The sequence below is a fragment of the Chionomys nivalis genome, chromosome 13, assembly GCF_950005125.1.
Source record: "Chionomys nivalis chromosome 13, mChiNiv1.1, whole genome shotgun sequence".
NCBI classification, from domain to species: Eukaryota; Metazoa; Chordata; class Mammalia; order Rodentia; family Cricetidae; genus Chionomys; species Chionomys nivalis.
In genome coordinates, this window is record NC_080098.1 from 75,249,357 (window position 1) to 75,393,535 (window position 144,179).

Genomic DNA, 144,179 nt, shown 5'->3' on the forward strand with positions numbered 1-144,179 from the left:
TGCAAGAACAGCAGGTACCCACATAACTGCCGGCCCACCTCTCCAAACCAATTCTGTTTAGATTGAATTGGCCTTACGTATTTCCTGAGTACATGTATGGAAAGGTAAGAAAAGGGAACACTCACTTAAAAGGGTCTTTAAGGAGTTTTCTCAGGGTCCATAAATACACACAAAACAGCTTCCACAAGGCTAGCAAGACGAAACGCACACAGATGGCCAGGAACTTCTTATATGCACACCTTAAGGAACATTCTACAAACAGGCACATAAACCAACGAGTTATATTATCTTTATTCATGTTAGAATTTCTATCAGTGTTTGAACATTAATATTTAGAGAGTTTTGTACATTTTCATCTGAGAACCATACCAGGTCACAAAGCTCACGCCAACACTTCTCAATCCCACGGCTAGCTGCTCACTTGCACTCTCTCTTAACACTGTTAAATGTGTCCTCTCCTGTGCAGCCATTTACAACGGAAGGTGTCCTCACTCTCGTGTCTCAGCAAAGTTCCAGACATTATGGATTTCATCACATATAAATTCTTTAAAAATATACTTCTGTCAAAAGACTTGATGACTACTATGTACACTACAAAAATAAATTTTCATATAAATAAATTATATGGCATACTTTCATCTTTGTAATTGAAATGACACAAACTCATTCCCACCCAATTTGGCAGACGAGACCCAGTTTGAATATTTATTTCCTTTAAACTCCTGACACTAAAACCTACCATGAGTCCTTAATGTAGATGTTATATACTCTGAACTATTTAACATTAGTAAGCACTCTATACAAATAAAAACTTCTGTTCAAAAGTAAAACATAACCGCAATAGTGTTTCCAATAGAAATAAAATCCCTGCAATTTTTTTTGTTGCTATAAACTGGCATGACAGACTCTGGAGGACATTCTTATGATACAAAATTATAAATATCAGCAAAGATCTTTTCTCTTAAAAATTAAAACATCCAAATGAACAAACAATACAGACAAAATAAAACTATGAGGAGACAGACAGAGAACACACACACACTCCGAGACTGTAGTCTCTTGTCAGCTCTGCATCCTTCCTGCCTTGGCTGATGCAATTCACGACACACAGAAACCCAAGGGCTGTACAAACTTCCTTATGCCGCGAGCGAGGCTCAAGAGTGACGGACACAACCAAGAATTGCAGGGAAGTGGCTTCAGAATTTTACATCTCCCTTCTCAACTCAGGGTGCAAGTTATCTGAGCAGAGCTGGTTTTGGGTAGGCAGACAGTGGCTTGACAGGCATTAAGACAGTAGCAGTGGGTGGCCAGGGCCTCTGGCATGCACATGCATGCGCACACACACACACACACACACACACACACACACGCACGCACGCACGCGCGCGCGCACGCACGCACATACGCACGCACGGTAGCCACAGGTGGCTTCCAATTAGTACCTTACAGTTTGGGGATGAGCGTTTCGGTCTGAGGTTACTAGAGTGCTGGTACTACTAGGGGCCCAGTGCCTTACAAACGTGCACGCAGGAGAGGAGGGATGGAAGGAAACTGCATGCAGAGCACACTCCTCACAGTAGCTTCCACGGAACACAAGCTTCCTTCCTCTGACACAAGCCTTCGGTGCTCACTCACAAGGGAGGATACTGCATTACCATCTACTAGTCTCTGGCCAGAGGCAAAGAAGCCTAAACCTCAGGGAAAGAAACCAGGATCAAACTTCAAGATTTAACATCTGCTTCAAAGAGTTTTATGGGACAGCACTGTCCCGCTCGTCCACGAACACCACACTGGATGAATTCTAACATTGGAGAAGGAAAGGGAGTGTGCACAGGAGGACGAGGATGTGTGGAGAAGTCTTCAAAAGTTCACGTGCCATGATAGCTGACTGTACCACCATCAGCACACCCCAACCAGGCAGCCCATTTAGCGAGGGGGATTCAGATTTGTAAAGGTCTGAGTGTAGACCTTGAATGATGTAGATTTTTCTGCCTGTATCTGGGTTATGGGGGTGGGAGGCTGTGTGTAGACGTTGGTCATCAGAAAGGTACAATGAATGTCACACTTCTCTTGGGTGTCAGCTTGCGACCCAGCTGAGATTCACCACCAATGAAGGCGGCTGGTTCCATACACAGAGGTCCGAACACCCCACATTAGGACCTATGAGAATGTATTCTCTTTGAAGCACAAGGGGAGGTCCCTGGAGGACTAGGACTACCCATGACCTCAGGAGCTGCCAAAAGCATGAAAGATGACAAGTGCACCCTTCCACCAGCACCGAGACAGAAAGGGACCTGAACTTTCCCAGCTTGACTAGGCCAGCACTAAGGTCATAGGAAACAAAGAGAAACAAGAAGAGCAACAAAACAAAACAAATCACAGTACAGTACACTGAGAGATCACACATTCACACACACACACGGAAACACACCCTTGAGAACTGCATAAACGATCCCTAGAGAAGCCACTGGGATTAACCTGTTTTCTTCATGTCTGCTCGTTAAACAATTATCACGCATAGCGTGTTCAAAAGTTAACAGTAACATTTCATCCTACCACAGGGTTGTGATATGCAAATTTAAAATATTTTAAACAGAAACCTTTACAAATAATCCTGTTACATAAGCAATATTTGCATAGAATTATACAAGTAAATTATACAATATTTAAGCAGCAGCGACATATGCTGGGAGATTTTAAAAACTAAGTTAAGCTTGGTTGCGGCACAGAGACCAATGTACACAGGGGGAGGGACCCCTGTGGTCTCTCCACTCGGGGCAGGAGTGAAGAGGCCCCAGGCCATAGACTTTACAGCATTTCCATGTATATTACATGTGTACACCTCTTAAATATTTATAGAAATATTTCACAAAATAATACAATCAGTTACAGTAACAATGAACTGCTTTCCCATAATTCCAAGCAGTTCTCTTCAAGCAGTCAGTACTGGAAAGAGGTGGGGACGGGGTTTGTTTTTTTTTTTTCCAATCTTTGGCCTCTTTGCTTCAGATTTTAATTACCCTTTAAAAGAAAACAAAAAAGGAAGTCACATCACGGTCACGACCACAGAGCTGTGTGCCTCTCACACCACACAGCCTGTAACTCCAGGTGGACACTGAGAGCACAGGAACTCTACAGTGGGCTGACTGTGGAGCTAAATTCATTTCACCTGTCTTCACCTTGCAGGGTCATCTGCGTGCTTGTTAGAACTGCTGCGGGCGGCCGCAAACAGGCGCAAGGTAACGCTGCTAATCTGCTTTCAAGAGATTACTAGTGAGAAGAAATCCAGTTTGGAACTGTATTGGTTTGGCCGCACCAGCCTTGCCTTGGGGAGGAAAGGTCCCCCAGGGTCCAGTTTGGGGTGTGCAAGTGCTCAGGAAACCCTGGAGAGCACCCCTGGGGTACACGCCTCAGTCGGAGCTGCAACCCCATGGTCTCTCCTCACACTCCACGTCCTGCAGCTCTATGACCTCCACCTTCGAGTCCCTCCTCTCGCACCTGACATGAAAAGGCACATGGGGGTCCTCGAACACCCCGTGGTCAGTCTCAGGGTAGCTCTCGTAGCCCGGACAGGGTCCCCCTCGGGGGTGGCGTCCGGGCCCTGGTGGGGGATGCACAGCGACGGTCACAGACGCGGAAGCCGTCACAGTGGTGATGGGCTGGCCATAGCTGGGCACAGAGCTGCCCATGGCAGCGGACGTCGGGTTCCGAGGGTTGTGAGAACGGGTCCCACGGGGGCCTGAGCGGTCCCTATTGCTAGGGCCAGAACGCCCTTCAGTAGAAATCTCAAAAGCGTCTCTGCGCGGTCTGTACGGGGGTGGCCGCAAGCTTTCTCTAGGGGGGTCCCTTTGAGGCTGCTGGCCTTGTCGTCCAGGGGACAAGGAGCCAGAGTCCAGGTGTGGCTGCTGTCGAGAGTCCAAGGGAGGGTGATGTCTCGGTTCAGGATGGACCACCTGCAGAGGTGAAACACGTGAGCACAGGGAGGCAAGGTGATGTTCTTCCACCCGCAGAGGAAAACCCACTCCTTTAGTAACATCCAGGATGTGGATCCTGCCTGCTCCAGCACAGCTGCCTGGAGGCATATAGCTGCTGCCCACAGCTTCAGGGACATCCACAAACCAGCTACCCAACTGACCAGTCTCTCCAGACCCTGGGTTCTTTTCCACAAAAATACTGCTAAGTGTCTGGCCCTGGACGGCCAAGAGGCAGGGTGGAGTATTGGTACATAAGCAATCATATACAGTAGCTTTTAGAGACGTCAAGGTTTCAGTGTCTGGGTCATATATTAGCCTTGCTTCACCTGACCCCCACCCCCCAGCCCCAAGCCAGGTGTGGCCAGGAGCTAACATACTGAAGAGCAGAATGCAAACTTCTGCCATCACTGATAGTTCTGTTAGATGCATTTGTCTCTGCCTGGCCATTAGGAATCTGGTTTCTGGGTCTCTGTACAAAGCCCAAGCAACAGTGGCCACATCAATCAAAAGGACCGTGACCAACTTCAAAGTCGTTGAGCTTGTACCTATTTTTAGGCTCCCGCTGAACAAAACCAGATTCACACTGCAGCTCAGCAGGGCATCGTCATGAGGGCGGGGGGGGGGGGGGTCACAACGACGACACAATTCACTGGCCAGCCACTCTTTCCTTCATGGAAGGCTGCTCTGGCCTGGGACTCGAGTACACATTTCCTGTAAGGACGGTGGGGGCCTTGGGCGAGCAAGGGGAACTTTGGAGCCTTCCTTGGCTCTTTAAGGCTGAGCATATCTTGACTGGGGGGCTAGGGTGTGTAAGGAAGGAGCCTGTCGATTCCTCTACCCTCAGGAATTAAGGGAAGAACTCAGAATGCTTCTGAGCATCAACAGATCTCCAGTTATCTACAACAGTAAGAGCTTGAAGCCACAAAGCTATGGGAAAGCCTTAGATAATAATTAAAATAATTTTGTACCAAGGCCAATTAAAGGTAATAGAGATGAGAAGAAAAAAAAGTGCTTCTCATGGCAGTACAGAATTTATTCCATTTCCTCATATTCTGAAATGGTAGGTGGGGTAGAAGGACAGAAAGGGGGAAAGGGGTAATGGCCTGTAGCTGAGACCACGCTGACTAAGGGTAGGGCTGGGGATGAGCCCCAGGGCTTTTGAGTATTTATTCTAGGCAAGCTATGCCTCCCTGTAACAATGTTGACACTGCTGCTTCAATCCACAAGATTAAAAGGCAGCATGTCATAGTTTACAAAGAATGGCATGCTGGCAGTTTCCTGTGATTTGACCTGGTGTATACACTTTTCTCCTGCACCCATCTGTCTGTGAGATCTGCTGCTCAGATCTCCCTGGACCTCCCCTGGACCTCCTGGCCCACTGCCAGAGGAAAGATGAATCCTTCCCAGTACCCCAGGTGACTCACAGTGGACCGGGCAAAGACGGGGTTTTCTGTGGCTTCCACAATCACTTGGTGGGCAGGACCTCCGGAACCCTGCTGTGCCTCATAGTGCCTGAGCTCCTCGCTGATGCCAGACACAGTGGTCTGCGAGCTGTACTCTGAGTCAGAAGAATCAGACCCATTGTTCATGTGACCAGGAGGTACTGCAAACCGGACAACACTCGGGGGTGGCTCAGGCGAAGGAGTGGGCAGCCGGTTCAGGCCACTGGCTGGAGACACCTGTTTATGGAGATTCCCAATTAAAAGTGTTACATTTCGTTTATCTGTTGGCCCATCTCAAAGTTCATTATCCTCTGTCACCTGACAGAAGAACCCACACATCATCCTGTATCTACTCCCCTCTCCCTGCCATCTGGCAGACCTTCAAGATACTGGCATAAAAATAGTGCCTATGTCTTCCAACGCCAGAGAGGCAGGATGGATGCCTTTTACGCCTGTTAAGCCCACACACTTATCTGAAGTAGAAAACCTTCCTTTACATATCCCCAAGACTAAAGCTGCCCATCCGCTGACCTAAAGCAAAGTTTGCTCCCCAGCCCCCAGCCTGAACTATCAAACGGAACAGTAAAACAGCCACTGTTGCTCAATATTTACTAAAGAGGTCACGCCATCAGCAGAACCTAAATATCTAAATGAGGACTGGGGAAAGAAGGTGGCTTGTGGGGTGAATGTCTCACCCTGGTAATTACTGACCTCAGGACAGGGTCCAAAGAAGGACAGGAGGACAGGCAGCAAAACCAGTCCGTTGAGAACCCCCAAGACGGTGAGGATTGCCAGGACAGCAAAGAAGTATCTGGAAAACAAAAGGGAAGTGGGACCTGTCAGCATGAAAAGCAAGCATTCTGCCCTCCAGGCACCCAAATGTTACTCTGCACCAAGGCTTAACAATCCCACTGCTCTGAAAAGTCAGCCACAAAACTGCAGTTCAAACTCTAATACAAGATTAGCATGGGGGTTTTGTTCTTTTTTAACCCTACGACTCCGCGGAGGACGTTCCATACACTAGAGTGTTAGTTCATGAAAGGAAAAAAAAATTAGTTTGTTAATTTGCTGAAATCTCATGCCTGTAATGTTATTTATGAACGTGTTCCACCAACACAGAAATATGGAATGTGAAATGAATGGCTGAACATCCTGAAAGCACAGAGACAATGCCGAGGGGCCCCGCTCACGAAAACCCAGCAGAAGCAAACAAATGAAGTGAAGGGTGTAGAATTTAAACAATTTGGCCCAGGAGGAAAAGCAGCCCGCTTCTGCAGGCAGCTAATCCACTGTGAAATGCCCCTGCCTCTTACGGCAGAATCTCTAATTAAGTCTCCGGCGCATCAGGTAAGGGTTTCCCTGGGCTTTCATTAATCACAACTTTCTGCCTAGAATTCTCTGGGTTCCAGTTTTACCAAATAGCTCCGATTGCAACCTTTTTTTTTTTAGAACACAGGAACCAGCTCTGCAAAGAAAACGCTGCCCATTCTGTGGGAGCTGGGGCATTGTGCGGGGCGAGGGCACTCCACAATGGCAGGCTGCTCTGCGGGCCAATCTTTTGTTGAACACTTTAGCATCTCTGAATACTCTTGTTTTGCGTCAGCCAATTCAAACAGAAAGGCTGAAGCACCACGGCAGAAGAGGGAGAGTGGAGAGCGAGTTCTGCGTTCCCACCATTGAGGGCTAAAGGTCTGGGATCCTTCAAGAATACCCAAGGTAAACCTGTCAGCCAGGGACCGCCTCTGGCCAGCACTCTGCACAGCTGGAGGGCGCACGCTCCACGCAAGGATGCTTCTTTGGAACTAATGATTTCTAGGGCTTTGATGGAACTGGGCTGGGGGTGGGTGGGGTGGGGTTAGGATGTTCTGGAAAGAAAGAGGAAGGGCCAAATATCTATCTGTTAATGGTGCCCTGGACCATAAAACTGAACAGCCACCCTGCAATGCCATGTCTATGTATGTTTTGACATCAGATGAAAGGAGAGAGAATCCCTATAAAAATACAAATACCTCACAGCTATTGTAAACACTAAAACCCGCTGAGTTGCATTAGTAAAAACCCAAGCCGCCAACGTCTTGCTCTAACGTAAACTGTGGGACTTTCAGCGGAGGCATATATCAGCGGCAGGCATTAAGACATTTGCATCCCATCCATCTAGCTGCAGCATAAACAGACCAATTAGATTCCTGACGGCTTCATGTATACAGTGTCTGCTCATCTATTCAACTCCGGTGAGGACTTTATCCGCCCTGTTTTAGAAAATGGGAAGCCCTTCTAAGTGCTTGAAACAGGAACCCTGATATCTCTGGGAGGGGAGGAGCAACCCCAGAGAGGACAGCGAGGAAATGGGCTCTGCTTTGTCATATCCTTTGCAGAGCTGGGCGCTAGCTCCTCGGCTAACCTGCAAGGTTCCAGCACACCCTCCATTTATTTCTCTTGGCTTTGAATTGCCTGGCGAGACTTTAATCTCCCAATCCCAGCAGAGTATACGCCACACAACCAAGAAGGTTATGTGCTACTCGCCAGTAGTCACAAAAAATGGCACTCAAGAGGCTGGTATCGCCTTTGTGTTGGAAGAGCCCAGAGACCGTGCCAAAGCTTTGTACCAGAACGACAAAGCTAGAACCTGTGTAAGAGCATGCAGAGAAATGCCAAACCAACCATTTAAAACAAGGCAAACCCAAATCAAGATCTAAGTCAAGCCAGCTACCTCACCAGTGTTTGGCAAAGGAGACTCTACTGACCAGTCTGCTAACCTGTAAGTAGGCTGTGTGAAAACTCGCATGCTCGGGCTCAGCTGAGAGCTGCCTGGAAAGGCCCATCAGTCTGCACTTTAATAGCTCCAGATGATCAGGAAGCTTCTCATAGAGAATGCTGGTCTACACTGAAATGAGCCAACCTCAGCTTACTCTACCCCCAAACAGTGAGCCAACCATGTCCTCATCCAGAAAGATGGATACCCTGGAAGCTTGGCTGCCCAGTGGGCTATGCCTCAAGGCTGGTCCTTTCTTTTTCCTCCTCTGGTGGTGGGGATTGAACTGGCTCGCACCATGCACCTTAGCCAGGTACTTGCTGTATCACTGAGCTACACCCCCAATGTAGCTAATGCTTGTTACTTCTAGCTGAAAGCCCTTTTTTCGTCTGGAAACGTGAGTTTCCCTCCTTGGCTGGCCTGTGTAAGTATAAATCTTGATGAGAGCCAGATGTGGTGGCACATGCCAATACTTCTAGCACTTTGGGGGCTGAGGCGGGACAATCAGCAGTTCAAGGCTATTCTCTGCTACATCACAAGTATGAAGCAAACCTAAACTACATGAGACTTGTTTCATAAACAAACCCCCAAACCCCCAGCCCCTTAAAAACCATTTTCTAGTCTTCCTCACGCTTTCCTGCCTTAAACACACAGTAGTGTTTTTCCTAAGGCATGGTCTGAGGAGCAGCCAAACTCTACAGAAGTTTTAGCCCAGAGAGCAAAGCACAGTGCAATCCTGTTTCAAAGGGTACCAATAAAGAAAAAACAAACAATGCTACCAAGAACAGCCTGATTAGGTAATCTCTCCAGACGTGTGGAGCATTGTACACATTCTCTGGGCTCTGCCTTCTTCTAAAGACACGCTAGTATCTTAAATACTGAGGACGCCGGATTGGCCTCTTTGCAACAGACCATGGTTTTCTACCTAAAAGCAGACACCTTGTGAAGTCAACAGCACCGTTGAGAGAGTACAGTTTCCTTCTGGTTCCAATCTTAAGATTCTTTTTCAAAATGAAAACTCACTGTCTTTTAAACTTTGGAAAAGTCACCATCTTACCCATCCATACCAAGTAGCAAAATCCTGCCTTGTGATCCAAGAGGAGTACACAGGCCAGGTTTGGAGTTCCTGAAGTCAGAGGTTCAGCACTGACGAAGTCTTGGGACCCACACACACAATCTGGGTACACTGTACTCATTGCCTGTGTAAGGTTTAGAGCTAGGTGACCACACTGGAGGTATGCTAAGTTTTCTTTCTACATTTTAAGGCAGGGTCTCATGCGTCTCCGGCTGTCCTCAAACTCAATACACAGCCAAGGACTGGGGCTACAGAGCTAAGCCTCCCACACCTGCTTTACGTGGTGTGGGGGACAGAACCCAAGGCTTCGCGCAGGCCAAGCCCTCTGCTGAGCTACAGCCCCAGCTCCTCCCACAGTTCTGAAGGAGAGAGAACCAAAGCTGAACGTGGTTAATTATCGGAACCCGCAGCCATCTCTCTGTAGATGTAACTGGAACCTCAACACTTGGGATACCAGGTGACTCTAGCTTCAGGCTGTGGGGTTGCCTCTGCTCTAACCTTTGCCCTTCCGTTTTCCAAAATACTGCCAGACTAGAAAGCTTCTGAGCGAGCTCGTCTGTGTGCCTCAGACAGGCTGAGATGTGCTACCTACCGGACAGAGGAATAAGCAACAAAAGCTACATGAAAGTCTCTCCTCCACTTCTGCTTACCTGACAATGAAATCAAATTCGGACCCTGCAAGCATCAGCACGCCCAGCAGAGTGGACACAGCACCGTCCAGAACAGGAGCGAACATGTGCTCCAGGGCAAGCATAGCCCTGTGGTTCTTGTCACCAATGGCTGTCAGAAAGGCCTGAGCAAAGGAAGAATGGAGACGGTCACATTCCTGGATGCATGTGGCGAAGTGCTCAGCTGTCTATACCTGGGTTTTACCATAATTTTCTCTTGTATTTCAGGTTGGTCTCAAACTCACTATTCTACAAGTACGACCCTGCACTTAATCTTCCTGGCTCCACGACTAGAGTGCTTGCGTTTACAGGTGTGTGCTACTATGCCTGGTTTATGGGGTGTTGGGGATAGAGCCTGGGGCCTCCAGCAGGTGAGGCAAGCATATTACCACCCCAGCTATAACCCCCCACCCCAGAAGTAATTCTTAAGTTGATGTTAGGTAGGTGGAGACAACATTACAAAGAAACTATTCTATTGTTAAAAATAAATCATCGAAAATGTAGCAATAAAACCAAAAGGATGATTGTTTTTTAAATTTCATGATATTAAAGAAATAAAGCATTGTTTACTAGGCCTTCTAAAGAAAAGTATTATGCATATGGGTGTTTAACCTGCATGCATGTATGTCTGTGTACCATGTGCTTACCTGGTGCCCACAGAGGACAGGAAAAGGACATGAGATCCAATGGAGCTAGAGTTACAGGTAGCTGTGAGCTTTTACTAGCCAGGCAAGTCCTCCACCAACTGAGCTGAAGTCTCAGCCTCAGGTCTGCCTGAAATATTGGAGGCTGCCTCTACATTTCTCTCCAAAACATATGCTCAAGATTTTACTGCTTAGCTGCTAGAATGTGTACTTGGTTTCACGACAACACCCCATTCATATTGAGCCATAGTCAGTGATGATGCATATCTTGAACAAAACCCAAAGCACAGTGGTCCAGCTTATAATCCCGACAGGCAGATCCCTGGACTCTGCTGATCAGTAAGCCCAACCTACTCAGTGAATTCTAGGCTAGTGAGAGATTGTCCCCCAAAATAAGGTGAATGGTGGCTCAATAAGAGTATTTGTTACCCTCCAGTCTCTACAAGCCTGTGCGCGCGCATGCGCGCGCACACACACGCCCACACACCCAAGATACTGATTCTAAATCATCATCTTACTAATAACTTCAAAACATTCCTTCTGGGGCTGGAGAGATGGCTCAGCGGTTAAGAGCACTGACTGCTCTTCCAGAGGTCCTGAGTTCAATTCCCAGCAACCACATGGTGGCTCACAACCATCTATAATGAGATCTAGTCATTCTTCTGGCCTACCGGCAGGATACTATATAAATAAATAAATAAATCTTTAAAAAAAAATATTTATTTAAAAAAAAAAAAATTCCTTCTGAACAGCCAATCCACAACCTGTGAGTGCAGTCACAGCTCTGAGAGGCTGCAGAAGGCACACACCACGTGCTTAGCTCCAAGAACATGCTGGAAAAACAAAGTCAGCATCCCTTAGTTCCAGCCGAGAGCTGAGTTTCCAGCTTGGGCATTCCAAGCACTAGCATTTACCGGTCAATACATATTTACTGAATGCCTCTATTAGCCCCGGGTACTCAAGATGTGAGCACAGCTGTAGTCAGAACGTAAACTGCACACTGCTTGCTGCAAGGCTTTCGACCAATTTTCTCATCAGTGTGGACTGACCAATTTTCTCATCTACTGGATTCTAGCCTCGCTTTCAGGTTAATTTCTTCCAACACAGGCAGTGTGTAAAAACAGAAGGCCAAGGTCCGGGTGAAAGTGTCCCTGGTTCTTGTGTTCTGCTGCATGGATGCATCAGAACTGGGAGGTCCACAGAGCTGGGTGGGCTGAGGTGGAAGAGCAGGCTCTGCAGGGCTGTGCACCTGAGTTCAGGCACAGGCCCCAGGGTATTTCTGCAGCTGGCAACTCACCTCACCCTCAATTACGCTATCCCCACCAGGCCTCTGAGGGTGGTCTTGTTGTATTTATCCCCACTTTATGACTGTACTTAAAACTGTGTGGATGCTCACCTAAACACACAGACTGTCTCGGGACAACAGTGACAACTTCGGGATAGGAGTGCTACTGCATCGACGTGCACAGCCCTTACACACTGCAGGGGCATGCAGTCCTTTTCACTCCCCGTGTATCTTATCTAGGACACCCCAAGAGATTAAGAACCCTCAAACGTTTTGGACTCTGTAGGGAGAACTGTGCTTGACATATGGGAGACGAGAGCCCAGGTTAAGAAGGCCCCATACCAAAGCCACGTGGACGGTGAACTCCACTCCGATGCCGACAGACGCGATCAGAATGACCACAGGCACAGCGCTCAGCTTGATTCCAATGAGGCCCATCATACCGAAGAGCTCAACTGTCATCAAAGCCAGGACCATGACCTTGAAAAGGGCACACAGTAATTAGTAAGGTGGCACCAGGTACACTAGGAGGGGCAAACCAACAATCCCAACATGGGAGCAACAATGTACCTGTCATTGAAATACTATGGAAAAATACTGACTTCTTTTACCTCTGGACAACTTCATGTCTTATATTTCAACTTCCTACTTCAAAGGAGATGTTAGGACAACTTACTATCCAGGCTAAAAAAAGGTTTAAGACAAAGTTCAGTGTGTGTGTGTTTGTGCGTGGTTTGTATTTGTATGTGTATGCACCTGTGGAAGCTAGAAGTCAAGCTGGGAGGTGTTCTCTGGAGCCTCCACTAAGACAGGTTCTCTCACTGAGATCTGGAGTTTACTATCAGGCTAGCCGGGCTGGTCAGGCCTCCTCCCTCGTCACACACCGCCACACCCAGCCTGACCGAGCTATCTTCCTATCCACCAGTTTAATATTCTTTGCAAATTATTTTTCTAATATTCCTATCCTAGAAAGGGCCCACACCCTGAACCATCTATGAAGAAGTAGACCGTGAGAGTCCAGCCTCCACCCATTATTATTTCATCAGCAACACAGTTACTAGAGACAACTTAGTAACACAATACAGGGGGTGCACATAGGTGACTCAAATACAGTGCTGCTTTAATAGACCCACGCTGAGCCCCAGCAGTCTCTGGCACACGGGGCTCCCAGAGCCAATGCCTAGGACTACTGTGGTTCACAACAAGGCTTTAACCGTAAGCACCAAAAAGTGAGTTCATACTGCAGTATTTTTGATTGTTACAGTCTGTAGCCTAAAGAAAGCAGATAGGATGGGGTGGATAAAGGTTTTTGTAGGTAAAGGAACTGTGCTTTTGTTGGAGACCAAAGGAAGAAACTGGGGACATGTGTCAGGTTACGGGGCCTTTGTGCTTTCAAGAGATGGGAGCAGCTAGGAGTCACAGCACAGATCCTCATGTTTAAGGGAAGGCTTCAGAGCCTTTCATCTTCCTTGTAAAAATGAGTGCAGGACTTTGGAGTTTCTTGGGCCAAGGAGGAAAGGGTTCTTGTGAACCTCCCTCCCCACACACTTCCGCCACATGGAGGAAGGAGAGAAAATGAACTTTCTTGCTTGGGAATAGGACAGTGGGTGGTGGCAGAGGTTGGGAGGAACAGAGGAAGATGGATGCCATCCATGGCTTAAGTGCTGTGAAGACCTCTGCAGACTAAACATTTACCTTTCATGTACCTGTTGCCCAGACTCAGCACAGAAACAAAACCTGTTTTTGAAATTCTGGCATTTTAAAGGCTAGACCACAGTTCACGGAACTTAAACAATGCCAGGATTTCAGTCTGTACATGAGACTCACTTCAAATCTGAGGGTAAACTGGTGATAAGAGGCAGTTCCATTTCCCCAGGAGTTAGTGTTCATTGTGCACAAAGGGTGTCATCCCAGCCCCTGCAACTGTTCTAACTTCTCTGTGCATGCTTTCCCGTAACACACAGCCACACATGGTTAGGGCTGGGATGAGGCCCTAAATAAGACTTCAGAATTAGAAAATTAGTTATGCTTTGGTTATTTTTCTTTAATAAAATTTCAGTGCCTTTATGCAGTGGGCTTACAAAGTCTCCTATCTTATACGAGGACGTTTTAATGCTGTGTGAGAGGGGACACAGATTCCGGCCATTAGGGGCTCTACCTTCCCCATGAACCTCACCACCTCAAGTAGAATAAATATCTTACAGATGATGCAATCTATACCCTCCTCCTCCAAAGGCCCAGACATAAACAAAACTTCCTGGCTGCAGAAAGAGCTATGCCAAAAGGAATCCGACTTCTATAAAGACCCTTATGGTAAACTCACAATGATCCCAGCCGTCCAGGGGTTCAGCAGGAAGACCGCGCACACTAGGAACGTGCAGGCCAGCACCACGCTGATGGCTAGCAGCAGCCAGTGGCGCAGGCTGATGTACTGCTCCCAGAACAGGAAGGGGTAGCCGTTGGGGTAGCTGGACAGCCCCAACTTCGTGTACTTCTTGCAGATGATCCTCACTTTTTCGATGGCTTCCACGAAGTCTGAGGTGTCTCGTAGGCCGTTGAGGTAGAAAGGGAACTGAGCGTATTCGATAGGTTCTGCTGCTGGGACTGGACAAAGGAGAAGCAGTGTGAGTGAGGGCCCCAGGTGAAGAGCCTCCGCCACCCCAACGCCACAGATGCTGGATGTTAAATACAGAGACGGGACCCCCCCCCCCAAAGTGCATTCATTACTCCTCTTCCAACAAAATGGACAAACAATAAATGATTCTGGGCCTTTGCAACATTCAGAGTTCGTTTAAAACTTCTCACTAACAATCCGTTTGTTTTCACTGTGTGTGTGTGTATACACGTGTGTGCATGCTTGTGCATTCAGACACACGTGTGGAGGTTGCAGGGCGACCTTGGATGTCAATCTTCTCCTTCAAAAGTCTCTTGCTGCTTGCTGTGCATATTCTAGGCTGGCTGGCCCTGAAGCTCCCAGACACATTTCCCACCTCCGTCTCATCTTGCCTTATGCATTGGGGTTACAGATGCGCTACCACACCCAGCTTCATGTGGGTTCTGGGGATTCAAACCCAGTGCTCACGCTTGTGTGGCAAGCTCATACCCACTGAGCCGTGTCCTGAGCCCAGAATCAACCCTTTGATTTTATCAGGTGGTAGCAAAGGGGTAAGAGTGGGATGGGCAGTGGAAGGCCCTGTAATCTGTATATTTTTAAGCCTCTGATTTTATTATTCCAGAAGCAGTTACCATTTGTGAGAACTCTAAATGCCGCAGTAAGACTTAAATGTCGACCTTTTGTTTCCACGTCCAATTTGCTCTCCCTGACCATTTGTGAGACCAAAATAATCCCAGAGTCATGCCTTGCAGAAAAAGACACTTGACTTTTCTTGTCCTTTAGTGACCTGGCAACTTAAACCTTTCCCGCTTTTCTAATGCAATGCTAAGTCTTCAGCAAGAGGGGAAGAAATCCTCACACAACAAGCATTTAGTTACTGCCCTGTGTGTTCCACACCCTTTGGGGTCATTCAGTTGACTTGCTAAACATGATTTGCCCCTATTATAATCTCAACTATAAATTTTCATTAAGACAGGCCTTGGCTGCTTGCCATCAGTCTCTGGGGGTTGGTACAGGGGAGTTCAGAGAGCTGCCTGCCCCGTTTGCAAAGGGACCCGTCTTCTTTCTCATGTCTTCTCTTGGCCCCACACCCAAAGCCTACGCTGCTACTAACATCTCTAACATAAATGCAGACTAAATCCACACAGAGCCACCTTTCAAACCCCGGGCTTAGGGGTGAAGGGAAGAGGAGAACACTGATGTATACAGACTTTTCTTGTCCAGTTTAAACAGCGCTGACAGAGCACAGGTGCTTGGTGGCTTATAGAAATGACCCAACATGCCAAAAATCCCTTCAACACCAGAGTTGACAAAGTTAAGATAAACATATAATCCCTAGCGATAAAACTCGGCAATAGTAAAATAACACTCAGTGTGGAGGCGTCACCCACTTTCACATGGAACAGCTGGCATCAGGAGAAACGCCTGGCGTTCGAGCTACAAAAGGAGGTTAGAAACGCTTATTTCTCAAAGTGAGAGTGCAGGGCTGTATTCCATTACACACCCTCATCTGTCTCCCGGAGTTTTAAACTAAGAGAAATATATTGTTCTATTTACACTTTTGAACCCTGGGTAGTGTCAGCGAAGGAGGCTGTTGCTGAGCTCCAGGCAGCAGCTAAAGGAGCCTCTGAGAAAGCCCAGCCTCTCTGGACAGACGGCTACTTACTCCTCAGCCTGGTCTCCGGCATGTAGTCGGCTCTGTCATGGACCCACTCTGGTCGGTGAGGCCGGATGTTGGCCTGGGAGGCGGCATAAGCCACGGGGTCGTTGCTGACCCAGGCCGTCAGGTAGATGTAGAAAGCGCTGGGATTAATGATGCCATCTGCATCCACCAGACGCTGTTTAGTCAGCTACAAAACGGGAAGAACAGAGGTCATTCAGAGAGGGCTGTGGGGTAAAACACACTCCACACTCCTGCTGGGAGACCAGAGCTTTGTACCCACTTTTCCAACAAACAGCAGAATACCCATGGCTTGACAGTGCCCCAAGTCCCACAAGAATACCTTTGATGTCTTTCAAAATGCACTTATTGGGGGATGCAATCACCAGTATGTTTATAGAAACACACGGTTCTGCAGATGGCCCAGGAATCGGCTGAACCAATTAAATCTGAATGCTAAAAGAGACTGTCTGCAGCCAAGGCGGGTAAAGAACAATCTGGAAAAACATATTTATAGGAGGGGCGGGGGGGGGGGGGACCTGGCAAGCATCCCCATCCACGTCTGTGTGTAGTTAACCTCTGTTGTTAACACTGAAGGAAATACCACCCAGTAAATGCAGGGGCTATAAAATAAAACAACATCTGTATAAATTTTGCTAACACAGCCTCCGATGACCTGCACATTCAAAAAATGCCCACTGCCAGAGAGGGGAAGACAATGATGCAAAAGCCAGGGCCTCTCTGAGTAATCTCACTTCTGAGCCCTGGTCAGATTCAGGGGCCACATCTGCTCCCACAGTAGATCTTGTGGGCTTTACTCGAGTCAAAGACACTATGAGACGAAGTGCGGATTATAAATATGGTAGATACACCGAAAAAAAATTTCCTGTTTACTTTAGATCCAGGCCTCCTTCCAACGTTCGGTCTTTTTTAACAAAATGAAAATCACCAGTGACAGCAGCTCACAGAGAAAGAGTGTGGAGGAATAAAGAGCGTGGAAGAGAGGGAGAGACGTAGACAGCAGGGATCTGGATTCAATTAATCCACGGGATCGCTAACAACTGTAGGTCCTCAGACTGGCTCTGGAATTACATAGCACAGCTCCTGGCCTCCGTGCATGCGGCATGCTCTTCTTTCTCCCGGGAGAGGAAATGGTATCTTGGTGCCTGGCCCCACCACAGGCATCCCAGACCCCCTAAGTCCAATTCAGTAAGTCTCTGCTATCCTGTCAGGCAGGCTGGTCTGCCATACCCTTGTCAGACCTGACAGCCCATTGCATGCCACTATAAAGCACCAAACCTCACACTCCACAATGACGGGCCAGCAAAAGGACGAAGATAGTATACAGAGCTGCCGAGATGATTAACATGACGGTTTCTGTCTAAAGACAGAGAAAGCAAACTACTACCCACAAAGAGGCCTAGACCTCACTCCAAATCCAGGGTGCAAACGTACCCCTGAATATGCCTGAGGAAACCAAATGTGCTAGAGTCCAGGTGCTTCAAATACAGAATACTATCAAAGGGAAGAGCTTTCACTCCTGAGGGATGAGCAAGGTGGGCAGTGTGCGTACCTGCTTGCTATGTTCAGGCCACAGCAAGCTGCCTGTACTCACCATCTACTCTTGGGTGCAAGTGACCTCTCTGATCTCCTAAGCCACCCACCCACCCAACCACAAATCCATTATTGTCCCCTGTCTGAATACACCATACTGATGAGAATGACAGGATGAGTCACTGGGAAAAGCCTGCACTGTGAACACATCATCGCTATGGCGTCCTCTCTCTTGCTTGACAAGAAGGGAAAGGGAAGCCTTCTGGCCGGCTTGAGGTCACACAGTTATCATCCCTATCATTTCAGGTCCTCACGGAACAACCTGGGAATCCCACACCGCCAGCCCAGTTTCCACAGGTCATCTGCCCAGAAGCTGTTCACAGTGAAACAGTGGGATACCTGACTGATGTCGATGGGCTTGTCTCGGCTGCCGGTCTGCACCAGGAGCTTGTAGGCGAGGACCCCATCGTCCGACCCATTTTTGTAATTGTTTGGCATGATCCTCCCAGTTTCCCAGTCACTATCAAATGCATCCTGAAGTCCTGTGAACAGCAAACGTGTACAACACATTAAAGCCTGGACCAAGAGGGCCTGGTTCTGAGGGATTACGCTGAAGACAGCGGGCAGGGCGGGGGCCCCATCTTCAGCTTTCTCTCACTTAAGAAAGGACTGCTATGCTAACCAATCGCTGCTGGGGGGACAAGAAAACACACAATTTACTCAAACTAAGGAGCAAAAGTCCAGGAGATGGATAGATGGCTCAGGGCCCTTGCTGTTCTTCCAGGGAATCCGAGTTCAGATCCCAGAACCCACTTTGGAGGGAATACAACTGCCTGAAACTCCAATGGCAATGCCTTTTATTGTGCGTGCATGCGTGCGCACACACACACCCACAGACACACACACAGAGAAAACTTTGGAGGGAATACAACTGCCTGAAACTCCAATGGCAATGCCTTTTATTGTGTGCACGTGCACACACACACACACACACAGAAAGAAAGGGGAGGTGGAATGGCGTCACAAACCTTTAATTTAATCCCAGCATTCAGGAAGCATAGTTGGCGGTTCTTTGTGAGTTCAAGGCCAGCCTGGTCTACATAGTTGAGATCCAGGACAGCCAGAGCTACATAAAGTAACCCTGTTTTAAAAAAGAAAGAAAGATCTCCTTTTTTCTCAGACAAGATCTCACTGTGTATCCATCCTTGCCTGCCTTGGCCTACACCTCAACCTCACTATGTAGATGAGGATGGTCTGGAACTAACAGAAATCCACCTGCCTCCGCCTCCCAAGTGCTGGTATGAAAGGTACGCTCCACCATGGCTATAGCTCAACTTTTTTTTTCCTTTTAACTTCATGACTATTCCATCAAGCAGCAAGGGAGAAGAGAAAGACACACACTACATCCATTAGCCCATTTCATGCCACACAGGGAGCTACGTCAGGGGTTCCCCAACAGGACCGGAAGTTCTACCGAGAGCAGTAAAATCCCATTCAAGCTCCCAACCTCCAACAGCAGCAGCTTGGCTGCCCCTGGAGCCTGGGCGAGCAAACACAGCTCTGTCAATCTGATCCATCTGTTTGACTTGTGTAGCTAATACAAGCTGTGGGTTCCGCTGCCAGGTTGTGTAAAGATCACAGCCAACACCTATTCACTCTCCTCCTGTTCTCTTCCTCTCTGCCACCCTTCCATGGGGAGGGGTGTGTGGGGGAAGAAGGAACACGGGGAAATACCTCAGGGCGAATTTGGATCTGTTTGAGAACAGGAAGCCACAGGCCAATACAAGGAGGCTCTACGAGAACAGATGACAAACCGCAAGCCCTGGGAGGGGAGGAAAAGAGCTTTCTGGGCTTGGGGGATGGGGGAGCCCACCAGCTCAGCACACACAGCTGGGCTTGGCTTCTGTAATCAAAACCATCATTACAGAACTGACACTTTGGCTACAGCTGTAAAGAGATAAGCGTGTGGGACTAGAAAACAGGGCCCTGGTGACCCAGCCTTAGAGTCTAAGCACTGCCTGGAGGGCTCTCTCCCCAACACCCCTACCAGCCCCCTCCCCAGTAGACCCCCTAAGTCCCAGGTGCTCAGAAGAGCCCTGTCTGTGCCTGCTGTGTCAGATACATCTGCTTAGAGAGATGTGTTTTACTTCATTTCAGGACAGGACTAGGGGCACTTCAAAGACAAAACACAAACTAAACAACAAAAATATATGCTCTGTGAATGCTTAGCATGGTGAGGCGTTTGGGGTTGGGGAGCGGGAGGAAGTAGGGCTGCCCGTTATGATGTGGGCATTGTCTCCAGGATGTAGGCTAGGTCACCCGTGGGCCCCGTACTTCAGGGGCAGGGGCAGGCAGAGGGACCACCAGCGTGGCAATCTCCAGTCTCAGACAGACTTTTTCACAGTAAGGTTTGCACAGGCAGCAGTGAGCAGATGTTATTTTATGACCCGAAGTCCTTCCCCACCCCCATTCTGGAAAAAAAATAAACAGAGAGGGAGGACAACCACTCCCCAACCCCCTATGAGGGGCCTGCTCTGTTTGCCAAGCTAGGACAGAGGAGAGCTTTTATGACTCCAGACTTGCAGGGCTCAGTGCTCCAGGGCTACCAAGGGCTACTCCAGGCATCCACCTTCCTTAGCATTCAGTTCTAAAGCTCATCTCCTGAGGAACCCACCCTACAGATGAGAGGACTGAGGTCTGCAAAGGTTAAAGAGTCAGAGCTAAGCTTTGAGCCTAGGCAGCGCAGAGCCAGCCTCCACATGTATGGAAACCCACTCCGAGAGCAGTGTGCTGTTCACACAGAGAGACTTCTGCACTGTCTAGGGACCCTGCAGCCAAAGCAGAACGCATTTCCTGCAATGTTGGCCCCAGTGCAGTCTACAGTTACTGACTTCACGAATAGTTGAGTTTTTTCACAACTAGTTCAGTATTTTTGACTAAAAATCTCAACTACCATGAGCTGGACACCACACACTTGCCCCTTGGCTGACATTTACATTCCAACAGTTTACAGCAGAACCTTGTATTTATTTCAGCTGCAGTTCTTACTAGAAACATTTGACAGTCTGGGCTACAGGAATTACCCAAACATACAAGCCCCTAGAAGTGAAAGGATCATCTACTTTGTCCACGTAACTCAGTGTGAATTAAAAATGCCACCTGCACATGGTGCACAGACTTCAACTCTAACTTCATTCACCTCCTTTATGTGGATGTTCACGGTTGTCCTATGGGCTGGGGATAGACCTCCAAGGAGAGCGCCGCCCTGGGTTCTACCTCAGAACTGACTTTCAAAATGGAGTGAAAATACAGAGTACCTATTGGAGTGTTGACCAAGGCCAGTGAGACGGTACAGCTGAATGGACTTCAACGCACGAGTCTCTGGAAGAAACATTGCTGTGAGAATCGCTGTTCCCTCCAAGGAATACTCAGGGACCTGAGCAAACACTCAGCAGGTCTGATAAACGCCTCAGCAGCCAAGAGCCCTCCTGTCTGTGAGCAGCGCTCTGGACCCTGAAGGACCCACTGAGGCATAACAGCTCCAGCAGGGCTGTGGGATTCTGATACCAGTTTGGCTGGGTGCTGCTTGCTCAGTAACCAAACCGCAGTTCAAGTTACAGATATCTATGCATATGAATGTTTTGGGTCTTACTAGAGACGGTCTTTTTTTTTTTTTGGTTTTTCGAGACAGGGTTTCTCTGTGGTTTTGGAGCCTGTCCTGGAACTAGCTCTTGTAGACCAGGGTGGTCTCGAACTCACAGAGATCCGCCTGCCTCTGCCTCCCAAGTGCTGGGATTAAAGGTGTGCACCACCACCGCCCCGCTAGAGACGTCTTTAACACTGTCTAAGAAGACACTCTTCCCAGCCCCAGCCTACCTCACCAAAGGAGAGTCCCTGGCTGAAGACACTGGAGAGCTTCTTCTGCAACACCCTCCTCTACCCAGCACAGCAGACCTCTTTGTCATTTGTGGCAAGTTATTTGCATGTCTTTGGTCAATGTGTGTATGTGGGGGGGGTTGGGGAGGGTGAAAAGCAGAGACTCTGGCAACTGTTTGGCTCTTTGTTAATTCACTACTTAAAAAAAAAATAATGCATGGAGAACCGAGTGTAAGGAAATAAAACTTGGGGTGAATTCAAGTTAACCTCCAGGGCTTCCTGATGCTTTCTCCACCTTCCCCCTGAAGTGGGACATGACGCACATGTACGAGCAAATTCTAGTCACTGCTCAATACCGATTCCTGTCGGATCAAGCTGTTTATCACCTAATGCAGACTTATAGGGGAAACTGGCTGCCTGATCTTTACGTGCAAGAGTACTGACTTAAGACAAAAAGGGCACTTAAATATGTGTTTAAATAAGCCTAATTAAGTGGGAAATTAAGACAGCCACTGGGATAATCTAAGCCAACAAATGCTGGAGTTGTAATTATTTGGGTGCTCCAATAAAAGCACTTTTGCTTGGATTGTGTGGATAATGGTTCTGATTGTCTACTGCGCCCTGCCCATGTCAACATTAACAGATGTTCTGGGAACCAGTCAGCAGTTAGAGCAAATTTAGCCCGTCTTATGCTTCTCTTCAGCCTACTAATAGTACTTCCTAGAGATGTGCCTGAGAGGGTTAAAGGCGCTTGATCTGAGTTCGATCCCCAGGTCCCACATGGCGGGAAGAGGACAGCTGTCTTCTGACCTCAATATGCACACTATGGTGTATGCACACGGACACACTCACACACAATCTATAGGTAAAACGGAGGGAGGGAGGAGGAAGAAGAAGCAGGATTTGTCTTTCCATGAAACAGCAGGATGTGGGTAAGCATTTCTAAGTTCACCGCCAAATAGAAGGATAACTTTGGAAGCTCTTTGGAAGACAGCAGTGTCCAAAGAGTGAAACACACAACCACTTCAGTGTCAGACGCTGACACAAGGAAGGCCTGGTGGGAGTGAGCAATCTTTACACCTTCCACTCTGATTCGCTAGGAATCCAAAGTAAATGAATACAAATTAAAAGATGTCCAAAATATGCAATAGCTGGCCCCCAATCCACTGTTACAGTAGGCTGTAATTTAACAGACAGACAGCTCAGAAATCCCACCAAAGACTCCAATTTCACTTGGTCACCAAAGTAGCCACCATCTAAATGGAACAGGAACAATAGACCTCCAGGATCCCTGTTTTCTGATGTCTTTCTCCAGTGTGTGTTCACAAAAGTGTCAACAGAAGGGCTCTTACACAGTTGTAAGTTTTTAAAGTCAGAGCTGGGAGACTGCCACTGAAGGGGGCTTTCTACAAAACAGGCTGGAGAGGCCCTCAGCAATTAAGAGCATTTGTTACTCTTGCAGAGGACCTGGACTCGATTCCCAGCACCCACACCTCCAGTCCCCATGCTGTCTTCTGACCTTAGGGACCAGATACACACATGATGCACACACATGCATGCAACACAACTTACATAACACGTAAGATAAAGCTGCTCCATTACAATGGAATACTTTCATACGATGGACAGAAGGGAATCACTGTCGGGGAGCCTGGGGCGGCAGGTGAAGGATGGTGGCCTGCCTTAAGCCTACCTTGGAGCCAGTCTCTGAAGTAGTGCAGCCACATTTGGGGAAGTTGCTTGTTCTCCTCCAGCATGACATACTTCACATTGCTGAAACTCTTATGAAGGTCGTAAAGTAGGTGCTGGATGTTGGGGTAGTCTGCTTTCTGGGTGACTATGTACATGTTGTAGAAAGAAAAGTATTTGAACTGCGCAGCTATAAAGTCATATTCTCTGGTTTCCCGAGGGACAATGTCCGTGAGGTCCAGCCCGTCTCTCACTCGGGTGGTCCCATAAAGGCTGACCCCCAGCAAGCCCAGGAAGAGGAGGATCACCACTACCTGCAACAGAGGGAAGGGCACTGGATGAGACCCAGAAACACATTCCTGATTCCTCCAATACCAGCGCCAACTGCTTCCTTTACTCCATTCCACATAAACAGCCCAGTCTCCCAGAGGGGAAAACAAACCACACTAAATCACCTTTTTAAGTAATCTCGCAAAGAATGAAAATATATATAAAGCAAGGAACGCATCTATACTCATAGTACTATCTGCTTCACGGAGCCTCCCCATGTGGGAGTTGGCTCATCAGAGGGGCCCTGAGGTTTGCAATCTGACTCTGGCAGGCCTGTCCTGAGCACACACGAGTATGATGATGATGGATCCCAAAGGTGCCAACAGTTCACATATTTCTCTTCCAGGCAGGAAGCCACACACAGTGGAAGGTTACCTTGGCTTTGGGTTTCAAGAGGAAAGGAGCATAGTGCTTCTCAGCAAACGAAGACAGCGTCCACTTGGTGCAGGGGGGCTCGAGGCAGTGAAGGCTGGAGTCTGAGAACTGGGAAAGCAGGTCCCGGGTGGAGCTGGTGCTCTCTGGGCTCTGACAGCTGAGGGTGTCCTGGGTGACGGTGACAGGCTGCACGGAGATCTCGGATCGGGGCTCGGCGGTAGTGTAGTACACGTGAGTGTGAGGGTCGTACTCCGTGCGGAGCTGGACGGTGGACTGCATGGTGATGTGGGTCTCATGAGCAAAGCTATGGCTGCTGTAGGGCGGTGGCGGGCTGTAACGGGTGTTGCTATGAGGCTCTGTGTAGGCCTGTGGTTCAACCTGAATCACCCTGCTTACACAGGGGCTGAAAGAGAAGAAGGAAACATGCCGTAGTGTGTCATCATGGTGGAGAGAAGGGGCTTTCACTTCTGTTGACGCTGGCCACTGACACCACTGATCTGTTTCTCTGATAGCATCACCTGACTCCTTTGGACACAGATGTAATCTGGTCCAAGACAAAGGCATAGTTGACCCTGAAATAGTGATAACCCCCTTCAAAGCAGAACTCCAAAGATCTAAAAAACTAGAAACAAAATCTACCACCCTGTGTTTCTATATAAGTGGTTTTCAGCATTCCTCTGCTCCACAGAGCTACCACACAGTTCCAAACAAACACAGGTTCACGATGGAAAAGACCACAAGCAGCAGAATCTCTAAGGAGGTTTCTGGGCATATTCAGTTTGGGGAGGAGGAAAGTGTAGCAGCTCACACGTGCCGAAGAGTCCTCTGTCTGCTCTTTCCTGCCCCCATCGCACCAGCCCAAACACAGTTAGCGACATTCCCTTCAGTCTTTCTATGCCCAGTAAAGGCCCCAGGACCCTGAAAACATACATACCTGGTAAAACAGCAGAAAATATCCAATCTCCTGTCCTCTCGTCTATATAAATCCATACTGAGAATTGCTGGGAAAATGAGCAGCACCATGGCAAAATTGAACACCACCACCACGGCAGCCTGGAGCAGAAACACAACTGAAGTCATCAATACACCTCCCAGTTAGCACGGTGCTTTATAAGCAAATGTGTACCATGTGCATGCAGTGCTCACAAATGCCAGAAGAGGGAGTCAGATCCCTGGGGCTGGAGTTACAAACAACTGTGAGCTGATACGTGGGTGCTGGGAGGAGAACTTGGGTCTTCTGAAGAGCAGACAGGGCTCTTAACCACTGGTTCATCTCCCCAGGACCCCACACAAAAACATTCTGGATATTAATCTCTCAACAACCCGCTGCTACCTAGAGAAGCAGAGCTACCAGACAGTGCAGGGTCTCCCTCTTCTCTCCCCACCACTGAGACGCTGTGTGTAACTGAAATGGAAGAAATCCAGAATTTATACAGGCTGGAGTGAAACCATTACCGACTTACTAACCTAACCAGATCACATCTACAAAGCCAGGCAAAGAAAAGACTTGAGAAGTTTTATCTCAAAACAAAAAGAAGTATTTTCCTTCTAAAACGTTTCTAAGAGTTCCCATAACCCTGATTAATAATCTGTATATAAAGTAGATCAAGTCTAGCAACGTGTCACCTTTAAAACATGAAATAAAATTTCACACATGTCCCCTGAGGTTTTTAATAGGCACGTTCCAAATAGCCTCGGGAGCAGCTTGTGGGAGCAACAGCCAAGGTCAAGGAGAGTTAAGCAGAAAGAAATTCCTGTGTGTGATTATAGTCTGTAGAATAAATAAGTACGGATTCAAAAGCCACTCTATAACCTAGAATAAACACAGGGTTAGGTTCTGCAGCACTTGGGCAAATCTCCTGCTGACCTAGTAAAAATTGCAAAATTGGGCTGTTATTAGGCAAAGTCGACAGGACATCCAAACGCAGTCCTTGTTCTGAGAAGTGGACAAGAAGCAGAAAAAAGGAACTGGGAGGGGATGCTAAATAGCCAAGAAATAATCAGAAATTTATTTAAGAAGTAAAATCTCCTAGTACAGTTTTCAAAGGATAGTTTCTGAGACTGTCTCAAAACAGGAAGATGGGCTGGGGCGAGGAAAGGAAGCCTGGCCATCACTGGTACCAAGAATTAAAAAACAGGAGACACTTCACAAAGGGCTTTTTGAAGGGAGTGTAGGTTTATGCTCCAGGTGGAACAGCGAGCTGGAGGAGATGCCCTTCAATAAAGAGTCCCCTGTTAAGTCTACAGAGTCATAAAACAGCCAAGTCTTCTACATCACGCCAACTCTTTCCTGAGTTGATTTTCAAAGGATCTCATCAACAGAACAGGTTAACCAGGGCTCAAATGTGTTTCTTTATAGAGCAGCATGTATGTGTGACAAGCTCCTGTCACAGCTGTGATGGGAGACGCTATCTAGGAGCTATATCCCTTCTCTGTGAAGTCTAATCTGTGCTGGGTGCTGGAGAAGCCAAGAGAGTGAAGACAAACCTTGCCCTCAGAGCTACAAATCAATCGGATCCAAGGCTGAGTGAGTGCTTGTGTGTTGAGGTGGATAGAGTGGCTGGTCCAAGAAGGCTTCCTGAGAAAGGTTTCGAACATGAAAATAAGGTCCAGGAGGGACAAGGAAGAGACAAGGCAATAGAGGAACTCCTGACTCAAACCACTCAGTCCTGAGACAGGTGATGGGAGGTCAGGCTGTCCATAGGCACCCACTGTGTTCCCATAGTAATCAGAATGTAGACAGTTGGCCACAGACAGGACCGATTACCTAGAAAGACTGGCTTCCCAGTCTTTCAGATTCAAAGGGAGGTGTGATGCAAAGTCCTCATCTTAACTGGTTTGGATGCTCTTGTTGGGGCTGGTGACTCCTGAAAGGGCATACTCACACTAGTGTGGACCACTGACCAATGAGATGCAGGGAATTCTGGGAAGAATAAGACTAGAGATTTTCCATGCCATCGGTCATGCCTTGGCTGAATCCTATTAAGCCTTTTAATTCCAGCCATGTTTACAGCTCAGGAGTAGAATGCAGAGGTAAGTCGTAGGCATCTCTCAAGAGTGAGGGCAGAGTCTCCTGAGCCACTAAGGCTCACAAGGGCACAAGCAGCAGGTGTAGCCATGGCAACACTCATCAAAAAAACACGTCTGACAGGCAGCTATCTTTGCTCACTCAGATGGAAGCAGAGGGATGAGAGCCCACAGCAATGCCCCTTCTAACCTATTTTTTGATGATGTGTTACTATTTAGGGGAAACCATTTTCTGCAAAGAAAACAAATGCCAACATCCCCCATGGGTGTCAAAAACTTAAAAGTAACTAGCAAGAATTTCTCAAGACAGAGTGGTCTCTGCAAAAGAAGACAACACCTTAAAAGAAATTCTAAGTAAGACAGAGAATCTGATGGAAACAATCTTGGCTGTGGATTGAATCCAGCTACTCTGCTTGAAGATGCTGCCCCACCCCTCGAAACACCTGCAGTGGACCTGATGAGACACCTGTGGCAGGATCCTAACCTAAAACCTTTTACTGGCTTAAGAGTGGTTCACTGGTAGACTACTTCTTTGTGGGGTCGGGGATTAAAATCCCACCGCCACAGACAGAAGGGGCGGAGCATAGGAAGAATGCTCAGTGGGTAAAAGTAGTCACTCTGAAAACCTGAGGACCCGATTTCAAAGTCTGCTGTGTAACAGTTTCCTCCTGAACTGAAACATTCTATCAAAGAGCTTTAGGAAGTCCCTGAAACTGAACCAATCAGATTCACGAGGCCCCCTCCCTGCCCTAGCAAGCAGAGCCAAGCTGCAAAGAGGACCCTGAGATCCAATCAGCTGTGTGGAAGAGGCAGCGGTTTAGACTAGGAGTTACCTGTAAAGGATACAGCCAACCTGCTGAGCTGCCTGCAGGCTGTGCAGTGGGCTTCAGGTTCCTAGCTTTGTGAGCTGTCACCCATGCTGGAGTGGGCTCTGGTGACGTAGCTGTCTGCTCCTGTAAGTAACCCCTCACTAATACTCCTGCAAGTAGCAATCATTGGTTCACCAAGCTGGACTTTGGTGGTCTCTGTACTCTGGTCTGTGTCACAGGTTCCCTATGTGGTGTGAGTGGACACGCATGTGCTGCACTGCCCCAGGAAAAGCTTTTTCACATAACCAGTTCCCAGTATCCACATAAAAAGTTAAATACTGCTTCCACTTCCTGTAATCCCAGCATTGGGGTGGAGCTTCCTGGTCATCCAGCCCAATGGCTGATAAGCTTTGGTTCGGTGAGACAACAAAGGAGGAAGACACCTGATGTCCTGCTCTGGCACCTGTGTGTGAGCCTACACACCCATATGCTCACAGAGTCACATACACAGAGAGAGAAGGGGGGAGGACGATGACACAAAATAATGAACATTTAAAGCAAACCTCTATCATTAGAACGAGTAAGGGTCTTGCTCTTGTGGGGGGAGGGGGTTCACTGAGGAACAACACTACAATGAAGGCTGACCAGGAGACAAGCTATTTCTTTGAGGGAAGGAATGCTACTATTTTGGTCAGGGGGAAAAAAAACCCGAAGTTTCATAAGGAAAAAAAATCCAAATGTCACAGTGGTTTATTACGCCACAGAATGTCTCTGGGCCCCCTCTCTCTGGATACTCTTGGTAGCTACAGGTGACAGACGCACACACACAAAGAAACATAAAGTACTCATTTCGGCCCTGTAAAGGTGCTTACCTTGGGAGAACTTAGCGCACTGGATTTCCTAAAAGGCTTTTCTATCCTCAGGGAGAGACCACACCGTGGGGTGTCATTAGGGGAGGAGAGTTTGCCTTGAGGAACCACCAGTACTGAGAGGAGAGGAGAGCCAAGAGTGAGGGAAAGAAAAGGAGCGAGCTGACGGAGCAGAACGAGGTGGGCACAGTGAGGGAACAGGTGCAAGCAAGCTGAGGCGGAGCAGAACAGAGCGAGGCAGACAGCGAGGGGACAGGGAGTGGGAGAGAGAGCGTGAGCAGAAGGCCTCGTACTGCAGGCTCCAGATGCGCGTGTAGCAGATGCAAGCCTGTGCAAACTGCTTCCTGAAGCCGAGGTACCAAGGCCATGCATTTCTTCCCTTATCTTTCCCATTACGAACCCTTGGTTATTTCCATTTCCTTGTGGCTCTGTCCAGTTTCAGATTCGACTTTACTTATGAACCACTGTTACCTTTATTTCCATAGATGTTTATAATGCCAGGCCTCTTCCTAGTATCTTTTTCTTTTCTTGGGAGTTGGTGCTTGTGACTGACAGAGAACAAGCTCTTCTCTCAGTCTCAGATCTTAGACTAACTGTTAGGGAGGCCTTGCACCTCACCCCCAGCAGGGTCTCTACTGGTAGGGACATGAAGCTCAAACACCCAGGGGACCGTTTCTACTTAGGTGACAAATGTGTATTTAAAGAGTATAAATAGGGACACAATGTATCATCTGTCACCTTCTCTTCTGATGACCAGCACCTGGTGATGAGCAGAGCCCATGAAAGAGTACAAACTTGACGACAGTTTCACACAAGGACATCAAAGAGGCTTCCTTCAGGCAGCTGGCCACCTCATAAGTTTCCTTAAGACAGCCTAGTCTAAGAAAAGAGAGACAAATGCTCCCTGCAGCCGAAGCTTCAAAACTTGAAATTAATTCAAGAAACTTCCACCATGTCATGAACTACTCAAAAACCTGCTGCTCTGGCTGCTTCAGACTTTCTATGAACTATGACTACTAGGTCTGGCCCAGGGAACAGACTCTTTAGGCTGACAGCCTGGGTATGAGAGGGCCTGGCTGGGAGGAAGATGTGAGTAACATGGCCTGCAACACAGGTTTTGCACACATAGTGAGCAGCAGGCAACCTAAACTTGCTTAAGTAGCTGGAGAAGGGAGCATGGAACCAGAGGACAGGACAGAAATGCAGAGGCCAAGAAGGAAAACGCGGCGGGACACAGGGATCCCCAAGAGATAACCCTTGCAGGACATAGCTAAGTGGTCAACATACTCTCATATAGTGTGACAGTCACTGTCTGCCAGCAACCCTAGCTGCATACACCAGTGCAGTCTTTTACGGCCTTGAGGTGGTGCTGTTTAGGGAGGGGAGATATGAGGTGACTGCAAGGGGGTAGGTAGTCTAGAAAGAGGAGTCAGCCAAGGAGGACTTCGGGGCACATCCCTGGGCCTGCTGGCCTACACAGCACAACTCCACAAGTGAATAGCTCCTGGATAACAAGGTGTAAGAAAGCAAAGAGCCCCAGCACTTGACCTGGGAGGAGTACCAGGTCATGCCTTGAAGAACCTACCCAGCAGCACCAAGGCCCAAATGCTGCGGCATGCACTTGATCTGCAAAATCAGCGCTAGACTCAAGTGAAGCAGAGAGGAGACGTTGACCAGACAAGCCACAGGGACCTGCCCACTGTAAACTCACCTGGAGGGAGAATGCTCGCAGTGCAGGAATAGGGATTAGGGCAGCCATGAAAAAGGCGGTGACGTTGCTGATGGAGGTGAGGGCCACACTGGCTCCTGTGCGCTTCAGGCACTCCCCGGTCCTGTCCTGAGGAAGACAAACCACAGCACTGAGGGCTGCCTCTGAACTAGCTCCCCCCTTAGAGGACGTGGTGGCAGTTTCTAGGACTGGCTGTTCTGGGCCTAAGGAACAGGGAAAGGCCACAACCACCTTGATTCCAGCACCAGGTTCTGCTGATGTCTCCCTCAACGTCACGTGTTCCTCACAGTTACCATCACCCGAATGGGAAAGCCAAAGACAACGATGACTTAAATGCAAACCCGTAGCCAAAGAAAACCACAGAAACAACCTTGGGCTTTGAGAAGAGATGGCACACATGCGGCACAATGCTAAGACCCCCACATTTCCATGGGCACCCTAAATGGGGCTCTTGGCGTTTCTCAGAGTGACGTGTCATTTGACTTAACAAATGCCAAGGCAGAGAGTGGGCTTTGAGAGTCCCCCAGACATCCTTCTTTCCTCCGACTGTTACCTCAAACGGGATCCTTTTATTTTGTCCTGTTTCACTGAAGGCGTGTGCCAAGAGGAAGACGTCGTCCACACCGACACCAAGAGCAAGAAATGGCAAAACCTACAGCAAACACAGGCAACCACAGCATTATCCAGGTAAGACCTCACAAGGAAACATGGCTGCCAGTGCCCACAGGTGCCAAAGGGGAGCTCAGGCCAGTCTGGAAGACAACATACTTATCCGGAAGTCTGCATCTCTAAAACCTTTCAGTTATGACTCAGAGATGTTCTCACAAGCTTCTTTCTAAGGTCTAGGTACAAGAACGTATTTTAGAACTAAAAGTGAAAAGCCAGCTAACTCGTATCTAAAGCTGTGGTTCCTAGTGATCCTCAGTCCAGCATCAGTGAGAACGGCTGAAAATATAAGACAGTACCTCCATATAGACCAGGTCCAGCCATCTTTGTGTTCTCAGTGTGATTCTAATGCTTACTGGAGTTTAGGAACCAGTAAATTATATACGCTGTTCTAAGTGAATGTCTCTACCTACCAAGAGCATCTCTGAACTAAAAAAAAAGCACAAATGTGTATCTGTGTATATGCACATGGTGTATGTGTGTGTGCGCACACATGCACACGCCACACAGCCCACTATACAAAGGTCAGAAGACAATTCTGTAGCCTGTTCTCTCTTTCCACCTTTTATATGGGCTCTAGAGATTGAACTCGGACGGTTATATTTGCATAGTAGGCGCCTTTACCTACTGAACCATTTTTAGCCCACAGAACAGACTGGCCCAGTGGGAGCCAGCCCTCCTGAGATAAATGGCATCCTCATGGAAAAGGCTTTAGGTAAGATAGACACACAGGGGGGCCGGCACGCTGGGCAAAGTGTTGGCCAGAGGGCAGCGATGAATGGTCCCTGCAGTACCTGAGTTGTTGCAGCGTTAAAGGAAATCCCGATCAAGGAGCAGAGGCCCAATCCTGCAGCCACTGACAGTGCAACCAACAGGACGCCAGCCAGCCCCACGGCACCCTGGGACTTGGAGCAGTCCCAGCGCAGCATGGTTAAACAGGCATAGGCAAGCTGCAAGCAGAACGATAGGGGAGGGGGGTGGAGGGGAATGGAGAGAGAAGGTGGGGGAAAGACACAAAACAAGAGCCAAACATTAGAATGTGTGGGGATTCTAATGTTTTCCCTCTCCCATTGCCCCACATCCAAGGTAGAACCTATTAACTCCAACAAATAAATCTTACACTACAAACATCATACAACAAGGCTGAGCTGTCCCTGTCTTGGGTGTCCGTGGGGGTGTACTTGTACGTTAGGGGCAGCAGCTAAAAAGCAGGTGCCGTCACAGAAAAGTAAAGAGCTAAAATTCCAAAACAAACAAGCTCAAACCAAGTTGACCACCCCACCCTGAGGGGGCCCAGAATTACCATCAGTAGGTAGCCACTGGCCACGCGGATGACACTGACGTCAGAGAAGGATTTTAGGATGTCGTCCAGAGTAGTGGTGGTGAAGGAAAGCACCTTCTGCGTGGAGTTTGGGGCAACGCTTTGATGAACCACCTGAGGTCACAAGACAAGGTGCTAAATTCCCAAAAGGAACTAAAGTATCAACATGCTTCACCAGCACAGACCTTGGGGTAACACCACCGTGCACCCCACACTGTTTGCTGATGCTTCACAAGGTCCCATGTGACCTCAAGTGGTCAGAGGAGGAGGGAAGAGGAACCTCCCTCTACAGTAGGTTACAGGGATCAAGGGAGAGCAGAGACCAGAAAGACACCCAAAGTGTGTTACTTTGTAACTCTAAGACACCTAAAATGTGTTACTTTGTAACTCTAAGACACCTAAAATGTGTTACTTTGTAACTCTAAGAAACCCAAAGTGTGTTACTTTGTAACTCTAAGGTTCTCTCACCCTCCATAGCCAGACTGCTCCTTCTTAATCCAAAACGACTCATTCTTATAAATTCCACCTCCCCCCACTTCATTTGCTGGCCACTTTCAAAAGGTCACAGGCAGCTCCATAGAGGTCACTGCTTGGGAAACAAAGGCCAGTCTCCTGTCACATGACCTGACCAAGGGGCCTGCAGCTGTGAATAGATTCTGTCTTGCTAATGTTTTCCAGACACCTTTTCTTGCTCACCCAGTTTTTTTTTTTCACATTGCTATGCCTGGACTCTGGAGTCCACAATAGTTACTAGGCATGTTTCAGGACATTCCCACTAAGAAAGAGTGTCTCTTCAGACACTACTCCTAAGTCTTAACACGGCTGGATAAAGAAAAGCTTGTATCTCATGCAGTACTAAGAATTAAAATGTCTTGAAAATTAATCTGAGGGAGGTGGTGTAACCCCAACAATCAGGAGAATGAGGCAGAAGGGTAAGGTTTGAGACTGCCTGGGCAGCACAGTATTGTGAATACTGGCTGACTCAATAACAAAGAAAACCCCACTAAACCTAAGGGGAAACAATGTTTCCAATGAGTAGAGGAAGACTGGACTAAGTTACAACTATCCCTGACATCAAGGCAGGGCTCACCTCCACGTAAGTCCTCTGCCACGCCTCCAGGATGGCTGCCGCCCTATCCTCGTTCCAGTTGATATGAGAGACATACTCATAGCCTCTGAAGTGCTCGTACATTTGCTTGGGGGTCATTAACTGGAACATGGTCTGCAGGGCGTGAGCGCTGTGTCAGGGTAAAAGGACAGAAGGCAGGTCAGCACCGCCAGCAAGCAATGTGTGTGATGTGAGGTCCCACGTGAGCGCCCCCAACTCTCCCCCAGACTTCATCCATCCTCTGTGCGCACATGTTTCCATTCAAACAAGACCAGGATGGTTATTGTATTTAATAGATTGATGTACCATATTAAAGGTGTAACCTTACAAACCTTTTACAGATAGACCCCAAAATTAAATTAATAGGCAATTTCCTTTCTCAGTTCCTATTCCATGAAACAGGAAGGAGAGGGGAGTAGATAGCTTGACCAGATATACTGGGTTCAGCCATGCACTCTCTCTGTGCAGAAATCCCAGAGACAGGGTCCCAAGGGAGAAACCTCAGACGAACACCTGACACTTGACTGACTGGAGTCCCCGGCTGCACAAAGGCTAACTCTCATATGGGCTGTAGTTCCTGGGCTTTGACTCTTGAAGCTCCCACCACTCAATCCCACACTATGAATGGATTTTCTTGCCCCACGAGTCTACATAAAGGCCAGACGTTTCAAAACAGCTCCAGTGGAAACCACAAATCCGTCCTAGAAAACTTTGCAAACTGGCCTGATGTGCTCATGCTCCCCCAGATTCACTGACACTGGACTAGGACTAACATGAGTCCAATAATAAATACGGGATTCTGTGGGGTACGGTGTTGGATTACCTGACCAGTTTTCCAGTGGCGTTCTTGACTGTGCCACCCACAATCAACTCCTCCTGCCAATGCATATACTTCCTGGATAAACCTTGACATCCACCATTCAAAACAAGGGCCACATCAAGAGGCTGTAATGAAAAGACAGCCACATAATTATGGGAATTAGTAGGCAGGTCACATGCCTCGTTAAAATCCAGTGAGTTAAGGGCTTGTTTGTTTCAGAGAAAACATTAATAACGAGACTAATGAGGGTTATGCTAAATCTTACAGCAAAACTTAGCTCTGTAAACAACTTTAGTTCCATACACCAAATTAAAAAAGAACAAAACTCATGGCAAATGAAATCTTTAAGATGAAAGTAATAGAGGAAGAGAATGAAATAGAAAAGGCTCCCCCCCCCACACACACACTCCCTGGAAACTCACTTTGGTTGAATTTTTGTTGGGGGCTGTGGCGGGGCAATCTGGGTCAGCCGGGTTGAGGCAGGGCCGGTCCATGTACCCATGGCCAACTTCGGCTTTATTCAGCATTTCCTCCCAGCTGTCCACTTGGTAGTTTATTTTCTTTAACTCTTCTAGGAATTCCAAGGGGTCAAAGTTTGTCCACCGCAAAGGGGGCTTACCTCTGCGAAAGAAATTAAGAGGTGAGGCCATGGAAAACCTACCAGCTTCAGACAGGCAGGAGGGCACCATAGCTCCATCTGTGCAAAACAGGCTGTGCAAAGCAAAATTCTGGGACTTGGGTAAAAAGGGAAAATAGAGTGTTCCTCCCCAATAAAGCTAATTATGAACAAGTCAGGAAAAGAATTCATGACTAAAGAGGACAAGCAGGGAGCTTGCAAATTAACACAGATATCAGAGACTTTTAATTCCCTAACGTTGTATTTAATATGTTTAAAGAGTTAGCCAATGAGGAGTGGAGGTGGGTACTTCTAAGCAGGACACTGAGATCCAAAATTAAAAACCAAACGAGGGAATCACAATACAACATCAGTCCTTCCTAGTTTTAAAAGAGGCTTTCTAAATGTCACCAATCAAGTATCTGACCTGTAACTGTCAACAATTCATTCTTATGTGCCCCCTCTGGCAGGCTGGCAGTGGGGTGGGCAAGCCCCCCATGGGCTTCTGCCATCACCACCATCACAGCCACTTCCCCCACACTCACTTTGGAAACTGCACTGGTGACAGACCAGAAAGGCTTTTGGCTGCCTGCTATGTGGTTCAAACCGCACTGTAGCTGCTTAACCAGGCTGAAGTCATTATTCAGACTCTCCCAACCAGAAAACACAAAACCCCTTATTTCCCATCTAAAACTGTACACTGTAGGTCAGGGGATGGCCACTGCAAATTGCTTTTGCAGATATGTGCCGGCTAGGACGGAAACAATAACCCAAGCACTAACTCTTGCGTAATTAGCTGAAAAATGTCTACACTGAGTAACCATCAGTCTTTAAATGATGTGGTGTGTGTAACTCCCAACTGCCAGAGCTATGAAGCATCCCTTGTCATGGCCTTAACAGAGGGCATATATCCCCCTTAAACATCATTACTGCAATCCAAAGAAGGGTTAATATATGACTTTGCTGGAAGATCTTGAATCTTATAGCTTCAAGTATTTCTTTGTGACATGTACCCAGCAATAAATTCTCTTCTTAAAGGTTTGAGTGCTGGTCTGCGTAACCACAAGCATTTTATAAAGAGTTTTTAAAAAATTGCACGGGCTGCTCAGTAATTTGCATTTTATTTGCATATAAATAGGTTGGTAAAAGTGAATGAAATTTAATGATGCCTACAGAACTGTTTTTGAAAAGAGAAAAAAAAAACATTCTGCTGAAGTCCCCCCCAAACCATTCACTCAAAAAAAAAAAAAAATGCGCTTGGAATTTCAATGTTTTTATTCCTCGTCCAAAACTGAAACAGAATAAACAATGATAAGGCACACCGGAAACTGTGACAGAGCCAAGCAATTCGACCCTGAGGCCACACTTACAGGAGGTACGCCGTCCCCGACTGCAACTTCGCCCCTTCCCAGAAGCAGTCTAGAGGTGTGATGATCAAGCAAGGGTAAAGGTATTCTATTATCTGTCAAAGCAAAAACAAGAGGAGTGCATTAGGCTAACACTCGATGCTGGGGTTGTTTCCAGAAACTGTGAACGGTTTTTCCCTCTTTGTAAACAAGAAAAGCATGTACCTGATCCATGTAACCTGTCTCCGTGATAAGTTCCCCTGATTTGTAGCACAAATGTTCCAACTTCCACTGCCTATTGGGATGAAAAGCAGAGAAAAGTAAAACAACACTTCTTACCACAACGAAACGAGCTAAGAACTGAAGCAACAGGACTTATCAAAAGGCTGTAATTTCGATCACGCTGAAGCATCTGTCAAAACCAGCAGCGCTTTTGCCAAGCCGAAAGCTGGCAAGCTCGCTTTAATGAATAGATAACACTGGATCGTAATTAACATGTGGGGTGTTTATGTAAATGAACGCTACCGAAGTACTTGAAAAGTCTTGTTTCCTTAAGTGTTCTACCAATAATCTTGTTTACACCATTAATTTGCTTTTCCACATACATTAAACAACCTGCAGCGATCCAGTGACATTATCACAAATTCAAAATAAGTGGAGCTTGAGATAGTGTAGCAAGGGTTGGGATATCGTCAGGTGGGAAACCATTGCTGGCTTTTATTTATCTTTTTTTTTTTTTTTTTTTAAACCAGCAGATGTTATTTGTAGGTCAAGTCTGAGACATTCCTCCTCTTAAGCACAAATGTTATAAGCAGCCTCTGCCAAGTAGAATGATTCCCAGTCTGGTAGACATGACCTTAAACCCACGGCTTTTTAATGTGTTTAGGAAAATAAGTGTTAATCAAAAATAAAAGGATATTTGGAAAGAGAAGAGATGGGAAACCAAAGGGATGAAAATGAAAACTAATACACACATACCCCAAACTGCTCTATTTTATTGGTCTTCTTAGGAGGCCTGTCTTCACCCAAGGGCACTTTTTGAACTTGGCGCCCTCTTCCCTACGCTTCTTTCTAGAATTTTCCCATCTTTCGCTCAGTGCCCTTTAGAAAGTCTACTTTTTGTAGTAAGTTTTCTTTGCCTAATGCTGGTGAAAATGGCTCTTCATGTAGAGTCCTGGCTGTTATCCCACACCTGGGGTATGTAAGGTGGGCACTGCCCATGCCTGGCTTTGTCTGTGCCAACCTGTGATTGTATTTCTCATTCATTCACCATCTCTCCTTTCCTCTTACTTATCTACCTGCTGATCATGTAGGTCTCTCTTTCTCTCCACACACTCATACTCACACACTCGCACACACACACACACCCCTCATTAACTCTGTGTAGTGCCAGCATAGACTATCCAACATTACAAGTAGGTTTTCAATGCCATCTGATGAACCAGTTCTCTGTGTTTGCTTGAGGAAGACACTGTTGATCATTCACTGGGTGTGGATCCAGAAGAAGGGGTTTGAAACCTGGACTGATCATTTAATAACCTTAGGATCTTGGACAAATGCTCCATTTGATCTCACTTCAAGTTTTTTTTTTTTTCATCTAAAATATACATACATTGACTATGCAAGGGTTCATCTTAGCTTCTTTGAGAAGGATGTCACCGCACAGTAGGGAACCTTTAATCTTGTCCTCAAGCATGCGAATGACACATGCCTCAGAGTGGGTCTTAACATATGATGTATGTGGGGTCACCCGGGGCATGCCAAGAGCTTTATAGGGCCTTTGACTGCAACTCCTGTCATCTAGGCCAGGCAGCTACCTTCTCTACAGTGCACATCAGTGGTTGGAGGACAGCAGGTTGCTAACATCTGTCCACATCTTCCAAAGCTCACCTGACCTCCCCTGCTCCACCAGGGGCCACATATGCATGTGGTTCCTACCCTGAAGGGACTGACTGGATAGACAAGTCACTATAGATAAAGGGGAAAACATGTTAATTCTGTTCCAAAACTCTCTTAAAAGGTGTATGTATAAATCTACCTCACTCAGACATCCCAGAGAATTCCCAGGTAAACTCAACACCCAACCCCCCCATTTGCTTTGCAATTAATGTCACCTGTACATGCAAAGTAAGACTTCCTCCCCCTCCTCCTCCCTCTCCTCCCTCCCTCTGCCCTTTACACTGGTGGCTGAGATTACACCATCCAAAGAAAGATTCAGTAATGGAGATAGTTTACCAAGTGAACAAAATATTCAATTTGGGGGAAAAAATATCTTAAGCAGTGGGATAAAGATCAGCATGTAACCCCCACAACAGAACCGCATCCATTTGTGAACCACGCCAAGATACTTAGTCGAAATACATTGCAGAAGAGATGGCTCGGAGGTAAAGTGCACTTGCTGCCCTTGCAGGTGACCAGGTTTGATTCCCAACACCTACATGGCAGCGCACACTCTCTAACTTCAGTTCCAGACTGCACACCTGCACACATGGGGTACACTGACACACATGTAGGCAAACATGCATATGATATGGTTGACCACATACTTAATCTCAAAGATTGACATCTGGAAAGCTCTAGAATCTGAAACTTTTGGACTAAAGCATCATGCCACAAATAGAAAATTCCATACAATGAAACTCCATATTTTTTTGCACAAAAATAAGTACCAAAATATTATATAAGGCATATTGGAACATAAATCAGTTCTGTCTTCAGTCTTGGATCTTGCCCCCAAATAAATCTTATTACATACATGGAAATATTCCAAAATAAATTTATTTTAAATGTTTGAGATACTTCTGGGTCCCAAGCACTTTGGATAAGGATGATTCAATGTGTAATATTTTGCTTACAACCTCTAAAAACAAACCAACAGGGGGAAGTGATCAATGGTAGCACTGTGTAACATCGATGAAACCCTGGGTTCTAAAGTTATCAGAAAACTGTTGAAATCAACTTAATAATCCAAAGGCGAAGTTATTCCCGGAAGCACGAGGCCTACCTGCTGACCAGTGCACACAGCACAGCTGGCCTTACCTGTTATACATGTAGACATGCACACGGCTGGCCTGCAGAGCTGAGTCCAGGTGCTGTAGGAGAGCCTCCGTGGTCAGGACGTTAGCGCCTTCTTCTTTTGGAGTCTGTATCATGAGTTGAGGATTAAACATAGCCTCTTCTCCTATCTTCTGCCGGGTATAATTTAATTCTCGACTCACTCGTCCACCAACTGACAAACATGGACAGGTATCGATCAGAACAGAACTCACCTCAAAACCATTCCCTAAAAGACAGGTTCAGTAACTGGGAACAAACTGGAGATGAAAGTCGAGTGAACGGCAAGGCTGGCTTTAGGAACGACAAGTCTAATAAAAAATAATACTCTCTAAGCCCAGTGCTTGTCAAATACCCAAATCTACTGGATGCATTCTGACCAGACACCACAGGTCTAAGAGAGGAAGGGGTGGAGAAACACAATATACCTTTCTTTTCTCTGCAGACCAGACCAAAACATTTTTGGTCTCTTTTACTTACATCAACAATATGCCTACAGCACATTTTGTGATAAATGACGCAATTTACACTCTTCTAAGCAATCTAGCAAAGGTAACAAGGGAAAGTTTCTCCTCCGTGGAAAAGTCACAAGGAAGGCAGCCCGTGGGTGCTCAGAACACAACCCGTGGGCAGACAGACTGTGATTCCAGTCAGAAGGGCCAGGGGAACTCCATAGCAGGGGAACATTGGGATCACCTGGTCAGCATCCAAAAAACACAGGCCTCAGGTTCTCAGTCCTCTGGGAAAGTGTAACCTGTCTGGAAGCTCCCAGGTGCTGCTGGGCCTTCCACTGAGGCCAAGGAGGAACTCTATCCAGCACCGACTGACTCTTCTACAAGTTTGGCTAAAGCTAGGCATACTGGCATGCAGGCTCAATGGATGATTTTTAAACCATTGACTCTGGATCTCCTTTCTGTGTACTATGTACACTAAGAGTAAACCAACTCTGCTGAGAGGCATCTTGGGAAGACAGAGGATCTGCTCCCACGTGCGCACACACACAAGACAAAGGAAGCTGGTCTGAATAGTTCCCAAAGTCACCGATAAGCTCAGAGTTTCTGAGACACAGACCTCTGGCCATTGCTCAGAAAGAACTCGGTGATTGTCACTTTCCCACGAGGAGGAATCCTTTTTCTTCAAGTTTAGTATTCAAGGACATAAACATTTGGTTTGGGAAAGTAAGTACTGAGAACAGTGGGGTGTTTGGTTCTCTTGGTGTATTTTATAAACAGTGGGGGAGGCTAGAAAGCAAACAACGGCCTCATTAAGAAAACGAGTGCAGACTCTTGAGCTGGCAGGACCCGATGCGTGGGCCCAGAAGCCGCCAAGGCCACCATGGAGCTCAGAGGTGAGGCTAAAGGAGCGTATGGCTGTGGGAAGAGGGCAGCGAAGGGTTCATAAAAGGGATTCAAAGTGTGCAGATAGCTTAGGGAATGCCAGAGGGGGATGGCTGAGGCCTTTACCAATGTCGTTATAGAAAAGCAGGACTAGGGGTGTGGCTCGGGGCCTGCCTGGCATCTACAAGGTCCTGAGTTCCAGCCTCAGCACTAGGGAAACTCGGGAACAAGCCCTCTCGTCCTAACCAAAGACAGTCTCTTGTTCACTGTGGGCAGGCTTTCAGGAACCTAGCCAACTGAATTTTACGTCTGCCTGTGTGGAAACACTGGGAGCACCCCTGAAAAGCTGCAAGGCAACCCCACATCTGCACAATTTCTTCATTTCTCCTAGTGTTCTCATGTCTCGTACCCCAAACCTGGACTCCCCTTGCCTCCTTGTGACCAGACCCTGCTGAGTACACTGTGCTCCCTTGTGTTTTAAAATTAAAACTCGGGTGACTTCAAATCAAAAGGACAATAATAATAATATTGATACTAATAATATATTTTTAAAGCTAAAATAAAAGCAAGCCACAAAGCCGAGCCCCTCCCTCCCCCAACACACAACTGCTTTTACAGCAGAGCTCTCTCTGCGAATCAAGACCGTTTGACCAGACATGGGCCTTGGCCCACACGTCTCTATTTACAGCCCTCGACACAAACACTCACAAAGATAAGAAATCCACTGCCCAGCACATGACACACTGCTAAGGACGTCGCTGTGCACTTTCAAGCTAAACTCTCTGCATAGGGGGTTTCAGAAAGGATATTCTTGCCAGGTGGTGCACGCCTTTAATCCCAGCACTTGTGAGGCAGAAGCAGGAGGATCTCTGTGCGTTTGGGGCCAGGCTGACCTACAAAGCAAGGTTCAGGACAGTCAGGAATACAAAGAGGAACCCTGTCTCGGAGAAAAATTATTAAAAGCAAACAAACAAACAAACAAACAAACAAACAGAAAGGATAGTCTCAAAATAGAAAAATGTAATTCACTGGCCCTGTTATCACCCTATAGTGTATGTTAAAATAAATGCATTTTAAGCAACTGAATATCCATTCTATCATGGGGTTACATGTTTTTGTTTCCTTTGTTCTAGGGATTAATACTCATTATCTTTTTAAAAAGATTTAATAGTCCCAATCATTTATATTTGTGTGTGTGTATGGGAGTATGAGCTATGCACCTGAGTGTTGTACCCACAGAGGCAAGAAGACGACATTAGATTTCCCTAGAGCTGGAGTTACAGGTGGGTACGAGTTACCCAATGTGGGTGCAGGTTACCGAGTTCAGGTCATCTGCAAAAACAGTACGCTCTCTTAACTGCTTAACTCATAACCGTCAGTTATGAATCTTACCTATGTGACAATCAGCACCAGCCAATGCAAGATCATAACCATCAGTGATAAAGTAGGCCATGCATGCAGAAGAGTTGAAACTTTGCAAGAATGTGCGCTGCGTCCTACTGATGATAACTGAAAGGCTTACCTGTGCCTCGGATGCAGCGACATTTTAGGCCTAACATTTCACTTCGTATTTTATTTATTTATTTTTAAGTCTTTGGGACAAGGTTTCTCTGTGTAGCTTTGGAGCCTGTCCTGGAGCTCGCTCTGCAGACCAGGTTATCCTCAAACTGACAGAGACCTGCCTGCCTCTGCCTCCCGAGTGCTAGGACTAAAGACGTGCGCGGCTACTGCCTGGCCTTCACTGAATATTTAACTGAGTGTTTTTGCCAGATGACCGGCTAACTCACCCATAGTTGTTTAAACAGCTCGGCTCACCCAGCCAGAATCTATCTCCCTCTGGGTGCACAGGGTGTGTGGCAGGTGGTGTGTACTAAGGAGTAGTACTAAGGAGTGGACAGGACCAGGCACTCCTGTCTAAGGCTCTGCTCCAGGATGGTTACAGGACCAGTGGCATGAACAGGCGATGCCAAGAAAACCAAGTGTCATGAAGACAACTAAAGTGAGCTGGAAGACATCACGATGAAGCCTGATTTCTGAAAAGAGAGGATGGCTGGAACCCGGTGAGAGTGGGTGATGTCATTCATTGGCTTGCTCCAGGAGATTCAGCTCCTGGGGTAGACCAGGCACCACCAACTACAGCAGTATTCACCCTACGCTGTGAGCAAGCTAAGGAACGGAAGCCTCTCAGGACAGAGCTGTTTTACAGGCTCGCCTGACTCTTGCTGGCTATCTTGGCAAACGCCCATGGTGAACCAGGGCGGAAGGAGAGCCTGAAGATGCTCATTCATTACCTGACTGCCTTCCTGTTGCTCTGAAGTCCCACAAAACCCACGATAGATGATTACAGTCCTGCAGATCAGAGCTGGCCTATAACCTCTGACTTTAAAAGATCTGAAAGGCACAGGGGTTGGTGTGTGTGTGTGTATGCACGCACACGTGTGCGTGCGTGAGACCCCATTTACTACCTACAGCAAGTATCCAAGTTCTGTAATCTAAAATGAACTTGTTTGAGTTTAGGATGTAGTTTAGTGAAAGAAAGAAGGTTCGGCTGACATGCAGAAGGCCCTCAGTTCAACGTCAAGAATGAATGAAAGAATGAATGAGCTAAGAAAGTCAACACATTATATATTAAAGCCCTGGTCTCTTTCCCACCTTCAAGGTCAAAGTTCCTCTTGCATAGTTTTTAAATAAATAACCAAATTTCACCTATGTGAAAGTACCTAAGGAAAATGAGCCATAAAATTCAGCACTCCTCAGCTAGCTACAGGGTCAATGAACCACTGGACAGCTAGGACTGCTGAGTAGCGATCTATGAATATTTATCTGATTTCTTGAGTTAATCCACTTTCAGTTTTTTGTAATGCAGACTTCCTTGTTAAAAAAAAAAACAAAAAAAAAAAAAAAAAAACAAGGGCTGGAGAGATGGCTCAGTGGTTAAGAGCATTGTCTGCTCTTCCAAAGGTCCTGAGTTCAATTCCCAGCAACCACATGGTGGCTCACAACCATCTGTAATGAGGTCTGGTGCCCTCTTCTGGTCTGCAGGCATACACGCAGAAAGAATGTTGTATACACAATAAATAAATATTAAAAAAAAAAAAAGAGGGAAGTAGGAAGGGAAGGAGAAAGGGGGGGAAACCATGTGACAAGAAAAGACTTCCTAGACAAAGGAATTACAAACAGATATACGGGCTGGAGGGAGACTCAGCAGCTAGGAGCACTGACTGTTCTTTTAAAGGACCTGGGTTCAGTTCTCAGCACCCGTTCTGGGTGACTCACAACTGCCTTCAACTCCAGCTCTAGGTCTCTAATGCCTCTGGCCTCTTGGGTACCACATTTACATGCCCACATGCAGACCACACCCACAAACACATAATTAAAAATAATAAAGTAAAAATAATGTAAGTTCCACAGCTGAGGGTGTGGCTCCGTTGGCAGAGTGCTTCCCCAGGAGGTTAAGAAGAGACCAGGTAGGGTTCAGTCCTGTGATCCTAGCCCTCCAGTGCAGAGGCAGGAGGATCAGAAGCTCAAGGTCATCCTTTGCTACAGAGTGTCTTTAAGGGAGGACCAGCCTGGACTATGTGAGATCCTAGCTAGTTAACAAATAAACAGACTCAAGTGCATACACCTTACTGCGATCTTTTAATCCATCTTATCCCTAAATGTATTATCTCTAACAATAAAATAACCATTGGCCTCTCTGAAAGAGACTCAGGATCCCAAGACCCAAACAATCTTATGCATTTGTGACTCTGTCCATCTGCAGAGCTCTAAAAACACACACACACACACAAAAAAAAAAAAAAAACCACAAAAAAAAAATACACCGTTTGCTTAGAGAAACTTTGAGTAACTCCACCGACCCGGGGCCAGCTGTGTCTGAGCGCGAGAGCAGTTGACCAGGCCATAATGGGGCTATACTAATCCAACTACCCTGCCAGCTTCCCTACACCTCACAGGTAACTGTTTATCCCAGAGTATATTACAGTCCCAGCTTGAGCTTTGAGGATGTAGACAAATAGCTTCCCCCTTATTTACTGGACACATTTGTTGTGTCTGTTACTTTGTTGTCGCTAAGGAGGCTGTACTGTGTAATAGGACCCCATGGACCATGGCCTCATTTTCCTTTTGATTCTGACCCTTCTTTCTTTTAAATTCTCTATGTCATCCTCTGCAAATATAAAGCTGACACCAGTATTTACAAACGTTGCTCCTGCAAAGAATCTCTCAGTCGGGCTATGTCTCCTTTTCTCCTCAAACCATTCAGCATATCAGCATAGTTTTCCAAGGGAAGCATGGGGCGGGGCATTCAACCAAGCTATACCCTCTGGATGGGCACCATTCCAATCTACTGTAGACCAGAGTTTCTCCCCCACCACGTCCCCTGCTGGACAGCCACTGCCTTTCCTGCAACCTAAATAAAATCTCAGTGTCTCCAGGACTCACAATAAAAGCTTCTTGTGCCCCACAGAAAGATGATCTGAAGGTGGACAACAAGGTGGTGTGTTCCCCCCGTGAGCCAGCAACAGAGGCAAACCGGGACCGTGGTGCACACTCAGAATGTGTTGCACGAATAAATGAATGAATGGCCTCAGCCAGAGCTCGAGAACAGACAGTCATCTGTCCAAGATATTAATTCCCCCCAGAGCCCCAAAAAGTCAGTCAGTCAAAACAAATGACCCTTTCAGCCTGAAAAGCACCCACTCAGAGTCCAATTAGGAAAATGGGGTCTGTGCACATTCACATTTGATTAACCCTGGGAATTATCTAGCGGCCTCAAAGAGAAATTGTCACCCTCTAGTTGCTTCAGGTCCTTCTTTCAGTGACGTGACTAGTTACCAGGAGGCCAAAATACACACACGGCTAAGATGAAGGACTCTAAAAATCAGTGGCACCGGTTCATCTCTGAAGTGAGAGGGGTGGGACGACAACGACACGGTAGTGAGCTGGCCGAAAACTCAGGGTGAGGTTTTGTCTCTGTGCCCATCCACCCCTTGTGGGGAAGGGGTGCTGCTTAAAGGTCTGCCCCCCCCCCCATCAGGAGAGTAAGAAGTGCCTACCATGGGAAAATGCTGAAATCAGACAGCTCAAAGCACACCAGTTCCTCCTGAAAGGACGACCACACAAAAACCCGTAGAGAGCAAAACACATCCACTCACGCACTCACCCACCCGAAGACCACACCTCTGAGGGCTGAAGGCAGGTGAGTGAGTGGGCAGACACTCACCAGAGCACTGGGCAGGCATCCGTGCCCCGCCCACCCCCACTCCACAGACCAGTAGCTCCCAGTGCCATCTGTTACCAGCCAGGGCTGCTTCCTCTGAATGGTCTTCCCTGAGACCAACCCACTCAACCTGTCGGATGCAATCTCGTCAGCCCAGCACTCGGCCACCAGGCCTGCTGCCTGCAGCAGCTCCCAAGACAACCTGGCATCTGCTGGTGGCCCCTTCTCCCTCAGTCACAAGGGAATGGTATGTGTGCTCTCACTCAAACCAAACTGCCTAAAGGTCCCAGCCAGACACATTTCTGTCCCTCACTGTGTGCTTGCCGGGCTGGGAAGTGCCCCAAGTTCACAAGAATGCACAACCAGTCAAGTCTGTTTATCTGCAGAAAAGTGAGCAGAAAGGGAGCACCTCCAGGAGGTGAAACCGGAAACCAGCACAAGTGATTGCATCTAGTTAAGGCCTGAGTTCTTAATTTAAAAAAATAAAAAGGGCTGCCTGGCATAGTGGTGCATGCCTTTAATCCCAGCACTTGGGAGGCAGAGAAAGGCAGATCTCTGTGAGTATAAGGTTAGCCTGGTCTACAGAGAAAGTTCCAGGCCAGTCAGGACCACATAGTAAGTCCATCTCAAAACACCAAAATAAATAGCAAGTAACAGAAGGGGGTTAGGATCACTCCGTCGGTAATACATTTGCCTAGCACATACAGAGCGGAGCCCGGTGATTCTTGTGAGTCAGAAGTTCAAAGCGATCCTCAGCTACATGAGACTCGGTCTCAACAAAAGAGAAATAGAAAGCACCCAAACACAAGCCTTTGATGGGTATGGCTGTGGCATGACACCAAGCCCAATTCCCATCTTAGTGAAGCTGACTTCATTTCTGTTTTCCCTAGTCTTCTGAAAGTTTGTATCCAGCCTCTTCTCCTTGTGCAGGCATGCAGGAGAGAAAGCGCAGTCCCCACCTTTACAGGCAGGCTCCCCGGACTCCGGGAAATGCCACACTGGCCTTGTCTGTACATCTGTGCAAGGAGACATGCAGCACCGGGGGCCACTTTCATGATTTTGTTGCCATCAGGATTAGCTGGATTAGGGGACGGTACATAAGGACCCCCTGGTGCCAGGAGGAAGTCTCATCACCGGGTCAGCATGGTGTGTGAACCATATTCTGTCAACACCACCACGTCTTTCAGCCACCAACCAAAAAAGTGGGGGAGGGAAGAACAGAGGAGAACTCTCCGGGTGGAAAATGTACAAAACCTCACTGCGTCCCGAACAGGCGTTTCAAAGAGGGAGCCATTCAGGGCTGGTCTTTCAAGCAAGGACCCCACTTGATTTTTTTCTATTTTATCTGTAAAGAATTTAGTGAGTCTGACAGTGATTACAGACATAGGAAATGCTGCAGCCCACAGTGGGGTCTCTCTCTCTCTCTCTCTCACACACACACACCCCCTTTCACACACACCCCTTTACACACACACACACACACACACACACACACACACACACACACACCCTTTCCCTAACTTTAAGACCAGTACTTCAGGCAGAGTCCAACCAATGAAATCTTGCCCTTTGGTCAGAACTCGCCCGCCCAATAGTCCCTTTTCCCTGAAGAGGAAAACAGCGTCCTACCCAGTCAGGAATTCTCCCCACACTTAATGTGAAGGAAAACAATGTGGGGAGGAGAGGCAAGCAGGGCTAACAAAAACCACAACTTCCAAGCCCTTTTATAGCGCAGGGCCTGGAATTCCCCTTCCCCTTACTGGAAACCCTCAGGTTCATTTTCCCACCTACCCCCCAGCCATACCCACTCATGAAGACCTGCTTGAAGGAAGGATCACTTGTAGAGAAAGTAATGGGACGTCTGCAAGTGTGCACAAGCATGGGTATGTGTATGCAACGTTACCGAATAGTTCCTCTTGCACAGAACTGGGCTGTTCTGTCAAAGCAGTACCTGTTATATTTCTGTCTTTCTCTTCTGTTTGGCGTATTCACCACCGAGAGAAAAGGAGGTAAGCTTTGGCGGCCCTGACCTGCAGCTGGGACACAATACTTTCGCACAGCCCTGCCGACCCCTGACATAAATTTTACTCCGCAGCTGGCACTTACACACTCAACATTACCATATGTATAGCTGCGCCGTGCTAATTATGCTAATCACCTGTCTAACTCGCTGCTGCGAAAAATGGTTGTATTTAGCAGTCCAGTGCTTACCAATGCAGCTTACTGTGTGGCTGAAATGTACATTCAGACGGCCCTGAATGGCAAGATTTTTCCACGTTGCTGGCTACATTCAGGCCTCAGAAAAATTTATTCAAGTCAACTGGTTTCGGTCCGCAACAAAAAAGTTACGAGAGAAAAGTGAGTGTGTTCTTGCCCTAACATTCTGGATCTGCTTGCAAGCAAAATGATAAATCAATTGGTGTGGGAAACAAAAAAGGGGAGAGATTTCTTTGGGGAGCCCATGTGAAACTGTAGCCTATTTTAAGAAAAAAAGAGAAGAAGAAAAAAAGGGGGTCATCCTATCCCCCAAATCTCTAGAGAGAGCAGCTAACAGATATTTAGTCCTAATCCAGAGTCTCTCAAATTGCAAGCACTGGTTGCAACCGAGCCAGGTGTTAGATGTGCTTTTCTGGACCACATGTAGATTAAAATGACGCGTGATTCTTGACATATTTTAAACTAATTATAACAGTATGACAATTTCCTTAGGGGAAACAGGTAAAAACAAATAACCTCTTGGGCAGCTAGGAAAAAAAATGGTTTGGTATTTTCTTCCTTAGGCTGAGTGAGGCCTTCGTGATGTTTAACTATTTTGTAAAGGTTTCTGGTTTCCCAGTGAAGGGGCAAAGGAAACTGAGCGAGTGGGAGGGAAAAGGTGGGGGTGGGGAGGATGGGCGACGGGGGAAGCAGTGGGGGAGCCTCTATTTCTGTAATCTCAAATTTCCTGTTTTTACCATTATCATTTCTTCAGAGCATGCTATGGATGGCTTTCTTAAATCAGGAAAATATTAGACCACTTATTTTAACAATTGCCAAAATCCGATTTCCTCCTAACTCACAAACCCGCCTTCTTCACTGCGAGTCTGGTCCTTCTGAGGAAGGCTGAATACACATTCTGTGGTCTCTCTAGACGTCCCCATTCTTAACTGTTTGCAGCACTGTAAAAACACCTGAGTGTGTAGTAGCCAGAGGAGCCCAGCTACCCCCACCCCCCTTGGCCAGCAGCAGATCCTGGTTTCCTCTAGTACGCACAGCAAACAGGAAAGCCCTGCATCTGACATGGGATCTTGAGCCATACACTGCAGCAGCCCTGTGATAAATCTTGGGCTTAAACTTAGAAGGTGAACCAACATGGCAGGCTTTCTCTGACACTGTAGGAGGTCCCGAGGAGAGCTGGCCTATCTCGGTCTTGGTTCCCCTCACCTTTCAACTTAACTAAGAGCAGATGGCAAGAACAGTGTTTACAGTAACTTAAGGACGCTCCTCCTCAAAGAATATAGCTTTCTCCCTACTCATTCCCAACCCCCAACCTATTCAACTTTCCTTTGTTTGTTTGTTTGTTTGTTTGTTTTGGCAGCAGTAGGGCTAGAACTCAGGGTCTGGGGCACGCTAGCAAGTGCTATACTACTGAGCCACATCTCCAACACCCTGTACGAAAGGCAAGTTGCTTCTCTATGGTGTTTTAACACAGGACGCTGCTTGCGGCCTTCCAAAGAGTTAATATATCTGGGTTTTGTGCAGCCCCTAACTCAAGCGGAACGACTGTGCTGGGTGGACAGACAGCCAAAGGCCTGCTCTGCTCCTCTGGGTCTCCTGTTCTTCTTAAATAGGAGACGGACCACCCTGCCTTGTGGCACGGAGCAGTGTTTACATTGCAATCCTTGACTATGTAATACATCTGGCATTTTTGGGCAGGATCCCTGAGCTGGTAGCCAGAAGCCCTTAAGCACACTGACTGAAAGCCTGTTTCCAGGTCCTTCTGCTGTCTTCTGTCCATGCCTGGTCAATAGCTGCTCCCCTGAGCACATCTGCAGAAGCTTCTTTTCGTCTATCCCAACAGGAGGGATATAACGCGTATACCGTGACATGCATGGACACCTGCTTCTTCACTATAGCATCACCGCCACTGACAATAAGTCCCATGAAACCCACAGGTAAGGTGAACTATTCAGGCCAATTCACAGCTGGGTTTCTGGATTACAAGGAAGGCCCTCCCTTCCCATATGAAATCTCTCCAAGAACCTTGTCTTTGTCCACCAAAGAAAGTTTCCCTAATACAAGGCAACTGTTTTGCCAACTATGTTATAAATTCCAGTTAAATCCCAACACTACCACCCTAACAGCGACCCTCGACAGACAAGGATGCAACTTTCTGGACACCTCCCAACATTCAGGCAGTTTCTCGATGGCAGCATTTCACTGTCTAGGAAGGCGAACTTTTCCTGCCAAATCTACTTAAATGCTGATATGCAGAAAAAAATAATGCAAAGCAGTATAAAGGGAGTATCAGTCTAATATAAAAGGATCCACAATCTGCTTTGAGAGGGAGAAACCTAGTAAGGAGCTCAAATCCAGAGGTTGGCAGCAAAGAAAAAGCAACAGAAGGACTTGTACTTCCGGGGCACTCCAGGTTGTATCTGGGCATGCAAAAACTGTCCCCACTGAGAAGACTCCAAAAGGGTCTTCCTCCTGTCCACACTGAACTGCCCCTCCCCAACAGAACCTTCTGAACTTGGGATATTAACTGAAATATTTCATGAGGGGGAGCAGCTAAGGCTACAGGGTCAGCCAACAACTGGATAAGAAAATCAGTCCTCTTCTATCTCTATCAAAGCCCTGCATTTCCACAGGCTCTGGTGGGGTTCCATTTAGGGAAAGGTGGAAGCAGGTAAGGTGTCTGGGTGGAAATGTTACAGTTTGTGTCTTGCTCAGCAGCTCAGAGATGCTACAGGGCTCAATTCTCCCCTACATCATGGGCCACAAGAAGAAGGGGGTAAGATTTATTCCATACACTCTGGCCATTTTATACACATAGAAAGAACATGCCCATGGTTCTTAAAAGTTATCTTGTAATTCTGCAAAAAGCAACTCTTCTGCTGGCCAGAACCCAGTAGAATACTTCATGGCCCCCACTACATCCCACAAAATATATAAAGGCTCTGAAGCTACTGTCTCACCCCACTGGTTCAAAAGCACATATCTACCAATTCTTTCCTAACCGATCAGAAAGACCTTTGCAGAGCTGACCCCACTTGTGGGGAAGTGAACTCCAGCAATTTAGGAGTGAGTGGGTGGGTGGGAGGAGGGCAGGGGTGGGTGACCAGAGATAAAATGAGAAAGGGAGCCACCTGTCAGGAGCCTGTAGCAGACACTGGAAGTAACAGTAGAATATGAGAATCGTAGAGGTACAGTAATTTTTAGGGATAACCCTCTCACTCCCACACCCCAAAGTGTCAAAATACTGTTGCCAAGAGATTGAAAGACTTTTGTGCAAAACGGACTCCATGAAATCTAGTCTCCTTCAGCATCACTGTTAAAACACTGTATTCAAGGGCCCTGACACATCACCCCCTGAGCACAGCGCTCTTCAGGGGTTCACTCTCAGGCACTCACCATGTGGGAGGCAACCACAGAAGCCCCTCTCTGCATCCAGAAACCCCTCTCTATCCCCCCCCCCAGCAAGAGAAATTAAGCAAGCGGGAGTAAGTACCACCTCACCCCAAGTGGATAGGGCTCCAGGGGTCACAGGCAGGTCAGCACTGAAGGCGAAATCCAAATGAAACATAAACATGGTATTGTGAAAAGCAGACCGATCTCTCTAGCTCTCCAGCCAGCATTAATCTCGGCATCAGCTGTGGTGCATAACCTAAACACACAGACCAGGCGGCTCATACATCTGGAAGCTGTCATCTCCTGGAAGTTCCAAGCAGCGCTGGATGCATCTGCAACAGTCCATGACCCAAACTGGCTTATGAACGAACGTCTTGGTGGGTCAAGAATGGTGGGCAGCCTGGAGATGGGTCCGGAGCTGCCCTGTGTGGGGAATATCTGAGCCACCTGCTGTTTTCTTTGCAAGTACTTATTGGTGGTTTTAACTTGTCATTCATTTTTCCCTGGGTACAAAGGGAACACCAACAACATGCTTGCACCTCTCTTGTGTGCACTTGTTCACACACACACACACACACACACACACACACACACACACACACACACAGTGATGCCTTTGCAGATCCAATTAAACCTGCAAAACACAGGTCTTCTACCCAGCCTCTTATCATCCAACTCTGTGGTTCTCAGTTGGGGCCTCTCACAATGAATGGGTATGATGACTTGATTAGGACAGTGTTGCTGGGACCTAGCGGGTAGCATTCATGGGTTCTGCTGCACGGCCTCTAGGGTGCACAGCCTCTCACAGTGGAGAATCATCCGGATTCACATGGCAAGAGTGTCAAGGCTGAACAACGGTAGGATGGTGGCTCTAACTGTGCACAGCCCAGAGCAAACACAGTGCAGACTTGAGAGTGAGACAGCCCATCAAACAAGAATGTTTTTAAAAAAGCAAAATCTCCTATTTCTCTTTAAAAAAAATTCTCATCTTCCTCCCCGATACTGGCCTTAAAGCCCTTAACAATCAAACACCAGGGCAATATGGAGTCATTTCAAGGTTGTTGCCCTTTTCAGAAAAGGAGGCCAGGCGCTGGCTAAGCTTTTATCTCGGGGAGATAAATGAAGATTCTGTCACAGGAGTACCTTGACAACAAACTTGTGACAGAGAGCTGGGGGGGGGGGGGAGTGCGCTGAGGGGAAGCAGATATTAAGGAGCTAGGACAGCAGACTGTTAACTCAAAGGAAAGAAATGCCATTGAGAAATGAGCACAGTTCAAAATCAAAACAACAAAACAAAAACAGCTCCCATCAGCACCCTGAGAAGCAAATGCAAGCACTTTTGGCATCAGGGAGCGGACCAAGAGCTAAGAAGCACAGATCTACAACAGTATCTTGGAGAGCTCACACAGGCCCTACCCACTCTACATGGCACACACCCCTGTGGACCTTCCAAACCACCAGATGCCCAACCTCTACTTCATCCACCCACTCCATGGTCACGGGAAGGTGAACAACTGAAGGCCACCACAAATTATTATTATTACTTTTGAGTCTTCACCCATCCTCTTTGTTATGCCTAGAATATTCCTCATCTCCACCCTCCCAAGCCTGGGACCATCCTGGAAGTCTCCCCTGATTTCCTTAACAACTTGGCAATTAACCACCTAGTGACTCGTCTATAGATGGTCATCATTCTTTCTCTCAAGTGTCTTGGGCAGTGCCTGGTGCAGAGTAGGCACAGAGAATCCACACTGGTCAAATGCATCTATGTGGAAATAACCACTCGTGGTTTTGTGTTTATGAGCCACCATGTTTCTGTGATAGTAGGTGCCCAACTACACCAAGGTCTTTATCAAACCTTTTTGGCCCACTCACAAGTAAACTCTTGTTGACATCTGTGACATGTAAAAAAATACACCCTAAGACTCAGGTGTGTTGACACCTCACGTACGAAAGTTTCTTGAAAGGCAATCATTAAACCAACATCTTAACAGAATCAAAAACATTATCACTTATGCATGCACAGAAGGTGTACACATGTGGGAAGGGAGGGAGGGAAACAATGGCTTCATCTTTGTGGTAAATGGATTGACTATCTTAATAAGCTACGTTTTTCTTCAGGATGTTATGCCTCGAAGTCAAGGCAAAGATATGGCTGTCGAAGAGATTTCCCTAACTTTTTAACCATAGTAAAAATATTTTGGCAGACAGGATGCACACAGTAAGCTTGTGTGAAGACACCCACACAAGCACAAAGGCAGGAGAAGCCGTCCCCCCAGCTTCCCTTTTCTCTTACAATCTGTCTTTCCTCTCTTGTGATGCTTAACTGAGGACATGTGAGACCTCCCTCGTCTGTCTGTGTGTGCACAGCAAGCTGGTGGCTCCTGTAATCACACCCAGAACCTGAAGAAAGCATCAAGCGACAGTGTGCTTCGCTGATGGAGCAAAGATGAACCTCAGTTTGGGCCTGCTGATCCCTGTGACTCTCCAACCTCCACTGTCACCCATCACCACCGGGAATTTACTCCTCAAAGCCAAGACCCACAGGAGAACACTAAGTTCCATACAGCATAAACAAGACCTCAGGCTACTCTGACATTGGGTTCTCCTTGTCCAGTTTAATTTACGAAACTTGCTTCTTGTAGAAGGCAAGAATGAATAAATGAATGAACGAGGCCAAGTCAATATTAGACCAAACAGCGGAAATCAATGAACGTCAGGCAAAGTGAACATGAATAGAAACGCAGATGACCATTTATGGTCATTATTGGAAAAGTTGTCACTTGAAAAAAGGGACAGCTGTTGTAAGGAACATTATATACATATATGTATAGATACTTTATTGAGTTTCAAGACTTATAAAATGAAATACATACTACCTGGAGTATGGTGGTTGCTTAAAATGTAGGTGTTAAGTGTTCCCAAGAACCAATGAGCTATACTAAAATGCCAATGCAGGAAGGAGCTAAGACCCCTGAGCCTGGAGTTGGGGATGTAGAGGAGGGTTTGCCTAGCATGATCGGGCCGCAGTATGGTCTGTACTAGTGTCTGTGTGGAGGGATGGGGGGCGTCAAGATGCCCAAAGCAGGCCAGGGTGTGCCCCCTTACTGACCACCTTCCCACTGCACCCTGCAGTCCGTCTTCACAAATCTCATGTCATTCTTGAAACAACTGCTCCAACTACTAAAAACCAAATCGCACATGGTCACTGGTGTGGAAAAAGTCAACTGTGGAACCACTAGCTCTAGTTCTACAGCCCTGCTGGTGAGTTCCTGCACCTAGGACCTTAACTCCCCTTTCCCGGGGTCCTGCCAACAGTGGTCTCTTCCTACTACAGCATACTCTTGCTAGCCTCTCCAGTACTCCTGTCTGCCTCAAGACATCACTAAGGCCTTTTTTCTCCTAATTAAACGTTCATGGACCAGTCCAAGTGTAAACCTAAACTCGGTGAAAATACATTGAATTCCAGAAGTCTGAAGCACAGATCTCTGGGCAGTGTCTCCCAACACAGTGCTTGGAACAGCATAGACAGTATAGAAACTCAGGAAACTTGTTGCTGAGGGGACTAAGTGGGTGCTCAATAAAACTGGTCCCTGAACTACCAATGACAAGGAAGCAAAGTGGCATAAATTACATAATGGAATCAATCCAAAGGACACCTTTGTATTCATCAACCAAGCTACTTAAGGCAGGAATGGTTCTGCTTTTGACGATTTGGATTATTAATTGTTACTTTTCCACTATTATTTTAATTGTCTCTTTTCAACTAAATACTCCATTAGTTTGCAGAACACCGAAAGGTGGATATTCAGGAAGGTTAGTTTCCAATACCATCCTGAGGAATTGCTCATTAACTCCGGTTTTCAAATTTTATCCTGGGTGGCTTACAGTAGACACGCACCAGTTATCTGGGGTTGAAACATCTGCCCAACTACTCAGACGCCCAAAGCAGTGTATGCCGGAGGCTAAAATGTTTTCAAACAAGGGATTGACAGTTTTCAAAGAGATGACTGAGAAACGACCAAAGAGAAAAAAAGCGAAAAGAAAGCCTGTAATCACAAAGGGCCTAAAATCGTCCATGGTGGTGGGGTGGGAGAAAACGGCGAAACTAGTTTCAATTTAGAAGTCCTTTTCTAAAGCAGGTCCACAACCCCCCCCCCCGAATCGAGGAACGTGGATAAAAAAGACCGGCACACAAACCTCAGGGGGAGCTTCCGTAGCCCCTCCTATCAAACCTGCATTCTTTAAAAAAAAAAAAAAAAATTTCTTTCTTACAGGCCTCCCAAACGCAGCCTTCCCCCAGAATAATTCCATTTAAAAAGCCCCCACCCGCGAGGAAACATTAATCTATTTTACAAACACGCGTTCCAGTTGGGCTTTACTATTTTTTTCAACCCCCCCCATCGCTCCCCCCCCCTTTTTTTTTTTTTGTACCTTGAGACAAATGTTTTTTTCCCCCAGAGTTGAAAGCTGTCCAAAAACAGGACCACACACGCGGCCGCCTCCGCAGGCCCGCGCGGCGCCCGCCCCCCGCGCGCCCCGGGGGCGCGCACACTCCCTGCAGCTAGAGGGGTGGCCTTGCCCTCCACCCCCTCTTCTTTCTCCGCAGACGCGGTGGGTGGGTGGGGGGAGGGAAGAAAGCCAAGCTCAGGAGCCCAGATCCGAGAGGCCTTCCTCGGGCCGCTGGCACCCTGTCAAAGCCAGGCGGGCGGCTGTGGCGGACCTTGGGGACCCCCCCCTCGGCCCTGCCGAGTGGTCCGTCCCGCGCAGGGGCCTCGCGCCCCCGCCACTCTCTCCCACCACACCTAGCAAGGCGCAGCGCCCCGAGTAGATTACAGCGCGGCCTTTGTCGGGAGGGCCTGGCTGTAGGCCAGGCATGCAAACAATAAACAGTCTCCCCTGGTGCGGGCAGGGGCTCCTCTGGCCACAGCGAGGCTCTAGGTGCAGGCTGGCAAATATCTTTATCAAACACAGGGAAGGAAGGGAAGGAAGATGAAGGACGCGCCAGCGGCGCCGTGTCTCTTACCTTCCACCCACAGCTCCTCCACGTTGGTCTCGAGATTAGCTGCCTTTAATCCCACAGCGAAGGCCCCAAATATGAGGAGACCCACAACCAAAAACTTGCCGCAGTTCTTTTGAATGTAACAACCCAGTTTAAATAAGAGTCTCTGAAACTTCGCTCTCAGCCACAGCGGCGCTTTCCGGCCAGTAGCCTTCCCCTGGGGACGAAGCAGAAGGGAGGAGTGAACGCCGGGGAGTCGCTATCCGCTCACACCCGCCTGGGGACCCCCCCACCCCAGTAGTGGGGGGCGTGGGCGGCCGTGGCGCAGGGACTTGCTCTCGGGGCATGGGGGGGGACTAGGTTGTAAATCAGAGCAAGGCTGCAGCGTGGGAACTGCACTCTAGGGACCACGGAGCGCCCCCACGCGTGGCCTGTGCACTATCCCTGAATGAGACTTGGCGTGCTGGGGAGAGAGGCTAACAGAGGAGCCGCCAACGGCAGGCAGGCACTAGTATCCCGGTCCGGGAGAGGGAGGGCAGAGAAGTCCAACACTTAAATCACCAGGCCACGACCCCCCTTGCCCCAAGTCCTGCTCCAGCCGTGGGCCTCCTCCGGTACGCCGGAAGGCGGGTGAAGAACGCAAGCGCACTTAGGGACAATATACAGCGACCGTGGCCCATCTGGCCTCCGGCCTGGCGTGGCTGCACGCGGGGGTCCACGTGGTGAGCCCGGCAGCCAGAGCTCGCTCCACACACTTTGCCACGGCCTTGGAAGACGACGCGGGGGCTCAGAAAGTTCGGCAGCCATCTGCAACTTACACTATTTGTGCTCGGAAGAGGGCGGCCACAAGGATCTTTCCCTCCTCTCCCACTCCCTCCTGGTGAAATCTTTTAAGAAAAAAAAAAAAAAAAAAAGCCGAGTGTAGGGAAGAGGCCCAAGCCGGCGCCGGCGGGGGTCCGGGCTGGGCGCAGGCTGCTCTCGGGACGGCGGAGCCCTGGTGCTGGCCAGGGCCCCGGCCGGCCCCAGGCTAGGTGCTCGCCTTCCCTGGATTCCACACATTTCAGCGAGCCTCGTAAACACAATGAACCCGGTCGTTCTACACACCAGCACCGAAGATTTAAGGTGGCAACTTGTTTACAATTGCCCCTCTCTCCGGCAGGATGGGAGAAGAGGCGGCCCAAAACCTGGAAGAGAGGGGACGTCCTCTCCCGAGAATAATTTTTAAGGAAGCAGAGATTTCAAGCTCAACGAAAGCAGAACCGGCTGCCAAAAAAGGAAACCACCTTTACTTTGGCTCCCTCCCCTCTGCCTCTCTCCGCCTCTCTCCACTCCGCCTCCCCCTCGAAGAGGTTAAGAAATGTGGCAACGCGGAGGTTTAGGGCTGCAACCGAGGGCAGGGGCTCGGGTGAAGGGCGCTGGGGCCCGGGGCAGCGCTGCACCGCAGCCGCCCTGGAGGTGGTCCACTCAGGACGGTTTCCAAAGCTCCGGAAAAGGCACACCAGGGAGGGCGTGTGCGCGCGCACACACCACACACGCACACACACGCACGCACGCACCCCCTCCACCCCCTGCGGACCTCAGACAGCCCTTTCCTCCGAAGTCCGGAGGGAGGGTTTGAAATTTTCAACCTTCACTTGTCTTCTGCTTTTTCAGGAGTGTGTCTGTGTGCGTGTGTGGCAGGGATCCCAAAGAGGAAGAAGAGGGAAGAGTGGAGAGGGAGGAGGGAACAGACGTGCACCTTGGAAATCTGCTCCAGAGCGAAGGCGGCGTCGCAGTAGCTGGGCCGGTGCAGATAGTCCCGGTCCGGAACGGCGCGGTGAGGTCCCCCGGTCCGTCTGCGCCTCCCGCCGCCGCCGGCCTGCCTGCCCAGGGCCCCGGCGGCGTTACCAGCCGAGGCCATGTTGCCGCCGCCGCGGGCTCCGAGCGCGCCTGGGCGCTCGGCTCGCGAGGACGCTGCTGGCCGCCGGGGACTCCGGCTCCGGGTGACAGACCCGCTGCTGCCGCTCACACGGCGGGCGCTGCGGGTGCTGCGGCCGTGGCCGCTGCCGGGGACTCAGACCCTGCCCCTTCCATTGCCACATTGCGCGTGGGTCCCGAGGTCTCTGCGGCCGCCGCTGCCCACATCCAGCTCGCGGGAGGGCGAGAGCCGGCGCTTCCAGGGCGCGCCTCGCGGTCCCCAAGTCCCCCCAGACGTCCCCGCCCCGCGCCGCGACCCCTTCACGGCAGAAGGCGCGCGCAGACCCCCGCCACTCGCGCTGGCTTCCTCGGCGCCCGCTGCCGGCGACGCGACGGTGTCCGGCGGGTCTCAGCGATGCCGGGCCGGGGCAGCCGCTGCTCCCACTGTTCCCGCTGCTGCTGCTGTTGGTGGTGGTGCTGCTGCTGCTGCTGCGGCTGGGGTTGGCGGTGGCGGCTTCTGAAGCGGCTGCTCGTTCTCGGACTGCTGGGTTCGCGGTGGCTGCTCGGTCCCGGACTCTGCTTTCTTGTTCTCCTCACCGACCCGCTGGACCATTCTGCCCCCGCGCCGCGCGCCTCTCTCGCTCCCGGGACCTGGGGACTCCGCTCTGTGTGTGTGCAGCGGGCAGCGGCCGCAGCAGCTCCTTGACTCAATAGATGAGATGGAAGAAGAAAAAAAAGAACTCTCTCCATTTGGAGAAAGAGGAGGAGGAGGGGAGGGGGTGGAGGGGGAGAGAGCGAGCGAAAGAGAAAAAGGCTGGAACTCCCGCCCCCGGGGCTGTCAGATGGCTTGGGTTTCTGCGACGCGATTGGCTCGCGGAGGGCAGAAATTACTCAGCAAACATGACTATTATTAGCTGCTTAGCAACAGCTCACCAAAGTAGAGAGACCACCCAGGTAGGCAACCCCCGTGTGTGCATCCCCGGCTCGGGAGGGGGGGGCTCGCTCAGCGCCAACCTTCTCTCATGCAATACTTCCATTAAGGAATGCTCCCCCTCCTTTCTTTCTTATTTCTTTTCTTTTCAACAGTGTCTTCTTTTTGTGAGACGGCTTTTGCGAGCGCGCGCGCAAACACACACGCACACACATACAGGAGCATTTGCCTCGCAATAGACACGGGGGATATGTAATATTTTTTTAAGCGCTTAAACAATTTCTGAGATTCCTCAAAGAAAACCCTTTTAGTAGCTCTTTGGCCTCAAGCTGTAGCAAATACTGGGAGGTCCGCCTTGAATTCCCAGGCCTGCACCAATAATGACAGGGTGGTGGATAGTGCGCCAGTGTGTGCCAATTTTTTTTCCTCTTTTCTTTTATAACCAAAGGCAAGACTTAGACTCTCGCAGGGAACAACGCCTCGTATTAAGATAAACAAAATGGAAATCTAAAGAGAGCAAGGATGTTGGGAAAAGCCACCTTTTTAAAAATCCCCTGGCACCCCCCCGCAAAAAAAAAATACACAACAGCACAGTCCAATTTGAAAGAGTTTGTAAAGAGAACTCAGACACATAGTCTCGTAGAAGTCGAGGCTTTTATTTTTATTTGACTCTTTAATATATAAAAAAGAAACAATCTTTTCAGGAGCCCAGAGAAATGAAATCGAGAGATTTCCTGATTATTTGGGTTTCATCTGGACCCCCCTTTAATTAATCATATTCTTACATAAAGTCAATTTTAGGCTTTTAAAAAATAAAACTCGGTATGCATCCTGTAATATTTAATAGTGTGACGTAGGGGAGAATAAAGGCTTTGATGTCCGATTCATTTGAAACAAATTGTGGGCAGATCGCGAGGATTTGTACTGCTATTGCGTCCGGTGTCACTAAGACATCCCGGGGATTTGCTTTACATTGAACAAAAAACAGGCGACCTTCGGGGTGGGGGGAGTCCTGGAACCAGCGACAAATTAAAGTGTCTACACAACTACGCTCTTTAAGGGGGGGGGGGGGAACTTAAGAAAGCACATTCCATTCTCCAATAAGTTTTCAAGTTAAGTTCCTCCCTCAGTTGACACCAGACCCAGAAACACTGGATCCTATTATTTTTCTTTTCCCACTTGAACTGTAGAGGGAACCGGAGTAGTAAGAAGCCAACAGAAGCCGTGAAATGGGGTAGTGTGGCTTTAAGATGCACACGGTGTGTGTTCATTGAAAAAAAAAATAAGAAGAAAGAAAAGGAAAGAAAGAAACCCAGATGGAGGGAAAGGGGGAGGAGCGGGGGAGAAGGCGGAGCTTGGTCCGCCACGTGACCCAGACCGAGAGGCCCGTCCGCGCGCACGCGCGATCTAGTCTGGAGCCTGCGCCGGGCGCAGGCACAGCAGGTAACCCGGTCGGCTCGCTGGGCCTGCGCGCCCTGAGCTCTCAACGCCGTACGCACCGCCTTCCGGGGCCCCGAACGGTGTGCGCGCCTGGCCGGCGCGGACGGACGTGCCGGACACGCCGTAGTACATTCCTGAAGGCGGCCCGGCCCCCTCGCGCTGCCCAATGCGTGCACGGCCTCCCTGCTGACGGCCAATGGCTGCGCTTCGGCCCTTCCATTCAGTGGCGCAGGCTGCGGCTAGGCAGGGGCAGTGCACGCGGCTCCCAGGGGGCCCTTCCCTCCCACCGCGTTGCAGTCTCTCGCTGCTGCCTAGCCTGCCTACCCACTCTCCAGCCTCATCTCCTTCCGGACTTTCTTAGGACGCTTTACCATTCTGAATGCCAAATCCACAAAACCTGAGCGGTTCCTGAAGCCGGGTGGTGAATCTGAGCGATCAGTGACCGAGTAGAAGTGTTTGGGGGTGCTCACAGAATAAGGAAGAGGACCAGGGTGCTGGGCCAGCGCGGAAATTCAAAATTCCTAACACCAGGGAGCACGTGATTTTCCAACGACTGACTTTCGGAAGTGCAGCTGAAAAATCCTTAAGGGAAGGCATACAGGGTGAGGGAAAGGACACTACCTTAAGAGCGAGCAAAGTGCTGGAAGCGGAGCTGCTAAGCCTTGGAGTAAAATCCTTTTCTCTGATAGCTTATCAGCATAAAGCAAAAAAGTATGAACTACTATTTTAGCTTTCATATTTCTTGCTCTTGGAAATTGGGTTGTTTTCAATACTCGAGGGTGACACCTCAAGTTCAAAGGTCAGCGTGATTTTAAATTTGAAGCTGGCTATATGTATGGCAGGCAGTTAACCACATAGCCCTATGAAAGTAATCTTTCAAATTCCTTACAGTATTTTACTCCTAAGCATTTGCTCTCCCCCCCCCCCCCATACACACACACCCGGGTTTTACTTCTTCGATTGCATATAGCTGTTTGGATTCTGGGATTCTAGAATGGAACTATAGTCTAGCTATGCAAAGGCTCTTCCACTCGGACGCTTTTCCCTCGGTTTGACTTAATTCTTAAACGTTTTGAACATGGAACCCTGAGGTCTGCACAGCTCAGCAAACTCCTCGCCCGCTGTTTGATAGGTTAACTTTTCAGCATCTCAGACAATGGTCTTGACCTGTAAACTCTACCAGTAGGCTTCAGGACGCAATCCCCAGGCTCTCTCTAACAAGCCCTATCTTAATCTCCCCAGCCCCCACCCGCCACTTCCCCTGTGGTCTGCTTTTTTCATAGAGATGAATTACTTTGGGGATCTAATTGGCCTTGTTTCTGTAACGTTTTAAGAAAGGGAAGAGGAGCCAGTCTAAAAAGGCTGCTCGACTTGGGTGGTCAGGGCCGAGGCTGCCCCCAATTTGCCTCATTGCTGATGCCCGTGAGTGTGACATTCCCAGCGATAATGTTGTTCCTAATCAATCTACCCTTATTTACATTTGTAAGCCTTGTCGGCTTTAATATGCATGCCCTGTGCAGGGGACCGCTGAGCCACACCGGGTTTGTTAACTTCCAGCTAACCGCAAGGATTCCACAGACCTGAGGGGCAGAGTGGAGGAGGCAGGCCTGCTAAGGTGTCTACTGGCAGTTCAGTCCCTTTAAGGGTCTTTCTGCCTGGTGACTCCCCAGATAACTGAGAACCTAAGGCCTTGACAAGCAGAAGTTGCCAGCCTCTGTGAGGCTAGAGTTGAGTGACCATCCCCTCTTCCAATTTAAGCTTAAATGAAAACAGAAATTGTCATTCTTTTCTTCCCACCATGATCCAAGACTGTAGATTTCCATAACGGATTCCTTCAAAGCTCTGGATTTTCTCACTGTCTCCTCCCCTCTCTGTTCCAGTGCTTCAGATATCCACAGCCATGCCACACACATCTCAAAAATGACATCAGATTGTCCGAGTGCTAAGATGACACTTGAGATAAAACATCTGTCCTTTGTGTTGGAATGTTCCAATGGTGCAAAGTTATGGGTGCCAGGCTTGTTGAGGCTTAACTTTTCACTGGCTTCTCAGATGAAACTAAGTGTATCTTTAAGATGCAGATAAATGAATAAAGGGGCAAAGATGTTCCAGCCATTTGACCCTAGGCTAAGTCATAATTTTCCCACATCAAGTTTAATAGTTTTCCAGAAATTCAAAGAATTGCAAACATGATGCTAAAATCCTACAATATTTTTGTTGCAAGGATGGGATGCAGTGAGGAAGGGGATGTGATATTCTATGTACGGCTGTTACAAGGGTAGGATGGAGACAGGGAGGAGGATTTGGTGTTCAGTGTATGGATGGTTAGGCTAGGGCCTGGGCAGTTCAAAGGCATTTTGAATGAGAATTAAGCCTTAAGCCAATCTGCCACCATCTTACCCCATTTTCTCGGCTCTCCACAAATGTCTTATTTGCTCACTGGCAGTCTGTGTGTTTATACCGATCCTGAAGTCACCAAAGTGTAAAACTATTGGGCCTGACTCCCCTCTCTTCTCTCTACCTCCAGCTTCCTGCCCTTACTAACCCCCCCCCCCACCAGGCCCCCAGACTGGAGGAAGGGGAACTGTTCTAGCCAACTTGTCAAAATAATGCTGCTAATTACCTCTGATCTCCTTTAATGGGAAGCTGCTCCCAACGCCACAAAGGAGTAAATGAAAGGGTCCACAGTACAGACCCAGGGCCTACAGTGGGCTGGGGGTGGGGAGGGTAACCAAGGGGAGGTATCCTCAGAAGCTCCCAGAACAGTTGGAGCCAATCACTGCAGGTTTAAATACTTGAAGAATTAGCTTTAAACACAGTACCAAAAGCTACTGATTTCTTTCGCTAGGAATGTCACCAACTGCAGAGTCTTCAGTGAACTTGACAGAAGACTCAGCATGGACTCCTCCCCCCTCCTCTTTAAATATCTCCTTTGCTACATTTCCCCACTCTGATAGAGATGTGTTCTTGAAATACTCAAACCCCAAGCATGTTCCCCCTCCATCTCTCTCCCATCATCTCTTTACCTCCCTATACCCTGCTCTGACAGTGGCAGAAAGTACAACAGTGTGTTTCAATGCTCCCTGCCTTTGGGTCTTGCGTGAAAAAGAAGCTGAGCAACATGATCCCTTTGACCCACTGCTGGAGTAAATTTATTAGAGATATAGGCATGAGAAATGAAAGGGAAGTAAAACAATTCCAGCTTATTGTGTGTCTTTCTTTCATACTCCTAATCCGGTTTACACATCACGCCTACATGTCTCAATGGGGCATTATACACTGTGGCAGAGGCTGCAGAAAATAAAAGGTGTGGGGGGAGGGAGAGAGGCAGAACGGGGAAGGTGGGTATTTTTCATCCATATTTATTTTACAAATTTCTTATCTGTAGACAATTGAAAGCAATCTGTTAAAAAATATCTGCTCACAAAACAGTTCCAAATGGTGCTAACTCCTGTTCAAATGGCTTGTCAGATTATGACAAAAAATATATATATAGCCAGAAATTTGATACACTTCTCACCATGAGTTTAAAATAAAGCTAACTGGTATATTAAAATGGCAGGGTCTATTGGTGTCACCTTGGTTCAACATTTTAATTTGAAAAGATCATGGATTCAAAGTCATTTTATTGCCTGGTGGAAGGAAACTGGGTGACAACTGGAACACACACATTCACAATTGAAAGACCCTTGTTTTACAACACAGGGCACAATACACCTGAGGCAACAATGTATCCTGAGGAACCACCCAGAAATAATAAGTTACAGTAACAAAAGATGACACCAAAAAGCTTTGTGGAGGCAACTAATCGCATGTTGAAGTACCGGAGCCAAGAAGAAGGAAAAACAATTCGAACACACACAGAACGATGAAAAATGACTATTGTGGTTCAAGAACTCAGTGGTTCAATTATTAACTATTTACAGGCACCCAGTGAGGGTCTTCAGTATTTCTACCTAGTTCCAAGGGAGAAAGGAAGGATAAGAGGGGAAGATGATCCTCTCATCCGAGTCCAACACAACACGGGTCTCTGGGGTCGTTCATGAACAAGATTCCTTATGAGACAGACACTGACATCAGAAACAACTGATTTTAAACATGGACTTAAATACATGAAGACATACCACGTGTCATCAAAAGCAGTCTTTGGGAACCGGAGGGTTCTTGTGTTGAGACCGACTCATTTCATGAAGGTCTGGGTCAGTAAAGCCTACTTCGAGGCTCCCCTGAGGCCCCACACATCGTTCTGGGCACTGCGCCACCCGCCCACCTCTTTAATGGGTGACAGGCACCAGAGTGCCCGATTCCGTAAGCTCAGGAGTCAGCACACACCCCTCTCCTCTACCCATGCCCAGCGGTGAACTCAAAGCGCCCTTGGCCTCTTTTCTCCCTATGAACCGCAATAGGGAGGAGCCGGCGGCTTTGACAAGGCGCTTCCCTCCGCTCTAGGTGTCACGTTCAGCCAGGTGTCTGCGCGCGCTGCCGCCAGCCCTACGTGTGGGTGCACCGGTCCCCTCTAGTTGGCGTCCCCTGCTCCCAGAAAAGCGTCTGCGGCGCACGTGCTCCCTTGCGCAGCCCCCTGCCGGCCCCCCAGCGCTGTCACTCTCCGCCACCAACCCTTCCATCAGCCGCGCTGGCCAGGCAGTAGTCACCACCCGGCTCGAGGAACGGAAACCAAGGTGGCGACCCTTTCAAGCGTGCAAATAGGATCCCAGGCGACCCCCTCCGTGGGAACTCCCCCCGGAGTCCTTCCCCCCGCGCGCCACAGCCATCTCTCCTCCCCATGCCCTGCCGGCCTGGGGGCAGGGGTCCCGGCGTGAGAGCTTCAGGCGAGCATGGGGATGCGGACCCCGATCCTGCACCCCGGAGCTGCAGCCTTCCGGCCACCCACCCTCCTCGCCGGCTCAGGGGTCGGGACTAGGCGCGGGGCGTCCCCGGGGGCACCGCGCACTCACCATAGCCGGCCTCAGCCCCTGGCCGGAGCGCAGCTGCTGATGGCGCGGACGCTGGCCGTGAGGTTCACATCAATTCCTTTTATTAATTTCCCGGGGTCCCCCTTGGCTGGTGCTGCGTGGCTCTGTCTTCTCCCTGTCTCCCTTCGTCTCCCCCGGGCCCTGTCGCCGTGGGTCTCTTTGTCTGTCCTGTCGCCGTTTCTTTCCCCGGTCTTCGTCTTCGTCTTCTCCTCCTCCTCCTTTACAAAAGGAACGGAAAGTGTAAAAACCCCGGCGCGCGGGGCCGCCGCAGGCTTTCGGCGGAGTGCGGCGCGGACTCACAATTACAAGCCTGTTTCTATTAAGCAGGTCCATGGCCCTCGGCGTGGGTGGTCTGCCGCGCCATAGGCAGGACCTGTCAGGGTCACGTGACGGATCCGAAAACTTTACCCCTTTACAATAAACCCAAGGAAGGCAAAGTAAACTGGAGAAACGTGCTATCAGTGCAGCCCTCCTGGGTAAACAGGCTGCCCTCCCCGACGTCCTGGGAGGCGCCCGGCCTGGCGAGCCCTGGCGAGCCCTGGCCGCCCCCTGCACGCCCCCCCCCCCCGCGGCCTCAGTGCGGGGGGTCCTCAGCCCTCTTCGCCGCCAGCCGGCGCCCCCCTCCCAGAACGGCTGCGCTCCTTTTGGCCTTGGTTCCAGAATCCTGGGTTGGGGAGAACGTGGATGGGGGGCAAGCGAGGAAGCGCGTTTAGTATCCCATAGCCTCCAAAGGATGCTTTTGCGGGGGGGGGGCTCCCAAAGACAGCACCTTACCCCCGCCCGGGTCGCGTTCCCACAAAGCGCTGAGAAGCTGTCAACGATCCAGCTGACAATCCCCAGGCACACATCAGGGTCCTGGGCATATCACAGAGGTTTTCTGGGAAAGGAGGCCTATGTGGGTGCTGGGTTGGGTGGGGGTGAGGGAGCCTTGGTTGTTTTGTTTTTTTTTGTTGGCTGACCCTGTAAGCCACTACTTCTGAAGACACCAAGGTGGGGCTCCTTGGAATCCTAATTGATATTTGCTTCCTTTCCCCTCCAATTACTGTGGTTTTGGGGGATACCACCCAAATGATCCCACCCACGCTGCCTTCCCGTACCAGGTAACCTCCGATGATTGGTTTGGGGTGGAGGTGCTGGTTGGCCCTGAGGGGGCCTCTCCCCTTGAATTTCAAGGGCCTGTTCAGGAAAGAGTTGCATGTATTTGTTAAACTGCTGAATACAGCCTGTTTCTCATATAGCTGGGAGATGATGTTTTAAATGGACTACATTATAAAGGTGAATTATAAATGCAAAGGCAAAGAGTTCGAGAGGAAAGCTATCAAGACTTCACTAGCTGGTCTTCCATCACAGCCACCCGACCAACCTTGTGCATGTGTAGGCAAACCACCACCACCAAGTCACCCTCCAGCTCCCAACGTAGGCCTGTAGGCTCTTCATTCTAGCTGATTGTGATTAGGTGTTGTGGGGACATGCCCAAACCCACGGGTTATTAAATAATCCCGGGAGTTACCATTTATCCCTCCTTATGTGATGTTCTTTAATAGGGTCATTTGAGTTCCCAGAATGCTTGCACTTGAAGAGCTTTAGGTAATTAAGCATCAGAATGATGGACAAACCTGTAAATTAGGCTGGTCTACGAATAGGTTTCATGCCAACTGACTTTAGTCAAAATGAACTAAAATGAGTATTAGCCAAACAATGAATTCAGAGTCATAACTGAAAAAAAGAAGAAAGTGAGAAAGGGAGGAAAGGAAACAGAAAGACAGAAAGAAGAAAAAGAAGAGAAAGGAAAGGGAGGGAGGGAGACAGGAAGGAGAAGGGAAAGGAAGAGAAGAAAAGGAATGGGATGGAGGAAGGAAGGATGGGAGAGAGGAAAGAAAGAAAGAGAAGGGAAGGGAGAGAAATAAGAAAAGGGAAAAAGTAGATAAGGTGAGGGGAAGAAATGGAGGGAGAGGGAAAGAAAACAGAAAGAAAGGGGAGGGAGAGAGAGGAAGGAACTCTTTCCCCAAAAGACAACAAAAACACCACACCAGCTTCTCCCTTGACATCATATCTAAGGACCCCTCTCCATTTATGCTTGTGTGTGGACTGCTGGAAAAATAGCTGCATCTCCAAATAGCATGATCTAGAATACAAAATAGAAAGGAGGTAAGAAAAGAAAACTATGGGAAGGACATTTAGATGCCCTCTAAAAAAAGCTGTTAAGTGGGAGAATTCCCAGAGACCTCATGAGGTTGTCACATTCTAGTTAAAAGGAAGACCTCATTTGTAGCACAATGTGGATACTCGCTCCTTTTGAATCTGATCAAGGCTGCTAAGAATGAACACTCCTTTGGAAGGCCTTGGATGTTAGCAGTTTGTGTGATGCTGGACATTTCTTTGGCACTCAATTGGCAAAAACGGATTTCAGCAAAGGGCTTGGAAGAGGCCTAGGCCATGAGGAACACTCCCTGACCTTCCGTCAAATCATCTTCATTGGGAGACACAGCCACACAGCATTTGACCTTAGTGAAAAAAAATCCATCACCCATATAACTGAAATAACTGTGCTCATATTTTTAGGTCCTGACCTTAAAATCACAAAAAAACAAACAAACAAACAAACAAAAAAAAACTGTCTTCAGGACAAATACTTGAAGTTGAGCAAGGACAGCATTGTGATACAGAAAGAAGCAAACCTTTGGTGCTGGGAGTGAGAAACTGGGGAAGGAACACACACCGGCTCCTAGAGCAGCCTGCCCTCTTCTTTCCTCTGGAATCAATCTTCACAGTTTTGTAAGGCCGTACCTCTCCTGTATCCACTGGATGTTCAAAGTCCTTAACCTTGTTGAAGAGCATTCTGGGGGAGGTTGACATTTCTGGGACTCCAGCAAAGGGGCATTTCTCATCTAATAGCTACTTCAGTTCTCTAACATTGCTTCTGCCCCATCCCTTCCAGAAAAACCAGCTTCAGAGCAACACAGTCTGACAACCCATTTGGCACGGAGGTGTTAATGACTGACAAGGCTACCAGACAACAGCTTAGCCCTGGCTTGTGTCTGGACTGATAAGCAATTGGCATGGAGGTGTTAGGCTACTAGGTAGTGCTCGATTAACTTGTTTTTTCAGGACATACCCAGAGGAATAATTCCCAAAGTGGAGATTTCAGAACAAGGCCAGATGGAGACAGAAGGCGTCAAAGAAGAAAGACTTTTGAAGCAGGTCTGCCAACAGACCATACAGGGGCATGACCAAGTCTGTGGCTCAGCAAGATTGTCCCACCTCTGCCTGTCTTGAGTATTTTGGCGACTGGAGATTTGTTGCCCTGTACACAGGCGTGCGCATACGCACATACTCTTTGGGTCTAAGCATGTCTATTTCCTTTTCCCCATGACTAGCTCTAACACCTGGAAAACTCCCAAGTGGGAGGCTCTCCACTCAGGGTGGATGCCACCTTGCCCAGGGCTGGTGGCTGTACCGTACCGACCACACTTTGATTGTGGCCATCCATTGAATCTGGCATCAGGCAACTCCTTAGGCTTTCCTGAAAGAGCTCTTGCTCAAAGTAGGGATTCCAGCTCTACAGTGACTGCCCCGACCCCCATACCAGCCTCTTCCCTGTGAAAGAGATAACCACAAGCAGCTAAGCCAACTGATAGAATGAAGGATTTGAGGACCAAAGGGGTAGATAAGACATGTTTAAGGGTGAATGTGTCTGTTAAAGTGCTGATCCAGAGGAAACGAACAGCTGAGTTACCAGAACATGCATTGGAAGAGTCAATAGAATTATTTAAACAGCAAGAACAAAAAAAGAAGGGAAGCAGGATTGCCAACTGACAAAGCATGGTGTGGTGTGAATAGAAAAACCAGGACAAGCAGTTTGGAAAGGAGGGAGTGGAGCAAATCCTGCGGTGTCATGAACCAAAGGCTCCATGGGGCCTCACTGCTGAAGAGGAGGAAGCCCCAGAGATGTTTGCAGTGTGCAAAAGAATCTCATGGTCACTTCACAGCTAGAAGCAGCCCATGGTGCTGGGGATACGGCTCAGTGGAAGGGGGATACCTGCCTAGCATGCACGAAGCCTGGCTCTGATCTATAGTACAGCGTCAGTGGTGTGTGCCTGTGATGCCAGCAGGAGGCCCAGAGGAGATCAGTAGCAGTGGAAGGTCGTCCTCTAATACATAGAGTTCAAGGGAAGCCGAAGATACGTGAGAGCCTGTCTCAAAAAGAAGAAGGGTGGAGCATGGGGACTTGCCTGTGTCCTCTAGAGGTGTTTCCCCCTCCCCGTGTGTGTGTGTGCATGTGTGTGTATGTGTGTGAGTGTGTGTGAGTGTGTGGGGGTATGTCTGTATGTGTATGTGTGCATGCGTGTATTTGAGTGTGTGTGTGTGAGTGTACGTGAGTATGTATATGCGAGTGTGTATGAGTCTGTATGTGGGTGTGAGTGTGTGTATGTGAGTGTGTATATGTGCGTGAGTGTGTTGAGTATGTGTGTGTGTGTGTATGTGTGTGAGTGTGTGTGTGCTCTTCTTAAGAGGATACCAGATCAGGGCCACACTAATGGTTTCACCTTGACTTGACCTTTCCAAAGTCCTCCCCATTGCCAGTTCCTCCTGTGGCAGCAGCCTGCCTCCGACACCAAAGCAGTTACATCACCACCTGTCACCAGGTGCCTTTCCACTGTCAGCTGTATAACATGTGCACCCTTAAAAGTGCTGGCCAGTCACAGCTTGCTCTCTTGCCTCTTCTTTCCTCTTTCTTCCGTCTCCCTGTCTGTCTGTTTCCCTGCCTCGCCCACGCTGCCGTGCCCCCACACAGCCTTTCACTCTTTCACTGTCCCCTGCCCCGATGAACCTCGTGTATTAACTCTGTTGTGGGTGGGGTTTTTGCTTAGTGGCATATCTTGGCAGGACCTGCCGAAAGGTATCCACTTCGCCTTTCTTTTTTTAACCCTTTCGCCCATATTTAAAAGCACATTCTGAACTAATGACAGTTGGGACCTCATATAGTGACTTTGAGAGCAGGAATTCAGCCCATTGCAGAACCTACAACTGGGTCTGAAGAACAAAGTCATTTGGAGGGAAGAGTTGGGGCAGACTGCAGTTGAACCCTTGCTGGTATCTGATGCTGACGACCTGCCCCACAATCTCCAGAATACATTCCCTAGGAATGCTGGTTATCTAGGAAAATGGCTTTGGGCTTCCAGTACAACATTTTTTTTTTTAAACTCAAAAAGGTGAACACTGCCAATCTCATAACGAATCTATCTTCTTTACTGATTTCAGTAAATTCTTTAACCAAGTACCAAGTGGCATCCAAAGGTGGTTGTTCAACAAATTCACCTGAGAAGTTAACCACAAAAAAAGATAAACAAAGACAGAAATCCATTATTCACAATCACCCTCCCCATTCCAGGGCTGCAGAATCATAATTTCAGACACGAGCATAAGTATTTTTTAAAAATAAGTCTCTAAAGTGGTTATATGGGGGAATGCTCATGGAAGGAACTAGGTGTGGGCATACATAGTTGCTCATGGGAAAACTATTCAGCTTACTAAGCCTTCAGTGTATGATTGAGGTTTTTCATTATAAAACAGCATTATGAAGGTAAGATGCTCCTACAGACTGTTAGGTTTCAAACCTGGGACAAATGGTTGAAACGCCTATTTACCATATTAAAGTAGACACTGGCCACCAGGTTTTCGCTGCATCCCCCAGTCCCTACCTGTTATAGGACCATCCTGGCTGGCACACAGAGCAGCGGAGGCTTTTTGGCTGTCGGACCCTGGTCTGATTTTTCTGTGGAGAAGGAACTTGGGGAAACTGACCTTATTTTGGCCAGGCAGAGTAAAGCAGTCAACCCAACAGTGTTCTCAATTTGAGCGGAACCCTGGGAGGAGGTGAGGCATGGGGCAGTTTTTCTCAGTGGTTAGCATTCCTACAATCCAGGTGAACTTGTCGTGTTCCATCTGTCTTCTTTGAAAATGCTAGGAGAGGGTGTTCCTCTCTATAATGGGAAGCTTTTTATCAAACACTTTAAATGCTATATTCAACAGATCTCTGAAGAGATTGAGGACCACTTGAGATAAACAAAAAAAAAAAAAAAGAAATAAAAAGAAAAGAAGGGACGTGGTTGCTCTTAGATGTGATGAAGGAGAAAGTTTATTGTAGATAAAATGGGGAGCATAGGTAGAGGCAGGGGCATCTGGGAGAGTCCTGAGTGGGTGTGACCCTAAACCATATGAGAGAAGGGGGAGGGAGAGAGAGAAGGAAGAGAGGGGAACCTGGAGCTGCAGCTAAGAGTCCCAAAACAGAGTAGATGAACAGGGACCAGGTAACCAAAATGATTGGACTATGTAGGGTAGGGTAGCTAGGGGAAGAGCAGCCCAGCCCCTGGATTGGAGAAGTTTAGGGTGGGGGCAGGGTATGCCAGCCAGGATGGCCCTGCTCTGATAATCTTAAAGAGACACCTCAGCCATTTGTTTCAGGTTTGAAACCTAACACAGATGGTTCAGCCATACAATGGGATTCGAAGACAAAGGACATTTGGTTATTTATGAGTAAGTTTGTCATGTTGTCTTGTATTGTAGGTCTGTTGTTCATTCATCAAATAAAAGACGGGTGGGCCTGTGAGACAGCTCAGCAGGCAAAAGGTGTTTGCTGCCAAGATGACGGATCAGGGTTTGAGGTTAGAATTCCACATGGTAGGAAAGTACCGACTCCAACTTATTCTTTTGTCTCCACGTGTGTGTCCCTCATATACACTAAATAAAAATCTAAGTATTTTTTCTTTTTTCTTTTTTCTTTTTTTTTTTTTTAAAGAAAAGATTGGTAAGCTTGTACTGTGTGCACAGTCCTCTGTTAAGGGCTGGGAATTTGAAGGAACGGAAAAGTCATCTTTCTTAAAAACAAAGAAATACCATCCTGTTTTTTACTCAGCAGATTATAATAAAGTAAAATTGATAATACTGGCCTCCACAGTAGGAGCAAGTCTGTAAAAACAACCGTTACAGGACAAATGTGACAGAATCTGAATGTCTATCTAGGTAAAGAAAAAACAGCTATGGGGCCACACGATGGGATTCTGCAAAGAGCTGGAAAGAAGCAAGCTACAGAGAAAGAGGAAGGCTGCCTTCAAAAGCAGAGCATAACTCGGGAGCCCGATCAGGAGTGAAGAGTCTGAGTCAGAAGCAAGTCCCTTGTGTCAATCAGAGCTCCCTGAAGGACCAGAGCCGACAGAACGAATAGAACATGAACATATACATATTCATATATGGACCTGTAGGGTATACTCTGGGTAGTCCAATATGGCTGTCTCACATCAAAAATGATGGGAATCTGGTAGCCATTCAGTCCACAAGACTGGATGTCCCAGCAGTCCCAGTCCAGCACTGAAGTTCTAGAGGAATTCCTGTAGAGCTGCTGGTCTCCAATCTACCTTGGAATCCTGAAGATGCTGGATTTAATGTTGGCCACAGTGACAGGGTAGATGAACTTGCCAACAAGAGTGGGGGAAAGAGGTAAAAACGAGATTCCTTCTTCCATGTCATGAACTGCGACCAACTTGCCAACAAGAGTGGGGGAAAGAGGTAAAAACAAGACTCCTTCTTCCATGTCATGAACTGCAACCAGAAGGTGTGGTCCAGATTTAGGGTGGGTCTTTCTGCTTCAAATAATCTATTTAAAAAATCCTCATAAGAGTGCCCAGCAGTTTGGGTTTTTGTTGATTCCAGATGTAGTCAGCCAAGATTGGCCATCATATCTCCCATGAAGGCATATATAAATTCCATTGCATAAGAGCCATAAAGAAAAGCAGAGGGATCAAAACTTATTAGGGAAAGCTATTAACCAACCATGGAAGTGCTTTGAAGAAGGTCGAGAGCAACTCATTTTATTCACTTAGCCATATCTATTTGGTGTTTCGAGACAGAGTCTCACTCTATAGCCCAGGCTAGTTTTGAATTTGTTACCATAGCTCAGGTTGTACTCAATCTTGTCCCAATCTTCCTGTCTTAGTGTCCTGAGCAATGGGATTACAGGTTTGCCCCGTCACTCCTGACCTCAAAAGCAGTTTGTTTTAAAATATGAGTTGGGCAGAGCGGTGCACACCTGGAATCCCAGAAGGGCATGAGAGTGTGAGTTCACGGCCTGCTGGAGCTACATAGCAAGTTTTAGTCCAGCCTGAGCAACGCAGCAAGACTGTAATCAATCAATTAAACAAAACCCAGCAAGCAAAGAAATAAATAATAAATAAAAAGCATACATTGCTTATAGTAATTTAGTGTGCTCAATTTCACAATAAAAGTTTTGTTTATTTACAGTCATCCCCCCCTTTCTTTTCTTCCAATCTTTCTTCTCCCTCCTCCTCCTTAGATCAAAGCTCCCTAGATCAAAGCAAGATCTACTTAGGCATGAATGCAACACTGTAGCATAATAAGAGGGGAGCAGGAGCCGAGGAGTACAGATGGTGCCACAGGAGCAGGGAGCAATGTACCCAAGCCTTTTCTCCTGTACTGCCATGGAGTGAGAGACAGACTAAGGAGGAGGCATGGAGGACCATTGGTCCCCAGGGCCAGGGGAAAAAGTCAGGGATCTCCCAGACCCTGTCTGTGGACCCCAGTCAGCTCAAGCTCTGCGGTGCCATAACGCCTTCCCTGTATCGGCCTTTGGTAAAGGCTGGAAAGATAATGCATTCCAGAGGATTTCTACCACAACAGCTCAAAGCATCTGCGATAATCTGCAATGGAGGACCAGGGCGTGTGCGTTCAGTAGTCAGCCTGTCTGTAGTAGAGTGATCTATGACACATCCATTGGTCTTGTGTGAGCCGGTGATGTCATTTACAGACAACAGTGCTTGGTGCTATAAACATGAACCATAGTAAAAAAATATATAAAGCCGTGTCCTTAACCTCTCTTTTCTCACTGAAAAATTTATTTAGCCGTGGTGGATATGACAGAGAGATTGCTTCAGCAATACTCTGTTACAGATAACCACTGAACTGGAGAATGCAAAGGAGAAGCAGCTTGCCAATTGTCATTCTTTGCTTGCTTACAGTGAACAAGTCTGTTTAAGATTCCTGACTTGAAATCACCAAGAAGCTCACCCTCACTGAGCAGCCAAACAGTTCTGTAGGTTCATCCCATCACACAGGCCTTAACCCACCTGCCCTGCCCCATACGGCTATCTGGTCTACCCGGCTCAGTCCTCATAGCTTGATGTGTTTCTCTTTGAATGTTCCTGGAGTTGTCTGGCTCTGGGTTTTACTTTTTTTTTTTTTTTTTGTAGTGGTTCAAGTGAGAATGATCTTCATAGGTGCATATGTTTGAATACTTGGCCCCCAGGTGATAGAACTCTTTGAGCAGGATTAGGAGGTGTGGCGTTGTTAGAAGAGCTGTGTCACTGGGGTCAGGCTTTCGGGTTTCAAAAGCTCTCTCTCTCTCTCTCTCTCTCTCTCTCTGCCTCTTACTTTTTTTTTTTTAAAGATTTACTTATTTATTGTGTATACAATGTTGACACCAGATTTCATTGTAGATGGCTGTGAGCCACCATGTGGTTGCTGGGAATTGAACTCAGGATTATCTAGAAGAACAGCCGGTGCTCTTAACCTCTGAGCCATCTCTCTAACCCCTGCCTCTTACTTTCATATCCAGATGTGAGCTCTCAACTGTTCTGCTACCGTGTGCTTACTCAGACACCATGACCTCTACTCCCTGAAACCTTAAGTCCAAACTAAATGCTTTCTTTTGTAACTTGCCTTGGTCATAGTGTCTCACCACGACAATAGAAAAGCAACCAAGATATTTTTTAAAAACTATTTTATTTTATGAATATGGATGTTTTCCCTGAATATCTATCTATGCCTGGTGCCTGCAGAGGCCAGAAGAGAGTGTTGGCTCACCTGGAACTGGAGGTGTCATGAGTCACCATCAGGACCGTGGGAATTGAGCCCAGGTTCCCTGCAAGAGGAGCTCATGCTCCCAATGAATCATCTCCCATCCAACTTTTAAGTTACAGGACTCAGGGAATGGACGCTAATATTGTTAGAGCACACTGGAGTGGATTCGAAGGCTCCTGTGTTTGGGGGAATGAGTATAAAACTTACATTTTTAATATTGTGGAATTACTCCTAAAAGCATTAAAAAGAACTGGGTGTGGTGGTGCATGCTTTTAATCCCAGCACTCTGGATGCGGAAGCTGGTGGACATATGCGGGGTCAAGGTCAACCTCGTCTATGTAAGGAGTTCCAGGACAGCCAGAGTTATGTAATAAAAGACCCTATTTTTCTTTTTTCTTTTTAAAAGAGGCATTAAAAAGCTTATTAAAGGTGAAAGTTTCCTATAAAGCTTCCAAAGAAAATCATTTTGTGTTCTTTCGTGTTTTCAGATGTCAACTGTGGTGCTTACAATGCCGACACAGAGTCCTGAGCATGACTTTGGTAATGATCTCTTCAGTATTCTGAAATGATGCTCTCTTTAGGCTCCTCAGGTTACCATGATTTAAAACCCCGCATGATGAACGATCAAAATTTAAAACCTTGCGAAGAGATAGAGGACATACTGCTGTAAATGGAGACCGCTCGCTCATTTCCCTGCTACCTAGACATCCCACATCCCACTGTTCTTCCAGGAAGCCCCAAATTGGTTTCCAGAGCTCATCATCAGGCAGCTCGCAACCACCTGTAACTCCAGCTAGAGGGGATCTTACACCTTTGGTCTGGGCACAAGCCTACAGGAAGTTATACACATACATACACATAATTTAAAATAATATAAATAAATCTAAATTAAAAAATAAGCCAATTTTCTTTTTTTCTTTCTTTCTTTTTTTCTTTTTCCCCCTGAGACAGGGTTTCTCTGTGTAACAGTTCTGACTGCCCTGGAACTCACTTTGTAGATCAGGCTGACCCTGAACTCACAGAGATCCACCTGCCTCTGCCTCCCCAGTGCTGAAGTTAAAGGCGTGCACCACTACTGCCCAGCCTTTAAACCAATTTTCAACAACACAAAGTTATACTCACTAAAATAATATTCAAGGAATCAGACGTTCTAATTTTTTTTTTTTTTTTTTTTTTTTTTTTTGCTTTGACAGATATCGTATCGAAATAACTTATGGTGCTGGGGATGTAGCTCAGTTGATAAAATCCTTATCTGCTGTGTCAGCTACTGCCTTCATAGAATATCTTGGCAAAAGCATCTTGGGAAAGAAAGGGTTTATTTTTGCTTAGCACCTGCAGGCCATAGTCCTTCACTGAGAAATGTTCAGGCAGGAACCTTAGCAAGAACCGTGCACAGAAGCCATGGAGAAATGCTGCTTACTGGACTCTCACTAGCTCAACCCAATTTCTTATACTACCCGAGCCACCTACCTAATGACGTCACCACCCGCAGTGGGTTGGGCCCTCCTACCTCAATTAGCAATCAAGAAAATGCCCCACAGACATGCCCAGGAGCCAATCTGATGGAGGCAATTCTTTATTGGATCTCTACATTTCTATGTGTTCCTTTTCCAGGGCTTCCATGACAAAATGCCACATAGTAGATGTCTTAGGACAACTGAAATGTGTTTGTTCTCTATTCTGTCTGCCCTGAGCTTCAAAATCCATACCCAGCTGTCTACTCACACATTCATTGGCCCCTAGTTCATTGCAAATTGACGAGCATCCGCCATTAGATTCTTGAACCTCTTCCTTTGTTGACGTGACCTGTGAGAGGTAAGATTTTGGACACATTGGTAGAACCATGACAGCAGTGGCCAAGGTAAGGGATTTCTATTTATTATGTCATGATCTGTTGATTGATGATCCAGGATGGAAACAGCAGCCCCAGCAGATTTCCTCTTACGTCTCACAGGCTAGAATACTTTTTGCATCCACACCTATGGTTCAGCCTGAGAAAGCGAGCTATTGAATTAGACACACCAGTGTGAGAGTAGCTTTAATTGACAATTTGACACAACCTAGAATCACCTGGAAGAAAGCCTCCAGGAGGGAGAGTCTATGTTGGATTAACCTGTGAGTATGTATGCTGGGAACTGTCTTAATTGAGGTGAGAGGCCCCAGCCCACAGGGGGCGGCGCCCTTCCCTAAGCAGGGTCCTAAACTGTGTAAGAGTGGAGAAACTGAGCTGAACTAAGCAAATAAGAGTGCATCTATCCCTTGCTTTCTGCTCTCCACTGTGGGTGGGATGGGACTAGCTGTTTGAAGGGTCTGCTTCACTTTCCCTCTGGTTATGGAATGTAATCTGGAAGGAGAGCACAAACCCTCCCTAGCTCCTTTAAATCTCACCCACAAACAAGCAAAAAAACCAAAGAGAAGTCTGTGATAGATTTACATATAAATATAGGAGATTTCCGGGACCATCTTCAGTTTCAGGATGGGCCCTAGGTTGGTTTGAATTCCACCAGTATACTCAGTGGTTCTATAAAACAAAGCCTTTATCACCAGTCTAGTACACGAAAGTTATTTAAGGTAGGCGGTTTTTCTGTGAAAATAATCTCAGGGTCTGACACAATGCCCTCACTGGTCACAGGAACTATGCAGGAGGAACAAGCAAACTCGTGTGCTGAGCTTCATTGTGCAATCCTCAGCTATTTCAGGAAATTCCCTCGCGACTTCAGATAGCAGATACTTTGTGGCCCAAAGCACTGGGGCGACCCCCTCTTCTAATTGTGTTCAAGCCTGGGTGGTTCAGGCCTTCCTTAGTCAGACTCCGCAGAGATTCATTAAACCTCCTTTCTCGCTGAGCCCTGGCCGCACGCACTGTTCATTTGGAAGTTCAGTCAAAGGCATTCAGAGCTCCGCTACGAAGCACAAAGTTGTCCTGTATTTGGCCAACTGACTGTTGAATAATTGGCACAGCTTTCAATGCCAACCCAAAAGAAACGGTGACGGCGAAGAGCGCGGTGCCCAGGAGCCAGGAAAGACAGACATGCTGGTTCTCCGTGAGCGCCAATGTGCGTGGGATGGGTGGTCTGTGTATTTATTGAGGGGGAGAGGAGCTCTTCCGGTATGGGGTCAAGGTCCTGAAGGGATGCTTGGGAACAGATGGATCTTGTTCTGTATTACTAGTACGTGACCTGGGAGAAGTTACCACCCTCACGTTTTCGTTGTACGATCCTAAAAATAATAGCTTTCTCGGAGGTTTGTTAGAACCTGGTAAAGGGAATAATAAACAGAAATGTCATGCACACAGCCAGAACTCAGTAAGTGGGGATTATTTTCAAATATCTCATGTAGGGGGTAGTAGATGTGAGTGTGGGTGGTAGGGCTTTTCTCCTACCCTCTCTCAGCACACAGGCCCAGCTTCCAACTGCTAGTATCTACATTTCTTTCCCGCCAAGGCTTTTCTTCTTTTCAGTTGTTGTTTTTCATATACCTCTCTGGAAAACACGTTCAGCCATGTGCGACCTGTGCTTGTGATTGTGTATACTTCATTCAGTGATTCTTATGCTCTGAATAAAGTTGGCTGTTGTAATAGCCTTAAGTCTGCCTCATATTTAGGCCCTGCTCTCCCAGCTTTAGGCCACCAACTAGAGCAGTAAACAACTACGAACCATAGCCAGGCAGGGGTGACACACCACTACAGTCCCCGCACTAGGGAGGCAGAGGCAGGTGGATCTTTGTGAGTTTGAGGTCAGCATGGTCTACAAAGTGGGTTCTAGGACAGCCAGAGCTGTTACACAGAGTAACCCTGTTTTGAAAAACATCCCCCTCCCCCAAAAAGAGTCCTGTCCTCATCCTGGCTGCCACAGAAATCCAATGAAGTGTGTAATACAGGAAGGAAATAAGATTGAATGTGCATTATGTGAAATATTTATTTCTCTGTGTATTAGTGTTTACCTGCATGTATGTGTACCAAATGCATGCAGTGCCCAAAGAAGCCAGAAGAGGGTATTGGATCCCCTGAAACTCGAGTGGCATGTTCCAGGGGATCTGATAGGCTCTTCCTGTCTCTGAGAGCACTGCATACATGTAGTGCAGATATAACATACACACAGGCAAGACACTTATATACATAAAATAAAAATAAATCTTTACCCTAAAGGCTGGTATCTGGCCTTTGTGGTCTGGAGGATTATGGGGGATAAGTGGTGGATGGATAGTTAAAGGGCTCTTGCAGAAGTCTTGTGAGAAGTGGAACTTCCTTGAATTAATGTGGGGTGACAGAAAAAGGACTAGATGCCAAGGACATGTGAGATTTCAGGGTGATAGGGCTTGAAGATTGTGTAGAAGGTGTAGTCATGGAAATCAAGGAAGAAAGAAATGCTAGGGAGATGGTCCCCTGACCTCTAAGTATAGATGCTGGTATTGTTTATTCCAGGTTATGGGACGATTGACTTTGCTTATAGTAAAATTATTCTCAAGAATAATTTTGAGTCATTCAGATGGAGATATTGAACAGAAAATTGAGATACACACTTATATTCCACAGCAATATGCACCCCCAAACACACATGTGCGTGTGTGTGCACATGCGCATACACACTCACATTCACTCACTCACTCACTCACTCACTCACTCACTCACTCACAGAGAAAGAGAGGTGCACGTAATACTAAAGAGACGGTTGACTTGTTATGTATCACCACGGCTATTGTCAGTACCAAATACCAACTCTGTACTTCAAGTTTAAACAAATTACAAAACGTTGCTCCTGGTTACATAATATAATCTCAGCATTTCCATTCATGCAGTTATCTCCAGAGTAATAGGGGTTGGGAAAGAGAACTTTAATCTCTTGCGATGAAGACTGATCTTTTGACAAATTTTGATGACTGGCAGTGAACATCACAAAAGGAGGCACAACCCATTCATGCCACAGAGACAAAGCTATGGATTTCATCGAATTTGACAATATTTTGGGAGGAACGAGTTATAGATCGGGACAAGGCACGGAGTCAGGACAGTGTCCACTTTTTAAAAACAGAATCTGTCACTTTCTGCACTGGCCTGGAGCTCCCTGAACAAGCGAGGCTGTCTGGTCAGTGAGCCCCAGGGATCTGCCTCTCTATGCTTCCCTGCTCCAGGATTATAAGCACGAACCACCACATCAGGCTTTTTAAATCTAATACATGGCTTCTGGGACCCAAACCCAGTTATTCATGCTTGTGTGGCAAGTACTTTACTGACGAGCTTCCTTTGCAATCTCCCGAGTTGTTTGCTTCTGTGTGACTGCGTATTTTCTTTGTCATTCTGTGTGTCTCTCTGGACAATTTATTTCACTCCCAAGAGTTTAATTATTCTACTTATCAGACATTGATGGTGTACACTCTTCTAGGGGCTGAAATATGTCAGTGAATGAGGGACATTGAAAACAAACCCAACTCCACGCCTATATAATACATGACTCACCCCATCTGTGTTTAGCTTAGAGCTCTTTTAAGAAATTTAAATTTATTTGCACCGAACTGTCCCTTAAAACTATTGATATTTAAAATTCAACTTCTTGTCTTTTTGTTATAGATCTACTCTCCTAAAGTCACTCTGTCCAGCTATCTGTCCTTCCATCCATCCATCCATCCATCCACCCATCCACCCACCCATCCATCCATCCATCCATCCATCCATCATCCATCCATCCACCCATTCATCCATCCATCCATCCATCCATCCACCCACCCATCCCTCCACCCATCCATCCATCATCCATCCATCTATCCATCCATCCACTCTTCCAATCCAGAGATCCTAGACAATACTTAATTTCTTCCCTCCCTACACTTCCAAAGTCCTACCAGGAATTCAGTTTTTCTTTGACTTCTAAGTATTCCTCAGATTTGTCTCCTCAGCTAGTCCCTAAATGTTCCTCCTTAATGAAATTGTCAACATCTCTTGCCTGGGCACCCCACTTGTCTCTCAGGTCTTCTTCACCCCTTTTACATCCTTCTCCACCAAGTCACCAGAACAGCTGATTTAGCACGCAAATCTACCACTGCTCAATGCTTTAGGCACTGAATTCAGACCCCAAAGGCCTATGTATTAAATGCTTGGTTCTCTGTTAGGTGCTTGCAATAGGCAGGGGGAGCTTTAATTTTGAGACCTAGAGGGAAGTGTGAGGGTCATGGAGAATTATGTCCTAAGGGAATCAGAAGTTTCAAACCACTTCTTTTTTCCTGCCTGGCTTCTCCCCTCACGTTCTCCCCTCCTCTTTTCTCCCTCTGTCTCTGTCTCTCTTTGCTCATTAAGGACTGTGGGACATCACTGTATTCTCTGTTGTCAGGTGCTGACTTGCTGTAAAGAAAAGCATGTGAGGCCCTCAATCATCAACTCAAGCTACTAAAACTGTGATCCAAAATATCCTTTTTCTCAGTAAGTTGATTAACTCAGGTATTTGTTATAGCAAAGGAAAGCTGGTCAACTTGGCTCCCATGGCTGCTTTTGCTACCTCTTCAACTCCTCTTCTGCTCTCTCCCTCCTTTTATGCACAACAGTATGGTCTGCAGTTACCATGCGCCAAGGTAGGAGCACTCTCCCAGAACTTCACGCTCATCTAACGGCTTGGCTCACTCAATACGATGAGGCTCATGACCCTTCACATCCTCAAGGTTCTTTCTCTAGCTTCCTTCACAGGAGTAGTCAGATTTGAGCTTTCCTTTTCCGGGTCACCTGGACAGTCTGTCTTGCACATACTTTGTAAGTAGGAACTGTGTCTTAATCATGTGTGTGTCCTCAGCACCTGCCATGGGACCCAAAGCAATCATTGCACTGAAATACTGAATATGTATTGTGTTTCTGCTACAGAAAAATTTCAGAACATGTCCACAAGATTCTCCCCCAACCCTTACCCCCAAGCAGAAGGAAAATTCAGGAGTCCTTTGATATAAACTGTGCTTGAAGTGAGACTGGGAAGAAGGGGAATAGACATTTTTGTAAAGAGAAGCTGTTGTCTACAGGGGGAAAGAAGTACAATCCGTGAGATTCACTGCAAACATGCTTTGTGATGTGTAAATTCATTCAAGGTTCCATAGTGTTGTTGCCAGGGTAATGGCAGCAAAACCTGTGCCAAGTGAGGTGGTCACACATGGTTTTACTTTCTTTGCATATGTCTTGTATTCTGATTTTTTTGTTCCTTCTTATTGTTTGTGTGCGCCTGTGTGTGTGTGTGTGTGCGCGTGTGTTATACTTGCTAGTGTGAGGGTGTGCATGTGTAGAGGTCAGAAGTCAACATCAGGTGTTTCCCTCAGTTGTCCTCCTTTATTTTTCAGATAGGGTCTCACTGTGTATCCTTGGCTGGCCTGAAACTTGATATGCAGACCAGGTTGATCTCAGAGTCAGAGAGATCCACCTACTTCTTCCTTCAAGTGCTGGGATTAAAGGTGTGCATCACCATTCCCAGCTCTACCTGTATCTTTTGAGACAAAGTATCTCACTGATAAAGCTGTTGTTTTAGCTAGTCTGATGGCCAATGAGTACTGTGGATCTGCTTGTCTCATCCTTCCCCCTTATCCACCTCTCCTGGACGGGTGTTGAATGCTGTGTAACTGTCTACCATGCCTGTATTATGGAATATTATTTTACCTATGTAAAGATGTGTTACATTTGTTAATGCTGCACAATATTACTTTAACTGTGTAAAGATATGTTACATTTGTTTATGCTACATTTGTTTAACTATGTAAGGATGTGTTACATTTGTTTCGCCTTGCCTGCCAAAGCACCCGATTGGTTTAATAAAAAGCTGAACAGCCAATAGCTAGGCAGAGAAAGGATAGGTGGGGCTGGCAGACAGACAGAATAAATAGGAGGAGGCCTCTAGGCTACATAAGAAGGAGCTGAGGGGGACATGCCTGGGGCAAAAAGCCAGGCAGCCAGCCAAGAGCAGTGAAAGTAAGATACACAGAAGGAAAGAAAAGCAAAAAGCTAGAAACAAGGCATTCATAGTAAAAAGAAGTCTCTGTGTCTTGATTTGGGAGCTGGTTGGTGACCCAAAAGAAAAAGTCTGGTACATGCCTGGCTTTTTATGTGGGTTCTAGAGATCAGAATTCAGATATTCCACCATGCTTGAGGCAGGCACTCTACTCTCTGAGCCAGCTCCGCAGTCCTGACATTCCAAATTCTAGAAGCTCCACTTTGGAGAAAGGCTAGCACTGTGTTGAATTTAGCATTTCTCTCTCTCTCTCTCTCTCTCTCTCTCATAATTTATTTTATTTTTTTAAAAGAAAACAAACTATCATTTTTCATTTTACATACCAACACCAGTTCCCACTCCCTCCCCTGCTCCCATCCCCTTCACCTACCCCCTTACCTCACCCCCCATCCACTCCTCAGACAGGGTAAGACACATTGCTTTGGGGAAGGTTCAAGGTCCTCCCTATTATATCTAGACTGAGCAAGGTATCCATCCAAAGAGAACAGGTTCCCAATAAGCCAGTACAAGCAGTGGGGAAAAATCCTGGTGCCCCTGCCAGTGGCCCCATGGTTTTCCCCAGTCATGCAACTGCCACCCACATTCAGAGGGTCTAGTTCGGTCCTGTGCTGGTTCCTTCCCTGTCCAGCTGGAGTTGGTGAGCTCCCATTAGCTCAGGTAAACTATTTTAATGGGTGTCCCCATCATGGTCTTGACCTCTTTGCTCATATTCTCACTCCTTCCATTCTTCAACTGGACTTTGGGAGCTCAGCCCAGGAAACCAGAGGTCCTGGACAGAGGCAGCACCTTTCTCTTGACAATGGTGTGTACACAACTAGTTCTATCACCCAGGTCTTCCTTGCCCACCACTCATTTTCCCATCAAAAAGGGTGGGAAGTCTTCACAGCTCAGAACACACGTGTGTTTGGAAGTTAATTCTGTGCTTCCTCTCTCATTTGAAAGTGTGGACTTTGGTCTTAAATAATCCACACAAAGGTCCTTTGAATGTAGCACTTACTGGGGGAAATTAAATAATCTAAGAGCTACTGTACCTAAGACATCTGCTTTGAGAACCACTGGTCCTGGCTGTCAGTCTTCTTTATTAGACCAATCACAGTGACATATATTCACCCAGTGTAAAAAAGTATTTCACAAGTGTGTATCCTAAGAATTGAGTCTGAAACATGAAACTTTTAGCAATAAATCAATCTAGAAAAGACTACAGTAACTATTGGGAGTTCTATAGAGAAACAGTCAATATAGCACCAAGTGACACAGGAATGTATTTAACATTACAAATTAAATCCTGCCACTGTTACATAGGATTTCTCTTACAGATTCCTGCAGATTAGCATCAAGCCCAATGTCCAATTAAATTGACACATGGAATCAAACATCACAGCTGTTCTTATCAGCAAATAGCATTGGGACTGTTGGATGTCTGCACACTAAAGAATGAATTTGGACCCCTTCCTACAGCATACATAAAACCACAATAAGAGGACTGGGGAGATGACTTGAAGAGGACCCGGGTTCAGTTCCCAGCACTCACATGGGAGTTCATAATGGTAATCCCAGCTCCAGAGGACCTGATACCCTCTTCAGGCCTCCACAGTCACAGCATCTATAAGATTTACATACATACATACATACATACATACATACATACATACATACATACGTACATGTAGACAAAACATTCATATATCTCTTTTCAAAAGTCTATAGTAAGGAGAAAACAAAGATGGCCATGGCTATCCAGACCCAGCATGGAGCCCCATGGAGTCTGAGAGACCCACGGAGGCTCAGCAGGGTGACTTAGTGATGGAAAAGGAATCTCCAGAGTATTAAATAGCTCTAGAACATCCAAAAACAAACGGGAGGGGGCAAGTCTTATGGTAAAACTCTTTTAAGAAGTGGACTCATGAACTTGGAAGGAAAGGTGGTGGAACAGAGCAATGCAAGTAGAAAATGACCAATCTATGCATTTCACAGCTGCATCTTAGCCAGCATTCTGCAAGCACAAGCATCATACCTAATGAGCTGTGGGGCCCAGAGTTCCTAAAGAAACAGGTCAGTACTGATTAGGGCCAGTATGGAGCTGCCACGCTACAGCTACAGTCCATACTGCCTGCCCTGCTGGAATACAGAAAGTGTGGGGCTGTAGGGTTTCCCACAGCCTACAAGCATAACAATTGTGACCAGTGGCTGGTCCTGAGGCTAGGGTGGTACACAGCAGTCTAGAGCAGGCCCCCAGGGCTTGCTCTGCTGGGAGACAGAGAGTGCAGGGCAGTGATGCTGCCCTCAGCCTACAAGCTCAGTAGTCTTGCCTGGTGAGCTGTGTGGAAGCAGTGTGCAGCAGCTGACAGTTCACCCAGAAGCCTCTTCCACCAGGCACACTTCAGATACATCAATGAGCATGGCGTTTGCTCTGTTCCTCTTAAAAAAATCATAGTTTTTTGAAATCGCCTAGCAGGGCGCTACATGTCTCTGGAAGTTCTGGTCTACATATCAGGGAAGTCTCCATTCCCAGGTTCTGATGGAATATCTACCCAGCTTCCTTCTCTTCGACTCTCAGGAAGCTGGAGGCCAGATTCGAAGCTGACAGTACCAACCAGAGATCATCTTTCTGGTTACGATTCTTCCAGGCCCTTTGCACTTCCCATCCATTCCTGTTTGCTGGAGATGCTGTGGTCTGCTGTTTACACCGTGCTGGGTCATGTTGTACTGTGCCAGGCTCTGCTGTAGGAACTGAGGACAGGAACAAGAAGGAAGAAGCAATATGGCTTCCTGACTAACTACATTGTCAGCAAGGGCTGGTGGCCTACCCAACCCACAAGACCCATGGGAAATTTAATAATGCCTTGAGCAGACAGGGGAAAGGTGAATAGAGGCCAGGGCCACAGCCACATCCCAGACCCCAGGTCTTGCTCACATGGTCCTTATGTGGAACATCATACAAATGGTGAAATACAGCCACGGGCTTATGGAATTTCTGAACTGGAAAGAACGGCAGATAAATCCAAATCCTTCTTTACAGTAACTAGAAAAGCTGCACAGCAAGCAACTTGCTTAAGGCCGGGACGAAGGGATGAGCGCCTCTCTCCTCTAGCCCAGAGCTTTTCCACCATCCCACCCACAAAGCTGAAGAGCCTCACGCTTTGCCCATGGAAAGATTTTCATTGCAGATCCTTGGAAAATGCGCAAAGAGCTTATGCCTGTGCATGTGTGATTCTTTTCACCCCAGCAGACATTCCAAATTGAATAAACATGAAAGCTAAGTCCCCGAAGATCGTTTTCCTCAAAACCTTCCCTGGTTTTGATGCTCTGGTTTCCCTGCGCTTTAGGAGTTGCTGGGTTGAGGTTGGGGATATCTGCAGTTCTGTTGGGAACAGCAGGGGCTGGGAAGTTAGGGGCTTGTGGCCAAATGTGGGGAACAGAAACAGGTGGCAGGTGGGATTGCTAAGCAGGAGCTCCAGGGAAAGCCAACGCCTGGTCTAGGAAGAGGCAGATAGGGATTGCAGATATTTCCTAACACATCTGGTTTTGGTCAACTTCGGAGGGATCATGAGTATAGCTTCTTAAAAATTCCTGAAATCCAAAGGGGTGGGGAGACTAAAAAGCGGACGTATGTGGGTCCCTTGCTTGCATAGAGTGCTAACCACTTTCTCATTGCTGTCACCAAACACAGAGCAAGAATCAACTTAAGGAAGGAAGGGTTTATTTTGGTTTATAATTCACGGAGACCATAGTGGAAAGGCATGGCCACAGGCCTGAGAGGCAGCTGTTGACTTTGCAAGCATGGTTAGGACAGAGAACAGACAGGGAACCTGGCTGGGCTGAGAAACCCCAGGGCTCACCTTCAAACACACGAGCCGCTGGGAGACATTTTAATTCAACCCACAGTGTCAGGCCAGTAGGCATCTTGGCCTGTCCGTGTCTGTGATGAAAGTGCTTGGCATCTTCAGCAATAAGTCCTTGTCGTCACATTCTGATGAGTAACCATCAGCCATCCTAATAGCCCACATTGTTTTGGAGGTATTTGGGATCTCTTGACCCCTTGAAGATGGGTATCCCACAGCTGGTCTTGGGTGTTTTTGTTGAACTACCTATCAGCTTCTGGAAGGAGCGTTGTCTCTCAGTGATGGTGACTCCAATTAAACTCTTATTTCAGGAAACTTTCAAAATAGTCGGTTTCCATATGGCTTTTCCAAACATCCCTCATGTTAGTTATTCTTCCTCTATACCCTCCTCTGTTCTCTCCTCCACTTCCTTCCCATGAAACCTTCCCAACCCTTTATTCCTCTTTCTCCTTCGTACCCACCCCTGTCCTCTCCCTCAGGGTCCCAGCAGTGGTCTTTTTCCAATTTCTCTACCTCTATTGCTCCAAGATAAACATGAATTTGAAGCTGCTGTCCACACATGGGAAAGAACACACAGTATTTGTCTTTCTAGGTCTGAGTTACCTTACTCAGTTTACTTTTTTTCTAGTTGCATCCATTTACCCACAAACTTCATAATTTCGTTTTCCTTTACAGCTCAGTAAACTTCTGCTGTCTATACATATGACAGTTTCATTATTCATCCATCAGTTGACAGGTAGCTAGGTTGAAGCAGTAGGGGGAAGGCAGTTGTGGGTGGACATGATTGAAGTAGATTATGAGCAAGTATAAAATAATTGAATAATACAGGCTTTTAAAAAAACCAACAAAATAAAGAAGAGAAATAAACTACAAGTACAGTTAGCATGTGTATGTGTGTGCCCACATACACATGTAGTTTTAGGAATAAGAACCTCACTTAAGGACACAAGTTATCCTGTTGCCAGGGGTTTTTGTCCTACCCGGTTCCCACAATCATTAAGTCCCAAAGAAATCACACAGAGATCTACATTAGTTATAAACTGATTGGCCTAGTATCTCAGGCTTCTTATTAACTCTTATAACGTATTATTCTTGTCTATGTTAGCCATGTGGTTTGGCACCTTATTTGTCAAGGCAGTTATATCTCACTTCTTCTGTGACTAGACAGGACTGCAGACTAGGACTTCCTTCTTCCCAGAATTCTCCTGTTCTCATTGACCCGCTTCTACTTCCTGTCTGTTTGTTCCGCCTATACTTCCTGCCTGACTACTGGCCAATCAGTGTTTATTTAAAATATAATTGATAGAATACAGACCATTGTCCCACAGCATCATCCTAATAATTGGGTATCTATGACAAGTTCTGGCTTAGCGGTTTGCAAATGAGACTTCAGTTCAGAGCCCTAGGAAGCTCAGCCTCAGCCCCTTTGTTGTGTTTACAGCCAAGCAAACACAGAGGCCTGTGGGAGAAGGGCTCCTTTGAGAAATTTGGGGCCCCATGAGCTGTGGGAAATGCAAAACGCTGGGTCTGTACATCCCACCCTCCTTACTTAGCAGGTGTCTTACACACTGTCAGGACCTTTTAGCAGGGGCTCTGCTCTGGTACATGTGAGCGGTCATAGATTCCATGCCCACATCAGGATAGGGCCTAGTTTCCTATCTTGTGAAGTAACAGCATTTGGCATGGGAAAGCTTTCCAGCAAGGATCCCAGGAATGACCATGTTACTACTCTTTTGAAAACTGAGCGGTCAGATTTTGCAATGATGCATTTTCCCCCCAGACACATGCAGCTCTGGTGAATGCAATCCTGTGTTTCACCCTCGCTTGGTTTCAGAGTAGACTGGGAGATGTCACAAATATCTAGGTGTGATTCATTCCTTTGTCTCCTCGCTGGGATCAAAAGAGTGGGAACAAGTGGAGGGAATGGCCTCTGAAGGACTTGTGCTGGTGATGCCAAGACAATGAGCTGGGAATTGCGGCCAAAGTCTGTCTGGCCTTGAGTTTGTCAGCCATTATGTCCCCACGCCTGGCCACTCTCTGAGGTTTGTCAGCTCTGGGGCTGGGAGATGGCTGGGCTAGTGAAATGCTAAGAACCCGAGTTAAGAGCCCTAGCTGGGTTCCCTTTTTGTCTTAGTGACAGTGTCCTTTGCTTTACAGAAGCTTCTCAGTCTCAGGAGGTCTCATTTATTCAATGATGCCCTTAATGTCTGTGCTGCTGGGGTTATACATAGGAAGTGGTCTCCTGTGTCCATGTGTTGTAGAGTACTTCCCACTTTCTCTTCTATCAGGTTCAGTGTGTTCAGACTGATATTGAGGTCTTTAATTCATTTGGACTTGAGTTTTGAGCATGGTGATAGATATGGATCTATTTTCATTCTTCTACAGATTGACATCCAGTTTTGCCAGCACAATTTGTTGAAGATGCTCTCTTTTTTCCATTGTATACTTTTAGTTCCTTTATCGAAAATCAGGTGTTCATAGGTTTGTGGGTTAAAGTCCGGGTCTTCTATTCGATTCCATTGGTCGACTTCTCTGTTTTTATGCCAATACCAAGCTGTTTTCAATACTGTAGCTCTGTAATAGAGTTTGAAGTCAGGGATGGTAATGCCTCCAGACAGTCCTTTATTGTATAAGATTGTTTTGGCTATCCTGGGTTTTTTGTTTTTCCATATAAAGTTGATTATTGTCTTCTCCAGATCTGTGAAGAATTTTGATGGGATTTTGATGGGGATTGCATTGAATCTATAGGTTGCTTTTGGTATAATTACCATTTTTACTATGTTGATCCTCCCAATCCAAGAGCAAGGGAAGTCCTTCCATTTTCTGGTGTCCTCTTCAAATTCTTTCTTCAGAGACTTAAAATTCTTGTCAAATAGATCTTTCACTTCCTTGGTCAGAGTTACCCCAAGATACTTTATGCTATTTGTGGCTATCGTGAAAGGTGATGCTTCTCTGATTTCCCTCTCTGCTTCCTTATCCTTAGTGTATAGGAAGGCTACTGATTTTTTGGAGTTGATCTTGTATTTGTGGGAGCCTAGGCAGTTTGGATGCTCACCTTACTAGACCGGGATGGAGGTGGGTGGTCCTTGAACTTCCCACAGGCAGGGAACCCTGATTGCTCTTCGGGCTGACGAGGGAGGGGGACTTGATTGGGGGAGGGGGACGGAAATGGGAGGTGGTGGTGGGGAGGAGGCAGAAATCTTTAATAAATAAATTAATTAATTAAAAAAAGATTAAAAAAATAAATAAAAATAAAAGAAAGGTCTTTTTTTTTTTTTTTAAAAAAAAGAGCCCTAGCTGGGCACGCTGGCCCAAACCCGTAATCCAATCTCAGGAGTGTGACAGAAGAGTCCTTAGGGCTCTATAGATGGCTAAATTGTCAAAATTGGTGAGGTCCAGGCTCAGTGGGAAATGTGGCCTCAAGAATTAAGGTATATGCTGGGTGTGGTGGCGCTTGCCTTTAATTCCAGCACTCAGGAGACAGTGGCAGGCCGATCTCAGTGAGTTCAAGGCCAGCCTGATTAAAGTAGTGTGTTTTAGAACAGTCAGGGCTATGTAGAGAGACCTTGTCTAAAAAAAAAAAAAAAAAAAAAAAAAAAACCTAAATAAATAAATAAATAATAGGCAGAGGGTCTACAGAGATGGTCCAGCAATTAAGAACACTGACTGCTCTTGCAAAGTACCCAGGTTTGGTTCACAGCACACGCATGGTAGATCACAACCACCTATGACTCTGGTCCCAGGAGATCTGATATCCTCTTCTGACTTCTGTGGGCACTTCATGTATGTGATACATAAACACATGCAGGCAAAACACTCACATATAAATAAAAATGAGTAATTTTTAAAAATAAGTAATATAGAGATTGTACTGGTTAGTTTTTTGTCAACTTGTCAAAAGCTAGAGTCGTTAGAGAGGAGGGAGCCTCAGTTGAGGAAATGCCTTCCTAAGATCCAATTATAAGGTATTTTTTTAATTAGTGATCAATGGGGGAGGGCCCAGCCCACTGTGGGTGGTGCCATCTGTGAGACTGGTGGTGCTGGGTTCTACAAGCAAACTGGTTGAGCAAGTCATGAAGAGCAGTACCCCTCCATGGCCTCTGTGTCAGCTCCTACCTCCAGGTTCCTGCCCTGTTTGAGTTCCTGTGCTGACTTCCCTCAATGATGAACAGTGCTGTGGAAGTGTAAGCCAAATAAACCCCTTTCTCCCCAGGTTGCTTTGGTCATGGTATTTCATTGCAGCAGTAGAAAGCCCAGCTAAGACAGAGACGACAGTAGACAAGAGGAGGAGTGCTGGCCTTATGCAAAGACTAAGACTTTTGTACAACGGATTCATGTCCCTACGTTTTGATGTGATGGATCCTAGAACCCCATGGATACCAGAGGGTGAATGGACTGTTTTTCTCCAGTATGAGGAGAAATAGAAACTTAAACAGGAGAGTAGTCACGTGTTGGTAGGAGCCGGAGACAGCTGGATATGGTACCAAGCACACAACGTTAATGCCTCTGCTGGCTGTGGCATCCACCACTGCCATCAAGCCCCGGAGTTCCTGACTCTCCAGTACTGTGTTTACAGAACATCCATTTTGGTTTGCTACCAATTGATCTAAAAAGCTCATTTGGTGTTGAGATTTACTGTTCCTTTTCCTATCTATAAAGTTGGAGGCACGGGCACTTTCTAGAGTGTGGATTGTGGTCCACTTTGTTTTTGCAAAAGCAGTGACTCACAATGTACTGCCTCCCAGCTGAGAGAGGCCCAGCCTATTGTGCTCTGAGAAAAGCCTGGGATGTCGTTACACTTGGCTACCCAGTGACATAAAGGTCTCCTAGTGCCACTTATGCCCTTGTCCTCTTTGACTCTTCAGAGACATGGCACAGATTCTCACCATGGTCTCTCTACCTGTACGAGCAAGATTTACCAGTGTGTTTATGTGGGGGTGTGCATAACACAATGTAATGTGTGGTATATAGTATTGTTAGGGTGTGTAAGGTGTGAGGAGTGTGTGATGTATGGTGTGGTATGTGTGCAGTGGGATGAAATGGTGTGCAGAGGGGTGTGCCACAATGTGAAGTTTGGTGTATATAGTATGGTATGTTTGATGTATGTTATCATGTGTGAACATATGTATGTGTGTTGGTGTATATTTGTATGTGGTCTGATGTGTGACGTGGTATGTTTGGTGTATGCGATGTACTATGTAGACTATGTAGAGACTCCAGCCTGCACTTTGGTATTCACTGGCCCACTCCTTTGAGAGAAGTTCTAAGGGAAGGTAGTTTACCCAGGAAGGTATTGCTCCCCAACTCATCCCATTTCATGGCTCCTGCAACAGTCCTTCCCAGTGAGGAACAGATATGAACCCAAGCAGCAAGCATTTCCCTCTTCTTTGTAGACTGTGCAAGACTGTGGGCTCCTGGTGAAGTTGCAGCAAGAGACTCCCCTTGGGGGAGAGTTTGGGCACTTTTCTGGTACCACTCAGCACATAGTTTGAGGAGGGTGCTTCTCTGATGAGTTTTGTGGAATCTACTGCTTGACCTGCATTGTTCTACTACCTCCAAAGACTATTTGACAGTGCTGTTCTCTGAAATCAAAGAGATCAGTTTGGTTGATGTAACCAACTGAATGTTCTTCCTTCCTCCCTTCCTCCCTTCCTCCCTCTCTCCCTCCCTCCCTTCCCTTCCCTTTCTCCCTCCCTTTTCCCTCCCTCCCTCCCTCCCTCCTTTCCTCCCTCCCTCCCTTCCTTTCTTTCTCTCTTTCTTTTTCAAGACAGGGTCTCACTATATAGCTCTGGCTGACCTGGAACTAATTATGTATACTGAGCTGGGTTGAACTCACAGAGATCCACCTGCCTTTTCCTCCTGAGTGCTGAGATTAAAGGTGCGCACTACTATACCCTGGCCTTTTTTTAAACATTTGATTTGGAGTTACAATGTTCTCTTCCACAGGCACACAGAGTCTTCTATTAAAAAAGTTTCTTTTTTCCTCTAGCATCCAGAGAGATGCTTTTGTCATCAGAGGCTGGACCCAGTAAACAATATTTTATTAATTAAAGCTTGCCTGAAGATCAGAAGGTAAAACTAAGCCATTAGATGTCAGGCAGTGCTGTCATACTCCTTTAATCAATCCCAGGATTTGGAAGTCAGAGGCAGATGGTTCAAGGCCACCCTGGGCTACACAAGATCAACACAGAAACAGATTCAGGTGTTGGTGGCTCACACCTTTAATCCAGGACTAGGGAATCACATACCTTTAATCCCAGCACTAAAGGAGAATATAAACCCGGAAGAGACAGAGACTCAGGGCTCAGTCTGTAGTTGTTCAGCCTTGGTAAAGGTAAGACTTCTCTAGCGACAGATATTGGGGTTCAACCTGAAGGTCAGAAAAGCAAAGCAGCCAGCACTGGCTCTTACCTCTCCCTCAGTCTGAAATGACAATCCTGACCCCAGGAATTCTCAGAATGAGACTGACTGAGAGCTGTCTCTCCCATTTTATATTCCTCTCTAGTGCTGGGATTAAAGGTGTGCACCATTACTGCCCTGTTTCCATGGCAAATTAGTGGGGCTACTGGGATTAAAGGTGTGTTACCACTACTTGGTCTGTAAGGTTGGCCAGGGGAGCTGTTTTACTCTCGGATCTTCAGGCAAGCTTTATTTATTAAAATACAAATGAAATATCATTACACTTTAGTGGCTTGTCTGTTTTGCTTTTCTGATCTTCACCTTGAACCCCAATAACTGTCTCTGGGTTTTTATTATTCTTGCTACAACCCCAAGATGTAGAGAAGTGATTTAAAGATGGACACATTCTCAGACCATCAGTGAGAGCAATGAAAAAGAGCACTGATGTCTTCCCCCACTTGTGTGCACACCTGGACACACATGCACACGCATGCATACTACATCACACACACACATCCATAAGCACGCAGACACACAAGCACGTACACGCACACACACAGACACAGTATAAATAAACAACAGCTGACTTTGTTATTCTTGGGTTTGTATACATTATGCTTCATTTCTCTTGGATAATGACATTTAAGACTCCATCACCAGAGATCAATTATTCCTATCTGACTCCCCTCCCCAACTGGGGCTCAGAGGAACCAACAGTCAACTGAGGTTCTTATCAGTGAGTTTTCAGGATAAAAAAAATGAATAAAAGTCTATTTATCATGTAGGGAAGGAATCTAGACTTTATGCTCTGCTGCCCTTTGGGTTGGTGAATAGACACAAGAAATCAGACAATAATAGAATACACGGGCTTTGGAGGGCCCACTTCCTCTCTGAGTGTCTCTTTTGAGGGCCAGCTCTGCCTGCCGGGCAGGACCGGGAAGCATCCTGGACAGAGACTTTCAAATGCTGCCTCTCACTCTTAGACGAGGGTACTTAAAGCCGGAAGCTGTCCCTGCTGGGAACGGACTGCTAACACCCAGTTGTGGCTCCTGCCCTGACCAGGAGGCTGAACAGGTGGCTCTTTTCTCCAGAGCCCCTGCATTTTTTGAGGATGGAGTGAATGTTTATGTTTTCGTGAGGCCATGTGAAAAGAATGTGGATATTTGAAAAGAGCCCTATTCGTTTTAACGACAATCGCTGGATGCTTCGCGGGCAGCCCTGTTTTCCCTTCCATGGTCTCAGGAAAGACAGCGAGACGGAACAGTGTCTGGTTCTGAAGACCCGCGCTCAGATCCCTCCCAGATGAGGGTTTTCTGCCACTTTCCTTATAGTTTTCACGAGTGACTTTAGCTTCTTTGGTTACCAAGTATTTCAAAGCGGTTGGCTTCATGGCGTCTAAGAGCTGATGAGCCCAGCATCTTATACAGACGAACTATATGGAGGGAAAATGTGATAAAATTATAAAGGACACAAATATGCATAACTCATTTGAATCAATATTCAGGCCTGGTTACACCATGGGCCTTTTCAGAGGTTGTCAAGCCAGGCCCAGCTGGCCCCTGCAGACGCCCCCTGCAGTAATTTCCTCAGGAAGTGAGCTCACCTCCCTTCACGGGAGTGTTTCTAAAATGCCGGTGTTTCCTTCAGGCTAGCTCAGACGGGTGGGGATTCACTCCAGCCTTAGAGTTGCTTCTCAGAACCACGGCGAGAGCCCTGAGGAGTAATCTGCCTCTTTGTGCCTTTAAATTTGTGGATGGAGTGTGGTGCCTGCAGTTTCCAGTGACCTCAGGGTGAAGACAGGGTCAAGGAAGGAAGGAAGAGTGCCCTGGGGGCTTGGTCCTCTTCCATGGTGTCCCTGGGTCAATGTGGCTAAGGGGAGACATTTGGTAGGTGGAAACACCTGCGTGTCTAGGCTCTGTTAACTTGAAAGTGTCAGGCTCTATTACCCCAGACCTGACGGTCTGTCCATGGTCCAGCGTGAAGGCTCTCTTGTCAGGGTAACAACTGGTTAGAGCTCTGCTCCTGTGCTTTACCAGCTGTGAGGCCCTGGGCTATTTGTTTAACCTCTCTGCATCTCTGCAATCAAAGCCTGCAAGCCAAGGGGACGACAGCTGGACTTTCTCCTGTGTGCTCAGAAGAGGGCCTTGTTCATGGAGAGACACACGGGAAATGACCAGAGAATGAATCTGTGTGTGCGTGCGTGAGTGTGTGTGTGTGTGTGTGTGTATATCAGAGGGTAACTTTCAGAGTCTGTTCTCCCCTCCTACAGTGTGGGTCCCGAGGATACGAGTCAGGGCTCAGGCTTGGCGGCAAGCACCCTTACCCACTGGGCCATCTTATCAACTCATCCCCCTTATTATTATTATTTTATTTTTGAGACAGGCTTCACATGAGCTTGGAGTTTACTGGTTCAGCTGGACTAGCTGGCCAGCACACCCTAGGGATCCTTTGACTCCTCAGAGCTAGGGCTGTGCTGTGCGTTGTAGGCGTTTTGGCAGAATGCCTGGCCTCTGTGCACAAGAAGTGACTAGCAGGGTCAGTTCCAGCTGGGACAGGCAGAATTGTCCCTACACATAGTAAGTACACAGAAAGAAATCATTCCTGGTTGGGACCCCCATCCTAAGGAGAAGCATACTACCTTTACGATTTCGTTTACTTATTTTTAATTAAAACTTTTTTTCTGAGTGTGGTGATGTGACCTTTAATCCCAGCACTCAGGAGGCAGAGGCAGGAGGATCTCTGTGAGTTCAAGGTAATCCTGGTCTACATAGTGAATTTACATAGGACATCAAGGGCTACATAATAAGACCCTATATCAAAAGGTCAAGGAAAAAAAAGAAAAAAATGTTTTTATTTTTACTTAAGTGTCTGCATGTGTGTGTTCATTCCACGTGTGTGAGGGTGCCTGAGGAGGCCAGAAGAGGGTGACAGTTGGAGTCGGAGTTATAGACACAGACTCTGGGAACCAAACTCAGGACTTCTGCAAGGGCAGAAAGCACTTTGAACCTTGAAGCCATCTCTCTACCCACTCCACGGCTCTTTTTAAATACATATATATTTCTAAGAATTGCATTTATGTATTTGAGGGGCGTGTGGTGCAGCACAGACAAGGAGGTCAGAGGACAACTTGCTGGAGTGAATTTTCTTCTCCCCCCAGGGTGAAGCTCAGGCTGTCAGGATTGGCAGCCAGGGAGGCCTGCTGAGCTGTCTCTACAGCCCCAGACTGCGTTTAATGCTTGCTAAATACCAAGGTTGGGGAGCCTCTGTGTGTGTGTGTGTGTGTGTGTGTAGCCATGGTGTCCCAAAGCAGCTGCAGAACCCAATCTTGGCCACCATGACTCTTGTATTATATTACATTATATTGTTTATTTATTATTTAGTGTGTGTGTGTGTGTGTATGTGTGTGTGTGTGTGTGTGTGTGTGTGTGTGAATGTGTCACGAGTGTTGCAGAGTACGTGTGCAGGTCAGAGGATAACCTTTGGGAACCAGTTCTCGCCTTCCTCCCGGTTAAAGTCAGTTCCCTCCTGTTTCCTGCTGAGCTATGCATTACAGAGTAGTTGGCCCAAACCCTTCGAACATCTTCCCCTCTTCTCTCCTCCCACCTGACTCCACACTTGTCTGGAAATGAGTCAGGCTGGGTAAAATACAGGCAGCCTTGGGCCACCTGAAGGCAGGAGGGAGGAACTGGAGGAGACCATTACATGGTAGAAGTCTTCAGTGGGTCTGCCCTGAAGTCTGTCAGAGATCTGTTAGTTCCTCTGTTCTGGGGGTGTTAGAGTGGAGGTGATCTGGAAGCCCACAGAATATACTCCTATGGCGGGAGGGTAGAGTTCTGAATTGCAGCTTTTCAGGGTTATTTTAGTATATTCTTCTTGTTTTTATTTCTTAAATCTTTTTTTTTTTTTGGTTTTTCGAGACAGGGTTTCTCTGTGATTTTGGAGCCTGTCCTGGAACTAGCTCTTGTAGACCAGGCTGGTCTCGACCTCACAGAGATCCGCCTGCCTCTGCCTCCCGAGTGCTGGGATTAAAGGCATGCGCCACCACTGCCCGTTGTTTTTATTTCTTGTTTGGCTGATGAGTTAAGACAATACAGATGGCATAGGCTCAGCCAAAGATGCTAGGCTAGGGCTTGTAAGAGTGTTGTGGATGCTATAGGCAGTCTCTGCACCCAGCCTTGACAGAGACATGTCTACTCCTTCCTTCTTCTTCTTTCCTTCCTTCCTTCCTTCCTCCCTTCTTCCTTCCTTCCTTCTCTCCTTCCTTTTTTCTTCCTTCCTTCCTCTTCTTTCTTTCTTTCTTTCTTTCTTTCTTTCTTTCTTTCTTTCTTTCTTTCTTTCTTTCGTTCATGAGGCAGCAGATAAAGCTTTATTTTATAGCCCATTGAGAATGCACTTGCACATAATGTACCCACTTACCCCTGATTGATGCTTCTCACTCATGCCAGTCCCTTCCATTCTCCATAAATCTCTTCCTGTAAACTGGAAGTGGTTCCGTTAGGGATCAAGATCAAAGTGCTGAAGAGAATGTCCCACCTGGAAACAACATCCCATGGTGGAGAGACAGTCTACCTTTTAGAGTTATCAAGCAGAAGAAAAAGCCGCTAGCCGACTTGGGAGGGTTGGAATCTGAAACGTTCTCTTAAGACTCCTGAGTTGGAGTTATGGTACCCAGCTGGTGGCAGCTTAGGGAGATGGGGCCTTGCTGGAATAAGCAGGTTCTGGACAAGAACCTTTAAGGCTATATGGTATCTTGGCAGGTCTCCACCACACTTCCCTGCTTCCTAGTTGCCAGGAGTTCTGTGATACCTGTCTCTTCTCAGGCCCCAGACTGAGACCTCTGCACTCATAACTCAAATCAATCTTCCAAGCTTTGAAAAGTATTTTGTTATAGTGTCAGACCACGGCTAATATAGAAACACTACAGACACAGATGACCACCCTGAAAGAAGAATGAAAAACACTGGACAACTGAAACCACAGGGTACAAAAAAGTAGAAGCCAGAACTTGAGAGCCTACACAGTCAAGTACAACAGCCCCTCTGATCTACTGTGCTACTTTCTGTTATTAAAGTCAGCTACAGCCTACCACAGGCTGAAAATATAAAGTGGAAAATTGCAGAAGTGAGTCATTGATGCCTTACATTGGATGCCACTCTAACCAGCATGGTAAGGTAAGTTCTCCTCCTCCTCCTCACAGTTACCTCCTTTCAGGAGTGACCTGGGAGCCGTCTCAGCATCAGACGACATTCCTGTGTGTGTGTAGGCATCCTGACTATCTGTGGCTTCAGGAATCTCCTGGGGGTTTGGGGACATGTCCCCTGAGGCTGAGGGGAATACTACAGCTCTGAGAAGTCCTCTTGACCTTGGGAGCTGTTGGGAGAGGTGAATGGCAAGAAACAGGCTAGCAAGAATGATGAGCGTAGATGAGTCTGGATCGTTTAAAACCACACTGTCCGGGGCTGATGACAGCTGGCTCCTGAACTCGTAAAGTCATTATTCAACACCGTGGTGTGTGTGAAGTCTGAAATACACCAGGATTCGAAGACTTAGTAAGAAAATAAGAGTATAAATATCTCATTTCTCAGATTTTAGATTCCTTACCTGGTGCAATAATACTTCAGATATATTAGCATAAATAAAATCTATTACTGAAATTACTTTTACCTGCCCCCTCTTGCTTTTAAATGTGTCCAATGTGAAACAAATCTAATTTTATTGAGATATAATTAACAAATAACTATTAAGTAGAGGTAAGCTAGAAAATGTGGTATCAGAGGGGACTTGCTGTGTTGCTTTTTCCATCTCCTTCCCCCTTTTTATCTGATTTTACTTTTTGTGGTGTTGGGACTGAACTCAGAGCCTGGGCAGCTGAGCAAGAGTCCAGCTGCTGGGCTGCTTATTCCCTCTGGGGAACACTGATGCGGACCATATATTCTCACAGGGGACTGTGTGCTCTCCTCGTGGCAGAGCCGCGAGTCTCGAGGGTGGTGGTGAGGCACTGTAATTTATGCATATTTATGTTTATATGAACAGATTTATGAAGTATCTGTGGTCTTAGAATTTATAGGGCAGAAGTTAGGGGAAAAAATGTCTAAGAAAGTCCCTTATATGGATAATAATGAAAGCTGAGAGACTGCCGAGAAGCGCATCACCCTAGACCTGCTGCTCGCGGCTGCCTGCTTCCACACTTCTGTTTACCATCGCATTAGAAGAAATATTTTAATCATCCTGTGCAAACGGGAAAGAATTGAGGCTTGAGGATTTATAATAAGAGGATCAAACTGCCTCCGAGGTGCCCTGTAAAGGTTCCAGACCAGCGTGAGGGAGGACAAGAGGGCCAAGGGCTCGCTGAGGGCTGTGTCCACACTGACAGTAGTGATCTCATGTTGGGTTGACAGCATAGCCATCTCTAGTCCACAGGCTGAGAAAGGGGTTCTGGGGATTACGGGCCACCAGGGGCTGCGTGGGTTAAATCCACGGATGTCCCTCCATGTGAAATGGAAAGGGATGTGGGTACAACCCCAAAAGGTGTGGCTGGATGCTCACGTTTTTTGTGAAATAAACAGAACTAAGTAGCTATGATGGGCACTTAAAGACTCTGCTCATAGCGCTTGGAAAGAGTGTGAGCTGTGGGCATTGAGTCTGTGAGGCTTTAATTTATTTTGAGCCTATGGGGGAAGTGTTTGCTTACTTACGGCAGGTGGATCTAAGTTGACGGATGCTCTGTGGTTATGCCCTGCCAGCCTGACCTTATTCAAACACATTTTCAGTGAGTCTTAATCAAAGATTTATTCACTGAGCGGGAGCACTAACTGGTGGAGAAGCAGGCGAAAGGCCGGCTTAGGCTGTTAGCCAAGGAAAATGCTCAGATCTGTCGGGCTATCAACATTGGCTGATAGGATCATAAAACCATCCCTTCTAGCCATCTTTCCTCCTGGATAGGAGGAGCTCGCTTTTCTAGTGGTCTAAATATCAACTTTTACAATTTAAAATCCCACTTTATGTACTCTAGGTGTTGGTAAAAATCACAGATTGCAGAAGTCAGGTAACCTTAGGGAAGGGCTCTTAAAGAGAAGAGTGTGAGCTGTGTCTCTCAGTCCACCTCATGTATAATTGTGTAAGTCAGATTTCTGTCACTGTGGCAAGAATACCCGAGACAATCAACTTAAAAGGCAGAAAGGTTTATTCTAGGCCCTGGTTTTATAGGTCTTCGTTCATGGTCTCTCAGCCCTGTTGTTAGTTCCGTGACGACCATGTGTACCTGTGGGTTGGGTGGGGGAGGCCTGTACCTCATGGTGGGCAACAAAGAGACATCCAGGCAGGAATGGGCATTGCACTATTCCCTTCAAAAACATGCCCTCATTGACTTAAGTTTTTCCCACTATGTCTTCTCAACTTCCAAGAGTGCCAAGCAGGATGTAAATAAGTTCTTACAGCAAAAATAGGTGGCGGACATTGACATAAAATCTTCGGTCGTAAACCCTAGTTGCACTTTATAAGAAATTTTAAAAAATACAATTGTCACTTAGACTAAATTTCCCTATCACGTCCAAGGAACTTTGCCTAATTCATGTTTTCTTCTAGTAATTATTTTCTGCCATTCTAAGCAAGTGACTAACAGAAGATTCAGAATCAGCCCACATTTGACAGTGACATTCAGGACAACTTTTAACTGTGACACTCTCTGGTCTTGAACCACACTTGAACCTTCGGGTACATGAACCCTGCTGTTGGCTGGCAAACCATAACTTCCTGGTTTTTTTAGACTCAAGTGAGGCGCCTTGGACTTCAAATGGCTATTACAAAACAACATTTTGATGAGTTAAGTGTAAATGAATCAGAAGCATGTGGACTTAATTAGCCTCAAACACAGCCATTTCAAAATGTAGGAGTGAAAAAAAAAGCATGCTTGTGTCAAACCTCATCTTGGCGGTTTCCTGCTAAATTCAAAAGGGTGGGGAAAAGGGGGGAACATCTGCCAAGCGTTCAGGTTGCTCACTTCATGTGCTCTGTCTTATCGGGGACTGGGGAACTGTGGGAAACCTCTCCCACAGCCATCGACAGCGCTTCAACGTTGCGGTTGCCAGCCCATTCATGGCCTCCATTTAATTAAACCAGGCCTACGCATGGCTGTAGAGAACGCAACTTCCATTTTTTTGAAGATGGGCCAGGGTGCAGTCCACATGGGACCATGTGTGTGGTCTTCTTTTACAGTTAAAATAACCCCGTATTATTCTTCTCATGCCTCATGAGTTTTTCCATGTTACCCCTCATTCTGGTCACAGAGACAGATGAGAGCTGAATACAGCTTGCTCCTGTGGCCTCTTCTGGGTGGAACTGAGTAGCGTCCGGCAGAGTCAAGGAATACACATGCTTTTCCGCTGACGGGTTGAACTGCCCTTTCTCTCCAATGAGAAAGGTGTTAAGAGCTCAAGGGTCAAAAATCAGTCTTCCAGATGAATGAAAGGCAGGCCTGTAATAGTGAGGTTTTCAGGAGGAAATAAACAGGGCTTACTCCTTGGAGGCCACAATGGAAACATGAAACAATTATTTTCATAGCTTTCAAGGAGTCACGGGTCAGGTCTAAGCTTTTTTATGCATTGAGCTTGCTCACGTTTGCCGCAGAATGGACAGGTACCTGCATGCAGCTGCTGAATGAGGCCCTCCTCATCAATTGATCAATTGATCTTCCCAACATCTTTATAAACAGGTAGAATCATTCCCATTTCTCAAACTACCCTGCTGAAGGCTGAGATCTGCTCAGGTTCTGTGGGTCAGAAAGGGGGCAACTGGGCATGAATCGAGATCTCTAAGTTCCATGGTGCCATGATGGTCAGGGTCTCACCCTCTGAAACTTAAACAGGCCCCCAGTTCAATGTTTTCTTTAAAGTTGCCTTTGTCATGGTGTCTTGTCAACACCAATACAAAACTAAGATACTAACTAAGATACCATATTCTTTAACCACCCCCTTTTGGGAGAAGCCAGCAGCTGTGGACAAAATCTAGCTACCCCCAAACCACCAAGCCTATGTAGTGATTAATGCCCAGCCATTCATAAGAAAGTGTCACTGTGGCCGTCATTTTCCAGTAATTCACTAAAATGACATCTGCAAAGTCTTTCCCCCTTTTTTTCTGAAAGGGCACTCACTCCATGTTCTCTAGGCCTTTTAGGACAAACAGAGTTGTTCCTTTGGCCACATACATAATAATCTACAAGAAAAGTGATATCGTAGACATCAAGGGAAAAGGTATTGTTTAAAAAAGGAATGCCTCCTAAGTGCTACCATAGCAAATCTGGGAGAGTCTACAGTGTTACCCAGAATGCCGTGGGTATCATTGTAAACAAATAAGTTAAGGGTAGGTTTTTTTTTTCCATGAGAATTAATATGCACAAATATTCAATGATCAGAGACAGCTTCCTGCAGTGGGTAAAGGAAATAATCAGAAGAAAAAGGAAGCCAAAGAGAAGGGCACCTAGGTTCAGCTGAAGCACTAGCCTGTTCCACCTAGAGAAGCACACTTTGTGAGGACTAATGGAAAGGAGTCTGAGCTGTTTGGGCCCAGTCTGTATGAATTCATGACCTAATGTACAAAAAGAAATAAGAACCTGGACTGTAAAGTGTTTTTCTAAAACAAAGAACAAGAACAAAAAGAAAAAGAAGAAGAAAGCAAAGAAAGGAAGGAAAGAAGGAATGAAGGAAGGAAGAAAGAAAGAAAAGAACAAAGAAAGGAAGGAAGAAAGGAAGGGAGGGAGGGAGGGAGGAAGGAAGGAAGAAAAAATATCACACAAAGAACAGGAGTGGAAAAGTACACCACTACCCCCCAGCTGTCCCAAACCAGATAATCGAAGAAGCCTCAGCTATATTCTGCAACCATTTGAGGGAGTCTGAAAATGGCCAGCAATTCTGTGAGACCAAATTAAACTGTTGTTTTTATTCTGGAGAGTTCTAAAGTGGTGTCCTGCCATCTGCAGCCTGTGAAGGAGCTCTGAGGGCTGTGTGTATGGACATGACACAGCAGCATTGCTGTAGCACAGGTCATGGGTGGCTGGTAGATGATGTCCAGACACAGAAGAGACCCTCTCTCCTAAAAAGATCTAGAGAAGAGAAAAGATTTAGGAACCCTAATCTCCATGGTTGTCTGCCCTTCAGGGAAGGAATCTAGTTATCCTAGCACAGGTGAGTGCAGTTTTGATAGAAACAAGAAGCTGTTTTCATATCTTGATTGATGGTAATGTCAAGAGTAAAAGCAACTACGAAGGCCATTCTTAACCAATAAAACAGAGAAGGAAATGAAGCCATAAGAGAAGAAAGGCGATGGGTATGGAGAAGAAAAATAACAAGAAACACTCATTGCTTATCAAAGTTCACCCCATGACACTTCCTTTATTTCATCTTGCTGACTGCCTCCATCTCCAGCCATTAATTCAACATCTTAGGATAGAAACCTGATTAATTCAGGTCATCTTTTCCAAGACAGGCCACACAGGGTCCTGGGTTAGCAATAATCAGCTCTCTACCCCTTAGTCCAGAAGTTTGTGTCTTGAATTTCCTGGTGATTTGACCAGGTTAGAGTAAACATGACTCCAGTAGCCCCAAAGTCTTCAGACAGAAAGATTCAGGGTTGATATTTGCAAAGTGCAAGGGGGTAGAGGAGGAGTACCAATGAGAATCACCACATAGTAACTGCTCTGTCTCTGCACAGAGGGATCTGGTGCAGGGAGGGATCTGGTGCACAGAGGGATCTGGTCCATGAATGGATCTGGTGCGGGGAGGGATCAGGTGCACAGAGGGATCTGGTGCGTGGAGATTCTGGTGCACAGAGAAATCTGGGGCATGGAAGGATCTATAGTTTTTAGTTTTCCTTGCCTACCTCTATCCTTTTGCCCTATCAGGCCAAGCCAGTTTTCTTTATTAATTAAACCAATTGTATTCACAGCATACAGAGGGGAATCCCACATCACCTCCCATTTTCTGTTTACGTGAACACTTATATGTACATGCACATACAAAAGATAGGGGAAGGTCACGTTTTCTGTTTTTATGCTAAGACATCCATCTTCTCCTGCCTGCCAACAGTAGGGTTCCTGGTTTGGGGCCTTCAGACTCCTGGGTTTTATGCCAGGAGCCCCAGATTCTCCAGCTTTGGGTATGGACTGAGTCACACCTTGTCTTTCGTGAGTCTCCAGCATGCAGACAGCACATGGCAGAGCTTCCTGACCATAAAAAGTGAGTCAGTTTCTACAAAACATTCCCTCATAAACCGTCTCTGTTAATACCCTGCTGGAGAACCCTGACTAAGACACCAGGTAACTTGGAACCTTGATCTTTCCCAGGCTGCTTACTGCTCAAGGTGACATGAGACAGGACCCATTGTCAGATTTCTCAAGTTCCAGACGGTGAGTTTCTCAGCTGGATCCTGGCTCTGGAGACTGGCACCAGGGCATTTGGTTCTTGGTCACTGGCCTTGCTTTTTAGATCTCAAGCTCAACTCAATGTTCTGCACAGATTTTTCACAGATAAGAAGTAACTCGTCTTTCTATTTTCTCTTCCTGGTCTTTGAGGACTGCTGTCCTCTTTGGAAGACATTTGGGAAAAGAAATAGATTAAAAAGAACGCGTTTAGTTTTCTTTTTTTTTTCTTTTTTCTTTTTTCTTTTTTCTTTCTTTTTTTTTTTTTTTTTTTTTTTGGTTTTTTGAGACAGGGTTTCTCTGTGGTTTTGGAGCCTGTCCTGGAACTAGCTCTTGTAGACCAGGCTGGTCTCGAACTCACAGAGATCCGCCTGCCTCTGCCTCCCGAGTGCTGGGATTAAAGGTGTGCGCCACCACCGCCTGCGCATTTAGTTTTCTTAGTGGTCTAAGACTACACGCCACATATCAGCCTTCCTGGAGGATTGCATTCCCATTCCTAAAATGTGCTAAGAAAGAGTTGTTCCATGGGATGCTAACCCTCATAGATGTGCTTTAGTCTCATGGATGTGTCAAAAGTCTCACCCTTACTTTCTGAAAGAGGAGAGCACCTAGGATATGTAGTATGTGTTGAAATTGGAATTCAGGAATTCATGGTTGGAAGACTAGGAGGAAGACACGATGGGAATTTGCCATGGAGAGGTCAAATGTTAAACCAGCTCTACGGTACTTGTTACTTTAAAACAAATGCATTAAGGGGCCAGGGTTACACTTCTGTCAGTGCCTATTGAGACGTGGGAAGCCCTGAGTTCCATTCCCAGCACCATATGAAGTAAGCCTGATAGCATATGCCTGTAACCCCATCCCTTAGAAAATGGAAGCAGGAGGACCAGAAGTTCAAAGTCACTCTTGGCTATCTAGAGAGTTCCAGCAACGCCCCCCCCCTCCAGATATGTGAAACTTTGTCTCAAAACAAAAACAAAAATTTATGTAGACAATATGTTTAACTGAAGCCGTGAAGTCCTTATATTGGTTCAAGAAGCTAATAAGATTTAATTTTATATTCCCCTGGCTAAAGTTGTGCTGTGTCTCCATATCTAATTCCTCCTCCTAGTTCATTTAAACGTGATGCACCAATGAGACAAAGGATAAAGAGGGTAGAGAGGGTGGGGCGATCAGAAAGTTCATTCACCTTTATTTCTTTAGCAGGCAGGCTAATTTACAACATAGTCTCCTCAACAGACACTTTGTAGCAACATCTGTGTTTTGCAATACATCCTATGACAGCCTCCTTCCACACCCTGCCTGTCTTTTTCAGTTTGTGCTTTACTAAGCGCCCAAGGCATGCTTGGGAAGGCATTTTTTTTCTAATGGTGATTAGATTTATGGCCTTTGCCTCCATGCTAGGAGAGATTAGTAAAACCAAGGCTGTTTAGTTTGGCAAAGACCAGAGAGAACGGGGAATGTGATAGGTACGTTATAGAAAATGGGAGATGAAGAAAAGGCAGGCTGGGGGCCCCCGGTGTGGGCTGTGGCAAAGATGCTCGGCAAACTCTGGTCACTATCCACTGAGGCTGCTGACTAACTCGGAGGTTTGAAGTTGCTGGGGGAAGTCAGGCCTCGTGGGGAGAAGCTGTGCTGATGGGGAATGTCTCGGTGGATGTCTTTGTATGAAATAGCACCTATGGCTGCACTAGCCGGATCCGTTTACCAGGACCATCCATCCTACTTTAGGCCATGTGACAAGCCTAGCTGTTCTTCCTGTTTCCTCGGGTGGGATGGGGAAGAAGGGGCCCAGACGTCTTGGCACCAGTCCCCTCCCTCTATGGGTGTCTGGGTTTCCAGCAGCCTCTTTCCCCTAAGAGAAGGACTTCTAACATGGTGGGTGGATGCAGATTTGGGAGCCTGGTGGAGTGGATGCAGCCCCCAGGCCAGCACTGCCTGTCCTCAGGAATTTAGTAAAGGCTAGTCGTGAAGGCAGTTCCCAGACTGCCTACCTCCTTTAGAAGGGAACTGAAACCTGGGTTTGATTCGTCCCTAGGCCCTTTGTGTATTTTTGACCCCAGAGAGAAATCTGTAAAATACATTCAGGTCTGCCAGCCAATAGTGGATTTCTTTCCGTGGCTGACGGTAACAGTAGAGTCTCGGGGTCATTCCCAGTCTCTTCTCTGGTTTTTCTCCAAATCCTCTTTTTTGTTCCTCAGTTCCCCTCTGGAGACTAATATCTTAATCTCTAGCCTCACTGTGGTAGAGGGGAATGGTGTGGGGTCAGGCTGCTAATATCTGATGCACTTTGAAGTCATCGGCAGGTCAGCTCGAATCCCTCAGGCAACTGTGCTGGAAACCATTCTACCCTGGCCATCCCGGTGGTGAGAGAATTCCTCCATCCTTCACCTCCCAACAGAACCCCTTTTGTAAAACAGACTTTCCACAGCCTCCTCTGAGAGTTCCACTTCTGGATTGATTAATTCATTAATTTAAAAACTGATACACAATGATTGCAGATAGATGTAACAACTTAGAATACTTTTTCTACTTTCTCTAGATTTCTCCCTTCCTTCCTTCCTCTTCCCAGTCTTTCTCATCTCCTTTCTTTTCTTCTTTTCTTCTTTTCTTTCTTTCTTTCTTTCTTTCTTTCTTTCTTTCTTTCTTTCTTTCTTTCTTTTCTTTCTTCCTTCTTTCCTTTTTTCTTTCTTTTTCTCTCTCCTTTTCTTTTCTTTCTTTCTTTCTTTCTTTCTTTCTTTCTTTCTTTCTTTCTTTCTGTCTTTTTATTTTCTGTTCTTTAGGGTTTTATTAAGCTTTATTTGAAACCCCTAGCATTTGTGTTTAGAAGACTTCTTGGATGGCAGCTAATTTGGCTGGCAGATCTCTCTTGCTTTTTTACACAGCATCCGAATGGTACTCTTCTCACTCCTCCCACGCTCAGAGCCCTGGATTGCTAAAACCACTGAAAGAGACCAGCAGAAAGAACTGAAGGAAAAACTTATTTGGGTTGTGTTTTTGCTTTGTTTGGTATCATCTAAGCCCCTGGATGCTACTCATTCCTTGAATTCTAAAGTTTGGTGATGCTAATTGGGATTGGAGCTGGGAAAGTGGGGAAGACAGAGGATGGGAGAAGAGGGGAGAAAAAAAGGGAAGGGCAGGGTTGGAAGGAAGGTAGAAAGAGAAAGAAGAGGAGATGGAAGGGAGGGAATGGAGAGGAGGAAAGGAAAGGAAGGGAAAGAGGGCCACCCAGAACCCATTACCCTTTTGATAGAGACATTGAAAAGAACCCATGTCCCTGGGGAATCAGGAGGATCAATGGGGGGGAGCAAGGTAACAAGAGGGCAGCTGGCCACATGTGGCTACTGAATGGCCCCAGGGAAGCTATTAGTGCAGGAACAGGTACGGTGTGTGTTTGGGTTAACTGCAGCTGAGCTCTTTTGAGTGGCAGAATTGTTAACAGGTGGTCAAAAGCATCTTTCTAGGTATCTGTGTCCACATGCCACACACAGAACACTGAGCACTTCATGGCCTTGGCACGAGGAGGGCATAACCTCTCTCTCTCTCTGTGTGTGTGTCTCAATACTTTTAAAGATGGTGCTTTAGCTCTTGGATCACAGGGAAAAGCAAGAGGTGCCTCTGTTTAAAGGCCCTGAAGAGAAAGATGGAGCTAACATGTCCGTGAGAAGGCAGTTGTCCTGTTCATCTAAGAAAACAACTCAAGAGTGTCTCTGGAAACGCTGGCTACTTGGTTTTAAATACTCCAGAAGGTTCCAGAGGTCCAGACCGAGAATGTGCTGTAGAGACTGATCATCAGCGCTCACTCTAAAGTGTTGGTCAAGATCGTACTTGAAACCCACTTAAATCAGGATCTCGGAAGCCCCTGTGGGCACAGCTCTGCTCCCATCAGAGGCCAAGACTCCTTTCGAGGGTCTCCGTTTTCTTGCTCAGCTCTGGGGTCTGAATAGGAAGCAGGAAGGCATGTCGCTGGGTGGGGTGATTGAAGGCTGGACGGGGGACTGCCTGAACAGCTGCCTCCATTCTGTTTACAGGGGAGCAGGGTGCCCAGGCCACCCTGGTTTTATTTACCTCAAAGCCACAGTGAAGTCTGGTAGCCACTCCCAGGCGAGGGTCTCCAGCCTCCTGAGGTGGGTGAGAACAGCCCCCCCTCCCCTGGGCATGCCCTTTCAGAGATGGGGCTGACTGTCTCAGTTCTCCAGGGTGGTCAGCCTGTAATTTCAAGATTTACTGGTCTCAGGGAGATAGCCAGCCACAAATGGGCAACAAGGGTAATTACAAGAGGCCGCTGGGCTAATCCTCGGTTACAAATGTTAGCTAGAAGGTAAATAAGCTTCATGCAAGCATTTCCTGAGCTGCAAGGGCCCCTGGTCCTCTTTATTTTCTTCTTAAAGGAGGCTGAGGCTGTGAGAGAAAGGGTAAGAGAGAGGGGGTAGGGGAGAGAGAGTGAGGAAGCGAGACTGATTTTTTATTTAATTTCATGTGGCTGCTAGGAATTAAAGTCTTTGAAGTCCAAATTATTTTAATGCTTCTTTGTCTCATATTTGGAATTGTTCATGAGAAACAGCATCACATCCCCGCCTGTCTGTGGCCAAAGATGGTCTGTTCTGAAAGAGTGTGGGGGAATATGTCTTCAAATTGAGTAAAAGAAACTTCCGGAGCTGCTGCCTTCTTCAGAGGGAACTAAGAGCTACCCTCCAAACCGAGCCCGGTGTTGTGTGAGAACAGCAGGAGATTCAGGGCTTTCCAGCACCACTGGCCCTCGCGGCCCAGCTCTCTGGGACCAGTCAGAGGTCCTTTGGGAAAGCCCTGGAGGATGAGGACAGCATCAGGCTGTTTTTCTCCAATGTTTATCGGGGTTCTGAAGGTTGGAACCTTCTGATGGACTCCCGAGGGTGACATCACATCACATCCCCCAGAGCACTTTACACCACAGGGGATCAGTGGGAACTGTCCTTTATGTGTTGGGCAGCCCTCACTGGTGTCCTCCCAAAGGGTCACCACTTTGCAAGGTCTGTGACTTCTATGTTAGCTCCCACAGAATCCACTCTGCACAGAGCTAAAGCACCTTTTTCTTTCCTTCCAGGTGGGAGTTTCTGCATGGAGCCAAGGTACCCCATTCATTTCCCTAGGTGTGGAAAACTCAGGAGAATTGCCTCTGTCTGCTGCCTCGGTAACCGTCACAGGTTATTGGTTGAGAAGCCAGGATTCTACTCCTCCAAGAGAGCTCCTTTCGTAGTAACCAGTTTGACAACTGTTGTGACACCAAGCCCCTCCCACACATCTCTCCTAACCTAGAGCAGAGCAAACACAGAAGGAGGGAAACATTCCTGGGAGTTCTCATCTCCCTATAACTTCAGAGGGCCTGCTGGAGGGAGGGATATGCAAAACACTGTCAAAATGCATGCTTTTCTGTTGTCCAAGTGGGTGGGCTCTAAAGTAAAGAGGACCCCTCTATGCTGGCTAGTTTTACGTCAACACGACATAAGCTAAAGTCATCTGAGAAAAGGAAATTCCAGTTGAGAAAGTGCCTCCGTAAGATGGGGCTGGGGGCAAGCCTAAAGGGCATTTTCTTAATTAGTAATGGGGGAGAAGGCCAAGCCCATTGTGGGTGATGTCTTCCCTGGGCTGGTGGTCCTGGCTTCTATAAGAAAGCAGGCTGAACAAACCATGAAGAACAAGCCAGTGAGCAGCGTTCACTCCTCCACATCAGCTCCTGCCTCCAGGTTCCTGCCTGTTTGGGTTCCTGCCTGTTTGAGTTCCTGTCCTGACTTCCTTTGGTGATGAACAGTGATGTGGGATGTGGAAGTGTAAGCCAAACAAACCCTTTCCTCCCCAGCTTGCTTGGGTCATGGTGTTTCATCACAGCAATAGGAATCCTAACTAAGACAGAAGTTGGTACCAGGAGTGGGGTATTGCTGTGAGGGGCCTGACCACGTGATTGGGGGGGATTGTGAAATGACTTTACAACTTTGGGCTAGAAAAGCCATCGAGTGTTGAAGCTCAGTGGGTTGTTCTTTAGGAGCTTGGAAGACAAAAAAAAAAAAAAAGTCAATGTAGGCAATGACAGTTGAAGATCACCGGGGCCATTCGCTATTTTGAATGAAGATTCTGTGCTTCTGATTAGCGGGGGCTGAAGAATCAGCTGTGATCCACAAGATACCAGAATTAAAAAAGTGAAATCTTTGCTTTCCTCAGATACTTAATGCTGGTCATCTGGAGCAGAGGCATTAGTGTTTAAAAAGAGACCAGCATTATTAAGGCAAAATCTTCCGGGAAGTGTTTCCTCAGAGTCAACACATGGAAGTTGTGTTCCTGGTGTGGCCAAGGTTGTACCTCACACTGGTAGACAAACTTGGTAATATGTAAGAGTCACCCATGTGGTGCTAACTTTGAAGGTGTGAAGGGGTCATGGAGAGTAGGTGAGGTTGTCACTGGTAGCAGGGTTGGAGTCCCTGAAGAGAGCCCAGGAGAGGCTATGGATGAAAGTGAAGCCCAGTTGCATCAGAAAACCTTAGCATTTTTAAGATGCCGATACCGTGTGAAGACCACTAAGAAGGCAGCAGTGGAGGAGCAGAGCCAGCTAGAGCCTGGAAAACAGGCTGTGTACTGCAGAAGGCAAAGCTGGAGAAGGGACCCAGGCCCTTCGGAGGGGTACAGAAGATCATGAGTGAATCCCAAATATTGGACATATTACATTATTTACACTGTAGTTTAGTTTTCCTTTGTTCAGATTGTGACTGTGCCCTGTTCCATCCCTCTTGAGATAAGAAAGCATTTAATCTATCATGGATTTTATAAGAGCCCAGAGTTGAGAGACTTGCAATTTCTAAAGAGGTTTGGGGTTTGAAAAGAGACTTTGGAGTTTTAAAGAGACTGGATTTCTAAGTGTTTGAATTTGTAAAGACCATGGGATGTTTTTTAAGTCTGCAAAATGTTTTATATTGTGCTGTTGACATTAATATGTGATCTTGGGGATGAGTAAAAATGGAAAGGCAGTGTCTTTACAGGGCTGTGTTTGTGTGTCAAGTTGACTTCGAGTCAGTTGTGCTAGCTAGTTTTGTGTCCTTAACACAAGCTAGAGTCATCTGAGAGGAGGGAACCTCAGTTTAGAAAATGCCTCCAGATTATGGGGATGTAGGCAAGCCTGAAGGGCATTTTCTTAATTAGTGATTAATCGGGTAGGGTCCAGTCCATTGTGGTAGTACCACTCTGAGCAGGTGGTCTTGGGTTTGATAAGAAAGCAGCCTGAGTGAGGCATGAGGCCCAAGCCAGTAGGCAGCATTTCTCCATGGTCTCTGCTTGCTCCTTATGGCATCTGCCTCTCTATAAGATCTAAGGCAGTCAGTGGCCTCTGTGCATCTCCTTTTTTGTTTTGCCCCTGCTTGGTTCCTGCCTGTAGTCTCCCATTCACGTTGATGGCCACCATTTGGCCAGGCAGCCCCAGTTATCTCCCAGTAGTCCACAGCAGGGTAGGACTTCTGAGATGTTGTGTCTGGGGCTCTAAGGGGAAAGATGGGGTCCAAACTACACACTAGATCCAAGAAGGGAAAAATACAACCAGATCTCTAGGTATCAATTAGTTGGGGTGACAGGGTGTCCCTAAGAAAGATCTGAGCTAGAGTTTTATTTGAGGTACTGAAACTGGACATGGCCAATCCAGAAAGGACATCAGAAAGAGGAGTCCTAAGGGCTATTTTGGAGAATGATTTGTAAGTCCTGGACTTAGTAGTGTAGGCTGTTAATCCCAGCTGCTGAGCAGACTGAGGCAGGAGGATCCCAAATTCAAAGCCTCTTGGGATACAGAAAATTAAACACAGTACTCGGTCAATATGACTGCAAGCATGAACAGTCCTCAGGTGATTATATCTGACACTACAAAATGACCAGTGTCCCCTCTCTGTCTTCTTCCTATACTGGGGGCCAGAGAGGACTTGTGAGACTTTGTTATTGTTTCATTACATTCTACCAAGTTTCTTTAGGATAATATCTTATTTCATCAAATTAACAGTGATAATGAAAACCTCGACCGAACACTCACAGAGGACTCAACGCCTCTGCCTACAGCATCATGGGTGTTTGGAGCAGCACGGGTGGGCACCAAGGCTCTTGTTTTATAATGTGGACACCAGGGCCCAGAGAAGTTGGGTGGTGAGCATCAGAGTGATTCTCCCAGTACAGAACCCAAATCCCAATGATGGATCCTCCACTGCTTGAGAATTATCACACTGAAAACTCGCACCTGCCGGCAGCCAGCAGGAGACTGACAGGCGCTGAGCACTGGAGAAGACTTCGTTTCCATTCTCAAGAGTTTTTCAGTTCAATTGTGGTGCTCACAACTAGCTCTGTGCTAACAAAGTAACCAGTGGGATGGGTCTAGGGACCTCATTTTTCAGATGATCATTTTCTGGTTTTGTTGTTGTGTTTGTTTTGTATATTGAGACTGGGGATGGAGAGATGGCTCTGAGGTCAAGGGTACCTGCTGCTCTTGAAGCTTCATTTCTTTTTTCTTTTTGTTTGTTTGTTTGTTTGTTTTTGGTTTTTCAAGACAGGGTTTCTCTGTAGCTTTGGTGCCTGTTCTGGAACTAGCTCTTGTAGACCAGGCTGGCCTCGAACTCCCAGAGATCCACCTACCTCTGCCTCCCGAGTTCTGGGATTAAAGGCGTGCGCCACCACTGCCCGGTGAAGCTTCATTTCTTGTCAATCCCGGAGGGCTCTGTGTCTCATGTACTCATCTTCCCTCTATGGATATACTCCACATTGGTGAGAGCAGTCCATTGTACAACTTCTGCTCTCATCTAGTCCTTTCTCTCTCCCTCCCTAACCTTCCTTCTTCCTTCCTTCCTTCCTTCCTTCCTTCCTTCCTTCCTTCCTTCCTTCCTTCCACCCTCTCTCCCTCTTAAACTTGTGCCTCTGCTCCCTCTTTTCTTCTTCTCTCTCTTCTGAGTAGAGAACAAGCTGGTTGAGAATTCACGATTCCTGCCCCTCTGTCTCCCTAAGACTACAGGAGTGCAGTCTCCCTGCTAGGACTGCAGATGTGCACGCCAAGCAAGACTCTCGTTTCTACTGATGGGCTGGTTTCTCTCTGGACTCTTTGCTGTGTAGCTAACACTCTGCTTGCTGTCAGGGCATGACTTGTGAACATGTCATATCCATCACATCCAGGAGTGGACTGGTACTTCCCTGAGAAACTCCCAGAGCCTTGACTGATGGCGCAAACATTTCTGTTGCTCTCACCTTCACCCTGATCCTGTCAACTTCACCATGCTGTCTCTCAAGTCCAGCCTCTTCATAACCTCTCCACATCCAGGTCAGAAACTGTTGTCTTCCACCTGGATCACTACCGAAGCTCCCATCCAGCCTGTCTGTCTACCTCCTTCATCTGTTCTCTGTAGAGCAGCCACTGGGATCCTGGTTAAAGCCTAAGTCAGGTGACCCAAAGACTGACTGTAGACTCCCCAAGTCCATGCGGATGCCCGTGTCTACTCCACTCCAGCCACAGTAACCCTGGCTGCTCTTAGAGGGCCTGCTGGCCCCATTCAGCACAGCCCTTTGCCTTAGCCGATCCCACACCCTGCACACTCCATTGTCTTTCTTCTAACATTACCTCTTTGTTAAGGAGCAACTGAAAGTTAGGATGCCAGATGCCATGGCAGAAATCGATGAGCCTGTTCCAAAATAAGTATGGAAATCTTGGGGCTCCGAATAGGCAAAACAATCTTTACAAAGGACTGAGTTGGAGAATGCAAACTTACAGATTTAAAACGTAGAAAACCTCACCAACCCAAGAGTGCTGCTGTGGAATGATGGACAAACCGGAGGAATGATGTTAATCTCGGTGGTCAGCTTCAAGGGATTAGAATTGCCACGAAGCACTCGTCTGGGTATGTCAGGGAGTGTTTCCAGAAAAGCTTAACTAAAGTAGGAGGCTCCAGTCCTTCCCTCTTCTTCCTGACACTGTGACTGGGTGCTACCTGCTCCTGTCACCATGGCTTCCTCACCATGACAGACTATATCCTCACACATTCCTTCTAGCTACACCACAGCCCTGAAGGACAAGGGTCAGTACTTTCCATGTCGTAGAAATTAGGGAACAGATGCTGAGAGGGAGAGAGAGGATGTCTGAGGTGGCATGGCTCCTAGGTAGCCATTTCAGGATCTGAGCTCAGGTTTCTCCAAAGTCCACACACCTGATGATGACTTTTGATGAGAGACCTTGAGATGAAAAGTACTGTTTGCTTTCAAATGATTGATGGGCAAGTTTCCCGAGAGAATTCTCATGGGGACAGAGGTATGTCCCTGAATTCAGGAAGCCACCAACTGCTTTTCTGGTCGAACTGTGTCTAGAACTTGAACTCTGATGTAGGCTTTGCCTTTGGGTCTTACCTGAAGAGACTCTGCTGAGCTGACCCTGCCTGCATGGAGGATTTTTGAGATGTGGAAATATGCCAACTAATGTGTTTTTTTTTCCTTCCCTTTTCTAGTTGAGTCTCTGCCAAAAAGATCCAAGACATACATAAAACTTAAGCCTCCCGTTTCCCCATACTTCTGCTGCCCTTTCCCATGAGTAGACTTTCATTTCATTTGCTGTTATCTTTGATTAAATTATGGAGGTGGAAGTCTTTACAGAGCAGGCCATAGTTCATTTGACTTGGTAATTCTGTGGTTAGAGGGTCAAGTCAGCTTGGGTGTGAAGTGTCCAGAGCCAATTTTACAGTAGTGACTGTTTGTAGAACCAGAGTGAGAAAAACTATGTTCATAATAAGAAAAGGGTACCTCAGGTGCTGGCTAGCTTGCTCTGAATCACGTGACAAGAATCCAACTCTCCCCACAGGAAGTCACTACCTCTGAGACCCTGGTGGCTCCTGGGGAGCTATAAATATCTTCAATTCAATATGTGTTCTTGCTTTGGCTAGTCGGGCTCAAGGCAGACATTCGACCTCCAAAAAACAGTGAGATGGCTTTGTCCATAAAGAGTTTGTCACGCAAACATAAGGACCTGAGTTTGATTTCTAGAATGCACGTAAAAGCTTGGAGTGGCACATGCCTCTAATCCCGAAGACAAGAGGATCCCTGGAGCTTGCTGAGGTCCAGTCTAACTTAATGGGAAAGTTCCAGCATCCATGAGAAACCCTGTCTCAAGAAACAATGGTGATTGTTGGATGGTGATAGAGGAAGACACCATCATCAGCCTTTGACTTCTTTGTGTCTACACACATGTGCACTGTTATGTACATGTGCTAACACACTAACTCATTTATGCACACACTCAATTACACACACTCAAACAGGATTCCTACTAACATGGAAACATTTGTTTTTGTGGGTGGTATTTGACAAAGAAATGCCTTTGGTCATGTGGCATAGTTATCAAGGGTTGTGGCAAGCTAGGCAAGGTATCACACACTTGTAATCCTGGACACGTGAGAACCTGAGGCAATGGGATCATGAGTTGGAGGCCAGCACCTGTCTCAGAGAAACAGGTAGGAAAAGGGGGGGGGAGGAAAAGGGAAGAGGAATAGAGAGAGGGGGGGGGAAGGGAAGGAATGAGGAAGAAGGAGGGAAGGAGGAAGGAAGGAAGGGTTCCATTTGGTGTATGCAACAATAGTTTTGAGTTTTCTTTACCTCTCCCTGTACTTCTGTCCCTTCTCTTGACACATGAGGTGGAGACTGTTTTCTTGCCTCAATGGTACTGGCTTTAGTCATGTGACTTACTTTGATAGGAGGAATGTTCTGAGTGTGTAGAAAGTCATGATCTGAAACTTGGCTGTCTGAGTCTTCCTTTTTGTTTCTGATACTATAAGAATATATTCTGGGTAGTCAGTCTGTGCATCCTAGCAAGAGAATGTTTAACAGATCTGAACAAAATTTACAGCCTAGAGTCAAGGTCCAATAGGAAGTGACGTTTTCTGTGGTAGAGGCTGATTTTGGGGTGTGCTGCAGAGTACTCTGGGGAAGATGGGGGTACTGTCGGTTAAAGACAAGTTGGTTACATTCCTAGTTTTTGCTCCGACAGCACAAGAAAGCATCAGTGCTTCAAAGGCTCCAGCAACGGTCAATCTTGGTTGTCAACTTGATTGGATCTGAGATGAACTAAGAGATGAACCTCTGGATGGTTCCTACAGGGATCAACTAAGCTGGGAAGACCTTCCCTCAGAGTAGGCAACACTTTCCAGTGGCCTAGTTGTAACCAGGTTTGAACGAAAGAGCAGGGAGGGCTATTTCCTGCCCACCCTAGCTCCTTGCTGGGGAGTGGGTCCACTCTGCTTTTGCTTTCATCTTTTTCTGACACTGACACTGGACTCTAGTTTCTTCTGCCTTCCTCAGGAGTCCTCCTGGTCCTTCATACCAGAATGCAACTGCTGAGACGCTCACCTTAATGGATGGAGCAGCTTCTGGTTCTCACCCTCTCAGGCATGCAAACTGCCATTACTAAACTACCCAGACTGTATTGTGTAAGCCAATTGTATTAGTCAGGGTTTGCTAATGATACGGTCTGGGTAGTCTACACTGTATCCCACCAGAGAGGCTGGGAATCTGGTAATTCCTCTGTCTACCACACTGGTTGCCTCAGCAGTCATGACCTGGCACAGAAAACCTGGAGGATTCCAGGACAGCTGCTGGCCTTCAGTCTGTGTTGGAACCCCAAGCAGCTGTGTCTTGAATCACAGCGAAGGAACATAGCAGTGGTAGCAACCAAGTAGGTAGACTTGCCAGTGAGAGTGAAGGCAGACAGGCACAAGTGAGGTTTCTTTCTCCCATATCTTATTGTCTGGGCTGCCACCAGATGGTCTTGCCCACTGTGAGGATGTATCTTCCCTTTTCAAATAATCAGATTAAGAAAATCACTCCTAGAGGCCTGCGTTTTAGTTGGTTCCAAATACAGGCAAGCTGACAAACAAGATTTGCCACGACACCAACTGAATGACCCCCTTGGTACTACCTCCTCACCTTATAGGTGTTGCGGATGCTAAGAGGCTGGGGCCAACCCAAGTTCATTCACAAGAGAGCCTTCCTTATGGCATTTTGATAATATGAAATGACAACTTGAGGACTAAAGTCAGTCACAAATGTGCTTTGCTTAGCTAATGAAGCAATTTTAGAGAAATCTGAGCCAATATTGGATACAATAAGAAGAATGTCACACAAATATCCTAATTTTTGGTACATCTAAAAAATTCCAGAAGGCTTAGTCAATGTTATCTCCCTTTGGATAAGGTGGTTGTCCCCAACCTACCTTGGTCCCCATCAGATTGACTTCATATATGGGCACAAACTGCCTCATCCCAGACTAATTTGAATTTGACACTTTTGAAACAAGCATAGGAATTTGAAAATTTTAAAGTCACTTCACAGCACAAAATAAATTAATTGTGTAGCCGACTAAGGCCTATACATCTGAATGGGGATGTGGGGGGAGATAGTCTTGATAGCATCTATGTGAGAATTAAAAGGAATGTGGGATGGGTTTCCCAGGAGAAGAGCCCAAATCAAAGACTCTCCATAGTACATGGTATATGCAGTCTGTGATCTCAAGAGAGGAGGGAGGGAGGCTCTGCCTGAGCCTTATTCTGAGGGGACTGAAGCTGAGACCACCCCAAGTGTTGGGCCCCTTCTGTGCTCCCCAACCAGCTAGCCAGAGGGGAGGAATAGTGTCAGGTTATGTTTAGGGCAAGAGTTCTCATTCAGAACTGGAGGAGGCAGGCTGTGAGCTGCTAGCATGTTACTGTAAGGGTTAAGTCACAGTGGACATATGGATTTAACACACGGGTAAGATGGCTGTCTACAGGAGCTATGTCTGCCTCCACTTACCAGTACACCTAATGGCTATTATCAGGTGAGGTGCAGGAAAAGCCATTACTTACTCCACAACTCAGAGATAAGCACTATAGGATTTCATTGTATTTATGGACCATAGGATTCCCTCTTCTTTGACTATGATTAAAATAAGTTGGACCCTTACCCTTCAAATTTCAGAAAATCCAGTACACCCAATATTTCTGATTATTCTTCCCTGGAGTGAAGGGAAAGCATAAAAGTCTTTCTCTGCCAAACCCTGGAATCAACTATCAATGACCCAATGCCAGTATCCATGCAGAGGCCATGACTTAGCTCTCAGAGGTCAGGCTGCCCAGAGATGCGTTCTGGCTTCAGGGTTTTCCAATAGCATCACTAGTCCCAGTCCAGTGTATGACACTCTAGACCCTTCCATCCAACCTCTGTTGTCGGGGTTTCTCTCCTGCCTCGTTCCCACAAACATTAAGTCTCAAAGAAATCACACAGAGGTCTACATTAGTTATAAACTGATTGGCCCATTAGCTCAGACTTCTTATTAACTCTTATAACTTATATTATCCCATTATTCTTATCTGTGTTAGCCACATGGCTCAGTACCTTTTTCAGCAAGGCAGTCACATCTTGCTTCTTCTGTGGCTGGGCCAGGACTGCCAAAGGAACTTCCTTCTTCCCAGAATTCTCCTGTTCTCATTGACCTGCGTCTACTTCCTGTCTGGTTGTTCCGTCTATACTTCCTGCCTGGCTACTGACCAATCAGCATTTTATTTAAAATATAATTGACAGAATACAGATAATTGTCCCATACCAAACCTCCTCTGCCTTCCCACCTCCCCAGGCTAGATCTCATCATTTCTGTCCACTCTCTCTGCTCTCTCCATTGTGCCCCCTTTTTCTTTCTAGGCCTGTCCCTGAATAAAACCATTCCGTGGTCAGTGCTGTCTTTGAATCCACTTCTAAAATCTGGACTAACATTCTCCTGGGAGCCTTGTTTCTCCCTGTACAGTTTGTGTCATCCCTGAGCACCTTGGTCCCTGCGGAGTTAGGACATTCTGGGTGCAAAGGATGGGATTGCCAAAGGAAGAAGGGAAAGAAAGAGAGGGCTCCAGAGAGATATCTGGGTGTGTGATGATTTCCCCCCAGCTTCAGGTTATAGGGCTTCCCTCTCAAGTGCAGAATTTGCCTAATTTGGAAGTCCAAATTAAGGGCAAGGCTGGCATGGCAGGCAGGGCTCTGGCCATGAGTTAAACTTGAGGGTCCTCATGTCTCTTGACCTCTTGTGTCAAGCCCAGGACAGGCTACCTTTTCTTCATCTTGTCCTAAGAGTCAATGCCATGATGTCCCCATGGTGTGCTTTCTGGTTTTGACTCTGGTGTTTCTGTTATCACATCCCCTTGATATCCATCTCTGTTTATGAAAGGCCTCTTCCTACAAACATTGTGAACCTACAAACATTTCTAAGGGCCAGTCAGAGTGACTGCCTGTTGTCCCCAGGGACCCTCTACCAAAGACAGTTGCTCAGCTGTGGCCTCTTGGCTAGGATGACTCTGAGGGTGTGTTCTGCACAGCATTGGCTCAGAGCTCTTTGTACTGTTGCTGCCTTGGGAGTGGAGCTCAGGATACCCCCACTCCGCTCTCTGCTAGCTCTCTCTCTTTCACACACACACACACACACACACACACACACACACACACACACACGTCTCTCCATTTGTCATTCCACTCCATATAATAGCACCTCTTAGAATTCTCTCCCAGAAAAATTACCAGCACTGGTATGATTATTTCAGGTTTGTGTCAATGACCGAACCACCCTCCTGTGCCCAAATCTCTGGATGGTGAGAGTTCTCAGGTTCTCAGGCAGAGTTGGAGAGGGGGCACACAGAACATGTAAGGTCCTATGGGGTTGCGGTGTGTTTCTGGGAACACTGGTGTTCTAGTTTTACTCTATACCCCACAGGTTTCCACATATGGGGAGGTCTTCTTGGGCCTAAGGAGCTCGATATTAACATTTTAGAGTACAATTTTACTTACCTGCAATTTCTGGAACTTGAATTATTTGCCCTAACAAGACAAGGTCACACAAAGACCCATACCCACATCTTGCCTGGAAGAACAACATAGGCACCACCCCTTCCTTGTGCTGAAGACTGCAGTCACTGTCCCCCTAGGAATACATGTCCCAGGACTCCACTTTCCGAGCTTGGTTTGCTTCTTGATTTGATGGGGCCTGTGGACACTTGCTTTATGACCTTGTGCTAGACTCAACCGTTGGGAGACTGAAATTAAGATAGTAGTATGGACTGTCTACTAATCATGCAGAGAGAACAGCAGTTAAATGGAGACACTGGGCTACAAAAGTCTGAATTGGATGGAGGGTAGCTAACATACACAAGAAAGAAGAGAAATGTCTTTTCAACATGGGTCTGATGGTTGCTACTTAAATCTGGAACTTGATACCTCCTTACCAGGATAAAATTAGCAAGACCCAAAGGTCCCCATAATGCAAAGTGTTAAATATAACAATGGTTAAACCCAGGCTCTCTGCTAAAACCATCAGAATTTGGGCCCCCACTTCTAGGAGCTCTGGTTTAATTGGTCTGCTGTTGGCCCTGGGAGCTGATATTCCACTAGTGTGTCTGGAGTTAGCTTAGGCTGCTCAGGCATGCTAATGCAGAAGTGCATCGCTGATTCCCTAAAGCTGACTGCAGGAGAAAGACCTGCATAGTAGAAGTCAGAGTGATCCTTTAGGGACCATGATATAATTGCCATCAAGAGTGCTGGGCCAGCAAGATGGCTCAGCAGGTACAGGTGCTTGTCACCAGGCTTGACAACGTGAATTTGAGCCCAGGGATCCACACGACAGGAGAGATCCGACTACAGTTGTCCTCTGACCACCACATATGTACTACACACATCCATCCATAAATATCTACATACCAGATAAATAAATGGAATCATAGTAATAATCATAAAGTAAATTGTGCTGTTCTGAAAAGAACCATGACATCAGCTGTCCCCTTCATGGGGATCAATGACCCTGGTGGGGGATTTGGGGTCCTCTTCTGGGCAGAGGTCTAGAGGTCTCCATAGGAAGGTCTTAGGTTCAAACTAGCGGGAGCCATAGTGTATCTAAATCAACTTTAAAGTGGAATCTCACTTCCTGCATTCAGCAGGAAAAGATATTTACCTTATGAGAGACTTCTAGAATGACACAAGAGTCGTCTGCTGCAGGCTGCTGTGGACATGGGCTGCATTCAAGTGATTCCTTCTTGAAATGTTTTTCTCATTGATGGTTGGCAGTGGATGATGCTGGTGGAAATCCACTTGGAGAGTCCTGAGTGTGATGCACACACCTTTAGTCCCAGCACTTTGGAGGCAGAAGCAGGCAGATCTCTGAGTTCAAGGACAGCCTGGTCTACACAGTAAGCTCCAGGAGAGCCAAAGCTACATAGTAAGACCCTATTGGAGGAAAATAAAATCACTGAGGACCATGTCTCTGCTTCTAAACATGGGTCTTTCAGTCTTGGAGTTAATTTTCTCAGTTGGAAATGACTCTTTCAACTAAAACAGCTTTCTTTGCTAGAGGGAAACCAGGGGCAGCTGCCGGTTGAAAGGAAGAGACGGGCTACCTTAAACAAAGTCTCGCCCATGACAGTTTACTCGGCTAAGATCTCGCCACTCACAGTTTCGTATATTATCTCTTTTGACCTGAAAAGCAGCTCCTTTGCTTGCTTGGTTTTTTTTTTTTTCTTTTTTTAATCCAGACCCAGTATTTAGCAGGGTAATGGGATTTATGATTGTGTTTACATCCGTCTCCGTGGCGATCCACCATAAAAGATCAGTTGCCGGGCAACTTGGCATTGTGGCGTGGCAGTGGAGGGTGGAATTTTTTGTCTCTCTGAAGCAAGGGCTTAAGGAATAATGAAAACTTTTGCTCATATGTCTCATGAATGCCTCTATTTTCAAGGTCAACTAAACCATTTTTTTGCTTTCAGGAAAGACAAATGCACTTTTCTTCAAGCGATACACCGTAAAATGTTTCCACTAGATTATCCCATCTGTGAGCGGCAGCCGGCTGGCTCTGGGCAATTTTATCTTCTCCTGGCTGTTGGGAAATTAGATTTGTGCGACTCTGGGACTGTCGGGTGGAGTGGGTCTCTCTCATTTTCTGACGTTCTCTGTACTCATTAGCAAAAGCCCTTTTCTTTGTCTTAATGATGCTATATGCACTAAGATTCACTTCTCATCTTAGTAACCAGTTTCGTTTGGGTTTGTAGTTGGCTTACCGCGATCCTTTTGATGACAGGGTTGGTGTGAGCAGAGAGGCCTGGAAGGCATAAAATAGGACCCCAATTTTCCTCTGAGGTTCCCTATTGATTATAGGCATTTCCACAAATGATCAAAGAGCCTGTTTTAAAACATAAAAGTGCCTTTACCAGACCTCTTTCTTAGCATGGACACAGGGGTGGGACGCTGAGTCACAGAGATCTGAAGGAGCACAGCCAGAGACAGAGGTGTCCAGGCCACACAGGGATAGTGATGATGATGAACACTTAGCTAGCTATCTGCTTTCTAAGTATTATGTTCCTTAACTCTGGCAATAATAGTTAGACCATGTCATCGGCTAGGGGAAGCTTCTAGCCTGATGTACACAGAGGAAGGTGACAAAGCATGAGTGCACACATTCACACACATTCGCACACACACACACACAAACACAGACACATGGATTAAAAAGCAAACAAATAGATAAATACTTCTGATAGAAATTTGGTTGATTCCATGGATACTGAGGACCCAATTCTATTTGATTCTTCCTCAATAAGGCTATGCACAAGGTTTCCGGTATGGTTGGAACTCTGAGATATCTTAATAAAAAACAAATAATAAAAAGACAAACCATCATTGGATAGCCCACATTTATGTGAGGCCAGAGATATACAAAAATATATGTGAAGTTGCTGTGGGCACCTGCGTACACAGCAGATCTGGAAGGGCTTATTGCTTACCTGAAATACCTCAAAAAGTAGGATTACAGTTGAGATCTAAGACTGAAGCCTTATCCAATTGTTATTTATTTGGGGGTGCTGAGGCTCAAAGGGCCTCAGGCAAGTTAGGCACTGGGCTATCTATCTATCTATCTATCTATCTATCTATCATCTCTCTCTTATCTATCTATCTATCTATCTATCTATCTATCTATCTATCATCTATCTATCTACTGATCTATCTACTGTCTATCTATACTTATATAACTGTCTCTATATATTTCATCTGTCTATCTATCTATCTATCTATCTATCTATCTATCTATCTCCCCATGCTAAGTTCTCATTTATCCCATGACTTACTCAGACTCCTATGTAGCTAAGGATGACATTAAACTTCTAATCCATTTGCCTCCGCATCCTAATGTACCATTAACCAGGTTTTATGTGGTGTGGGCATCAAACCCAGGGCTTCTTGTGTGGTAGACAAACACTAAGCTATAACTTAGCTACTACTGAACTACACATCCTCAGCCCTGGAAAACTTCTCACTTCTTTTATTCCCTTGTTTGTTTATCGCTTAAAAAGACAACAACAACAACAACAACAATAAAGCAGAGTATACTATGTAGCCTAGGTTAGCTCCAACCTCAAACTTGCAATCTTCCTGCCTCAGCTTCCCGGCAACAAGGTTATGGGAATAGGCTCTTCCATTCTTGGCTCCCATCTACCATTTCCTTTATTTTTGAGATTATAATATAATTACATCATTTCTCCCTTCCCTTTCCTTCTTCCAAGCCCTTGAATATACCTCTCCTTGCTCTCTTCCAAATTCATGGCCTCTTTTTTCTTTAGTTGTTGTTGATGGTGTGTGTGCAAATATATATGCATATATAAATATATATATATACCTAAAACAGTCTATTCAATGTATATAAATTGCATGAATATATGCATTGAGTCTAATCAGTTGGTATTGGACAACCAATTGGCGTGCTTTTTCCTGGGGAAGACTGATTTTCTCATTCTCAGCATTTCTTAGTTGCGTGTAGTTCTGTGTGTAGGGCTGAGGCCCATGGACTTTCCCCCATCCACTTCATATGTCCATTGTTGTTGTCTTTGTTCAGATCACGTTTAGGCAGTCATGCTGGTGAGATTTTATGAGTGTAACTTCCAACACTACCAGGAAACACAATCTCACAGCAGCTCCCCCCACACCCCACCCCTCCGTGGATGCATCATTTTTGGTACAGCCAGTGTGAACAACAAATGCTTGCTGGACCTCTCTTCAGACACCTCACCTTGACCTAGAGGTGAGGGAGGATGCTGTGGAAAGAGCTACACATGCGGTCTGAGCTCCTTGCACCAAGTTTTCCAGGTGCTTCTGTGGCTGAAGGTAAGTTCAGTGCTGTTTGAGCCCCAGGGCAACAGCAGATTTATCAGAAAGTTATTCTCAATCCTGTGAAGCAGGCAGATCTTTCTTACGAGGAATTTTTTCTCAGTCCATTAGACATGGGATTAAAGATACTGTGTTTCTCCTTTATCTTAATCTCCTATAATACCAGATAATCTCCTTGCTGAAGATGGTAATGTCTTCTGTAGAGTTGACTCACATCCCTGAGGCTTGGGCAGCCAAGTACCTGCTAAGCATAGTCTCCTTGGCTTCCAAGTCTAGTGTCTTGAATGGGATCTGAAGTTACTGAGGTGGCCTAACTGACTTGAGAAAAAGTCTCATCTTGTTCTTGATTGCAAAGCAAATCCTTAGTCTTCACAATAAGAGGAACAAACCACACAGCTGGGACTTTTGTGTTAGGTATCAAAGTCACACAATGCAGTGAAGGGTTTGGCACCTTGACATAATGGTATGTTTGAAGAGGATTTGTTTGATCAAAGAAATGTTTTTTTTTTTTGCTGAAATAATTACATTATGATATGATTGGTAAAGAGCCAGCCATGCCTGGAAAAGAAATCCTCATTTTTTGGTGGCCTTCCCTTATGAGGCAGTTTGTTATAACGGTGAGCACGTGCCTTCTGGAGAAGGATGGTGCGAGTCAAATGCCAGTTCTGTCTCTTGCTAACGGTGTGACCTTGGACAAGCCTATTTTTGACCTGACTACCCTCTCCTCACCAGGAAGACTAATCTGAAATGACATCCAGGGTCATGAAACAGAAAATTAATACATATGTAATGTGTTTGGTGCATATAGGTATTCAATAAAAGAACATTGCTATTTATTTACCATTGATGACAGTTCATCAGGACTCACAGTTATGACGTCAAACCACCCATAATATGACATTATCACCCAAGGGAATTGACAATTTTTATTTTGTTTTTAATTTTTGTTCCTGTGAATGTGTGTATTTCTGTGTACATGTGCGGGTTCTCACAGAAGCCAGAAGAGGGTGTTAGATCACCTGGAGCTGGAGTTACAGGTGGTTATGGGAATCAAATTCAGATCTTCTGAAAAAGCAATGAGAACATTTATGTGGTAAGTCACCTTCCTGACCCGGTTAGCGCTCTTCCATCATGGCCCATTAAGTTGTGCCCTGGAACTCCTTTTAAAGGTTTTTAAACATCGAAGCATTCCTCTTGACTCTTGATCTATGTTGACTCCATTGAAGGCAACTGGGTAAATACCACATATTCCAGGCCTGAGCACAGAGTCGTGGCTCTGGGGTTGCACTTCTGTTCTGGGCTGCTACCCTTCACCTCTGGGAAGGAAACCCTGTTTTGGAAACCAACTCCTACAAAGGGAGGGTAGCACTCGGGTTTCTCCTCAGTACACTGCGGGTGTGTGGGCTCTCAAGGATACATTTCAGAAGAAAAAGGAACTCCTCAGGCTAGCAGGTGGTCCCAGGCCCTTTGGAGTCTCTGGATCACATCCTGACATTAGCTTTTGACAAAACAAAAAAAAAACCTTCTAACTGACACACAAAAGTGGTGGTGTGTCTTCATGCATACAGCCTGGTATTGTTTTGAATTGTGTACACATCGAAGTCAGGTGAAATTGAACTAATTTACATGTGCGCCACTTTGCGTGTTTTTTTTTTTTTTGTAGTGAGAACTTTAAAAAAATCTACCTGTTGGTGACTTGTAAATTGTACAATCGCCTCTTTGTATCTGGGAGTTCTACAACCCATAGGTTCAGCCTACTGCAGACTGCAGAGATCCTTAAAATTTAAATTTCTTTTAAAAACGAACACATAAAACAACAGATTTCCAGGTGGCATTTTCGTACATACCTAGGTTTTGCCTGCTTTCTGCCCCTCCCCCACCTTGGCTGCTCTGCTCCAGGCTTGACCTCCTTGCCCCTGGGACTCCCACTGCCCATGTTTGTGTCACCTTTGTTTGTTCCCCTCCTGTCTCCTGTCCAAGCCACCACCGCTCCTGCTCCCCCCCTCGCGTTCCTCCCATTTCTCCTTTCGTGACTGCCCGCACTCACTCCCACATAGGTACACGTATGTAAGAATGAGAAGGTAGGGTTTTCAAATGAGAGACTGTGTAATGAGCATGGAAACAGAATTCACTCTGAATGAATAAATAAAGGGGAATCTGTAGTGTAGATAGAGCAGGAAATTTATAGATTAAGAATGAATGCAATTTGCTATGAGGAGAGCAGCACTGAGCAAGGCTGACCACGCATCTCTGTAGTAAGAGACGGTTACTCTTGAGTACTTCCCAGGGGTGGCATAGCTGGGTCCTATGGTAGGTTTATGCACGCATGTATGTATGTATGCATGTATGTATGCATGTATTTTGAGGAACCTCTAGAGGTTTTCAACCTTCCTAATGCTGCAACCCTTTAATATAGTTCATCATGTTGTGGTGGCTGCCAACTATAAAATTATTTTCATTAATACTTCATAACTGTAATATTGCTACTATTATGAGTCATCATGTAAATATCTGTACTTTCTGATGATCTTAGGTAACTCTTGTAAAAGGGTCATTTGACCCTCAAAGGGTTGAGAACCACAGCTCTACACTGATTTCCACAGGGCTATATTAGTTTACAGTAAATAGTTTCCTTTTTCTTTGAGCATCCTAGTCAGTATTTGTTATTGTTTTCTTGATGAGACATCATGACTTGAGTGAGGTAGAATCTTGCAGTACCTTTAATTTTCATCTATCTGGTGGCTAAGAATGTTGGACATTTAAAAAATGCATTTGTTTGTATTTCATATCTGAGCTGCTGGTTTACTCACTCCACTGGCCCATCTACTGGTAGTTTTTAGCTTTTTAATCTTTTAAAGTTAAATTTTTAAAAATTATTATGTGTGTATGATATATATGAGGGGTGTGAGTGCATGGCGGTTTGTGTGCCAGTGTGCATGTAGGTCAGAAGACAGCTTGTGGGGTTGTTTTCTCCTTCCATCTTAAGGTAGAATCTAGGGAAAACTCAGTGATTCAGATTATATATGCAAGTGGTTTTATCTGTTGAGTCATCTGGTCGACCAGAGACATTTCTGCTTGTCATTCTCTAAATACAGCTGTTTCCCTAGAGCTTAGTCTGTATAACTTCTGTTAAGTAATCAAGAAATGCTGCTGGGCGGTGGTGGCGCACGCCTTTAATCCCAGCACTCGGGAGGCAGAGGCAGGCGGATCTCTGTGAGTGCGAGGTCAGCCTGGTCTACAAGAGCTAGTTCCAGGACAGGAACCAAAAGCTACGGAGAAACCCTGTCTCGAAAAATCCAAAAAAAAAAAAAAAAAAAAAAGAAATGCTGTTAAGTATTGCAGATGGGAAGAATGTTTGAAGGCTATGTGCAAATACCCCATTTCATATGAAATAACTGAGTACTCTCAGAGGAGAAAACCAGAGGCTGTATAATCCTATGGGTGTTCTCCAGAAGCCACAGCTCCCCCAATACTTGTAAGGGTGGTAGCAAGACCAGAAAATAAAAGTGTCTGAGGCCCAACTCAGTCAGATCAATAAACAGAGAGGAAGCAAAGACCTGGAGGGCAGGCTTCTGGAGTCAGCACACCTGCTGGGCTCTTCTGAAGTTGTGCTGGCACTCTCAGGTGTGATGGAGCAAGCAGCTTCTGCCACTAGTGAGTTGCTGGGTTAATACTGAAGCCCCTGGAGGAGAAAGACCCCGAGTATGGTGAGTAGAGCTTGTTCGTCTCTAGAGTAGCAGCCAGGCATTATGTTGATCCCATCCCATCCCATCCCAAGGAAGGCATGTTTTTGGTTTGTGTGTGCATGTGCGTGTGTATGGTGTGTGTGTGTGTGTGTGTGTGTGTGTGTATGATTCTTATTTTATTTTTCTTATTCATTTTGGGACAGTGTCTTGGGTAGCCCTAGACTGGCCAAGAATAGCCAAAGCCGGGCTTGAACCCCTAAACTGCCTGCCTCTACCTTCCTAGTTCTGGGGTTACAGGTTGTGACTGTTCTAGTTTCTTTTCTGTGGTATAAAACTTTCCAACTGAAAACAGCTTAGGGTGTGTGTGTGTGTGTGTGTGTGTGGTGGGTGTTATTTAGCTTACACTTCTAGATCACAGTCCACCACTGAGGGAAGTCAGGGCAGGAACTATAAGAGAATGCTGTAGTTTGATTCACAGGCTTACACTCAGATAATTTTCTTACACAGTTGAGCACCACCTGCCCAGGGAATAGAGCCACCCATGGTGAGCTGGACCCTTCTATATCAGTTAACAATCAGGGCAATCTCCCACATACATGCCCCCAGGCCAATCTGATTAAAGCAATCTCTTTATTGAGATTCCCTTCTCAGGTGACTCTTGTGAAGTTGACAGTTAAAGATAATGAGGACAGCCACCATGCCTAGCTTATAATTAAAATTTTTTAATAGATGGGGTGAATGTGGTGTAAAGCGCTTGAGTCTCCAGCCAAATTTCTGACTTCCCTTTGGCAGCATCTAGTTCTCATGTCCTCAGTGACTCATGAGCACGTGGACTAGTTCTACTAAGGAACCGAGGCTCTCTGAAAGAGTGTTGAGCTTGAGAACCAGCCGTGTAGTCAGGAATTGGCTTGAGCAGTTCTTAGAGAAAGGCAAACCCAACAAGCTCAGAACTTCAGCTAGAGTTATGCTGGCTCTGTGAGTGAACCATAAACCCTGGGTGATATGGCTTTCTCTTTTGACCGAGGGCAATCTTCTCATCTCTTCTGAAACTATATTACTTGAACCCCAGCGTCATGAGGCACTGGAGAGACGGCAGTGCTGTAACAGCTTCCCCATCCTCAAAGGATGTAGGATCTGGTGGTTACTCACCAGTGATGGTGCCTTGGAGAGACACAGGGTGAGGAGGAACAAAGAACAAAAGTTGTAATTTTGAATAAAGTATCAGGAAAGTGTGTCCCCAAGGGGATGCCATGTAGGAGTGGTGTGAAGACAGTGATGGGGAGCCAGGCAGGTCCCTGGGAGAGGGCATTTCTGGATCGGGGGACAGTAGATGTAGTTACGCTGGAGAATTTAAGGAGCAGCAAGGAGGTCACATTTTGTAGATCAGGGTTGGGGCCCCAAGAGTCACAGTGGGACAGTGATGTTCATTGTTTCAGTGACCAACCATGAGGGCCCTGCCTTTTTCTCTGTGCCAGATGAGAAGCCATGGGGCTTTGAGAACTGGAGTTTTGTATTTGGCTCATGGTTGAGCATAGGCACTGACTGGGTGTTAAGAACAGGAAGTCAGGAAGCAAGGACAGAAACAGGAAGACAGGGCACCACAGCTGTGACTGAGAGCAGTGATCGGGTTCCGATGGATTGTATGCAGGATGGGAGAGAGAAGGAGGAGCCAAGGATGGACCCTCTTTTGGTTTAATTTCTGTTACAATGCTAAAATACCATGACAGAAAGCAATTTGGGAAGAAAGGGGTTTATTTCGGCTTATGGGCTATCATTGTGGGGAAGTCAAGAACTATAGTAACTTTGAATAGTCATATCACATCCACAATCAAGAGCAGAGAAGAGTTAACGCGTGTGTCCTCGCTTGCTTGCTAGTGCTCAGCTGAATATCTCCATCCTTATAAAGTGCTGGATTTCCTGCCCAAGAAGTGGTTCCCACATCTCAACCTGATGTAGCAATCCTTCATTGAGACTCTCCGCCAGGTCAGCCTAGATCATGTCAAGTTGAGAGAGCTATTACTTTATTCAAGCAACGAGGAAGAGGAAATGAGTGTTAATTAATGTGGCAAAGACTGGGGTGACAGGCTTGTGGGTGTGCTCAAGACCCACTTTCTAGACATGCTAAGTATGAGGGGTATCTTAGTCAGTGTTCTATTCTGAAGAGGAACTGTGACCATGGCAACTGTTTTAAAAGAAAGCATGTAGTTGAGGCTTGCTTACAGTTTCAGAGGTTTAGTCCATTATTGTCATGGCAGGGGACAAGGTGGCACCCAGGAAGACGTGGTAGCTGAGAGTTCTACATCCAGATCTGCTGGCAACAGGAAGGGAGGGACACTGACTCTGGCTTGAGATTTTGATCAAAACCTACCCATAGTGACACACCTCTTCCAACAAGGCCACATCTACTCCAGCAAGGCCCAAACTTTTAATCCCTTTTGAGTAGCTCTACTTCCTAATAACCAAGCTTTCAAATATACGAGTCTATGGTGGGCCATTCCTAGTCAAGCCACCAGAAGGAGTCTCTTAAACTCTCAAGAGTGGTTCTTAGAAAAGGGTACATATGATGGGGGTTAAGGAAAAGGTCCAGGACAGAGATGAGACAGTAAGGATTTTGAATGTCCCCAAAAGGCCTAGGTCCCCAGTATAATGCTACGAGGTATTAGTAGAACCTTAAGGTCTGTGGGGAAGAAGTTAGGGCATTGAGGGGTGTGCCGTAGGAGGAAACATTGGGAACTTAGCTCCTTTCTCATTCTTTTGCTTCCTAATGAAGAGGCATTCTTTGCCATATGCTGCTACCATGATGCACTGTGAGACCACAAACCCAAAGTCACAGTCCAGTGTTTCAGACTGAAACCTCTCAAATGGAGTCAAAACTTTCCTACCTTTTAAGGTGGCTACCTTGGGTATCTTGTTATAGTGACAGAAAGCTAATTAGCACACACCCTTTTAAGGATGACCTGGGAAGAAGGCTTGGGGAAGAAGTGAGTGCTGGGCATTCAGAATCAAGAGGGAGAATGTGGGGTGGGGGTAGTGGGAGGATGGGGGAAATGGGGGGGCGGGGGGAAGGGATACACACACTTGAGGGTTGTTTTCTACTCTCCTGGAAATGGGTTTGTGAAAAGAGAACTACAGCTCACTGGCCACAAAGAATCATTAAACAGTCAGTCCATAAGCAGGGTTCCCTCTAGCTGGGCACCTTGCAGGGGCTCTGGCTTATTTCTCTGGGCAGCATGGACCTGTGGCTTTAGACTCCTTAGGCAGACTCTGCATTGTGAGATGGTGATGTTTTAGGGACAGGGAGCTTCATGAGGCAGCGCACAGCTGAGACTGGGCTCTGTGTTGCACTGTTTCCTGGCTGAGTGCCCTCTGCCATCTCTGGACCTCTCCAGGTACATGTTCCGTATCTACTGAGCCGAGCAGGATTATTTGAAGAAGTAACTAATACTGTTAGTTGAAAGTTTTTGTAGAGTGTGTATACAAAGTCAGTGCAGAGCAAACATCAGCTCAGCGCTGTTATTTTGCATTGTATTACTTCCTTTGAGGTCTGAGGGGAAAACTGGAAGAATTAAAATTAAAAAAAAAAAAGAGTGTGATTAACTTCCAGAAGTTTGAAACTGATAAGTTTTAGATGTAATCTTAGTAAGGTTCTAGTAACCTCTTCACGACCAAAGCTCAGGATGTTCAAATGATACACCATCAAAGCCTACACTTTAAAATATCCAAAGAGTAAGAGGATATCTAAATGCCCTAGGACTCTTTTTGTATACTTAACTAAATAAAATTATTTGATTATCAGATGACATTTGCTCTGGTCTAGAGGTGCCCTGAGATTCTCCTAGAGCTAAAGGGGTAAAAGAGATGCCTAAGTGTCCATTGTAGATGCGTGCACATCTGTCTGGGGACTTTCTGACATTGGGACTATGTGGTTCCTTCTAACCACTTTCATTCCTTCCTGTTTCTCTTGTGAAACTGTGAGCTGTGCCGCCACCACAGGGACCTAGTGTGCACTAGGCACTCAGGTGTACTGAATGGTCAAAATCAGCTGACTAATTGAACAAATGAGTAGCGGATGAAGCCCTGTAGAGCCTCTATGGTATGAACAACCAAGTATACACGTGGATAATTTAAAACATCAAGCTAGGTTATGGCAGATAACACTGCTGTGGGAGGTTCCCTCAACTCTTCAGAGCTCACCACTGGGTCTCAATCTGGGGGTGAAAGCGCTTAGGCAATAAGGCTATGTTTTGTCTTATTGGTGTTGGTAAACCTTCTATCTATGAATGGTGTTCTGTGAAGTCTGGAGAATAACGTCTGATAACCACAGTCTTGGTTTTGAACCTGTATGTTATTTGTGACTATTGTGAAGGGTAATGTTTGTCTGATTTCTTTCTCATCCCATTTATCGTCTGTGTAAAGGAGAGATGCTGATTTTTTTCGAGTTAATCTTGCATCCTGCTATGTTACTGAAGGTTTTATGAGTTGCAGAAGTTCCTTGGTAGTATTTTTGGGGTCACTTATGTAAACTATCATATAATCTGATGGAGGAAGGTCATTGGCTAATAAAGAAACTGCCTTGGCCCATCTGATAGGGCAGAATTTAGATAGGTGGAGTAAACAGAACAGAAGGCTGGGAGGAAGAGGAAGTGAGCTCAGATGCAGGGCAGCTCCTCTCAGAGCCAGACGCAATGAAGCAAGCCGCCAGGTCAGACATGCTGAATCTTTCCCGGTAAGACTAATGCTACACAGATTATTAGAGATGGGTTGATCAGGATATGAGAATTAGACAATAAGGGCTAGAGCTAATGGGCCAAGCAGTGTTTAAAAGAATACAGTTTGTGTGCTGTTATTTCGGGGCATAAGCTAGCCAGGCAACCAGGAGCTGGGGTGGCAGGAACACAGCCCGCAGCTCCTATTACAATAATCAACAAATAGTGAGAGTTTGACTTCTTCTTTTTCGATTTGTATCCCCTTGATCTCCTTTTGTTGTTATTGCTCTAGCTAGGACCTCAAGTACTCTATTAAATAGATGGTCAGTCTAGGCTAAGGGAGACTGCCTCAAAACCAAACATGGAGCCTTGCTCTGGAGGGCAAATGTGTTTGAGACAATGAGATGATATTGGTGAACCTTTTATAAGTGGATGCAACAGGCTGGGGTTTTCTGAAGCTGAAGTTGAGATAATTTGGCATGGCAAATATTTGAGATCAATAGATGCAGAGATAACAGGATTGGGTAGAAGAAGCCCTCACAAGGCTGGCCTGGCCCAGGAGGTTCTGTGGCATAAACAGCCCACCAAAATGACCAGTGCTGGACAAACAAGACTCCCATTGACTTTCTACAGCTGAGGTAAACCTCGAAAATCTGATTTGGAGGGTGTCTGTAGGCCTCAATGCCGCAACGAATGGGGATTTCTACCTCCCAGTGTTATCTGTGTAGTTCTTTTCAGAAAAGGGATAAGTTGACCTGCTGAGTTCAGTTATGTTGCAGAGAGAAGCCCCAGGAGAGATGGGAATTCTGTCCAGCAGCCTTCCCACTTCCACCCCCAACCATGTCAAAGAATGTGTGCCTCTTAGTGGAAGAGCTGGGGAGATGGCTTAGTCAGTAAAGCGCTTACCTTGGAAGCAAGCATAAAGACTTGAGTTTGGAGTCCTAGAACCCATGGAAAAAGCCAGGAGCAGGTGCCTGAGCTTGAAAGCCAGCTAGTCTGGCCTTCAAGGAGAAGTTCCAGGCCACTGTGAAACTTTGCCTCAAACAAATATACTTACCCCCATGAGACTCTTGGTGAGAGAAGAGTTTCTTAGAGTTTCTCTTTCAAAATATGAAATAGGAATAGAATCTATTTTGAGTTACATCTTATTCTAGCAACAAACAATTTTCATCTGTAAATATAATACCTGATTGAAAAAAGTTCCCTTTTAATTATTTATGAAAATTTATATTTATGCTTTTTGATCAGTAATAGTCTAGTGGTTATTCCACTTGGCCTAGAAAAAAACGCTCAAAAGTTGCAAATTTACAGTGATAAAAAAATCTAAATTTTACATTTTTTGTAAAAGAAATGATAACAGTGGCCATCTGTTAAAAGCAAACAGCTTCAAACACAAAAGCATCTGATTATTGCGAAAGCACTCAGAGTAAATCTACTGGAGCCCAAGTCTCCAAAGAGGAGATGGACCAGTAAGTCAATAAAAAAAAGTCTTATGTATTCAGAGAATGGGAGTGGTGGGCTCTGCTGGGAAAGTGTTTTGTTTATCATGCATAAAGCCCTACGCTGGATCCTTAGCTCCATGTAAACCTCTTAGGGTTGTGTATAGCTGTAATTCCAGAACTCTGGATGCAGAAGAATCGGAGCTTGAAGTCAGCATGGGCTAGAGGAGACTGTTCCTGTCTCATAAGAGGAGGGGTGGGGAAGAGTGGGGGTGGTGTTGGCTCAGTTGGTGAAACCCTTGTTTTGTAAGCACAGGGATGTGCACATTTGGTCCCTAGAAACATAAAAATGCGCGGATTGAGGTGGCAAGAGCTGGGGAGACATAGAGAGGAGCGTCCCCCAGACTCCTTGGCTACACAGCTCAGCCTTATCAGTGAACCCAGCCCAATGAGAGACAACCTCAAAGGGGGTTGATGATGTTTCTTTCTATTTTTTCTTTTGCAAAGATTCATTGGTTATTATTTTCTGTATATGAGTGTTTTGCCTGCACACCGTATGTGTTCAGTGCTAGCAAAAGCCAGAAGAGAGAATTCAGTCCCCTGGAGCTGGAGTTGTGAAAGGTTTGTGAGCTGTCATGTGGGTGCCGGGAACTGAACTTGGGTCTTCTTCGAGAGCAGCAAGAATTCTTAACTGCTGAACCATCTTTCCAGCCACATGTATGGTGTTTTTGAGGATAATACCTGAAGTTGCCTGCTGCCCTCCATACAGAGAGACAGACGGACAGACAGACAGACAGCACACAAAACATGTACATATACATGTATTATTAAAAATATCTTAATAATAATATAAATTGAATTACTGTGATAATTTAATTCTGCTAGAAAGTTTTAAAGAATGATTTAGTGGCTTTATTTTAAAATGTGAATGTTTTCAGTACTAATGATAGCCACAGCAACCATTTAAACCTAAAAATAAAAATTGTTCTTCTTAAAATAAACGGCACCCGTCTCAAAATCATACAAGAATGTACATGAGTTTTCAAATCACCTTTAGGGATCGCATAAGCTAAAACTTTTGGAAACCATTGCTCTTGGTGCTGGAGGAAAGTTATGGGGTTTGTTGAGGGGGTAGAGCTTAAGAGGAGGTGATGGGTGAGCTATACCTTGACAGACAGAGAAAGGTAGGTGGCTGTCATGGGGAGGGACCCTTGCAAACTTTCAAACCAGAAGGGCTGATACTTTAGGTCCGAGGCCAGCTGCTGGTATAGCTGCTAGCCCACCCATCACCATACTTTTGAATCTTGTGACTGCAGCAATTGCTCCCGTAAGACCTAAGTGGAAATACAGTCAGACAGTGGGCTGTATCTCAGCTTTATGATGACCGGCCATTTTCTGACTATTGGCAATCTTTGGGTATACTTTCTGCTCTCTTTTCCTGCTGGCCAAAGTATGGCATCTGTGTACTGAATTAGCTCGACTTCCCAATCCCTTCCCTTCCCCTGCCCTTGATTACAATATTAGAACCACAGTGTGCAACAAGGCAGGATAGACTATTAGCTTCTAGTGGTCTGGATTCAGACTGGTGTTTTCTGTCTCTGTGATCTGTGGAAGTCAATGCTACAAGACTGGACCTGAACATGGACAAGAAGAGAGCTGGAAAGATGGCTCCATGGGTAAAAGTGGTTGCTGTGTAAGCGTGAAAACCTACATAATAATGCAATGGTGTGCACCTGGAAACCTACCTAATAATGCAGAAGCAGTGGTGTGCACCTGGAAATCTACCTAAAAATGCAGTGGTGTGCACCTAGAAACCTACCTAATAATGCAGTGGTGTGCACCTGGAAACCTACCTAATAGTGCAGAAGCAGTGGTGTGCACCTGGAAACCTACCTAATAATGCAGTGGTATGCACCTGAAAGCCTACATAATAATGCAGTGGTGTGCACCTGGAAATCTACCTAATAATGCAGTGGTGTGCACATGGAAGCCTACCTAATAATGCAGATGCAGTGGTATGCACCTGAGAGCCTACATAATAATGCAGATGCAGGGATGTGCACCTGAAAACCTACATAATGATGCAGACGCAGTGGTGTGCACCTGGAAGCCTAGACAATAATGCAGATGCAGGGGTGTGCACCTCTAATTCCAGTGGAGACAGGATAGATTGGTAACTCATGGGCCAGCTAGTCTGGAGTATGCAGTACAATGCCAGAAATAAGAGAGACCTTGACTCAACACAAGTTAAAAAACTGAAGCGGACTACTAAGAACCTGTTATCTGACCTCGGCATGTGTGTCACGTGAGTGTGAGCATGTACCACACACATGAGTTCTCTCTCTCTTTCTCTCTCTCTCACACACACACACACACACACAATAAATTTTTAAAAATTTAAAGAGGAAAATGGACAAGAATAAGTTCACAAAGATCAGAATCAGCCTAGCATGGTGCTTAAAACCCATAACCCCAGCCCTCAACAAACTGAAGGAAGAGGATGGACAGTCAGAGTCTAACCTGGGCTATATAGTGAGTTCAAGGCCAGCTTGGGTATTAAGGAGACCTTGGGCTGGAGATATCTTAGTTGGTAGAGTGTTCATCTGCCTTGTACAAAGTCTGGCTTCCACTCCTAACTGTGAAATCTCAGCACCTGGGAGGTGGAGGCAGGAGGATTCAGCTTTCAGGGCACTCTAGGCTATACAGTGAGTTTGAGACCAGCTTGCAATACATAAAATCCTGCCTCAAAAATAAATAAACAAAGTTGGGGAGGCAGGCAGTGTTTGTCTTTTGCTGCCATGGGGAGAAGGAAATCTTGGTAAAGTTAGGAGTGAGTGCCAAGCCTTGGATAGCAGGGTTTCCAGTAAGCTTGCAGCAAAGGGAGGCCTTCTCATCTTCCGAGCAGAGTTCAGAAGCTTGTGCATGTCTTTGGAAGAAGAGAACTTGGGTTGTAGACCTCAAAATTGTGTTTGTGTGACATGAGGAGCCACAAGGCAGGTACGAGGCTCTGAGGAGTTCTACTTGTTGAAAATTCCCCGACTGAAGCCTGTGTGGGGCGGGCAGGGTCCACCCACAGAATTTCAGAGGGGCCTCCCCTGGTTCTGCGGGGGGCTCTGCCTATGCGCATATTTATCTTGAAATGTGTATACAGATGTGTGGGGTTTCTGGAAGGGGTCTGGGTAGAATGTTTAGAGGCACCGCGGTTTAGCTCGGGTGGAAACGGTTACTTTTTCCAGCTTGTGCAGATGGACCATGCATGTGGGCTGTTAGCTCCCGCATCGGTGCCACGCTCTGTAAACACCGCTGTGGTCCTTGCCTGCAGGATGCTGTGTTGACGGTCATGCCTTACCGCCTAATTGGCTCTCGCTGAAGGCCAGGGCTGTTCCTGGTCTCTGCTATTCTGAAGGTGGGGGAGGAGAGCTCAAAGACAGCAATGGGAGATGAATAATCTGCTTCTCTCTTTTAAAGTTCATTTATCTGTTTCCCAGGGTGGGTGGACATAAGCTAGAGGGACCCTCCTCTTTTGACAGACCCCCTTTCAGTGTTTATGGTTTCAATTATGGCCAAGCCCAGTAACAGAGGGGCAGAGAGCCTCTTATGCTCTGGCCCCCTTCCTCACAATTGTTTTCTTTTTAATTAAAAAATTCAATTACATTAATTAGTGTGTGTGTGTGTGTGTGTGTGTGTTTGTACACAAGGCACAACACTTGTGCTGAGGTCAGAGGAGAACTTTTGGCAGCTGGTTCTTTCTCCTTCCATTATGTAGGCTTCAGGGATCAAACTCAGGTTGTGAGTTTTGGCAGGAGGTGTCTTTATCTGTTGAACCATTTCCCCACCACACGATGACCATCCTCATTCCCTTCAGAGTTCTGCTTCCATTTTCCCTTCAGGATGAACACATTTGCTTTTGCTCTTCTCGTTTTAACGGCCCAGATCGGCCAGTGCACTCCAGGTCCTGGCAGCACGCATGCTCTAGGCTAAGTCAGTGTGGACTGCTGCCAAGTGCCAGGTCCCACCACCAACAAATCACGCTCATTCCGCAGCCCACTGCAGCCCTGCTGAGACTCGGGTCTATAAATCGCACCATGACAAGTCACCTGGGAACTTCCTCTGCTGCTGGCTGCTCCACACCCTTGCATTTCCTTTTTCCTGTAAAAAAATCCATTCCCAGCTCCAGTTCAAGATATCAGCACCTACTTCACGCAGACATATTTTCAGGAAAATAGTTTCACCTTTGAAATAAATCCCCTTCCCAGTGTTCTTTCCCCTCCTCCATCACTGCTTGGACCCGTCACTTATGCCCCTGCTCTAGCAAGAAGAGTTAGTCTAAAGACCCTTCCTGCCACCCCACATTCCAAACCTGGAGGGTGTGCACTTCAAGAAATAACCTCAGAGGTAGCAAGGCCCTTTCCCCAATACCCCAGGAGGATGGTGGAGAGATGCCCTCAGGCAGGAGACTGAATTTAAGACAGACTTCCTTTGTGCAGGTTCGGTAAATTTTTTTTTTCTGCTTCCCTTTTCTCATGTCTGAGACAGTACAACCAGGGGAGTCTAAGGGTCCAGTCTGCGCATTTTAAGGAATGGCAATTTCTTTCTATGATCTGAAAGGATGTTTCTTTGCTTTCCTATGGCCGTCAGTCCTTTGAATAAAGGCATCTGTCTCCAGAAGTCTTGGGTTAAAAATCACATAAATGGACTCGGGGAGGAGCTGGGGTGAACAGTTGTTGACTTTGCAGTTCCCCATTCATGCTAATAGCACCCCATTTCCTTTCCAGGAAATTACCTCATTGCTGTTCCGTGCATTCCAGGGAATTAGCTCACCCTTATGCTAGACTGTCAATCAAGGTGCCCCACTCTTCCTGGCCAAGCCACTGGCACATTACCAAATGTGGGGCTAACTGGATTTTCCCTTCTAGGCACTGAAGAGGATCCAGAGTCAGGACATACCATAGCTTCCTAACCCAAGCCGGGATGGCCCTACAGAGACCCTGATTCCATTCATTCTTGACAGAGGGGCAGGCAGCAGCTGCTGGAGAAAGGATGGAATTAATGTTTCCTTTCAATCTGGAGCCAAAAGAACAGAAAATAAAGTTCTTACCTACCTGAATCGGTGAACCAAGAGGTCCAACCACAGGGTATTCATCATCAAACGGAAGATAAGAAGTTCATCTACAAAGCCTGGTTGAGTGAGAAGGGAACATAGAATTGCCCCAAGAGCTTTTCCAAACACTCCGTGGAATACCAGGATCCAGGGCAGCAAATACCATTTGTATCTTACTGTTTTTATATTAAATATGGAAAGCCGGCATCTCTTCTATCTTCTCCTGCTCCTGCTCCTTCTCCTCCCTCCGTGCCCCTTTCTTTTCTTATTCTTCAGATATGGTCTCACTGTGTAACTCTGGCTATCCTGGAACTTACTATGTAGACCAGGGAAGCACTGGACTCATAGAGATCCGCTTGCCTCTGCCTCCTGAGTTCTGGGATTAAAGGTGTGCACCACCATGCCCAGCATCTCTTCTTTTGGCGCTGGGATTGAACCAAGAACTTTGGGCATGATAAGCACACGCTTATAACTGAAATGTACCCTGAGTTTCTTTTCCTTTTTTTCTGTTAGTGAATAAAGAAGGACCTTTTAGGATGGAATTCTGCATCTATTACTGTAACCAATGGAGAGGTCTTTCTTCATATCTGGATGGTCAAGGCTTTGGGGTCCAGAGCTGAAGTCTGAACCCAAGCTTGTCTTTTGCCACTTTAGTGAAACTGAAGCTGTAGCTGAAACTCTGTTCTGTCAAGTCAACCAAACCAAATCCAAGGGTTGAAGATAGCACAGAGTACTTTTCTCTGTGGCAGCCCTGGTAGTTCTTTTCAATCACACATGAACCTTTCTGGTAAGATGGCTTCATATGTAAAGGTGATTGCCACCAAGTCTGATACCCTGTGTTTGATCCCTTGTACCCACACAGCAGAAGACAAATATGAACTGTCTTTTGTTTTCCGGTCTTTGGAAAGACACACTTTATTGTAAGACATTTTCATTGCCTAGGCTCACAGAAATCCTTGAGGTTAGCCATATTGCCCTCCACAAGGCTTGCCCATTCAAATGCCACAGCAAACGAAAACTCTGGAAGTTATGTAAGTTCTTAGCCATCAGAGAAATACAAATCAAAGCAACTCTGAGATTCCATTTTACACCTGTCAGAATGGCCAAGATTAAAAACACTGATGACAACTTATGCTGGAGAGGATGTGGGGTAAAGGGAACACTCCTGCATTGCTGGTGGGAGTGCAAACTGGTACAGCCACTTTGGGTTTCAGTATGGTGATTTCTCAGAAAATTAGGAAATAACCGACCCAGCAATACCACTCTTGAGTATATACCCAAAGGATGCTCAATAATACTACAAAAAACATGTGCTCAATTATGTTCATAGCAACATTATTTGCCATGGCCAGAACCTGAAAACAACTTAAATGCCCCTCGACTGACAAATGGATAAGGAAAATGTGGTAATTTACACAATGGAGTACTATATAGCAGAAAAAAGCAATGACATCTTGAAATTTGCAGGCAAATGGATGGAGCTGGAAAACATCACATCGAGTGAGGTAACCCAGACCCAGAAAGACAAATACAATATGTACTCACTCATAAGTGACTTTTAGACATAAAACAAAGAAAAACCAGCCTACAGTCCACAACCCCAGAGAATCTAGACAACAAAGAGAACCCTAAGAGAGACATACATGGATCTACATGGAAGGAGAAAAAGATAAGATCTGAGTAAATTGGGAGCATGGGGTATAGCTGGAGGTCACTTGTTCATTTCTGGCTGCCCAGACCTGAAATAATCACACAGGAACTATATTAATCGTAACACTGTTTGGCCTATTGCTTAGGCTTCTTATTAATTAACTCTTACATCTTAAATGAACCCATTTCTATTAATCTATGTATTGCCATAAAACTCGTGGTTTATCAGTAAGGTTCTCTGACATCTTTCCCCTTCGCAGCTACATGGTGTCTCCCTGACTCCGCCTTCTTTTCTCCTCTATCTCTGCTTGGAATTCCTGCCTTACCCTATTCTGTGCTACCACAGGCCTAAAGCAGTTTCTTTATTAACCAATGATAATAAAACATATTCGCAGCATACAGAAGGGAATCCCACATCAATGGGGGTCACGGAAAGGGTAAAAAGAGAGAGGGGAGGAAGGAAGGAAGGGGATTGGAGAAAAATGTAGAGCTCAATAAAAACAATAAAAATGTAAATTCTTCGGAAAAGGAAGCACAATTCAATTGAGTCCATTAAGAACTGGAAATTTGGTTCACATACTCCTAGAGAATAGATGTGCATTGTCTCAGGACACAGGAGTGGCAGTGGGTTTGGTCTTTTCTTTTGGGGTGCCCTTGCATTCACTTCCTGTAGCTTGTTCAGTGACTGACAAAGGTTCCATGGATTCAGGTCTGCTAGTTGCTCTAAATTTTCTTCTGTGGTTAGTTGCAACAATCAATAGTCACATCTATAAGAACATCGTCCAAATTTCAGAGACTCAATTCAAGTTTATTTCTCATTTGTACAAGAGCTGCTGAGAATTTGGGTGCTCCTGGTAGGACTGAAGGATCATTACGTGCCTTTGCCTTTAGAGTCACACGGACTAAGAGAGAAGATGAAAGAAGCACCTTATAGCTAACTTTCACTCAAATACTACTCTCTTGTTATTATGACTCAGGGATTATATGTCTCACCTAAGTTCCTATGTTGAGTCTTGGTCTCCAATACAACAGTGTTCACGAGAGTTCTGACCTCATGACTTGACTAATTCACTTAAGGATTTAAAGCATAAATACAATATCTTTTTTTAATTCAATGACAATTTCATACATGTAAACAATGCGTCTTGATCATATGCACTCCAACTCTATCTTCCTATTCTCCACCAACAACCCCGGCTCTAGGCACTGCCACTGTTCCCTTTCTCTTCATCTCCTTTCTCTCAACTTTTAAAAACAACCAACTGAGTTATTGGTGCTGCCTGCTAGAATGTTGACTGATCTCAGTCTGCTCTTGTGCAGGTAAACATAGCTGTAGTGACTTCGTGAGTGCAAAGGCATGGCATGTCCTGAAGACAGCATGTCACAGCTTTCTTACCCATTTTCTGCTTTTACATTTTTTTTTCAACATTTTCTGTAATGTTCCTTGAGCCTTAATGTGGTGGTGGTGGTGGTGTATGTGTATGTGCACGCATGCATACACACACACTCGCACACATGTGAGTGCACTTATAGATATATATGTCCCATCTAGTGGCTCAGAACTTTGATCAATTTGAGTTCCTGCATTAACTGATGATCACAATAGAGAGAAATTTCTTTGGCTAAGGTTGAGATTGTCACTAGTCTATGGGTAAACATAAAAAGTAGTAGAAAGGAGTTTGGCAGCATGACCATTTATTCCCCACTCCTAGGACCTATGACCTCCTGAACCATGAGCTTTTGACCAGGTTTAAGTAGTAGGCATGAATTCCTTCCTTTGGAGTAGGCCTCAAATCAAATCCAAAAGCTTACCCCATAACCTTTGTGGCACTATTGTGCCAGTGAGGCTCACCTTGCCTGTCAAGTCAGTATTTAGCATAGTTTGCCACTGGGTAATATCATTGATGGTTTTTCTCTCCCAGTGACCTAAACTTTCAACACTAGGGAAGCCATCCATTAGAGAGGAAGTTTTAAGGTTAATTCTACCTTGATTTCTCTATATCCTGCAACCAAAGTGTGTTGTGTCTTCAACAATAGGGTCTTGCCATCTAGTTCTAGAGGGCAGTCATGAACAATGGCAATAGACTCTGTTGTTTGAGGGATATCTGGGGCTTTCATGACCAATAACATGTAGGAAGGTATTCCATGCCTGGCATGAGATTTCATTTAAGAGGGATTTTTAATTTAGTAGGTGATTGGGAGGTGGTGG

General features: G+C 46.5%; 1 protein-coding gene across 3 annotated transcripts; it reads right to left on the reverse strand.

The window, feature by feature from the left end:
* Window positions 1-273: 273 nt before the first annotated feature.
* Window positions 274-65,931, reverse strand: Ptch1 (patched 1). Of its 3 annotated transcripts, none has more exons than XM_057787032.1 (23): window positions 65,696-65,931; window positions 56,498-56,690; window positions 39,289-39,478; window positions 36,475-36,544; window positions 36,274-36,365; window positions 34,710-34,908; window positions 34,291-34,412; window positions 33,450-33,597; window positions 32,342-32,473; window positions 31,833-31,988; window positions 30,926-31,024; window positions 30,355-30,480; window positions 24,873-24,991; window positions 23,939-24,341; window positions 23,238-23,547; window positions 18,068-18,210; window positions 16,121-16,304; window positions 14,164-14,444; window positions 12,183-12,320; window positions 9,894-10,036; window positions 6,128-6,227; window positions 5,399-5,653; window positions 274-3,953 (listed from the first exon to the last, which is right to left on the reverse strand). In XM_057787032.1, the coding sequence occupies exons 1-23, from the start codon at window positions 65,696-65,698 to the stop codon at window positions 3,411-3,413; spliced, it is 4,149 nt and encodes a 1,382-aa protein (XP_057643015.1). In that variant the 5' UTR covers window positions 65,699-65,931; the 3' UTR covers window positions 274-3,410. The 3 variants fall into 3 exon arrangements, with proteins under 3 accessions (XP_057643015.1, XP_057643013.1, XP_057643016.1); XM_057787030.1 differs by lacking the exon at window positions 65,696-65,931 and adding an exon at window positions 58,212-59,121; XM_057787033.1 differs by lacking the exon at window positions 65,696-65,931 and adding an exon at window positions 57,292-57,338.
* Window positions 65,932-144,179: the final 78,248 nt, after the last annotated feature.

Bases quoted from the DNA above. Each gene is read 5' to 3' on its own strand.
- Ptch1 (XM_057787030.1), bottom strand. From the start codon at position 58,373: ATGGCCTCGGCTGGTAACGCCGCCGGGGCCCTGGGCAGGCAGGCCGGC. The intron at 34,413-34,709 runs GTGAGTTTCCAG...TTTTCATTACAG, and splicing joins CCAACAAAAATTCAACCAAA to CCTCTTGATGTGGCCCTTGT. The intron at 14,445-16,120 runs GTAAGTAGCCGT...TCCTTTGTCCAG, and splicing joins GCCGGAGACCAGGCTGAGGA to TCCCAGCAGCAGAACCTATC.